A 115,075-nucleotide genomic window follows, 5' to 3' on the forward strand; every position below is an offset into this window, starting at 1 on the left:
GTTATTAGTTCATCTCATACTTGCTATATACTAGCAGCGGCTACGCCGCTCCTCTGCACTCACTTTACGCTTGACTTAGGGACCTATTACTGACAGTATTATAGTAAGTTGATGGCAACTGAATCTAAAGACTAGTTTAACTAATGCATATCAGCTTAATATCTCAACGTCGAGTTATGTCGTCAGTGGCGTATACCATATACGTAAAGGCACTTATGAATCATATTTCCTAATGTCTGTCTCTTTGGCTGACCCAAGGCTACAAGACCCCTCCTTCGGAAGCACCTCACCCCAAGTAATAATCCAATCGCATCTGTAAATATAATTTTTGATTAGTTAGATCTAGTTCACTAGATCAAGTGAGATCCACTAAGTTGTATTCATCGGGATTCCAACCCTGAGCTAGCTAAGGGGGTAACATCCTAGGGGTTGGTATAGTCTGACAAGGCAAACCAAACTCTTGGCCGCCGCTGTCATTCCCAAGACTATAGAATGATATTCGGATTCAAGCATGGTAGTAGAAGCTATGCATAAGTCATCACTCCCGTATATCAAAGAAATAGCATCACAGGTAGTTTTAGGGGGGCTCAAAACACTTAAGAGATAAATACCTACTAGGTAGTTATTCACTTAACGCCGAACGGGGTTGCGGTCACATTATTGAATGATATGAAGTACATACATGAGGCTATCCGGCACTTAGGGACATAGCTTAGAGAGAAATTTACATAGCCTACTCGTTTAGCGCTTACATTCTAGTAGAGGGCTGCAGAAGATCTCGGCAACTTCATCCCGTGGAGTACTCACATAAGTCAGTTGTTGGTTGATGCAAGAAGAGAATCTGATTGACTCTCGTCAGCAGAAAGGTTGGTCCTATTGCTGCTGGGGAGAATGAGCCAATCACGGCCATCAAGTTTGAGGCACCGTACCGATCTCTGCTTCGTATGCAATCATCGCGGCCTGCCGGCATCGCCGCATGCCGATCCAGAGCCTCAGTGAGTGCGCATACGGTTCCTAGGTGGACGTCTGTCTAGGTTGCCGTGTTGCCTATCCCAAGGAATCCTACCTATCTTCACAGGCACCCAGCAGAAGTCATGCTGTCGGTGACTCTGAGGTTGAGATATGAAAGATTTAGAAAGATAATGAAAGGCATAATATGTATCGGGGTACGCAGCCTGCCAGCTTGGGGAGGAAAGGGGAAATGAATTGGCAACGAATAATGTGCCTTTAAAAAGAGTGAGTTCGTATCACTCTATTCTCACCCAATCCGGCTCGAGCATGTATGGAGATTGAAGTAAGCATCGCTTCATAGGTACCCCCATCCCCCGTCATCGAGTTGGCTTGTTAGACCACTGCTGCAGCCTGCCTCACTGCCCTAATTAATAGGAAACCCTCATAATATATTAATAATACCACATGAAGCAGGCTGTCCAGCGCTACGCTCAGTATCTAGGTACCTAGGCACTACGAGGATAGATCAACGGTTTTCGGGGGCCTAGAAACTTTTCACTATCGCTGCATTGCCAATCGTTATGCCTAATGCTTCCTATCCTCTCTTGTCTGGGTGCCCAACGCACACTATTGAATTAGTTGCGCTGTCAGCTTCGGTTACACGGCGCATCCAGGATCCTAATTCGATGCTGGGCGCCCAGTAAGAAACGCCAGCCGGAGTTACAGGCCGGGCGAGCGTCATAGGAAGCAATGAGAGAATTTTTGGACGTGTTCGCGCATACATCACAAACATACAAGACAGAAAGGTGGAAACCGGTCAGCTACCTAACCTATCCTTGGCTCACGGTAGGACAGGCTTAAGAGCGTTGATGTCTCGAAGTCGACCGACAAAACGATCTACGAAAGCCAAGCAAAACGAAATCCCGAAATGTTATCATAAACTTGGATTGTTGTACCTGCATGCCTCATCATCGCTCTAACTAGCCATCCGAGGGGATTTCGTTTTGCATGAACGCGAGGGCAGAGAGGTTTGCTTATAATTTATTTCATCGTCGGGTTCGGGTTGGATGAGAGCTGAGTACGGAATGCTGCAGTGTAAGATCTCAGCCACGGTGCGGACGCGTCCACTTTCTGAGTCTTTCCAACTCGGTTCGAGTGTGCCGTCTCTTTGCATAGAGTAGGCAAGTATACTGAGATCACGCACACAACGTGCCCTTTCTCTTGGATAGTAGAACGTGATATCGACGTCTACCCTGCTGAGGATAGGTCCTAAGACGTAAATTCGATTCCGAAGTGATTTATAAAAGTCTCGGCACGAATATCGACTTTCGCCGCCCCGTACCCGCTGGCACAGTGCATGACGAAGGGGAAATCCTTAATTAGACACGGTAAGCATCCCACGCTATCACGGTTATTAGCCCATCCTTGGGGCCTTGGGGCCTTGGGGCTACGCCGTACAGTAGACAGATTCGGAACAATAAGCCTTTTGCGATCCCCAGAAGGTGGGACCCCCGTATAAGACGTGTCGCTAAAAACGAACGGGTGCTGCCCTGATGGTGGTCCTTTTTCTACATGCTACAGCGTCGGGGCAGTGCGAAGTTCTGTTGGTCCATAATTGGCTACATGCACCTTTCGCTAGCCCTATGACGGGAGAGGCCAACTAAAGTCATAAACTCTTTGCGGATCTTGGTCTTGGTGGCTGGAACCTGCACATCTTGGCAAAACACGACGTCTTCTTCCTACTCTCGTCGTTGCACAACTCCGTCGGGTCCGTCGAGGACGCCCCAGTCCCAGTCCCAGTCCCAGTCTTCCCTCGTTATCACCAGCGAAAAAAGAAAAAAAAAGAAACCCCGTCTCTTGTTTTTTACCCCCTTTCGAAATAGTACCGGCCGTAGTGCTAGCGGTGAAGGTAAATGAATTGCCTATAATCCAAGTTCATAACTTGCGGCAAATCCTATAACGGAGAAGTCATAATTAAGCCCGAGAAACACACGGATCACGAAGGCACTCCCCCATTCAAACCAAAGTAGTCCGCCATGCGGCACCCTTCTTACCTGCTGCTTGCAGCCCTCGTGGCGGGTGCCACGGCGAAGAATATCGCGCAATCGAGGCAATCGGTAGAGCGAGATAACGTAGCCCTAAACTCTCGAGACGCGACCGAGATCTCGCAACAACTGGTCGAGGCAAGGATCATCACCGCACCGGACGAAAAGCGCACGGTCGGGCTTCGGAGCAGGCAACAACGCAAGCGCGATGACGACGACCCGTATGACGAGTACTTGAAGGACCAGAAGAAACACCTGCAAGAGTTGCAACAAGAACAGGAGCAGCAGCAGCAGCAGGACGACGACGATGACGACGACAAGCACGACAACAACAACGACCCGGGCCCGCCGAGGGGCCCTCCGGGAGGCACCATAGCCGGCGCCGTGATCGGCGTCGTCGTCGCCATCCTCATCGCCCTCGCGCTATGGTTCTTCCTGCGCATCCGCCCGCGCCGCAAGCAGCGACAGCTCGCCGCGGCGAAAGAAGCCGAGATCAACGACGGGTACGCCATGACGCCCGTATCCTCCAGCACGCTCCGCGCGACGCCGCCCACAGGCACAGCAAGCAACCACAGCCTACCCCCTTCTTCATCCGAACACATCCGCTGGGCGCCGACGCCGTACCCGGAGCGCGCGCCCTCGATCCACACCGGCTCGTCCATGTCCGGGCTGGCGTTGCCCACGCCCGCGCTGACGTACTCGCCTTCCGTCGGGACAAGCGCGGCATCGCCCCCGTCGCCGCCCGAGCCGCGCCACCACCACCAGTACCACCAGTACCAGCAGCAAGTGTCGCCGCACCCGCAGGTGCACCCGCATTTCGACGATATACCGAGCGAGAAGCCGCCGTCGTACGATGCGATCACCGCGCTGCAGTCCTCGGAGCCGCAGCCCGAGGCGTCGGCGTACCAGCTGGGACAGGTGCCCGTCGAGCCGGAGCCGGAGCCCGTGATGTGTCATGTACCGGTGACGCCGCAATATGGTGTGGCTAATTCGAGTGGGGAGCATATGCCGCGGTATTAAAGGGGGGTGATTGGGTAGGTAGGTACGTTATGAGGGGTGGAGATGAGGAGTTAAGTTCCAAGCTGTTTTCTAGGCTGTTTACGCGGTGCAAGCGAAGGGAATGTGGAGGGAGAGAAAGGGTTCGGATTCAAAGGGGCTTAGCGATCAGATATCCCATACTTTTTTTTGCTCCAAGGATCTACGAAATTTTGATTTTTTTATTCTTCACTCAAGTCACTCATGTTGGACATCGGGTTGGAGAGGATGGCTTCTGATTTTGCTTAAAAGCGTACGAGATTTAAGAGGAATCGGTGATTGAATTTATTTTTTTGAGAGGGTTTTTCTTTCTTTCTATGTAGGTAGGATGATGACGTGACAGGAAGAAACGAAAAAGCGACAGTTCTGTTTCCCCCTTATAGAATGTCTGTAGAGAATCCTCGAGATAGTAAGAATAATAACGATGGATTTGGTTCCGTGAAAACTCCTTGTTCCCAGATTTACCCCAGAAAAAAAACAACCGAATACGAAATACAATGTGTCCTGAGACTTGAACCATATCCAGTAATATTTGCTTTGTATGAATAGCTTTAGCCGCTCGAGAAGCTCGACTCGCCAACATGCCGGTTTGCGTAAAAACGTAGATATTGCTGTAGATTGTAGATGTAAATGTAAATGCAGATGGTGATACAACTTGCGCGAAAAGGGGGGGGGAAGATTATTCGTGAAAGAAAACCTCGTCAACCGCATCATTTGCATCATGAACATCGTCAAAAACAGGAGGGGGTTCCGATGTGAGCTCAGGCGTTAGATAAAATAAACTCATCAGTTTGGTGTACTTAACATTATGGCATGGGATTTTACGTAGTGAGGGGGTCGGGCTCGACGTGGTTCACCCACTCGTACACGCGATGCATCCCGCGTCCCGGGCCGGTGAGTCCGGCGAGGACGGAATCTTTAGGCGACGTCGACGCCGCTCGTTCTCGGCGCCTTGCTCGGGGGGCCGGCTCGTAGAAAGCCGGCTCATCAACATAACCGCGCGTCGAGGCTCTTCTCGGGAGCATCCGTTCCGGAATTCGGTTGGCTCGTGGACTGTCGTACAAATCATCATCCACGGTATGTCTCCGTGACAACATAGGGGGTTGTCCTAAAGGTACTTGCGGGATAGGTGGCGGGCCCATGGCTCGCGGAGGAGCGGGAGGAGGAGGTATAGGAAGCCCAAAAGAATGCTGAGCCGGGCTATTGTTTTGACGCTGTTCGAACCGGTCCGCGAGGCGGCGTTCCATCGAATTAGCACGGTTACCAACTCCGCGTGCTCTGTTCACACCGGCAACGTAGTCTATGACTGAGTTTGCTCTGTCGAACGGTGCTACCGGTGGTGGAGCAGGTGCTGGCGGTGCCACTACAGTCTGTGCACGGCGTCTGTATTCATTACGTGGGAAGTGAGCTGTATGGTTGCCTCCAATATCTTCGGGTGACATATAGTCGTCTTCCGTATCCTCAAACTGAAGTCTTCGTGCGAGCTCTTCGTCTTGTTGTTCCTGCTGAAAGCGTCTAAGAAGCCTTTCGTCTTCGAAAGGGTTTAGTCTGTTTCGTAATCCGTTGCCAGGCGAGCGTCGTCTAGTATCCATACCTGGTATCGCAGGTGGCGGGGCGCTTCTGAGATTAAGCCTCTCGCGATCTATCACCGGTTCCGGAATCTGCATAGGGTCGAGGTGATCTATCTCTGGCCCGTCGTAGCTAAACCAGGGGCATTCACAAGTCCTCCATTTTAGCCCACATATCATACAAAACTCGGCACCACAACGACTAAATGTTTTTGTTAGACAGATACAGAGGGAGACGAATTGTCATGAGAAAAAAACAGAAAAAGATGGCGTACCAAGTCATGTGGTTGCAACCCTCCTTTAACTCGACCATATTCCTACAGTTATAGCAACGCTGCCATCCCTCCTCTTTGGCCTGCTGTAGGAATTGGTTCATCTCTTCGTCCATGGGACACGGGCCGGAGCCGTGCCACCTGTTGTTGCAGTCGCAGCAAACTCGGGTCTGACAACTGCCGCACTTGCCCACCCTGCGGCCGTTCTGGTGCCGCTGGATCTGGTCGGGCCTGATCCACTGCCCACACCTCTTACCCGGGCAGTAGACGCGGTTTCGGGTGGAAAACTCGTGAAACTTCCGGTTCCACGTCTTCTTGAAGTCGTCTTTGAACAGGGCTTCGACGTGCTTCACCGGGATACACTCCGACTTGCAGCACCGGGGCGGCATCTGTGCCGGGTCCTTGACGGAGAGCTTGAAGCTGCGCTTGAGGCACGACTTGCACATCCGGTGCTTGCACTTTAGCTTGGCCGTCTCCGATGCTGGGACGTCGTCGAGACAAACGACGCATTCGACCCTACAAGAAAAAATAAAATCGATTAGGTTTATATCCCTTTCCTTTGTGTCTTTTTTTTTTCTCGAGGAGTTACTTTCTAAACGTATACTTACATTTTCGAGTGCTTATCTGGGGGCGATTGGAGTCCTGGACCCATGAACCTATTCAGAAATGTTGAAGAACGTCTTGAAGAGGAGCTCATACTCTGCGACGTCACATGAGAACTGGGTGCGGTGTGCGCCCGAGGGAGCGCGGGCTTCTCGGCGTATACCGCATCAGACTCATAATACCTCCTCCGATGATGTGGTCTGACGGAAATTCATAATTAGCGTCGTTGGTCCCCTATTTTCGTCGTCGTAGCTACTCACCTCTTAGACGAAGAACTAGGCCCCCCTTCATCGTACCGATCTCGAGATCGGAGCCGATAAGTGCGTCTCATGGAAGAACTGCGCGAATCCATGTTTCGTGTGGGCTGCCGCGGTACGGACTTGGATCTCGCTCGCAAACGGATTCTGTTGTCAAATTCGGGTTCGTCGTCGTCGTCGCTTTCATCCCTGTAAGCAGATCTGTCTCGTTGTCTTTGCCGATGTCGTCGACGCTCGGCCCGATCGACGGCGGGTGGGGGCGGCGGGGGCGTCACCGGCACTTCGGACGGTCTTTTACTACGGGCTCGCCGCTGTAGCCTCATATCCTGCGAGGATGTCGTCGAATCGGAGTCGACGCTTGAGCTTCTCGAGGAAGACGGCGAAGGAAGCCTCGATGTCGGCCTGGACCGATATACGGGCGTGGACCTCGGGGGCGTTGAAAGTTCGTAAGTCTCGTCATCTCCGCTGCTGGTCTCGCTTCTAGCCTTCGACTGAGCCCTCGACCTTATTCTCGATCTCGACTGCGTCCTGGGCCTCGATCTAGACCTAAGTCTCGATATCATCCGGTCTTGCTCCTCATCCTCGTCGTCCTCTTCCACTTCAAGAAATACGGCCCGACCTTTTCCGTTCCGGGCGGAAGCGCCGCCCGACCGGGTTAGTTGCTGCTGCTGCTGCGGATGAGGCATCGGGTCGGGAATGTCTACTTCGAAGTCGTCGTCCTCGTCGTCCTCGTCGGACACTAGTGCAGCTCGATGGGAATAATAGTTCGAGCTCCAGCCGGCGGGCCTTCGTATTTCAGGTTGTCGGGGTCGGTAAGGCAGCGAATGGGGGTTGGTAGGATGTCGTGAGTCCCAATCATGGTGGCGAGATGGGGAGAGAGTGCGTGTCTGGTGTCGACGTCTGGACCGGTGCTTGGCTGCCGCATGCTGGGAATGTGCCATTCGTCCGTCGTGTCAGCCCCGTAGTAGGTTAGTTAGCTATGGGGGGATATCGCAGACGCCGTCTTTTTGCTCTACTATTTTCGGTTGGTCCAGGAGGTCCGCCGGTATCGTGGAAAATGAACAGCTGGTTACTCCTGAATGGCTACGTGCATGCACTCAATTCGGAGCTGATTGGGCTGGGTGGTTGCAGTCTGCATTAGGAGTGGGATGTGCAGGCAGGAATCGGGCGAAAACATTCCCAGAGAAGACGTCAAAGTCGCAGGACAATGATGTGTGATCGCACCTAGTTTACCACTTGACAGAGAATTTTCCTTCTCGAATCCAACATGACAATTGGCAACGCGTTTCCTCTGACGGCCTCTGAGTGAGTGAAAGAGGGGATACGAGACGCGAAGTTACGAAAAGCTATGGAGGTGAGACAAGGAGAAACAGAAACAGTGTGGGCCGGGCCATGTAAGTAAGCTGGTTAAAAAATTCGAACCTGAAAAGGACGATGCTACTTCCAGATTGATACCTGATATTCCGGTAGGTACTGTACAGATACGTAAGGATCCCTAATCGGCTCGCTGTCCCCTGCCCTTTTTCCTGCTCTGACCCTCACCTGTGATCTTCACCTGGGGGGCCCTGGGGAATGGCCCGTATGGATGCCAGAGTGGATATCAGTGGCCGGGAACCCCTGAAAGGCGACTAACGGTTGGCTGGACCAGGTTGGACGGTGATTCTGGCGGCACAAGCGCGACTTAAATCCTGCCATCTCAATGGTCCCTTCGATGGCCGAATGCCCCTCACATGTCAGTCTAATCCGTTTGTCACGTTGAAAAAACAAATAGAGGTCTGCCTCTCCCATCGCACATAAGTCGTGCAGGTCGTGTCATGGTCTTGGGAGAAGTCCGTTTCCTATGACGGATGGGTTACCCATCAAGTGACTTAATACAGATATTCGATACCACTGAAGGGTGACGATGCTCCGTCACGAGCATGCTGACTCCTCATGGATCGTCATCAGCCCTCTCCCGACGAAACCTTCCCTCAAATGCAAGATAAAAGGGGTGGCTGATGATCAATCATCAGGCAGGCAGGCAGATAGGTTCCAGTTACACAAGAGACGTGCGTTCTGCGATAGATCGTTGTCCTATATATTAATGATCATCACCGTTCCTGAAGTTTAGTCTAGGTGGTACCTAGGCGCTTTCGGTTGCACAGCTGGCCTGGCCTTCTTGGGAATTATTCTTTTTCGTTTCGTTGCTCGTGTACCTAGACTTTGCCGATGTAAGTAAGACATCGTCTACTGCAGTATTGCCTATTTAACCAGTCAATATTACTGCATCAGGCAGCTGAAGGATTGCTGCTGTGCAACGGCTAGTTTCGAGTTCCAACTACATATGTAGAGCTTCACGAACCAACCAGCTTTCTGCAGCCTCAAGCCTAGTGAATCATCCCGTGAATCTTTACCGAAAGGATCCCTGTAGAGAGGAGATACCGTGTCTCAAGGCTCGCGATGCATCTCCGATTGAGTTGTCGCGGTTTTCCTCTCAAGTTTGCCTAGCTTCGGTATCTCGAAACCGGTCAACCAGATCAGTACCGACTCATGAAAAACCCCGAGGGAGGAAGACACTAAGTAAGTTGAGTAAATATTTCTCGAAGGCTTATGTTGCTATTTCAATTTGAATAGATGTAAGTGATGAGCATTTAGCAAAATGCCAATTCCTACCCAAGACAACTTCTTAGTTCAGGCCTAAGCGGACTTTAGGATGAGGTCCGTTGTTCTTGGCTTTTTGTATCTGCTCAAATTTTCATCCATTGAACCCCGCGGAGGGGAAGTACTAAAAAAATTCGTAGTTTTTAGCATCGCATGTTAAGACCATCCGCCTGATTCGTCTTTCGTAAGAGATAACTAACCTTGAAGCAATTTTGAAACTCAAATTTTAAAAATAATAAGTGATTATTTCGAAGTCGGTTACAATGAAAACTATTTCCTTTAAGTCATATTGTTAAAAAGACTTACTTTGCTATTTTTGGGTAATAACAGAAGCAGCTGAGGACGAAAAGACAAATGTCATCGCTATACCTACATATATCACAATTGCGTGTCGTACTTAACTTATAGCTTGAAAGGCCGAGATATAGTATGCTTTAAAAATAGTTGGACGAAGCGAGACATATTTCGTATGTTGACTTGGGATGACAGAGCGTTGAGGTAGCATCTTGAGTTACCTTGTAAATTGAAGTATTGGGCGTCGTGGTTCTCGATATTTAATATCCTGAACTGAAACAACCATCCATGAAATCGTTCAATTCGCTTTCCTATAAAACAAGGGTTCGAATGATATATCCCGTCTCATAAGCTAGTAATAAAACAACGCTGAGATAATTCATGTGCGTACTGTAAATTGGAATGAAATGATAAAGTTGGACAAGTCAATTGATTATCAAGATATGAGATATGTACCAAAAGGGATCTTGAAGTGGCACAAGAGCTCTGCATTTGAGACGTGGCGGAGCTATTTTAGGTATTTTGGGTGGTGCAGTCAGTGCAGTGTCTGAACTCTAGCGCAGCGCGCCTTCCAGAAGTTCGAATTGTGACGTCGGCGGTGCATTAGGCTGACTGTGTATGTACCTACGTAGCATCGGCAGCAACGGGTGCGCGGGCGCGGGTTCTGCCCGACACATCGGATCCTGGGAGCTCTGTAGCTTTGTTAAACTTCTAAGGGTTGTCCTCGTGCTTCTTTCCTCAACTCGACCTTTACATCATAGAAAGGTAATTATTTAGCTACCGTCTTGGCTAATACGGTTCCATCGAAAACGACGCGGATTCCGATTTCGATTTTGATTCCGACCAAGCCGATTATTATGGATTCTATCATCATATTTTAATTCGTCACTTCATTCTTGTCCTACTTTTCCCACAGCACCTATAACCCATACAACCAATGCTATTTACCTGGTACCTAAGCTAAAGGCTCTCCCCTGTTTTATGAATAATATCTTAGACCCTATACCGTTGTCGATCCTCCTGTTCACGATCTAATCTGCCATATCCCATATCCCATTGACCGATTTTCTCGACCTCTCGTTTATCAACAACCGCCGCAGCTCGTACCTCCAGTCCAATGAACAATATCTGCATCCTTGCGGCCGTCAGTAACGAGGTCGCTCCTAAAACATGCTTCTCTTGCATCAGATAGGCAGTGTCAAGATCGGTGAAGTCGTCCGTTATACCATAACCTATTCGCCATCGCACGACCGAATCCTGCCTTCTCCTGACGTCCTGCACCTACGTATCCGCAATACATGCCCTATTCCTCTGCGAGCCGCCTTTGTCCACGGACCTTATACCCTCAGCGTTTCCGCCTATCCCGCCCACTATGATCCGAATACCAAGTTCGAGAACCCCCGCCGTTACGGTGTCCCTGAATTTGAGCCTATGCTCAAGGCCGGCGGCACGTGGTCATGTCAGTTAATTGTACCCGACGTTATCCGCGAGAACGCCGGAATAGGTGCTGCGCATGGCGATTTCAGCTATAATACTACAGGCGAAGAAGGTTCGAAAAGCGCAAGTTGGGTGGTAGAAGTTTCAAGTCAGGTCATTTTCTCTACCAGTGCAGATGTAGGCTACGAGGTCATGCTCGCGAGAGATGAGAAGAGTCTCAACTTAGGCGGTGTACCTGTTATAGGTGGTCAGGCCCAGGTCCCGCAACCCGGAAGAGTGGTTGATTTCCAGCAGAGCTTGGGTTCAAAGGATGGCCATCATCCCGCCCAACTGAAAGGTGTCTTCTCGAAAGCTGTTTTTCTCAAGGTCGAGGACACTGCAAGTCTTTGGAACACACCACCGCTGCCCGGCATTACCGAATGGGAACATGGACGTGCTAAGCCAGCAGGTCTTGAAAAGGCAGCCACTAGCGTTGTAGAACCAGCAGCACCAGCAGACACAGAGGAACAAAGTACAAAACAACCACCTCCAAAGAAAGTTCACCTAGTCGTCTTGACGCATGGACTGCATAGTAATCTGGGATGTGATATGCTGTATATGAAAGAGAGCATCGATGCAGCTGCGAAACAAGCTAAGGCCGACGCAAAAGTAAGGAGAGCACAAGCGAAGGCCAAGAAAGATAGCGAGCAAGGCGATCATTCAGAAGTCACCGAAGAGCAACCTAAAGACAGCAATCGCGACGGCGACGATGACGATGAATACGACGAAGAGGAGATCATAGTACGAGGCTTCCCAGGAAATGCTACTCGGACAGAAAGGGGCATTAAGTTTCTGGGCAAACGTTTGGCGCGTTGGGTACTTTCCATGACATATCCAGACCAGCCTTTTCTACCGTCCACGAAGAAAGCGGCAAGCGAGAGCATTGCGCACGCTTTCAGGGGCGACAACGGGAACGATGATACAACTGGAAAGCCCGCACATCGACACAGCACGATACATAAAGGCCACCACCATAATGGTGATCGCAAATTTCAAATTACCAGTATTAGTTTCATCGGACACTCCCTTGGAGGTCTCATTCAAGTTTATGCCATCGCGTACATACAAAAACACTCACCTCATTTCTTCAACTTAATCAAGCCAATCAACTTCATTGCGCTTGCATCTCCCTTGTTGGGTCTCAGCAACGAGAATCCATTATATGTCAAGTTCGCACTCGATTTTGGTCTCGTCGGAAGGACCGGACAGGACCTAGGTCTTACTTGGCGAGCACCAACACTTGCCAGGAGTGGCTGGGGCGCATTAGTTGGAACCCTTGGGGAAAGTGCTCACAAGAAGGTAATGGGAGAAGTGCAGCCGGAGTCGAAACCTCTCTTGCGTATTCTACCCACTGGTCCGGCGCACACCGCTCTGAGAAAATTTCGCAACCGAACTGTCTATTCCAACGTGGTGAATGACGGGATTGTGCCATTACGCACAAGTTGCCTCTTATTTCTAGACTGGCAAGGGCTTGGCCGAGTAGAAAAGGCTCGACGAGAAGCCGGTCTGGTTGAGACAGTAGTTGGGTTTGGGTGGGCAGAGTTGACTGGCGCGAACGTAACATCACGGAGAAGTCCCTGGTCGCCAACAACTGAGGAGCCTCCATCGCTCGCACCGTCCGCCGTCGAATCTGAATCTTCTCATAGTGATTCTCACGAAGTGCCTCAACCGTCAACAAATGCGATTCTAGAGGACGATAGGCGCAGTATAAACCTTGCAGCACAAACAGAAGCAGGGGCGGTAGGCCAAAACTCCCAAACAAATAATGACTTTCCGTTTTCTGGACTCTTCAGTTTCTTCAAATCTAGCGACTCAGCAGCTCGTAAAACGCCTCCCCCATCTCCTCGAGAAAATAAAATCTACAAGCGCAGTCAGACTCTGAAAGTGGACGCAGCACCGGATTCGGCATCTTCGAGTAGATCAAAGGTATCTTCCGGCCAGGAGCTTAGCGAAGATCCAGCCGGTAATGTATCTGCCCCTCCGCGGACGACGTTTTTTGAGTCAGCAGGCGATCTACTCAATCCCAAGTTGCCGTCGGTTGAATATCTCATCGATCCTTCGAAACGCCCACGAACCATATTTCATGATCGAGTTTATCATCCATCCGATATCCCGCCCCCACCACTCAAGAAACGGACGACTAGATCACTCGCGTTCCGAAATAAATCGAATGGAACTTCGTCTCCAAAAGGAGACCCTGCGAAGAGCCCTTCGCTAAACCCGTCTGTTGGGCATGCGGACTCCGAATTATCAACTCGTGACTACGACGACCCTCTGTCCACCGATCCTAACAGAGACAGTGAGCACGTCATCGATAGTTCCAACATGAAAGTTGAGGAGAAGATTGCTCGGGCGTATCACCGTGGCTTAAGCTGGCGGAAAGTCCTAGTTAAACTAGAACCAGATGCACACAACAATATCATTGTGCGTCGCAAGTTTGCCAATGCATTTGGTTGGCCTGTGGTGAAACACTTAGTGGACGCCCATTTCAGCGACAGTGCAGCGGCTCGTAGGCAGGACGAAACCGAGCAGGGCGTTGACCGCGCGAAATCACTTCATCAAGCACCCGACGAAACTGGCGCTGAGACGTATACGCAGGAAGATGCCCAGCCACGAGAAGGCGCAAATTCCAGTGATAACCCAAAAATTCATAAACACACTATGAGCGAGACTCTGGAGGCCGCGGACCTCGTACCGGACTTACCATCGCCAGCCCAGGAGAGACAATCAGCTCCTTATAGTTCAAGAGATTCACCGCCCCGTACTTCATACGACGGCCTTGAGTCCGCGGGGTGGAGTGACCGCGACTTCCTCGACAGCGGCGATGACAGCGAGATGGACATAGACATGGCATATGGTAAACACCCTAAGAGCCAATCAATATCGGGGGGCAAAGATAGTGACTCACCAAGAGCTGCTAGCCCGGGGTGGAATTGGACAGAGAAGATTGTGGGCAAAGGCGCTGGGAAGAGGGTAAAGAGTCCTAAGATCCCTCAAGACCCCCCAAGTCCTAAACTAGGAAATGGGGATGGGGCCGAGCCTGTTCCCTGATGAGTATAATGATGTTTTCAGACCCTTCAATAGCTGATCTGGAGGTGGGCTACTAGTTTGGAAAGCGTAAACGTGATAAAGGGACATGAGCATGAGCACGAGCATAAGCATTTGGATGCAGCATATTAGATTTCTAACAGAGCAACTTGGAGTAGCGTGGTGGGTTTTTGGAGATGGCGTCGACCTCATTGATACTGGCAAGAGGCATGACGCCGTCTAATACACATATATAGTTGTAATATTGTGAGCATTTGAGAACTATAGAAATATACATGTCAATATACATGAAGTATATATTCTACGTCTTCATTCTTGTATCTTCGTAAATAAGCTATACATGAATTCGGTAGCCTCTGGTCTATGTTTGGCAATGGGGAAAGGGTATCCTAGCAAAGCAGTGCGGTAGAAAGCAGTTTGTCAGATGCTTGCTAGCAGCTACCTAGTATGTCTAAAGAACCATTATCGCCGAACTCTAGTTTGAGGATTTAAGAGTTCAAAGCCCCTTTAATATACCTAGGTAGGTATCACCTAGGCACCTACCCGGTGTAAAAGCACCTTATGCTCCACACCCTCTCCTGTTCAATCTTGACCATAGCCCATGAACGTTCGTATGAGGGAGTTCAGCCAAGGGGCAGAACAACAAGTATAGAAGGTGCCTCCGGTTGAAGTCTGTATATATGATATAAAGGTCTTGGAGGATGCTTCGTAGATGCCCGTTAGTGTCTTAAAGAATCTTGGGGCCCAACACAAACTACCTCTGTCGTAAAGCGAATCGTCACAGCATTTTCAATAAAGTGAATGTCGCTTGTCAATCGTTTATCACGACACTTCATTTTGACAAAGACCCGTCCGCCGTCATATTACGAAGCTATTGATAGGTGGGCAGTTTCCTTCATATATCTAAATATAATCCGAGGCCATCAACCAACTCGGGCCCCTCACGCGACTTTCATGAGATGGTTGCTGGTGTCTACAGGCTGTATTGAGAAAAGGGCACCTTTGTATCCGAAGGCCTAGGTTCGAATCCTAGGTGCAGCATATCACTTTTCTCCCCTATTTTCCGTTTTTCCCCGTTCTTTTTATTATATATATATAAACTATTTCTATCGGATAGGGTGAACTAACTTCTGTATTAATTCTCTGGTCTTCTGGTTAGTAGCCTGTTGTTTTTTTCTGGACATACCTATCTTGAGAATGAACGCCGAGAGCTTTGGAAAGTCCTGTGCTGGCTGTAATTAGCATTAGCGCTGTAAGCAATGAATCGGGAGCCCCTGACTTGGCTTTCTTTAGCAACAACCGTGGTTATTATTAGATAACATAAACTACGTAGGTACCTACGTTTGTTTTTGTATAGCATTGCTCCTTTCTCTGTTTGCTTTTATTCTCGTTTATATATCGAAAACGGATAAGTGTTTCTTCTAACCATGAGTACATGGAATATCAACTTCTTTCGCATCTAAATAGGGGCTAGCCCTGTGAAAATAAGACAGTCAGGTGTCTAAGGGATTTGTTGTTATACGCGGAACATATATCGGCTATCATTTACTGCAAGAATTTTATAGGAATCATGTGCACAATGGCCTTTCTGTAAATTCCTGAATTCAACATATTAATTAGAAGGAGGAGTCATATTATGTTGTGGTTATGGTGAGTAAGGCCCTCAAACGTCTTACTAACTTGAGAAACTACCTATGATCTAGAACTGTTGGTACATCTTATCGCCGGTAAGAATACCTACACATGGTATATTCTACGTGTCGCATAATTTATTTACTTAGTTTATTTCCCTGGGAGAGGATTTCAAGAAACAAGCACTATGTCGAGCCTGTATGGTGGATATCTGTCTGTCTGGCCTCCTTTCGTTGTTCTTAAACTCAGCTAGGAGTGAGTAGGAAGACTTCATTGCAATACATCCATAAACAAGTACCTACTAGTTAGCTCTCAAAGCAGCTTCCATTCCAGCACCTTCCAAACGATGACATTCTCAAGAGTTAACCCCAAGGTCCTTTCTCAGGGGGTGTATTGCAATAGTGACACCCCAGGGGCTGGATCATCTGAAAGACCACCCCTGTTAGCAAGGTAACCTCCGTACTTGCGTATGGAGATGTCTAGTCAGGTAGGTTAGTTACTGCCACTGTATTGAGGGATTAGATTGGCGTGGTTCAACGGTTTTTTTTTCGATAGAGGCTTTAGTCATATTCGCGCCAACGCACTACCTATTAGGTACCTCGAAATGTAGCTTCCTAGGTACATATCACAAGCTACTCCTAATGTCTGTAGAGAAGCAGATGGGCTCCCTAAGGTTCAGTAAAGAGACCTGAAGAGGAAGATTGAGGGCAGAGCAGCAGGCCATGGGGCGCCGACAATGAAGAGCCTGCCTACCTCAGCTAAAACGCTTTCAACCGGAGCACTCATCCGTCCTTGACTACTTACCTCTCCCATTGCGGGAAGAATTCGTCATCACAGCGATGCTACCACTTACCACACCTCTCAATAAAATATCCCATGATACCTTATTTCAGGAATGTGTCAAGGCCGTCAAAATTCCACGTTTGTATCGACTACTTAGTAGCCGTGAGTTTTCGCACGGTAGGGCTCGTCATCGAGGAATATCTCTATCATCACGAAATCCTCAACGAGGTCGTAGATCTTCGGTCCCGACATCCCCGTCTCATCTCCCGCGTTTCAAGCGTCTGCTGCTAAGGTCGAGCCAGTCGATGCTCTTGGCTTGGACGCGAGACGCGCCAGTGAGCAGCCTTGGCCGTTTCTCATCATCCCCTTCTCCTGTTTCGAAGCCCTGCATACGCAGCTCATATGGCAGTTATAGAGGCCGATGGAACCCTGGGATGGTCGATAGGCGTCTAGAAGTAGTTAACCGACACGGCGGTATTGAAATCAGATCCGTCCTCGTCACCACAGACCGAGAGAGTAGAGAGTGGTTACGCAACAGCATTAGCCATGGCCACCAACTCGGTGCCAAACAGACCAACACAAAAAGACCTGTGATGGAATACCGCGTCAGTTCTTTGACGTTGGGTAGTCGAAGACTGATCCGGCAGCGCGTTCTAGCTCTTCCACCGGACCGGCTTTCCAGCGGTGCATCGGTGGCTGAATCGAACCAAGAAAAGAGAAAGAAAGGGAAGGGAAGGAACCACAGTTCGGTGGGTGAAGCGCATGTATGGCGGAAAATTTACACCCAGCTGAAGCGAAGAGCATCTATGCTTCGGTCAGGCATACCATTGAAGATCCCAGAAACGGGATTGGTGTCCCGCTTGCGCCACAGCTCGGTGCCAGCCGAGATCACATATAACCCGCATGGATTGCTAATAGCTCTCCCCCAAACGCAGTGCGACGAAGCACTCCGGTCGCCGAGGTGGATTGAAGGATTAAAGACCAAAACCTCCCGGTTACAAGTCGCCACTCGAAGTATCGCTCAGCTGCAATGTCGACATATCCCGGATGATATCTGCTCTGGGGGAACGGTCATCGGAGTGTGTGGTTGGACCTCCCCGAGCGGGAAGGTGTAATAGTTTTTTGTTGATGCTCGCCCTCGACCCTGGACTGGTTGTCATAATTGTCCGCCTTAGCGAGAGAAAAAAAGTTCATGCGGCCCCTGATTAGATCTTAGGAAAGTAGGAAGAACCCTGGGATGTACGGTACGCAACCTTGCGTGGAGGTTACACGACAGAGCGAGGAGACTCAAAATTTATATAGGGGAACATCCGGTGGCAAAACGACGATTACCAGCACGCCCCAGCATACGGGGTGAGGAGAAAAGAAGGGGTACGGATACCACGTCGACAGGCTTCCCCTCAGGAAACCTCGACGGCGCTCGAATCAGCCGTTGTGGAGATGGGCTCTGGTAGGCTTGTTCGCTCCCAGGGCTCACATGTAAGATAGATTGCGGCTCGTCGCGAGGAGTATTCCCACACCATCGTAAGCTTTTCAGCAGCTGCAGTGTCGGGCTTACTTCTATATGTGTATGTATATAAATCGTAATGCGGATGCAGCAAATTTGGGTGGACTGGGTGGATCAGGAAGTAAGGGAGGCGAAAGCAGATAATCTGATAATAACAGCCTTTGCATTGACCGGATGCACGCCGACGAATTGGGCTGTTCATCCAGCCTCTAACATGCGAAACCGATGTGATCTTGTTTAACTTGGAATTTGAACGACTCCATTCCGAATCCAAGCGAGCGAAGGATGGCAAGTTCACTGCTTTCTTCGATCCCCAGTGCATCTACCCGACAGGCAGGAAAGGGAAGCTAGTAATGACGGTTCAAGCCGAACCAGATTCCAAGCCATGCAGCCAAGGGGCTCCAATGAACCAGGCCCAGCTAGATAGCCTGGGAAATTTGTTCGACGTGCCTGTTCCGAATCGATTCTGCCTGCAGGATCTCCTTGGTTGCCGGCGGGCGTTTTTTCCTTACATGGGATATCTTGACTCTTGATGACAAGGCTACGACTTTCGATTCGCTGATGTCATAAAGGCCTAAAAGCACCCTTGACTTGGAATGAAGCCAAGGATGAGTCGTCGCTCTAGCCCCTTTTCGCTACTAAGCTGAGCTCGCGAATGCTGCGTATCTAAGCGCAGATCTGTAAATAAACTTGGCGTTGATAAGGAATCGATTTAGTGAATTAATGAATTAGGAAAATGAGGCTCCGGAAGGTCGCCTATCGTCAAGGAAGTGGTCTTTCCGCGCGCCTGAATCATGTTCTAACGCTTGGGATACGCGCGTCTGATAGCGACCGTAGTCATGTTGACCTAAAGAATTGGCCAATGACGGAGGAAGATGGCGCCATTGATCGCCAACATGCCTGATGGCGGAGGAGATCTCTATTTAGCCCCGACTGCTACGACATATGGAGTTGGACATAGCTTATCTGACGCTATATCCAAGGGTCTGTCTTATTCGAGACATTTCTCCTGCTGAGATTTAGCTACGTAGGTAGGTAGCTAAGCTCCAACGTCTCGTCAGAATGACGATGATCAAGATTGTTGGTGCCGGAATAAGTCGTGTCTTGGGTCAAAGAGAGCATGCGCAAGTTTCCCCTTTTCTTTCCTTTTCCCGACAGGACGGCACGCGTCGTTGTCAACTGAGCAATTTCGCTTCTCCCGTTCCGAGTGAGATCTCTCATAGCCTATACCCCCATACGAGCGTCCACGCATTTCAAGGACCATGGAAAGCGTGGCTTCATCCGGGCTTTGATACTATATCGTAACATTCACCGACGGCACTAACAGGAAGCCTTCAACCCCCGGATGGCACAGTCAATCAGATAGTTAATATCTGAAGGCTGTGACGAACCATTGAAGGCTGTGACGAACCATTGATAAGGCGCATATTTCCCCCACAAGTCATCAATAGACTAGCCGAGATCTCCGCCCCCAATAGACCCCCATCCGCTTATGTACCATCGAGATTCAAGATAGGATGAACTCGCGCTCATTACGTCGGCATCCTTGAGGCACAGTCACCGATGAGCTCGCGGCGTAGCAAGCCTTACTGTACGGCGCTGGAGGCCAGGCGACCTCCGTGCTCGATATAGAATCTACGAAGCATCCTGGGCGGCCCCGGGGAAATCGTCAGATTCCCGCTTGACTATTTCCTACCTTGAAGAATGATCGGCGAGGGTAACTCGCTAATAGCCCAGATCGCAAGGATCGCATTACCCTCGCCAATCTATCCCACACGTAAAGTATTACAACCCACGCGGACCACTATTCTGTTAGTTTCGAAAATCTAGCCCTTGTAGCCAGTTGTAAAGAATAATGGTAGGTAATCGGCATAGCTCGTCACAAATTCATCTCCATAACACCTATACAGATCTCTTGCAGACGCCACAATACAGGGAACCAATAGGATCTGATCCTGCCAGCGCCGACAATATCGAGAGCAAACATGAAAAACAAAAATGTGCCAGTATCGATGATTATCAAAGCCTAAAATCTGGCGATCCGGGGCGGCAGCCCGAAAATGCCGACGAGGATGGTCGTGATGAAAGGATGAGATGTGATATCTAACCGTAGCTTTGGGTTGATGCGAAATATTTCGTTCTTATCTAGTTCTACAAACCGTCTCGTTGAGAGTTGTAGCCGAGACAGTTTAAGGGGGTTTGAACTGCAGGTCCATTCGCTCGTCCGTGCTTATGTCGATTACCGTCCCGACCGCATCTATCGAGTACAACTGTACTCGGCTCTTTGCACACCGAGAAGGGAGCTATTCGTCGGGTACGCGTTAATCACGATCGCCTCACTCCTTTTCTCCTTTCCCCTGACGACGGTGTCATAGTCCGTGGCCCTGGTGCTGGAAAAATATCGGTGACACGCCAAAGACAGCTAGGGACCTCTGTGTACTCCGTACGAACTCGAAGTCGAGAAAAGGGTATTTGTGGGGAGTTGGGGTACATGAGAAAAACAGGGATCCAACCCCGTGGAGTGGACCAGGTCCGAAGCGCATACCCCCACGCCTCCGTCGATATGAAAGGTCCGTAGGGAGTCTAGCTCTGGTGTAGTACCTGCTGTTTAAGTGCTAAAGGGACCTTTAGTACCGGCAGGTGGTAAGACATAGTGTGAGTCTAAGACTCTAAGTGTAACGCGGGACATATGACTCCCTGACGACACGGCCCTGTAACATTACCACACATATCTCCTTTTAATCCCGAAGTTGATGATGGCTGACTGTGCCCACGAACCCCTTCGTAAGTCGAGAATCGGCCGACCGGATCGTGTCTTGTATTTAAACGTGTCGAGTGAGTAGGGCGCCACAGGCAAGACAATAGGAAGATGATAATTGTAAGATAAATTGTCTGGTGGCTTACCATGTACGTGGTCTCCCGTATGTGGGAACGTAGATTAGAATACTATTGACGCGTGGCATATGACCATCCCTATTCTGGTTGGGTCCCTTCACTCAGTCGACCTCTGAGATCGCGATTCCAACCGTATGTCTCACTCGCGATGTTGAGTTGGGTCGGTTGGCCCAATGCAAAGCTCTGCTTTACCCCACGCGTCTTTCTTATATTTGCTGGTATCGTGAAATGGTCATGTTATGCTATTGGGCTTATAGTCCCATTCTTAGGGCGCGGTAACACATGGCTATGTATGTATTATCGCTTGCCTGATGTCCAATGGAATGTATGAGCAACTTTGAACTTCGGCTTGACGCTTATCACGAGCGTCACTCGCCAGCTGAGCTGTGAAGGGGCCGCTCTGCTGGGGTCTATTTTGGCTCGTAAAATATCTGTCACTTACCCTATCTATCGAATCAGGATGCGGGTAACCAAGTTTTAAGCAAACAGCTCATGAGGCGCAGGCAAAGGGCTAGTCCAGGTTTCAGAGTAATAATACGTAACTTCACACTTACCAGGCAAAGGAATAGCAAGGATCCTCATGGCCGCACCCCACATTGTCCTCCACACTAGAAAGACGAGAGCGGGCGGCATCGCACACATACTGTAGTCGTCATACATGAAAGGTGTCGCTTGGCGCTATGGTTTCTACCCCCAGACCAGATTAGGAAGTGCACATACCCTTACCTACTTGGCCGTTATTCGCCGCTCGATCAGTAGGCTGGGTTGCGCAAGAGCACGACTTCAGCACTCTATTCGTCCAGCCTTTTTCCCTTTCCCCATGATCTAAGATAGCGAATTCCCATACTTTCGTACAGGAGTTGCGGTGAAGAAGAGAGGTCGAGCACAAGGCTTGCGATACCGTCGTAATTGCAACCCCAGAGGGAGAAAGTGGGCGACCCCTTCGTCGCCATTTTTTTAACCCCTCGTCTCCTTGACCCCTCGAAAAGCGTAGACAGGTACGGGGAACGCGGCCGGTCGATCATATTTGATCCGATTCGCGTTTCGCGTTTTCACATGTTTCCGCAGCACCCGTTGATTTTCCGACTTTATTCGGACGAGAATGAAAAAGCATAGAGGATAGATAGAATAATTCGGCGGCGACCGACTTTAATGGGACCCCGAGATTTAGCGTTTTAGCACGCAAAGTGGCTCTCTCACCATCATCAGGCAATGATAACGCCGCAAATCAGCTGATCGGCGCCCGCCTAATGCTCCAGTATTGTTAGAAACCTGCTTGCGGAATATTGCTTCAGGGCACTGGGCAGGCGGCCGGTTCTTGTGCAATATGCGGCCTGCACTTGGATCCCATCCTTCGCACGTATCGAACCCCGTCTCCTGTAATCGCCCGTGCCTGCATGGAGGGACCCCGTCGGAGGGGTCAAGGAGTAATGCCCTCGAAGTAACTCTCCATTTCTGGGGAGACAACCACGAGATGATATTAGAGAAAAAAGGAAAGAAAATACGCTCCTCGTAACTGAATTGGCTCCCTCGAAGCTGGCGACGATTTTATGCGCGCGGAGAAGATCCAATCATAAACAATAGTGATGCTCCCCCTTTGAAAATCCGGAGTGGAAATGCGATTCTATTGGGCTCCGAAGGTCTTCATAAACGAGCCCGAAGTTTTGGAATATGTGCATAATCAATGAATTGTTGGCGTTGTCAAAAGTATTGAACCAACAGGAATGATTTGTTTCTAAGTTTAGGTATTTACCTCAGCACAGTGCCTGGCACCTGCCTGGATACGTATGCAAGTAGCGATAAAGTTTGAAAGTCTCCAGTTCTTTCCAATGACAAATATGGCAAAACCTGGAGCCCCCGCAAGATTCAAACTTCCTGTACGCGTAATGAAACAAAGTCTGGGGTTCGAAAGTCAGTGCTCGAATGCCCTTTCTCAAGTGCGCATGTGATATTTGATGTCTGAACTCACAATCTCCTGAGTTTAGTCAATCTTCACATGATCGTCTATAATTTAGATAACATTAACGCATTCTACATGGGAACCTTACAATTTAGTTACTCAACAATATACAATATTCTAACGTCATAATTTCGATACCTACCTGCTGTTGTAGGAGTGCTAAGATACGCCTAGACGCCTAGCGCCTAGCCCAAGAAATGGATACATATTATTACCTCACGATCATCAGGTAGGCACTCCTAATTCCCATTCAGCCGTGCCATCGGCTTGTTACGAGTTTCGTACTGAAAAAGATAGGTACAAGCGCAATATGTAAGACGGAGCGAACGGACTCCTACCTTACCGCAAGGCGGGATTTGGATATGTATCACGTCAGCGGATGTTAGAATTATCTTGCTCTTTCAGGTCGCCTCAGGATCGAGGCTGAGCAAAAATACGCAATAGCCCCCCTATGGAACTCCATCCCCTTAATCCACTTGCTACCTACCAGGCAGCCAAGTAACCGGCCAAGGTGACTAGCCAAGTAATTAGGAATGTAAATAAGCCAAGCAGGCAGGTAAGAAGGCTAGACACTGCTACATAACATAGTACGTTGCTTACCTTATGAGACTCCGTCGTAACCGTCACTGTCATTGGGGGCTCGCGCATCTACCGTTGGCAGGTTGCATAAGGAGATGATGCCTCCTCTTCCCACCGCTTCTTCAGCGCAACCGCAGGATTGGACGACAGCTCTTCGGGGACGTCCGGTAATCAAATTCTTCTTTTTCTCTTTCCAAGGTTCTTCCCCCTGACTTCCCTCTCGCAGGGCTGATGGCTGACGCACTGCCGCCGTGCTTCCTGCCTGTCATTCCCGTCCCCCAAAGCACGAAACCCCATGTACCCCATCCGTTACGAGAGAGAAAGAAGTAAGGGGATAAGGCCATCCGGGTTTTGTGGGGGCGGCTTTTTATTATTATCATTACTCATGTTCCATTATAGACTTACTTTTAGTACCAGTGTTTCTCCTCCCTATCATCCTTCGGTAGGCGGTGAGCATAAAATTTGAGAGTAGACAGGTAAAAAAGAATTTTCTTCTACAATACTTGCGTGTCATTTTATCGTATGCGGGTGCCCTCTTCATATCGAAATATTACTATGACTACATGTATTAAGCCTACCTCTTGGAAAGTTTACATAATATCCCATCCCGCCTTATCACTAAGCCGTAACCCATGTAAGAGATCTGGAGGAAGGCCTTGGCAAGGCCCAGGGTAGCCCGCTCCGAGCCGAATCCCTCTCGCTGCCTCTATCCCTTAATTTCTCCATATTCTTCCCAGTCCCCCCGTACCTTCCGTCCAGGTACCTTGTTCGCATTCGGCATATGCGGGGTGCTCCAAGGAAGACTACATACAAGGGGGTGAGCTATGCTGCGTAGTAATCCGTGATATGGCAATAGGATGGGATGAGCGGCGGTGGGGGATCAGGTAGGTATTATTAGTCACCGAGTCACTAGGTAGCCATCTTTCAAAAATGTATACATCGTTGCAACGAATTCTTCTTTGTGTAACGATGTCATGGTGTTCTCCAGCTTCTCCATAAGGTTGGATCATTGCGTCTCAAGAGAACATCCGAGACCTGAGCGTTCCCTTTTTAGGGTTGTGGCGTTACGAACGGCGATGCGTTGAGTTTATTTTCATAATCTGGGGTTGGGACATGTCGGTTGAGGCGCCACGGAGGAATTTTTGAACCCGACGACTTAGGAGATTTGTCACGATGAGCATAGCATACTAGGTAGGAAAGAAAATGGCTTCTAAGTAAGCTTAAGCTAACTGGTGTGGAAAACCTGTCTCTTGGGGTTTCGGAGATCTAGACCGAATTTCATTTGCCTGTGCTTTATGTCATTTACCATTATCGACTACCAATAACTGTGAACATGTCGCCTGTCTTTTTGACCAGTACCGCCAAGCCTGTACCAAGATATTGGCCCGATATTGAGCTGAAATGCGCGCACTCAAACGGACCCTTCACCAAAGCCCCCTTATAGGCATTTGAAGTTGAGAGAAGAGAGGAAACAGAATAGCTCGCCGCCCAAGTTTTTTGACTGCCGATCCGGCCAAGCTTCACAATGCTTAAACCCGCATCCCGCTGTACTCGCCGATTCCACCGTCTATGAGGAACAAAACCAACACCGATATGCCAACGCTGTGAGTGGAACTGATATAAAATATAAGAAACGTAAAATGGGATCCGGTAATCTTGTTCTCGTCGATCTTTCCCCGGCCATTCTGCTCGGTTAAAGGAAACCCAGAGTAGAGAAATTTCACTCCTAAACCCACTAATAACACGAATTCTAGCCGCCGATGAGGGTCTCAAGTCTATAGATTCATAAATCTGCCAGATAACATGGCAAGCCCAAATAAACCACCCATCCCCTCACGGCATGATTGCTTGAATACTACCGCAGGTAGTCTTATTAAACAAGCCGTATAGTAGCTGCAGCTCTCGAAAAAACTTCGCCATTGGAACGCCACCTCTTGTCTATGTAACCCTCTATAATTTAAGTCGTTATTCATGCCGCAGTGGATATTTCAATCATCATTGAATTCCCGAGCCTACATCCTATCCATTAGGTCGCCACCTGCAAGACTACCACTTGCTGAGCTTCGGCCGCTGGTGTTGTAACCGTCATTAGACAGGAGGTCATGGACTGCGACCTTCGGCACCTGAGGTACAGGCAATTTCCTACTACTATCAGGTCGGCTAATGATGTCCGTAAGGGATAAGCCGCTGGGTCGAGGACCGTTGTTGGTTGTTTGCGTGGGTGGTGGATATGCCACCCCTTCGAGATGTGGTTCCATCGGGGCTAATGCGGGAGTATGACCCAACGTCAGGTTCCGTAGAGTCGGGAGTTCGATACCAGCATACGGCCGAAGACGCGGGGAGTGAGCGGGTGTTGCAAGTGGCGTGTGATCCGGTGTGGGGGATAGAGAATCATGAGAGAAAGTTGGAGATGACGGTGCGGTGGAGTTGGGCGAGTTTGGCCTTGATCTCTTGACATGGCGAAGAGCATGAGAATAGTGATCATCATGATCATCTGAATGCGTCCTTGTCATATGGTAAGCAGACAGGGAAGGAAGATGGCCTCGAGAGTTGTGGACGCTGTTGGCATAGTATGGGTGAGGTCGCGCCTGGTGGTGATGAGCACCCATGTTCTCGCGTTCAAGCTGGTTCGAGACGTTGGCCAAAATGCCAATATCCATGCTGTGGCCAGGATGCGGGCTATTACCACTCATATTTCGGCCATAATGGTGCAAAGGTCCTGGATGCGGAATAGCGTATTGAGAGTATGAGTGAGGTGGTGAAACGTTCGGTGAAACAAGCGTAGAATTAGGTGCCGATTTTATAGACCTTGGGTTAGAAGGGGGAGGCATCATCGAATCCGGCGTAAGTGCGTGACCCAATCCGTGATGCGTGGCCTGTCCGGCCTTGTTTCCTCTCCTCGAGTTCGGGTTGTTGTGTATTCTCGAGTGACGAGTGAGTTCATCAGAACGAGAGAACTTTTTACTGCACCCAGGAAATTGGCAGGCATGTGGCTTTTCACCAGTGTGAGTTCTGATGTGCCTCGTCTGATGTTCTAGACGGTGGAATGCCTTATCACAAAGAGGGCACTTGTACGGCCGGGGCAATTCATTGGTGTTTTCGGCGGGCTGGCCACCAGGGAGAGGGCCGTTCGGCCGGATAACGGTAACCGTAGCCATATCGACGTCTCCTTTCGAATTCCCGTCGTTGCTGATTGTTGTGGTGGGCTCAGGATTCAGCAGGTTGGAAAAATCCACCGCTGACTGTGAGCGTTGCATGTGATCGTCGCCAGCCAAGTGGGCACCGCCTTTTCCTCGCTAGAATAATTTCTTAAAGGGGGAAATAACGGCGGTAAGTTAAGCTGACGGATAGCCGGTCGTTACGATAGTCAAATCTTTTTTGTCGTGGCTAATATTTTGGGTTTCCTTTTTCTTCTCTTTTTTTCTTCCTCGGTATTCCCACGATATTTATTAATTGCTGGTGCTGTTGTATTATTGTTGTTGTTTCGTAGCCGTACAACTTTTTTAGTCGGGAGCTGGGGAACGGTTGCAGGTGTAATAGTGCGGGTAGAATTTCGAAAGGAAAGCCGTTTGGGGGGATGGGGGCACTGGTATGATTTTAAATGAACTCCAGGTTCAGTAAGAGCGGGCGGGTCGGAAAAGTTAAGTTGGGATTGGAAAGTGCCAAAACGTGCTACGAGTGACGAAGGGTTCCCTAGTTTCTTAGGTACAGTACGGTATCGTACAGTGCAATGTGCGCAAGGTTAGGTACCCAAGGACTTGTAACTTTACAATGTTCCAATTGCCTACAATTGCCCCCGGGGCCCTGCCTTACAAGAATCCCCTAGTGTGGGGGGATCCAGTAGACGGACGAAAATGGCCTGGGGGAGTTGGAACCCTGGGGACCCATTCTGAAGGAGGCGCACATGCGTCCTTTGGTTGGTCCAAATTTTGGTTGGTTAGTTTGGTTTTAGTCGGTTGGGCAAGTCCTTGAAGGGGGATCCCTGAGCATGGGTACATGGGTACCTAGGTACGTATAGCTAGAATTGGGGAAGGGGAAGGGGGAAAGGGGGGAAGAAACGTGGAGGCCGCTGAACCTACTGAACTACTTAGGTACCTCGACACTGTACTTGACCACTGTAAAAAGAATTGACTTAGAGGCACATAGTAGAGTCAGTCGTCTACATATGAGATTGTTCGAATATCCGATCTTGAAAATCACCATTCGCTGACACTTAAGCGGTCTAGATCAACATGCAGATACTCTAATCTTAGGCTATCTCAACTTTTTTTTCGCTACTGCACAACTGTACTCTTTACGTCGCCCTTTATAGTACGCGGCATAGTACGGGGTGTGCGCAGAAACGAGATGGTGTGTGAGATTATTGCGCGTGTCGAGGTCAGGGGATTGTAAGTGGACATGTGCTTAGGAATCCCGCTACGTTGGGACCCAGCCTGAACTGTACAATAATATGTGCATATCTCCTAGCACACTGCGTAGGGGTGAGAAAAGAAAAGAATGGAAAAAAGAGAGGGAAAGAGAGGGAAAGAGAGGGAAAGAGAGGGAAAGAGAGGAATAGGCCTAGAAAGCCCACAGCTCAGACTAGGGCTGGGATGGGGGTGGGATTAACAAGAGGAACAATCAGCCACAAATAGTCCTCACTGAACACAACACATGTTCTTATTCCCTTTATTCACAGTTATTCTACTTTCAGCAGCGTATATTATCATGGGCTGAACATGCCTACACGATTAGTACTAGGTACTATTAGTCCTTTCTGTGTTTCCTTTCTATTGCCATGTGCTTCCCTTTTCCGAGATTGTTTGTTGACTTCTTTGTTATTTTTAGTCAAGTCTTCTTTAGACTCTCGAAGAAAAAAAAAACTCGACAAAAAAAGACGCCAGTTTGCATCATTCGGATTACTTAATATAAGCGCATGTGCCGCAAGCAAAAGGAGCCCATCTGAATGGATCAGTAATGGATCAGTAGACCATCGTACCAAGCTCATACTATTCATTCTCATCTTACTAGCCTCATGTAAGTCATCCACCTGAAAATGGCCTGGGTAGCGGCATAGTACGACCGAAATGTGTGGGGATAACAAAGCGGCTGTAGGGAACGCTTGGTTGATTTGACGATGTACTCCCGCCGCGGATACTGCCTCGGTTCGAACCATTTCCCAAAGGCAAATAGAAAAAAATCTACTTAGTTTATGGGGTTGAAGAAAGACCTGCGTCATTAGGTAACCCATCTAACCTGTTTTGTTTTGCCATTTGTCTTCTAAACCAAAGCAAGCCACTTATAACCGTACCTCGTCCGAAGCTCTAAGAGAAGAAAAAATTGCGAAGGCCCACGATGGAAAAGATATGGAGAACGTGGGGCCGAGCTCGGCCGCATTCAAAGCGTACTATGCGTATCCAGCCTATCCGAACTCTTTAGCACGGAGGTTAGATAAGGACCATCTTCGCCATCGTCAACTCGGCACTACACTAAACTACAGAAAGACAATGGGACGGATGGGGTCCGATAAGTGGACCATGGAGCACACTAGAATTGTGAACGGAATGCTATGCTGACATAAGAAAGGGGATATACTACACTGAATTATTAAAGGAAACAAGCTCAGCTCAGCTCAGCCCCTGAGAGGAAACCGGCCAACCATCCTACCGAAGCCTGATGACTATAGCACAGCGTCGCCTTCCTATCTTCGGACGAGGTAATCTAGAATCAAAGATACAGAATTCGGAATTTGATCCCCGCGTATCTTTTTCTTTGGGTTTTTAGTTCGTCTTAAACCTGGGGTAAAGAATGTCGCCACGATTCGGCTTAGATAACAGAGCCTATCACGTTCTTGGAGTTTCTCCCCACAGGTTATCTCTCTAGCCTGGTACTATCGACTAACGCGTATCTTATGAGAGATTCATGCTAGGCAAGGTGCATCCCATACGACATTGTGATCCAAGGTAGCCTTGTCCTGTTCCAAATACTTGCTATCCTAGGTCAACATAGCGTCTTATCGGTTACGCTCTCATCTAATGAGACTAATATTCCAACAAGATTAGTCGAGTATCTGGGTAGTGTGGCTCGAGTTATTGGAATCAACCTGGCCTGGGCACCACTGGATCCACGTTTGACACATGTTTTTGAAGGGGTAAGTGACGATAAAGTCTTACACGTGCTGACGGTAACCGATAGTGACAAGTCGAGCCCATGAATTTTCCCAAGCCTCGGTGAGTACTGCGCGTATAAGACACATCGCGAGAAAGGCATGATTTCTTCTACGGAATTCCTCGGTCAACAGTCAATGTTGATGTAATGGTGCTTGAGTCCTGTTAGTAGTTTACCGAAGAACCCAGTCGGCGCCAAGCTTTTCTTAGGACGTGGGGGTCCGCACGAAAACAGAAAATAGCAAGGCTCGAACAACTTGAGAGTCGATCCTACGTCAGGCAAGCAGGCAAGCAGGCAAGGCAGAAATACACACACAATATTGTCTGCACGATATGACCCATTGGCTGCCTTGTAAGTGCCTGTACATGAAATTGAAGGGCTGCAGGAGCAATTATGTAGTCCTTGCGTATTGGGCAGACTCGCGTCGAAGTCTCATTCATACCAAGGGACTGGCTTGTTGATGCGGGCAAAGAAAGACACTGCAAATGCGTGTAGTGCCAACTGCATCGAGCTCATATATCTCTAACTAATAATACGTACATGAGGATAAGGGGTGATAAGTCCGGGGAAGAACGGGAGTAGCCTTGAAGCCAATCGCTCTATCCTTCATCCTTGAAGATACAGCCTCAATTCCTAAGTGATTCGATACTAATAAGACCTCGGCCCCGGATTGCGGGACGATTGAGATGAGTAGTGAGGATACGAAAGGCCACGTACAAGACAACCCAAGTTTGAGGGCGCAACTCTACATATCGTACTATGTAATAAATGAGCACAACAAAAGTACACACTGTACAATCAACACATGCGCATTGCGCATCTATCATGGTGGAATCCGCTACATAAAACTTCCCCACAAAGATAACACTTAAACTTCCACTGATCCGGGGTCTTAGTTCCACAGATAAACTAAATATTATGCCTCATTAGGTTTAACGACTTTTCAGGATCTAAACGATGCCCTCATTTCCCTAATCAGGCATACCGAAAAAGCACCTCTTTGACCGTCGTAATTGTGCAAACGAGCTTTTTTATATTGCCAAGTCAATTTGGAACCTGGGGCAGCAATTCTCATCGCGAGATTATATACTATATAATTGCTACCTAGCAAACAATTATAACGTTTATTTAATATACCTATAAGGTACTACGTTGTAAACAGGGGCTTATGCAATATCTGTACTAAGTGATAAAATAATCCAAGAATAAAACTAAAACATGCTTTATCTAACCGTTTTAATGCGAGATGTTACCCGTGGGATCTCGACTAATGATCAAATAATGCAACTACACTAGACGATATTCTCCGACCTATATCGGCTCATATGATAATTACAGTAACTATTACAGCAATAAACAGTATGATCGCCTATCCGACGTAGGAGATATTTATCAGTCAGCGTTTGTATGTTCTTAATGCATAATAACATAAGAACACCTCATACCTATCGACTATCTGCGCGGTGGCAAAATAGAGGTTTTCTACTCCTTCCGGAAACCGAGTCTATTCAAAACTACGTGTACAGCAGTGCGGAGATGAGCGGAGAGTTGCGCTTCTCCGCAGAAAGGCTCTCTCCGCAGTTCAATTTACTGAATATTCTGGAGCCCATTCTAGAATGAAAATAGAGTGAAGGCCAACAAACGCACATAGGGTCCAGCAACGTCTTGGCAAGGCGATATTAACGACCGAACGAGCTTCCTGTCAATCGGGCCATTCTCTGATGTTTGAGTAGGGCCTTAGCTACTACGTAGCATGCGTAGCGAGAGGGGGAGAGAGGCTGGCCTGTCGAGCTTGGTGAATGCTCTTACCCCTTTGTACGAGCCGCGAATCCCCTACGAGTCAGGTACCCAGGCTGCTAGGTTGCATCCAAAAAACACGGGACGCACTGTGCCTCAGTGCAAATTCGATTCGATTAAGTAAGCCGAAATACCGAACAAGATCCATCACTCCGTTAGATTTAGACGACTTGGACACCCACAAATTCCTATCAATAGATCAGCCAAGATCCTGATCCTTGATCTTTAGGATAATCGACAGAAGGAATATAGCCTTGCTGAACAATGATTAGCAGTACGGACTCGAACTCCACACTGACTGATTGGTATCAACTAGATAACGCTTGTCAGTAATGAGACGAGGTGTGGTTTTTTTTTTTTTTTTTTTTTTTTTTTGCGGGCGAGCATTCACTAGAAACAGAGCTGCGGAATAATTACAGCCGCAACGGCAGTCGTTAAGGCCTCTCAGGGTTACTCAGTGGGGGTTCACTCCTTAGACCCATCTTTCTTCTGATCGCGAACCTGGATTGCCCGCGGGCGAATCGTTCCCCGGTTTTTCTGGATAGTACGCATTTCGGTGCCTCCGAGGTCGTCCGAGGTTCGCTAACCGCCTAGGTAAGTGGTAAACGGCTTGCTCCGCTTGCCATTAAGCCGAGATGAGTCTCTGGACTCGTAGTTTCGAACACAGAATTTTATTCACCATAAACTCAGGTGCGCTATAGACCTTTTGAGAATTAACGTCCATATAGCTACCTATAAAAATTTGAATGGAATATGCCATGTTAAGCCATGCTCATTTTAGGGGAATCTAGATGCATTTCCCACGTTGAACGCTCGCCCGAGGGTAACTTAAAAAGATAGGAGTGCCGTTCCATGTTTCCGAGAAAGCTGAACTTCCTGGGGCCCCCGGACTGTGGCGTCAATAGGTCCAGACCCTAGGAACCGGTCCGAGTTGAAACTTTTCCCCGACACGAGACGTACGTACCTGCAGCAGTCCCCTGCTTAAGATCTGAAGATACGTAGCATCATCACCAAGACATGTATGCGAACCAATGAGAAAGCGTCTTCGTCTCTCCGCATTGAAGGCCGACTAGCTACATCAATGCGTAGAAAAGCCTCCCGATAACGATGGGTTTGGGAACATACCTAATATGTACATACCTACTAGGTATGTACGTAGGTATCCCTTCTTTTCCAGTGGCATGGTACGGCTACCCTATCCGGATGTCTGATCGCTAATCTTTTGACGATACGGACGTATGATATACAGTGGTGCAAATAGACTGATTCGTTGAAATGAGCTGTCTCTGGTCTTAGATTCCCCTTAAACAGCACTAGCACGCCGCATTAATTTGTGCCTCTACACTCCATTGCTGATCACGACGTAAGTCGTCACGGCTCGGTTTGTTCCGCGATTGCGTCCAAGCACTTTTGGAAACAATAATGGCAGACAAGCTTCTCATCTTGCTGACGACTAACCTCCGTGGGGTTTTACCGTCCGACTATTCTAGTTTAGGACTTGCTCAAGAGGGGGCCTAAGAGGATGGCGTAAGATGTGATAAGAGCACTGCGTCGCTGGAAGCTGCTCGATATGGAAACTATTTTCAGCTTGTACGCGTCAAATATGTAGTACCCTTTTAAGAGTTGCAAGATAGGCATAGAATACAGCAAGCACCCATAGGAGATTCTTTATACAGCTACCAAAGCCGAGATAGCTTCCGCGATGCGCGTCACATCAATACCTCAAGTTATGGTATTGCACAAGCAAACCAATCGGCCTCTATTGTACTAGCTTTTAAGTTTCCCCAACCCAGGAGATAACCGTTAGTACACGTGGATAGCCGATGTAGCTGAGCGGATTTAGAATGCGTGAGTTTCGAACCCTGCTTTCATATGCAAAAGACCAAAGCGAAATAGTCTGCTCCGAAATCGCGCTAGATTATCAGCGCGCAACATGTCTTAACGCCTTGCGTAGTATTCAGAAAGCATTATTTAGAGGATGGAATATTCATTTAAATATATGCATCCCAATAGTCATGCTGTCGAAAGCCCGGTGGAAGAGGTTCTCATATGTATAAAGAGTCTAGGTGCGGTATCTACCATGAATAAAAGGCTTGGGATCGAGGCAATCTATGCTTCGTACTGCGAAGTCGGTTGAATGTTTCAAAGCACCTCCGATATCGACGCGATTCAAGAACAAATTGTTTGCATCCGTTGTCATCAATAGGCTTAAGAGAGGAAGCTGGTAGCATTTATTATCATTAATCGAAAGGAAGAAGATTTGAACGGCCTACTTCAAACTTCAAACATTAATCTCTCAAGTTCTACACATAAATCATCCAGTGTCGCTAAAATTACCTTGAAGGTACCAAGGTCCTAGGCCCAATTACTAAGTAACCTTGGTAGTAGGGAACCCCGCGTCACGTGCCATAGATTTACCGGCAGTGATTCAAGGAAGTCGGAATGATCAGCGCTGATCTGCAGGCAACCGCTATGCTAAACAGATCCATGGATTGAGGCTCAACCCTGTTGAAATTGAGAAATCAACCCCCAAATCTCCAACTGCTGACAGAATAGACTTCCGACTTCCTCCATACTTTCTCTCACCGCCCGATTTAGATGCCGGTATAAATCCGAACGATGTGAGGAAATAAGGAATAATTCAAGTAACCACATATCAGAACTCATGAGTTGCTCACGTCGCTCATTTCATTCACAATTTCCATCATGAATCACCAATCTATTCATAGTCAAGATATATCTAGCTTCGATTTGACTTCGACTCGTGAGGATTAAAATCTAATTCTAAATGAAAGCATCACTAATTTGCTTTAGATCGATTGCCTACTGTTTCAGCAGCCCAGGCACTTGAGGATCTCGGAACTGATCCTCAACGCTTTATATCTACAAACCTCACATATCTCGATCAAAACCTCAATGATGTCATCGTTGACAATAGCAGTGCGCTCCCTCGCCCCGGAGGACTGCAAAAGGGTCAAGTCGTAGAAATATGGGGGCCCCCGGGATCTGGAAAGACCGCCTTTGGGTAAGGTTACTCCCTAATTATGAGCATCTCACGATTCATATACCATATTCTAAATACGGCCATAGTATTCAGCTCGCCGCAAACATCCTACGCCAAGGTGAAAAGGTTATCTGGGTAGGTTCGTGTTACTTCATTTATTGCGCAGTATTCAACACTGAATCAGCATCTTTTATTCTGCGTGCCACGAAATCGTTGACCTCTTTTACAGATGGGTTCCACCCGATATCCCCCCGTAGATTGCATGATGTGATCGTATCTGCTCAGTATCCATCGTCGCCATCCACTACTACTCCCTTAATAGAGAATCAAACGGACAACTTTCTCCATTTCCGAGCGCCCACCCTAGCTCATCTCATCGGGCTCCTCTGCAAGCCCACATCAAATGCGATCCCAGGCAATACCTCTCTTATTGTGATCGATACTCTATCTAGTCTAATAAACCATGCTTACCCGAGAAACTTCGAGACCCGACGGCCCCAAAAAGGTAATACAGCACAAACGTTTCACAGGTTGTCCTTAACTATTCGCTGATTTCACATGCAGGTCCCGGACCTTCGGCTAGAAGATTACAGGTCCTTCAGTTCTTGATATCGACACTCCAGAAACTTGCCGCTACGCGAGATCTTTGCATTGTCATTTTGTCTCAGTGCGCAACGAGAATGCAATCCGAACGTGGTGCCACGCTTATCCCTGCTATTAATGCTGGCACCTGGGAGCAAGGGATCGCTACGCGACTTGTTCTTTTTAGAGATTGGGTAATGGAAAACGACACAGTACGCGACATTCGTTTTGTCGGCGTTCAGAAGCTAAACGGCAAGTTAATTCCGGGTGGTATCAGTCAAGTTTTCGCCTTCAATGTTCAGAGTGTAAGTCAACTCTTAATACGTAACCAACCCAAGCTGTTAACCTGCATAGGGGGGTCTCGTCGGCGTTGATCTAGATGCGAACCAGTCATCCTTGCCACTATCACCGAGTCCGCGTCTGAAGCGAAAATTAAGCCAAACAGACTTCGAGGTTGCCGATAGTGAGGGCGAAGATTACGGTTGGGAGGATGAGGATGAATCAGAAATGCCGAGTATGCCACCCCAATGGCAAGGAAGCGAGGATATTCTCCTCGGACGGGCTGAAGATGATGATGCTCAGACGGAGGAAGGATCGTCGGATCAATCCGCAGACCTGGAATCGGGTCATACCGGAACTGATGGAGACGACTCTAGTTGACATCGCTGGTTGTGGGTCTTCGAAAGCCTGGTCCAGTCTGTCTTGAATGCGAGACGCGCACATTCACGATACGTCCCATCTGAAAATTCTATGAACAGCACTTATGCGGCTCCACTGGACCCTCAACATTCTCGAGGGGCCATAGGGGGACCATGAGGAATCGGCCAAATGTCGGCTGCTTATGCTTCTAGCTTTAAGAGGTCTGTCACCGCCACTCCACACCTCGGTCTTTCACGGCCCAATTCTATTCTTTAGGTCAGTTTTATCGATCTGGGACCACCCGTGTTACTATTATTGAGGGACAGGTGAAAATAACACAAGCTGCTACCGTGATAAAATTTTCGCATGCGAGCGTCGTTTTCCCAGTGTGGGTCGCGGGACTGACAGGATCATACAGACTTACATAAATGATATTTCACATCAACGCAGAAGGACTTTATGATAGAAGTACACCCGTTGATGCCAAGACTCGATCACCTCAGTATCCTGAATGGCGTCTAATCGACCCTATTTGCTGTCTTCGTTCGAGATGAAACTGCTGGTAGGATAATATCTAATCGCGATTGCGATGACCGAAACTCCAATTCATTCAGGGTCCTCCGGAAATGATTTTTAACCGGTCGCGGCATCTGGCTGCAGAACTGCGACCAGGAACCGTTACATTGCACCGTTGCGACTCAATAAACATAATCCTGCCGCCAAGGGTACTGTGGAATAACCCCTGAGCTCCATTATACTGATTGGGAGGAAGACTTTTGAGGACCTGGACCATTCGTCTGCTTCTGACCCTCCCCTTCTCTCAACCACCGTTCCATTTCCACTCGAACTAGTTGCCGTTAAGATCACTCCCAGATTCCTGGCTTTACCACCATACGATGGTGGATTTATAACTGTAACCCACCCGATCGGTGGTATCATTTCCTTAGAGGGTAGCAATGCGATCGGAGCTCAGCCGCAGGGGATCTATCGCCGGCCTATACCTGTGGAGGTGGCTGGCAGAGAAGAGAAGATGTACCTGCGCGTCGACATACGTATTCTATGGTGCCCAAGATGTCGAGCCATCATGTGTCACACCATCGAATTAGCAAATACCCCTACTATAATGCTAATATAAGCGCGATAACGCAAAGAACGCAATCTACGCCGCATGGATCGACTCTACACTACACTTATGACCCCATATTTTCACTTTCGGCAAGGCTCGTAGATCATTCGAGGGCCTTGGCTCCATCTTGAGATTCTGAATGTCGGGGTTGAATGCGGAGAAAGGGGCCGCTGAGTGAGCAAACCTCTGCTTACCTTTATGAGGAACCTGGTTCTACGAGAATATCTTGCAGCGGTAATGCAACCGGATATGTATTACCTGCAGGCCGGTCCTGCCCTCCCACTCACCGGTGTGCGGACTCGGGACAGCCTTTCCACAAACCCTCGGAAGGTTGTGCCGCGATCCCTGGGAAACTCTTAGCTACAAGCGAAGAATATTCTATCTTCTATAGTTGTGCAAGTTCTGATGCTATTACCGAGAGTTGTACGAGATTGATCCAACACTCCTCCCTGTTTAGCTCTTTCGGGTCATCTCTTCCTCCGGATTACGTCCGCCAGCGAACTACATACCCAAGACTTATATCTAGGGTCTTAAACCTCGGGATATAGGCTGTGTGATGCCTAATATAGAATGGCTGCCGCGTGCTGGGAATAGCTTCTAGGTTGGGTTGAGTTACGTCTTGACACGAATCGACGCGTCGAGATCGTATTAAAGCGGATCTCGCTCCGGGGACATGGGCGAGGCTCCCTAGGAGCTACAGGGCCGACCCGTTCATGCCATGGATGAAGCCATGATGATGCTTTCTTGGCTTCATATCTGCTGCGTAGTAAGCTTGTTTAGCAGGTATTTATCTTCTAGGTACATATAGTGCGGCATATATATATCTATGCAGCCTGCAAGCGATTTTGATTAAGACGCGACTCGGTGCGACTGTTGGTACGGCCGTTGCATTTCGTTTCGCTATCGGGGTGCGCCGTTCGATATTCCTCGGCCTTCCCTCTCTCTCGCGGCGCCCCGCGGACCCAGGAGGTAGAAAGTGATAGTTCACTTGTGCAACATATGATCGTTTTCGGTAGTCTTCGTTTCACAGCGACTCGGACCCGCAATCTTACGATCTGAGATCGCTTCAAAGGGTTCCGGGGAAGCAGGAATGATAGGTGGGTTCCTTGTTTTTTCGCCGGTTACCTGGGGGTTGCGATCATTACGACGATAGGGCCGGATAGGAGGCTTTAACTCGGAGATGGGTTGCGGGCGTATGGATGCTCTCTTGTGATCTAGAGTAGAAGCCGTTATTGGTTGGTAGGGTCGTCTAACGTAGTTTTATATAGGTAATTACCTATATTGAGAGAGAGAGAGATAGATAGATAGATAGAAGCGCGCTTATGATTGCCAAGTACCTAGCTATGCGGAGGTGGGTATTCGTTCAAGTCGTACGTTCTTAATGAGCTAGTAGCGGCCGCTCTATTGGTACATACCACTGGCTCCCTCGGTATAATTCATCACAACTCCCACTCCGTGCCCCCGGAACGGGCTCCGAAGATGCAAAGATTGCTTGGCAGGTGCAACGGGGCCTTGAAGACTTCGAAACTAAACATCAACTCTCACTCATATATGCTATTCAGCGATATGTGCTTAAGCTTATGGCCAAATGTCTCGCTGATAGGGAATGGAGAGTGCTAACATGATGCGCCCACAGTCTTCGAGTTCCTGATAATGGGAGCCCATGCCACTGTAAAATTCTACCTGACCCCTCCGAAAGTCTTGTAGCTACCCAAAGCCCCGAAATTTGTACCGGACTCAGACCTACAGTAATGATTTATGGGCGCTCTGTTTTGAATACCCAAAGCCTATTACCAACTTACCACCTACTTGCCTATGTAACAGCAAATCACGAGCTTGGAGGTTGTAGTTGATATTATTGTTGGGGATTCAACTCCACGACGATACGTGACAAGAGCCCGTGCTGGTGGAAGGTCTTTGAAGCAAACTGTTATAAGTACTTGAGGAACAATGGGATGATATATGGTGGAATTTGGATGGTCTCGTTAGGCTAGGATTGGTGCTCAGTATTTAAGATGCTTTTCAGGCAAAATTGTAAATTTTGTGATGATAACTGTTCGCACTGAATAAAGTTGTAATTATGAAGTATAATATATTTCAGTCCTAAGATATTCATCGTGATTTGGCGTGGACGTGCCTTATTAATAATCTTGGGTGTACGTAGTTTACCATCTCACAGGCAGTTGATGAAGTAGGTAGAGTCATCGTATATTGCTTCAGATCGTTCTTGACATTCAGTCTAGTGCGTATATGTCTCTTTGAGTCTTCATATGGATACGTATCATTTTAATTTGAAGCAACAATAGGTTAAGGAAGTTAACAATGGAAAGTAGCCATCGTGGGCAGCTGGGTTGGTGGTCTGGGGAATGTGCGAGTAGACGGTTTGTACCCACACGGACCACAATGACGACCGTGCACGTAAAGATATCAGGACATTGTGGAGAAAGAACCCTGTCACCCCTGACTGGAGCTTTCCATCTATTTTTCATTGGCAGGTATGAAACCTCACATGATAAACTCATTCATCAACAAGACTTCATCGATTTACTTTTCATCATTGAATTCAACAATGCCATCGAGGATTGCTCAATTGCATTCATCAAGCTCATTCGAATTGCATTGAAATCTCATAAAATAAGTTTCCGCTGGATTCATCGGAACTGGTGATTTGGAAAGCTCAATCAACATAAAATCCATCGATAATTGTAACAGGCGTACAGACAATACTCTTAGCGCCGCTATGAGATCTTGGCTTGATACTCCTTCGTCTTGACGAGTATCTGATGAGGTGAACGATAAGAGTCAAGGTGATTCAACTTCAGACTGATCATACGGCTATTTGCTTACCTAGGTAAGTACGTATTGCTATATTGGCATCGAGTGCAATTCTCAGTTGGTCGAATAATTTTTATCTGAGCCTTCCTTTCATTATTCACGGCAACATTGCCATTTCATGTCATTCATCTTCCACCATCATGCCCTTTCTCGTCACACTCAAGTACCTTCCCAAGGTACGAGGTAGGCAATCTTCACACAACACATTCATCACAACGCAACGCAACACCACACATTTAACAATAAATTCCATCCTCCATACACCATTCCTCCATCTTACCCATTTTCATTATCTTCATACTTCGACATATATGTGGCCTCTATTTACGTACTTTCCGTCCCACTTTCTGTTGCTTTTGTATCTAACACTTTCTCATTAGCTAGGCTCAGAAGAATCATGGAGACAGAAACCGGAGAAGTGGCGCAAGCTGTCAGCAAGAGGGCGGACACTATAGAGCCTGTCAATTTCTCGTGGCTGTAAGTTATTAACCTCACTCCCATAATCCGATTATCTATATTAACATGAATCTGAAGACAACCTCACGTTATCTTTGTTGTCATCCTTGTTGGTGAGGATGAGATGCCCTTCGGCATCCAGAAAGACTTCCTCTGTGCTAAGTCATCATTTTATCGCACCCAATTTGCCGACAAGCAAGGCGAAGAGACTGAAAATGAGCAAATCGAGCACGTCATCAGACTTCCCCAAGCCACACCTGAAGTCTTCGGATTCGTTCAGAACTTCCTATACACCGGTAAACTTTTCACTGAAGTAGCATCACTCCCGGGTTACGAAGTTCTTATATCTACCTGGAAGCTCGGCCACGAGCTGGGAATCGACGGTCTCTGCGACGAAGCACTTGATGCTATGACCGAGTGCCGACGAGTTACCCAACATATCCCAGCCACTCCCTTGCTCGTTCAAGCATGGAAGGATGCCCCAGAGGGTTCTTCTATTCGGAAACTCCTTCTCAACTGGGCTGCCGAGTACATTCGATCTTCCGAGTCCCGTCAAGAGTTCACAAAGTCGCTTCCACAGGAAGTCCTCAGTGAGCTTGTGATCGCAATGAGCCACCTCAACTCTTCGCCGGTCATACAAGTTAACCAACACCCGTCTCCGACTAGTCAATCCCGAACTAAGAATGTACACTATCTCGAAGCTGAGGAAAGCGACGGTGAATCTCACCATAAGGTGCAGAAACACCGTCACTCAGATATTACAACTATTCACGCAAACCAGACGGAACGGAAGGCTGGACCAAAGAAGTCTGCCCCAAGAGCGTCCTTGCCCACACCGAAGCTCGTTAAGAAGAGATCGAGCCTTGGTCACATGGATGACCAACAATATTCATCAGACCAGAAGTTGAACTTCTGTGCTGATCTTCTTAGCAGAATGTTATCTGGCCCTGGTTAGTTCCCTTTGGCTTTACCCTGACTCTTCATTATGAAGCCAACTCTCCTCATCCTACACCTTCCATATATACTAATATGATAATAGGCTTCTGGACTCGTCTGGTGGGACCTTTCCGTGAACCTGTAAGGCCTATCGAGGACGGCGTTCCTGATTATCTTGACGTAATTAAGAAACCGATGGACCTTAACACTGTCAAGGGCAAGATGGATCGTCGAGAGTATAACAACGAACAAGACTTTCTCGCCGATGTCCGTCAGATCTTCACCAATTGCTATACCTACCACAAGCAGGGCTCGGCGATGTGGACTAATTGTGAAAAATTTCAGAAGACGTTTGAGGAGAAGTACGGAACGATGCCTAAGTGGATATCAAAGATGGAGGGCGATGAAGCCGCCTAATTCCTTAATACTCAAACGCTTTGGTTTCAGAGGCGACGGTCTGGTTACATGGTAATGGATCTCCACACATTCATATTCGCATTCATCCTCGTATAATTGAACCCTATTAATACATCGAGGACGATTCGACGAACCAGCTTGGGATTAGGCTCTCAGTTGGTCTTGTACTTGTATAAGGATGGGGGGGCACATATTCATAACAACCAGGCGTCAAATAGGGCTTTCATGATTGCTAGGGTGTTTATCATCGTTCAGGCTGAAGGATTCCGCAGATTCTCGATACCAAATTAGTCTTTTACAATGAATTTAATGTTTTTACACGACGGGGTCATGGTATAATTGGTGACGATGGCCTAACTACAAGGGATACTCTCTTTACTTACCTATGATACGACGTCCTTTTAACTGGACTACTAATGCTACATTTGCAACTTCTTTCTACTTCGCTTTATGTCATGCTCTAGTGCTGATCCCATTTTTGCGGTGGCAAGTACAAGCACCCATTATTCATGTCAGCAAGGCAGCCGTGACCCAGAAAAGATAGCAAGTTTAAATCACCACGTCTTTAGAGTACCTGACCTCACATGGTTGGCAGGTGGCTATCATGACTGGACATCTATGAACATCATTAACATGACCTCTTTAAGTAGTATTGCAAATTATCAACGTAGCTCATGACATCCATTAAGTAACCTATGACTGTACGAAGAAGGCAGACCAGAACCAGCAATGCCAGACAGTCAGATAAGCACAAACAGATTCGCAACCTCTCGGGAACGCCTCTAATCTCTTGGGTCATGGGTCATGGATCATACACCATATCGTCGTAACCCCATCACCTTCCGTTCAGCATCATCTATGCCTAGATCTTATACACCAAATTACCATCCGTGTACCTGTATTCCTCGTTAGCATCATTTTCGTATTTCCGATATATTTGACGTATCAGGAGTAGGGGCACGGGCACGAGTTTGAGTCACACTTACATGATCTGATTCGCCTCATCCATCTTCTTAAGCGCCTTGACAGCCTCCTCGCGCGAGAACGCGTCGCCACGGCCCTCCACGCGGCTGTTCACCGCGGTAATGACCTCGTCCACGTCCGCGGAGTCGTCGTCGAACAGGTCCGTGTTGAGCAGCTGGCCCAGCGCCGTCCGGAACATGGCCAGTCTCTCCGGCGTGATCGGCGCGTCGATATTCAGGTCCGCTGCGCTAGAAGCTAAAGCCGCGTCCCGCTCTTGCGTCTCCGTCTCCTGCGTCTCGAGTTGCGAGGCGGGCACCGAGGAAGCGAAAGAGAGCTGCGATGTTGCGGGCGCGTTCGACGAAGACGCGGCTCCGCTTCGGCCGGGGCGTTGCGGCGTCGCGTTGTATAGGTCCTCGTCGTCGACGGCGTCGTCGCCTGCTTCGGGAGAGCGGGCCGGCGTGCGGCTGCTCGTGCCGTTCGTGCGACGGCTACCGTTGGTCGATGGCTGGGCGCGGCCAGTCGTCCTGGTCGACGGGGCGGTTTTGCCACGAGCTGTCGAGCCCCTATAGCTGCTATCGCCGCGGTCGCCATCGTCGTCGTCGCTGTCTTCGTCCTCGTCGTCCGACTCGACTCGTTGGGTCCGTCTTCGCTTCCGCTTCGACTCGTCCTCGACGACCTCCTTGAACAGGGCGAAACGTAGGATCGCCTCGGCCGCGAGCGCATCTCGCTCTTCCACTCGGTTGGAGAGCCGGGACTTGGCGTGTGCGGTTGCTAGACGGATGAGCGTCTCCAAGGTACGGACAGTCAAGGGAGACGTTCTCCTCTGGTTGCCTTCCATCTCGTCGTTACGTAAGCCGACGTATATTTCCGCGATACGCTCCGACGCGTCCTGGGTTAGTACCGGCTTGACCCTGTTCTTCGCGTACTGGATGTACTTCTTCATGAATGGGATACTTAAAACCTCCTTCCGTTTGTTGGCGCCGCGACCTGAGGTTACGGTGACACCGGCGTGCAGCATGGCGTCGTATTTCTCGTAGACTTCGGTGACCGCCTGGGTAGCGTCTTGGCTTTGCAGTGCGACGCTGAGAGCCTGTTGGCCATTTTCACGAACCGGCGCGCCTTCGTCGGTACCGGGTTGACGGTAACGATGCATACGTAGGACGTGTTCGGAGACCTGACGATCTCGGGTGTCTTCAATGTCATCTGTGACAACGAATAGAAGATCGAAACGAGATAGTAGAGAATCTGGAAGGGCGATGTTCTTGTGGGGATCCTTGTGTGTATCGTATTGCCCAAAGATAGGGTTGGCAGCCGCAATGACACTACAACGGGCATTGAGTGATGTATGTATACCTGCCTTAGCAATAGTAACAGTCTGCTGTTCCATAACTTCGTGGATGGCGACTCGGTCGATATCGGACATTTTGTCGAACTCATCAATACAGACGACTCCTCTGTCTGCCATAACCATAGCACCGGCCTCTAGTCTTCTCTCGCCCGTCTCCTTATCGGTCGTGACGGCAGCCGTGAGACCGACGCCTGAAGAGCCGCGGCCAGTAGTGGCAATGGCCAACGGGGCGGTATTGAGCACGAAGCGTAGAAGTTGAGATTTAGCTGTGGAAGGATCACCAACCATAAGAATGTTGATGTCTCCTCTCAGATGTGTACCATTTTCCAGATTTTTCTCCATACCACCCAGCAGCATGAGCAAGATCGCCTTCTTGATATAATCATGACCGTAAATACTAGGAGCCAACGATTGTGACAAAAGTTCGAAGAGATTCCTCTTCTTGGCAACCTTGTTAATATTACGAATATCGGTATCGGTGATGGTAGCCGTTGCTACACCTCCGCTCGCCTTAGATGAGAGAAGGACGACGTTGTTCGCTAGGATTATCGTCTTGAATAGCGCGCTATTGTGATTTGTATTTCGGTTTCCAAGTGTCCGGAAGATACCCACAAGCTGTACTCTGTCTCCAGGTTTTACTTTGTCGACAAGGTCGTCGTCGAGAATGACATCCACACCACGAGGTAGTTGGCCGGCAGGGGCTCTCTCGGGCATTTCTTGTATCGAAATAGTCTGATGGTCTCTATATGTACAGAATCCATATTCTGTTAAGAGTGGGTTCCCCTCTTCGTCTTCTTGGGGATAGACACTTGATGTGGTCACGCCGTTGGTCATAGTCTGATCGCGGTATTCGCGGAAGTGGAAAATGTTCTTCTTCTCGTTGTAATGCACACTCTTGACGACTTTCGGTCTGATTAGCGAACATCTGGTGACAATACCTTCGATCGAAACCATATGGTTGAGGTGATTGGACGACAGGGTCCTAGGATTGCAAGCATTGAGACCGAAACTGCCAGCCCAAGCGCAGTAGTACAAGACATCTGGATCGGTTTGGTCTGGTCGTGCTTGCGGAATGGTCTTAACGATCTCTTTGAGCGCATGGTTGAATGCTAGAGTGTAATCGAATGGGTCGAATAGTAGACCGTCTGCAAGTTCGGTGTTGTGGTCGCGAACGTGATCTAAGTTGACTACTAAACGCTTTTGATTCTTCTGGAGCATCAGAATGATATCGGATCGGTAACTCCTCGCACGCGGATCATCTGTCCAGAAGCGTATTCGTCAATATCGCAATAAGAGCACCAGCATAGCCACCGACGAACTTACGAGGATCGAGGAACTCCTCAGCCAAGCGAATGCGCTCCTTGGCCGCTTCATCTCGAAGCATAAAACTATCCATGGTACCTAATTTTCTTCCGTAACTGGGTCTGTAAACTGTAGAAAAACCGGTTATAGATAGAACTTGAGGTCCTCTACTCCTCAGACAATTACCGTGAGATAGATATCGAGAGCCAGGTTTCAAGTGGGGGAGATTTCCAAGGTTACGTAGTAGACTTGGACTGGAACTGGTTGTTTAGGAAAGGGGTAGAGGGGAATCAAAATCCATGGTTGTCGCGTTCCTGACCGCGTTTTTCGCGTGTCGCGTTTAAGTGGTTGCAGATGTCCCACTTGATTAAACCCTAATATGGCAAGTCATTTCCTCCGATTATCTCCGGGTTCCTGGATTATCTAAGCTTACCTATTATACCTAGGTACATAATTCCATGTATTGAGATCTAGAGTTATAATTATAAATCATTTACGTAAGGTGATTCCAATGTGTTTCATGCATTCCGGTCAAGAACGCACTTACCTTAGATGATTGATTGGTGTGACAGATCAGCCGGTGAAGCGCTATCAGTTTCCCAGTGAAGGCAGGCGCATAGTACCGGCCTCGGTACCTGGTACGGCTGGTAGTAGTGGTCTAAGCGTGTCGCCCCAGCCGAAGCTACACCTAAACAGCCCCCAATTCAGTCATACTGACGGAAGTCACTACTACTCCTAATTCATGCGGCGACAGTCCCCAGAAGTCGTAAACCTAAACTCAACATCATTATCCGACGGACTACGACGACGATACCGAATTCGAGCTCCCATTTGCTGTTTTCGCTTTCTATTTCGGAGCTGGGGTTTGCATTACTACTGGCACAGTAGGAAGCAAAGTAGGAAGTGGGAAATAGGAACAGAACCATGGCAGTGGGACTTTCCAACGGCCGCCATGCCGCCGACGAGGAAGCTCGTGCTGAGGTCGACGTGCTTAACTCGCGACTAGAGAAAACCACTCAATTGACCAAGAAGATCCAAGCATGCCTAGGAAGATTAGAAGCTACTGGGAAGAGCGTTCGCGATGTATCAGGTCCCCTTACTGGCGAGACTAAGAGACTGCAGGTCTTAGGGAATAGTCAGTTTACTCCCCCGTCATCCCTTACTATCCTACGGGATATTACCTCGTACTGATTTCTCGATCTTTCCCCAGACATCGAAGCAGTCGTCGCAGCTATAGAGCGACTTCGCCAGCCCGCTGATTCGAAGAACGATGAGGAAGCCATCATCCGCCAGGGCCCCGAAAAGGCCGGGTTATCCAACTACCTAAACTCGATCAAGAGGTTGAATAAGGCACTAGAAAACATGAGGAGCTCGAATCTCCGTGCGAATCAACAGACAATGGCCGATCTCCAACGTTTGATCAAATCCGGCAATACCCAACTGGAAAATTCGTTCGACAAGATGCTGCGGGGGGAGACGCCGCGCTCGATTGAGCCGCTGCAGTACACGACTAAAAATACACCATTCCCCCTCTTGTCCCAAGACAAGATCTCGCGCTTAAGTCTTATGAATTCTTACGTATCCGGTAACTCATTGTCCGAAAACCCACTAATAAAAATCTATGCCGATGTGAGGGCGCAATATCTATCACAAACTCTCATAAACCTTGCATATGCGAGCGTCAACACCGCCAAGAAGAAGAGTCCCGATGCTATCTACCGGGCCGGCACCAATGGGATTGGTATGTACGCCCAAGCGATGGAAGGCTTATTTGTTGCCGAATACGACAACATCTGCAACATTTTTATGCGACAGGACTGGGGGCCGGCTTTTCAAATGACCTGTCAGGCCCCGCTGGCTGAATTGGCGAGAACAATCCGAGAACTAAACAATCACATCAAGGCCCATCTCAACACAGACTGTTACCTCGCATACGAGGTCATTGAGATTATGTCCAATCTGTCCAACAATATCGAGGAACGCACGGGCGAACTCAAAGCTACCTTGGCCGCGGCATTGAAACCGGTGCGTGAGACGGGCAAGTCTTCACTTGCCGAGCTGCTCGAGGACACCAAGCGAAAGGTGGGGGTAATGCAAGCTCTACCAGCCGATGGCTCGCCGGTCCCTGTGATCTCTGAGACGATGCAACGCTTGCAAACCATGGTTGACTTCCTCAGGCCAATATCCAGCATTATGATATCACTAGGCGACGGTGGGTGGAAGTCGGGCGCAGCGGCGAATACTAGCATGGACGGGATACCTAGTTTGGCATCGTTCGACATCGGCGCTGACGGGAAGGAGATCTTCGCGCATTATTGCACCGATACGATAGATGTGTTGATGTCGGCGCTCGAGCAGAAGGCGAGGGTGTTACTGAAAGGGAAGTCGGTCTGGGGTGTCTTTTTGGCCAACAGCGTAACCATCGTCGAACGTATGGTGCGGGATTCCGATCTAAAGCCGCTCTTAGAGGGTAGGCTCAGCAATTTGGAAGTTTGGCGCAAAAAGGCGAAGTCCTACTACTCTGACGCGTCTAGGGATGTATCAATGCATCTTTTAGACACGATCCACACAAATCGGTCCCAGCGGCCCGCTTCGGGTTCATCCGAATCCACGTCGATCCTGAAAGGACTGAGCAGCAAGGACAAGGACAATATCAAGTCCAAGTTCCAACTTTTCAATGCATCTTTTGATGAACTAGTGGCTCGGCATAAGACGTTCAGTATGGAAAAAGAAGTGAGGCAGATGTTCGCGAAGGACGTGCAGCAGATGCTAGAACCTCTTTACAATCGCTTCTGGGACCGTTACCACGAGATAGACAAAGGCAAGGGCAAGTACGCCAAGTACGACAAGTCTTCGATCGCCGCCGTCTTCCTCAGCCTCTACTAAAGAGGTACCTAAAGTGGTACCGAGACATCTGCCGACGACTGCGACTGTTAGAACCCTAAATCATTTGAGCGTCGCGAAAATTTCCCAGACGAATCCTGCGAAAGCCTCGTATGTGGCGATCATCAGACGATTTCGTGGCGTATGCTACAATATAGCCCAGGATTGGAGTTGTAAGTTAATATCTATTTATTTCCGGACACGCTTCACGAGTACGGCAGCTAAAACCTGAAAGTGAAGCTTGGATGGGAGTGGGGGTCACAAGGCCAAGGTGACTGAATCGAGGAAGGATGCACCAACGAAGCTTTCCGTCATGGTACCAAAGATTTGGAAATGCATGCATGCAGCGACGGGCGACCTCCTGTTTTTTTCTTTTCTTCTCTTTTTGTTTAGAAGTATACCGTATACCCTTTCGGCCCACCCTGGAGTTTGGGAGAGTAATGTTACATGGAGGATCATCTGCCGGACACGGTCATACAGTATTCAAAAGTATCCTTATATCGAGAGTGGTCTGATGAGCTGTATCCGACGTAAGACGGTTCTGCTGTCGTGGGGAGCAGCTCCACTAGGCCGGATCCCCAGAGGAGATGAGATATCGAAATGTGATATGTGACTAATTGCTGCTGGGCTAGACAAAAAAGATACGTGCCTGCATCGACGATCGAGGGAACACCAAGGTCATGGGGAAACCCGTCCCCAAAGTAACGCCCTTTCAGCGGAGACTCCTTCACCACAGATTCCAAACCATGGGAACACCTGTGGGCCTGGGGCTATCTGCGCTGCTATCGCTTGGCATTGCTGCTTAAGTAATTCCTTCCCTACTCGGTCGACCTGCAGGCAGGAGTCGATGCTTTCCTGGCAGGGCCCGGGTCTTGGCCCCTCAAGGTGAGGTCGGTGAATTTCGGGTCTAGCTCTGGAGTTGATGTGCAAGGGAGCAGCGGCGACCGCCAGAAACCGTCACGATTCGCGCGCTGCGTCCGGTCCATTCCCACCAGATGGCATCCAAGGGATCCAACGAGGTCGGGCTCACCTTGGTATTATTGATTAATTCCCTCCATTGCTGTATCCGACGGTCACTTCCTAGTCAAGTGGACCACCAAGTAGCAATGTGGCTCTGGCCCCAGACCCTCCGTGCGTGCTTGAATAACCTGGAAATGTACCCCTCTTTCTAGGGTATACCGGTTTAGGTATTGTGTTTAAAGCATCCGTCGTTTTCGAGGTCCTCCGCGATCTTGACCTAGGTATGCCACATAACCCACGCACGTAAATCTGGCTAATAGCTCACGGCCACTCAGTTCTACCACACCCTGGATGATTTACTCGTTACACAGCAGCAGGCGACAGCACAGCGCAGCGCAGCGATGCCCAATTCGACTCCTATATGGCTCCACAAGATCCGTCGATTCCTCCGACTTGGGAGAACTGACGAGACCGCTGCGCGCTAGCTAGCCAGCTGCTACCCCGGCCGACTTTTCCTGGTAACTGGTTGGCTACAACCTACGTACGCGCATTTATATGCGTATTGTGCCTGTTCTTGCCGTCTGTTGCACGGACAGAAGGCGGGCAGAGATAGTATAGGAGCACAGACTGTCAATCCCATTCCCCAAGAGTCTAGTTCGCTCGGCCGGCTGTGGCCTACTAGTAGGTCTTGCAGCCAGTTCGCTGGTAGCTAGGAACAAAAAGCAGCTGCGGCGAATAAGAGACGATCTAAATTATGTTCTCCTGCAACCCGCCATGCAGGACCGGACAGGACAGGAACGATTCACGCTGCATTGACCACACACCCTGTCCGTCTGTGCTCCACTGAGCTCAACAAGACCTTTGCCCCCTTCCAACGCGACATCGCCAAGTCTGCTGCTTCGCTGCCATGCATACTGCAGAGCGCCTGCTAGCGCCCTTCCTACAGGGCTGGGACTACCTAATCGCTGCAGGCTGGCGGAGCGCTTCTCGAAGCCCGCTTGCTTATTTTCCTCTTAGATGATGCGGACGCGGTTTGGTTGGAATCTATTCGCGCCATGTAGGTACCTACTAATGGACGGGCGTATGTATGTATGTGTAAGGCCATTCATACGTCGGCCGGCCAATCCTTCCCCGGAAGGAGGGAACCTTGCGATAATATCGACGTTAATAGGGGGAGGCATATCTGTGAGAGGAGAGCAGTCGAATCCGAAGCTTCCATGATAACGAAGAACACGCGGCATGCCTTCTCCCTACTCGCCTTACCGTATGTAGGTAGGCTCGTCCCAAAAGCTCGTTGGATGACAATGGCTTCCGCTGGGGTTTCATCACCATTGAGTAAAAGACTATATCAGATATCAGAATGCACATCGATGATTCGATATCTCCCCACCGACCCTAAAATCGATCGAGGCGGGCTCGTTCTTCCGTGCTCGGGTTGATTGGATCTCGGTCGTGGATGGGTGACGGGTTCGCCCAGTGAGTGGCGGGAAAGGGGGGGCCAGCAGGGCACCCTATCGATGTTGCTCACTTATTCCCCGGGATTGACGGAGCTACATGGCATTTGGGTTCAGTCTCGTCTGTTTTCGTCCCTCTACCGACGCTGTTGTAGACACCCCTGTCTTCGTCCGCGCAGCCTTCGACATATTTCTGTGTCATTGTGCCGAGGGAAGAGGCAAGGACGGCGATGAGTAGTTGATGTAGCTTTGACTGCTCCCATGATCCATCCCGGTTCATGGGTTAATAGCTCATGTACATGGTGATGATGTACGTAGAATCGCCATTAGACGTAAGAGGAGCTACGTGGCCTACGCTCGCCCATTATACCATGCCACGACGAGACAATACATCTCGTAATCCGTATAATACCGCGAAACATATATCCCAAAGAGGGAAGCACAATGCGGTACTGGGCAATTTCGCCCGACAACTACCTGGGCAACTAACCTGCTTAGCTGTGGCCTTGTTAAGATGCGGCGTAAGCACGTTACACATGCACGTATACGGTAACCCGTGAACAGGATCGAAAGTAGGAGTCATCGACTAAATTCGAGACGCATGTCAGACTCAGAACCCGATCTTAGAAGTAATCAGCATCGACATCATGATTTACCTACAGTCGGTCCCAGGGACCCCGACAGTATTCTGTCCGCCTCTGCCGTTGCCTTACGGTGGCCGAATGAACCGAAGATGCTACGGCGCCGATGGTCAATGGGGGCCGTTAGCCACTATATTTGGCGGGTGAGACTATTTGATATGCAAGCGAACCGGGATTATAGGTGCTTGGATCGCAGCGGGGAGTGGGTCACAGAGGAGTAGTAGTAACAATGGCAAAGACAAGCGGGATATGGGATTTCTGGGGTATCATAGAGTGTATCATGATTTATGCATTCATTGATTGATTCGGGTCTCATAACATGTCTTTGGTATCATCGAGAGTAAGCACAAATCATCCCAGACTGCCCGCGTGACAAGGTATCGAATATCAGAAAACAAATAGATGGAAATCACATGTTCCCAGCAATGCCCATCTTCCCCCCTCCGAAAAGAACAAATCAATTTCCCTTCGTAGAAACTTTCCCATGTCACCATTGTTTAGCTGAACGCTCCGGTGGGCGTGGTACTTCGCTTTCTTCCCCCTTGGCGTCCGTCTAATTCTTCCGCCGACATGCACCCAAACCATGCTTAACGCCCTAGGGTTCCCAAACAAGGCTCCGGGCGCCCCTCTCTCTCTCCCCTTAGAGGCTTCCTAGCTCGCGGTCGTCTGTATGATTTACCTCGCTTATCCGGCTAGGGGTATATGTTACCACGATCCCAACCAAGGAACGTACCGATAGTAGCAAAGGGAAATCCCGCCGTCGCTGCGGGCCCGTCCCGCGCTATAACAAGGCATGTGGAGTTTATCCTCTAGTACCAGCTATTCCGAGGACGTGTTGAAGAGGAGGAAAGATGATGTGGGGGGAAACGAAAACAAAAATACCATGCCGTCCAAAGAAAAGCTGCAAGTTACGCTGTACCTGGATGGGGAAAAAAAAGAAGGAAAATAGAAAAGCGAGTAAATAAAAAGAAGCAACCGTAGATCCAGAGCGCCCCAATATGATGTTCAAAGTTCCTTGCTCTTCGCAGCGCCCAAAATGTCACATAAAAACAAGTAGTGTACCAGCTACACCGTAATCCTTGCAAAAAGGCGCTGCCCCATATGAACTCCAGTTCGCATCCCAGGGGTCCCGTCCCAAGCTAACGTCAAAGAAGGGTGCGTAAGAAAATAGAGATAAAAAAAATGATAAATAAATGAGCAGGAAAAAAAAAAGCAATAAACCAAGTGCAACCAACGCGAGCGCATGGCTATGCAATGAAAGTGGTACAGGAGGGTGTGGTTTTTGTGTAGGTAGGTAGTAGGTAGGTTTATCAGGGTACATCTTGGGTCTGATTTGATAGCTTCGAAAAGGTGAGAGCCATATAACGAAATAAAACTAGCTGCTGCGCGGGCGAGCGAGCGAAGTCGAGAGGAGGGGAAGCGAACGTGTGGTAACGAGGAGTTGCAGTGCAGTTTGCATGCTGCAGCGTACGTGATACAACCAACGCAGGCTCTCTCTCTCTCTCTCTGGCAACCAACACCCCCCGGCCGCAATCCATGGATGACGGACCACGATCCTTGAAGAGGTACGGTATTTTTCCCTGAAGCAAGGTTGTCACACACGCGCACGCACGCACACACAAACGGGCGCGCGCGCAACGCACACTTCAACTACATAGCAACGCCGCGACCCGCCCGTCGTCAGCCTTGCATGCGGGGTGGGCGAACCAAGGCCATAGTTCGCCGGGTAGGTTAACTCTGTAATGACAGTAGAGCGGATGATGAGTCAGTACGTGACAGAGGTGCGTTTTTGGCGCGCCGCCGCCGGTATATAACCTATATAAGGATGGAAAACGGGTTGCCGGGATTTGCCTGTCGTTTGTTTCGGCCTTTTTCTTATCCTTCGCGGGGGGGGCGGATCTCTTTCTTTTCTTCCCTTCTCCGCCGGATCTACACAGCTAAAGGAGTGGCGCCGAAGTTTATATAAAAGGAAAGATAAAAACAACACAATAGTGAGAAGGGGCCCTCGGTGATGATGTCGTCTCGTTGTCGTCGTTGTCGTCGTCGTCGTTATTGTGGGGAAGAGATGGAGAAGAGGAGAGAGATGTGATGTCTTAGTTGTGTTGAACCGGGAGAAACAGTAGCCGAAGGGTAACCAGCCAGACGGTGTTCGCGGCGGCTCCCCAGTGGCTTGCTGCGTTCCGAGAGGATGGGAAAGGGGCTCTTAATCGGGACACCGCGGGCAGGCGTAGTTGTTACCGCAGTAGTCATGGGTGCCAAAGTCGACTGCCTTGCAGCAGAACGTGCAGCACTGGTCGACGAGAGGTTGATCCTCCTTGACGCACATGGTGACGGACAGGAGGCCGAAAGGGGCTTAGGTTGAGTTGTCTTGGTTTATGACGGTATGTGTGTCTTGACTCTTAATCAATGAGCCGCGTCTCGTTTATGCAGACGAGTTCTACTGAGTATGAGTATGGGTATGAAGTGTTGATGAGAGTTGAGTCAAGAGTTGCGAAGTAGTAACAAGGTAATAGTAAGTTGTCTTAAGTCTTCTTGAGTTTGGTTTAACTAAGTGGATATATCAAGAGTATGATAGAGAGCGGGAAAGCAGCCCTTTAAGTATTTAGTTAGAGCCCGTGAGACTGTTGATCTCCTTAGGATGGGTGGGTTATTCAAGTTGGGATGGGACCAACTTTATATATGTGCCTGTCATGGACGCCTAGCTAAGGTGGTCGAACAGTTTTTCACCCTTCGATGATGGAAGACAATGACAAGGCCATCCACTCAACTGTCAAGGCACAGGGACCGGGGGTTAGGGCCAGGGGTAGGGGGGGAATCTACGAAGAAGGAAAAGGAGAAAAGAAAAAGAAAAAAAGGGAGCTAAAAAAAATACAATAATCGATAAATTAGAGGCTAACAGAAAACAAAAACTAAAATAAAAAAATAAATAAAAAAAAAGCTGCCCAATCTCGTCAAGATCACATATGTGGGTTTTGCATAACCTCACTAAAAGAGGGGAAGTAGTAGAGACGAAAAAAAAGGGGGGGGGGGGGGGTCAAACAAAAACAAAAAATAAAAATATTAAAAATGAACAAAAATAAAGAATATTAGGGCCAAGAGGGATATGAATATGGGTACCTAGATACCGTTGCATCCAGCGGTGTGGCATGATTTAGGGTCACGAGGCATTGGGGATTATTCTTAGGGAACGGGATTTTTTTTTATTTTTGCTGACTGCTCAGATGCACTTTGTGCCGCAAACAGATCGCTATGTACGAAGTATCGCAGCACGTAAATCCCGACCTTGGTACGAGCATTGTTACTTCTTTCACCTCGATACATCGCTACCTTACTACCTTGATGGCCCATCTCTGCGAGGATCGTCCATTGGCCAAGTCGGCATCCTCAATATAGAAATGTCCATCAACTTATCGGGGTTGTGTACCTATCGTCGAACAGACCGGATAGTGCCCTCGACACGATTAACGAACCAGTGACGACTAACCCGATGCGGCTCTTACACGCTCTTACACGCCTGTTCACGTAACCATGGGTGTGATACCCTAAGAGGTAGTTGCTAGCTGCTGTACCTAAGGTGAAAGACTTGCAGAGCTAAGTCATGGACTGACATGTCAATTACATGGTGCACCTCTAATTGTAGCCTTATTTCCTGCAAGGTACCTTATCAATATGCCCGTCCGATCCAGTTCGTGAGGGGATTGGGCAGAGGGGGAAATGAGGGCTTGGTACCAGAACCCACGGAGGCGAGCGCCGAAGGCATTTTCTGTGCACGTAAAAGGAAAGAAAGGAAGCGAAGCGAAGCTATGGAAACCGGCGAAGAGAAAAGAAAACGAGGGTCTGAGAAGATTATGCATGACGCTCCAGCGCAGTGAAAATTCGAATACCGATACGAGCAAAAGCTCGCAGCAGGTAGGGTCTAGCTCGAAGCCTAGCCCAGCTCTACGGAACCGGTCGATAACGCCAAGGGATGTGGACTTAAGTACATTCACGATTCTATTCTTAGCTTCAACACCTATAGCCTGTATGTCTCATACGACAGATACCGCATCCCGAAGTTAACCCACGAGACATTGAACGGTACGATCTCGGACTGGAGAGAGCCACTATCAGCATGCCTCGTTATTACAGGCAGGTATACAGTTTCCAAATAGAGAGGCGTATGCTACACTGAAGGGATGACTGCATGCATAGGGTTATTACTCTTGGCGTTAGTTGCTGAGAAAGTCAGACCCTTCGTGACGGTTGGCGAAGTATACAGGTCATAAGTGAGATAAGCCCTTTCGTGTAAATATGTCTCCTTTTTCCTTTTTGCATCTCCATGGCTCGAAGTGCTGGATTCTTGACATGATAATCTGCAAGGTCTCGCACCAGATCCTAGTTAGCTGAGTTTCTATTTGGTATCTTGCCTGTACCTGTGGGCTCAGCATGAGCGTGCGACCAATTGGACGCCGTAGAGACGGCCACAAGGCAACCCCGAGAAGTTGCACTTGGCGATTGATTAGTTAAGTGATTTGCTGTTTGCATACAAGCTGGCAGTAAGCGGCCATTAGGAGGAGCCAGCTGTTCCTGAGTCACAATCACAGACCACAGGCCACACAGGCCATGGAACATCGTGGAGCCTCGACTCGATTGCCCCTCGATGCCCCTCGTTTTGTCGAACAGAAAGAGTTCACCGATTTCCTAGTAGGTATCTGACATCACCCCCGCCGGAAGGGACGTCATCTCGGCATATTGATTGTCGAGAGTATAATATCGCCCACTACCACGATCCTCACGTTACTAGCAGTTTCAATTCATGACCCTTAGACCCTCCGCCCCAGCCAGCCCAGCGTCAAGGACTATCGAATGCGGGCCGACGCGTCCGAAGTTCGGTATGGCACCTCACGCTTATCTTATCCCGTGCGCTTCGTAAGGATTCCGCAATCTCACTAGGTTGAAGATGCGAGGTGAGCAGAGCACGTGGGTAGCGAAACCGAGTTTGGGGTCATTGGTGCCGCTCTACTGCAGATGATGGTAAGCCCTACCTTGGAGTATCTACGTCAATCGCACCTCTGTCCCCGGGCTGGTCTGGTAAGTGGCTTGGCCTCGGTACCATCGGCATTCGCGCGCACCATCGTTTGTTACCTTGGGCAAGCCCGGGACCCTTGGACGGTTACCCAGCAGGCGCCTCCTGGCCGCCGTGCGACTGTCATTTGATAGCGGGCGTTGTTTCAGCGTTGCATACGATAGGTGATGTTGCCGATCAAGCTTATCAAGCTTGTCAAGCTTGTCTGTTTGTCCTGAGGATCGACGCGAAAGTGGATTCAGAGTTTTGATCTCTTCCGGCCTTTTCGTGCGAAGAGGAGAATGACGGGGTTGGCAAATACCCACAATCGACGAGGCCAGGGGATCGCGATTGTGATAGCTGCTAGGTTAGTCTCGTTGCCAAAGTCAACGTTGTATTCCTTCGTGCCGTTCCATCTGCTTTGCTACGCCAACCCTTCGTATACCCACATTGTTCGGAGCGTTAGGGGATAGTAAGGACACATAGTAAGCGGGGATGAACCTCTGCACCGTCGGATGCGACTCGCTATAGCTACATACAAGAATGGCGCTCCGAATCTGATGGGAGATGCCCTGGCTAATAGCTAATCATCCAGACACGTTCGTTTGCTACGGCGCAACGGTGACGATGATCATATGTACACACAAACTACCGCAGGAAGCATGTAATGGTGCTCGAATCCCATCTCGGCGGCATCCAATCAACTCCTTGTCTTGTCCGAATGGGCAAAACGGGTTATTCACCCCCCTTCTCCGCATCTGGAAAGTCGCGATAGCGCCCCTAAACAGGTAATGCGTTCGCACGTAATAGGCTAGCCCGCACTCTAATCGGGAGAGAGGCTGCCTCGAAGCAGAAGTAATGGTTTGGCTGAAGAGCAGAGGGTAAGAAAAAAAGCATTGCCAGCATTACCTAGGCGTAAGCAACATCTCCAACTTCTCGCCTTGCTGCATATGCAGAGGTCCAGCCCTCGTCGCCGCGAGTACCTACTGATCCTAAACTAAGCCATGTACGTAAGCATGGATGATGGATGATGGGAGGATGAGAGTATGAATGTAGCCGGCGACCCGAAACCGCCCCCTTCTCCGGCTAGAACCTAGGACATCTACTGCCGTGGCGCTATGATGGGCATCGTCCCGGTTTAGCGCTTTGGCAATGGAGCAAAGCTCCAATCAGCGGGCTTTAACCGACCTGACGAAATCAGGAGACTGATCAGTAACGGCGTCATCACCTAGGCGGTGAACGAGAATAACGACGAGTTCGTGCAAAGGGACGCCGAGAATGCCTGAATTACAAAACGTGAGGGGGTGCGCTGATCATGATTTCCAGTTCAGATTCGTTATCGACGACGCGACGTCCTCGAAGTGGTCCCGATTACATGTGATCGGATTCTGCAGTGGCCCTGGGTCTGTGTGTAAGTACTCTAGCATCAAACATCGCACAGAACTCGTAAGATGGCGTATAAACCACGGGTGTGAAGATCACACACAAGAATGAGTATGACATATATATAGAGTGCGTATGTGTGGTAACAGTCTATGTAGATAAGGCATAGAGAATAGAACGTCGTGTTCCTTCCCTATTACAATTACACTATTACACTATTACACTGCATTGTTGCCTTGTATACCCTAGAAAGATAACATCGAATCACTAGCGCGCACTTGATAATACCTATCCTGTTAGGTGTATGTATATTCGATACATAGTACATTCACATCTGTAGTCCCCAGCCAAAATCTTGGAGAGCACTGCCTGGGGGCACCCCGCGCCTCAGACTCAGCCCGCCGGATCGGGTCATATCTGTGCTGGGGGAAGGCGCAATGATACAATTGCTTAGGAGAACTAGGATGCTATAGGTACCAGAGGTATGGTACTAGCCTAGGCACCGCATACTAGGATAACACCCATTATAGCATAAAACTTAAAACCTCGTGGTTCCCCATCTTATTTAGATGCATACCTGGTATTATTATCTCTACTACCTACTACTAGGTAGTAGGTAATCCATATTTTTATTATCATCTACTAGGTATTACTATATCCTATATATTATACATTCACCGACAGTCCTCCGGCTCCTACTGCAATCCTTTCTTGAAAAATAACGCCATTGATGACCTTGATTGCAGATTTCGATATCGTCTATCTGCCTCTCCACGTTTTTGCCAACGTCACACTTACATATACCTGCACGATGTGCATGGGAATGCATGTAATTCTACGTCGATCAATCTACATTAGGTGGTGCCGCCGCCGCCGTGCCGTCGCTCGAACGATGGCCTTCACTGGCTAATATTACCGTCTTATTTCTCAGCAATCCTGGCCTTGTCGTGCCATTGGTATATTAAATTATGTAATCCTTTTAATATCTTGCTTACCGCATTGGCGTAAGATGCATCCGGAAGAACTGAAGGCCTATTATAGTCCTAAGCTCGTGGGATCGTGGGATCGTCGTATGAATCCGGCATCCCTAGGATATTCTATCGACGCAGAAGTACGTGTCAGCCCATCACTATAGGTCCGGTTTTGCGGCTGTGCAGGTTGTGAGGCATCGTGCTTCGTCGGCCCAACCTGTCTGCTCCCGGATCGACACCACATCATGCGCATCGGGCTTCTAAGAAGTTCAGTCAAAGGAAAAAAAACTCGAGAGCCTATCTGCCTAGGTAGGCAAGTCAATTTTGACTGCTACCGAGATTACCGAGACAGGCTGCATGGTTGACAATTCAACCATCATGTCCAATGGCAAAATTTTCTCTTCTACCATCTATCTACAGGAGAAGGGCAATTAATATCAATCGCATGAGGCTCGGTCCCGACCAATCTCGACGCTTGATTGAATCCTGAAAAATCCTGCTGGTTTGCTGCCTATCTGGACATCTATTGCATTTGCAGTTAGACGCCCTAAGCGTCAAGTTTGAATTATCACCAAGTTTTGGGCTCTAAGCTGGATCCTTGACACCACAATACACGCCTAAATACTAGACAGGTAGAGCGGTTACTCCCATGCCAACACAGGTGCTCGCCACTTGATCTCTGGCGAATATATCGAGTATAAAAGGCTCGTAACAGCCTCTTTCTCTTAAAGTTTGACTCTGGTTCTTGGACGTAGTCAATAGCGGAGGGTGGCATCCACGAGGCATGAAACGAGTTCCCTCGGAAAGATCGGCCATGCCACGAACGATCTTGTATCTGTCTTACGAATGTCCTTAAAGGAACTCGCCTACGTTTGTCCTACATAATTCCAAACCATTGGCCCTCGTCAAGTAACGGCTCGAATATGGGCTAGGATATAGGATATTAGAGAACGACTTCGAGTGTAACGGCATCCCTTTTCCTAACCCAAATCCGGCATTCTAGAATCCTCGGCCCCGTCTCCTTCTCCCCTACCTATAGCACCTATTAATTCATCCCACGATGCCAAGGAGGTATTCGGCGCTAACAACTTCCCCTCCATGGACATCTACAGGCCTGTGACATCATCATCGAAAGACCGCTATCACGGTCGAATTATCGGAATTGTTCAAATTGGCGAAAACGTGCTTCAGCTCCACAACGGTTTATCGCGGGTAGAACCGTCTGTACTTACAGGCCAGGGGTCTCTAAAAAAACAAATGCAGAAAAATCTTCAAGCCCTTGTCACTCTTAACGACTTGTCCAATCCCGATCGACTACGGCCATTTTGTCCTATATCCTAGGCCGTGATGGCCGGCGCTTCAGGAATTACATCTCGACAACCAATTCAGACCCCGTCTAACGAGGCAGACTGAGTTGAGCATGGCATCACGCAATACAGTCTAATTAATTTCAAACCCTCTCTATGGCAAGGCCTTACGTCACTTAGATGGAAACATGAGGCTAAAAGATATCACGGAGAATGACCTTGGGCATCCTAATTGCGTGTCCGCCTCTGATAGGCACAATCTTTGGTTGTGGCACTAATAAACTGTCATGAGAACTAAGCAAACATCGAGTTTCGACGCCTTGCGCAGTCAAAGTTGAAGCTGGCGACGATCCCCCATCTATTTCCGAATTCCCCCGTCGATGAATGGACAGAGGCCTTTCAACTTTCAGAAAACCCCGCCTGACCTACCTTTCAGCAATCTGGCCTCGCAGCTAATGCGGCTTCTAAACAAATTCTCAATTCGCACTGGCTGGCCCTACCGTAGCCGTCTTTTTTAGTTAGGCTTTGCAGACACGCCATGTCACAGATTTACATCCACTCTGGGTATCAGATCGTACGCGTCCGCCTTCCTAAATTGTTCCGCTCGTCTACAATCTCAGGAGATGGGCATCTCAGCGCCCTTGGCGATCGAATCATACGAGTATCTACGAAAAGGAGAAATAGGATAATGAAGATGAAATAAAGGTCTGTCTCATTTAGCTCAATGAAAATCTCCTGGCCATTGGGATATCAACCATAATTTCCGCATATTCCAGAACAGTTGCGCTCGGCCAATCGTCAACGATCTGTTTCTGTTGCACGACGTCAAGGGACCGATTCATTAGACTGGCCGGTGACTTAAGGGTGTCATGCAGGACGTAAGGGCACGAAGGTGACTCTGCATTGGGGTATCAACCAATATATATCCCTCATGGTGGTGTGTGGATCGTGATGCTTGGCTAAGACCGAGTTGATGGATGCCGCTCTTTGACCCTTCTCGAAGTCAATGTCGTTTTGCGACTTCGCGGTTCTCTTTGCATCCGGCAAGTCAAATCCGCTCTTCCGGACGTTCCATTGCATATGAACCCTGTCAGACTCAGATTCGACGTTAAATCTTAGTAATGCTACGCAAATAAGCCTACGGTTCGCGGACGTCGAACGAGCTCGAGCCAGTCAGAGAGCCTTTTCAGCGCACGCGACTGAGCACCATATGCGACTGCCGAATATCGGCAAGCAAAAATTTATGCGGCACAGAACGGAACATTTATTTAAATTACGAACTGCTGTTTTCAGCTCTGACGCGGCTCCGTATTCGGAGAGTTTTTGCTTTGCCTCGCGAGGCTGAAGCAAATCCGGTGAAGCCCGAAATGCATCGAAAATCCCGATGAGCGCCTATGGCATTTCGCGGCCCACCCTTACTTCAGTCGGGCAACATTTTCTGCGCTCTGTGTCTATTCTTTGCATAGACCTCATCGCCTAACAATATCGTGATGCGGACATTTTTCTTCCCAACTCATCCCTGCTCCCGTAATCTGAATGGTAGCCGACATCTAGACCGCTATTTCTCGGCCTGGAATGCCGAGTAGAGGCTCCCAACATGCGGGAGCAATTCAACCACGTACTCGTCCTTGTCCTTGAGATAAGCTGGAGGTTTCTTCCCGAAACCTACACCGGCCGGCGTCCCAGTGAGGATGACTGTTCCCGGAGGAAGCGTGGTGCCCTCGGATAGGAAGCTCACAAGCTTCGCGCAGTCGAAGATCATGTCACTGCGCAATCATGTCAGCCAACGCACCCTCTTTCTCCATGCAAGAGCTTATTACATCGCAACGCTAGCATATTTTCCTTTTTGGGGAGTTTGCCTTCTCCAGCGGCTTACCTTAAAGCGGAATTCTGCATCACCTCTCCGTTCTTCAACCCGCAGATAGTGAAGGCACTAGGATCGGGCATGACCGCCGCGGACACGAGGACGGGGCCAAGGGGACAGGACCCATCAAACCCCTTCGAGTAACAGGCCTGGGACTGGGCAATTTGTGAGGCCCTGCTTGACACGTCGTTGGCAGCTGTGTAGCCTAAGACATAGTCCAGGGCCTCTGCCTCGCTCACGTTCTTGCAGGCCTTCCCGATCACGATGGCCAGCTCGGCTTCGTAGTCCGCGCAGTCATCCTTCAGAGTGTGCTTCGGGATGATGGTGGGAGCCGGCCAGGGATCCGCTAGCGCCGTAGCGGGCTTCCTGATGCAATGCATGTCAGACACTGCCTTAGCTGCCGTCGACGTGCATCGTGCGTTAGTGTTTAGAATGCCGAATCTTACATGAACATCATAGGTATCTTAGGAATCTCGACTGAGTAGACGTTTCGGGTTAGTAGCTGTTTGCTCATCGATATGCTAGGAAAGGCGACACGACGCCTCGGAACCGAGGGCTGTCTATCGACGCGGCCGTGTTCGTCTAGGTTCAGGACCTGAGAACGGAGATAACAGTATAGCGTTTACTTACCATTTGCCTCTTTAGCGTGGTTTGCATACTAAACTTTCATCAGCCGTCGATTTCCTCCTTGGTCTCACGATATGTCCTGTGATAGCGAGAGACTCACATTCAGACCGATGCATCGGATGGTCCCGACCTCTTCTCTAGCTAGCGGCGACAGGATACGGTCGATGGTTTCTATCTGGTCTGTCGGCGACCCGGGGCTCAAGACCGAGGTTCCGCTGAAAGCTCGTACCTCTACGGCCTTGCCTTCGTAGACGGCTTTGCCGACGTCGATAAGCCGATCGACGGGTTGCCCGATTAACGGCCGGGAAACCTGTCGGCGGGGGATAAACCGGACGAGCCCTGATCACGTTACAAAATCATTAGATACCGGTTTGGTTCCACCCCCTTTTGCCCGCCCATGGTTCGCTCGATTCGGGCGGCTAACCGGTATATACATCGGGGGACAAAGGAAATCGCTAACTTACTCTCAAACGCCATTGCAGTACTTCTACGTATTCCTTACGTCTCGTGTTTTCTTCCTTCTGTGGTCTTGCTCAGGTTGAAGCGCAATGAAGACTATAAATCTCTTGAAATAGGAACGATCAGTCTTCGGATCGGGGGGGTCTTCTCCTGGTTTTCTTCCTTGACTCGTCTTGCTTTTCCTAACTTCATCCCGACTCAGGTGCTACGAGTGTAATTGCACTGCACCCTGGCAACATCGGAATTACCCCACGATATCCCCATTCGTGATTTTCGGCGACGCTCACACACCCCGATTAAGCTGTACGACTTTGGGACCGAAAATTCCGATGCTTCCGAATGTACTACATAGTAGGTAGGGATCACAGATCACCTAGATAAGGTTATCACCTCCGCGCCATCACCCTCGTACGTGTACCTGGCGCTTATGTCTGTTGGTGTGCACGTTCGGAGTTATGCACGTAAGCTATACGACGACGTACGAGAGTAGCGAATTACCCCGCTTAGTGAAACCGTTTATACTGCAATGAAAGTGCATTATCACGATCCACGGAGGAAAATGGTCAGATTCTTGTAAAACGAAGAGAACTAACTGAGACGTCTTTAGAAATGCCCATGTACGTATCTCACCCTGTTTCGATACCTATATTGGAATTCGGGAAACTCGAAGAAAGCTTGATTGCAGGGTGGGGTGCTCTGTCGTTAATGTAGGTATACATTCCTATGACTTGGAGCGGGTGATGTGATACTTGGATAGGAGACGGCCCCCGGTGGATCGTCAAAAATGGAGCTCATCTTCATCCTTCGGCACTTGAAGAACTACCGTGCCAAGCCGAGCTAGAGTACCCATTGTAGATCTAGAACTAAGCTGTTTTCACTGATGTAGGTTTTCAGTGAGCCTTGAGCGAGGCAAAAATGGAGCCTCAGGTTAGCCTTTATAGGAAGTAATGATACAAATAGTCAGAGCTTAGATATCTAGGTGAACCGCCAGGCTCCTAGGGGTACAGTTGTCCCTACCTAATCAACAATAATCTACAGTGAAAAGTCATCCTCAGCATTAAGACCACCACCTCTGTCCGTCCTTGTTCCGGTCCGTTTTTACCCAAAGGTGAGGCGTCGATCGCCGCTGACGATGTCGCTCACGGTGTTCTGCACGGCCTCGAAACGCGAGAAGCCGCAACTCTCGCTCTCGAGGTGGTTCACTGCAGTCGCAGTGGAGGTTATTCACTTTGCTTCCCACGAACGTATCGCAAACGGATAGATATGTCGGGGTAAAGGAATGGTATGGTTGAAGCAAGTCGCTGAGATGGGGGAAAGACGAGGCTGGGCTTTGGGGGTACTTACTAACGGCAGCCAAAGACTTGAAGTCACGACCGCAAGCATTGCGATTCGGACAATGGTACAACGCCTGCTGGTCTGCGTATACGCGGCACTTAAGTCAGCCTCCTCACCAAAGCCCATTCATCCCTCAACCTCAGCACCTCATCTCATCTCATCTCGTTCCACAGGAATCACACTTACGAGCAACAGAATTCAAATGCGAATTCAAGCCCTTCAAGCTCACGAAATCGCGGTGGCACAGGTAGCATTCCCAGGCATCTCCGTTCCAGGAGTTGGGGCCGGCCTCGTAGGAGGGCGACCCGTGCCAGCCGAGCAGCTTCTTGGCCAGCACGCCGTCCGGGTCCTTGGACCGCACGGCGCGGTACACGGCGTCGCGGTCGAGGCCCGAGGCGGCCGGACACCGCGCCCCTTCCAGGTGGTGCGCCAGCCCCGTCGCCGACGTGAAGCCCTTTTTGCAGAAGGGGCAGTTTAGGCCTGCGCCTCGGTGCGTGCGCGAGTGCATGTGCTGTTGCGTTGTAGCAAAGAGGGTGCGGGTTAGTTGGGTTTGGCTTAGGTATAAGCGGATACGTAATGGGAAAGATAGGTCTGGGGGTAGGTAGGTAGGGTTGGGGGGTAGGCTAGGCTAGGCTGGGTTAGGCTAGGCGTGCTCTTTCTCTCACCATCCTGAGGTTATTCGCGTTCTGGAAGCCCCGATTACAGTCGGCGCAGTGGTTATGCTCCTTCGCCTCGTGAGCCCGGCGATCTTCGGCGCTGGGTGAGGTGGTGTTGCAGCAGCGACAGTCGAATTGCATAGGCGTGTGGTTCCGGGCGTCGGCGTGCTGGCACAGCCCTTTCCACAAGGCGAAACGTCTGTCGCAGTTGCGGCATCTCCAGGACATTGTCGCTTACTCGTACTATGGAGGACAGTCGAAGGCGACAGGGACAGGTTTGTCAGGTGGTAAGGTAAGTTCGAATCTGGAACTTTGATTAGGATGACGGATTAGAAATGATAGTCAAGGTTGCAAGAATGACCTCGTTTGTCGCTCCTTGGCCTGCTGCTAGAGTTTGACTTTCTTTTAAAGTAATACACGTGTTTTATGCAACCCTACCTGCTGCAAACGAGGAAACAGAATGTTGGGTAATTCTTTCCGTGTCCGACGGGAGATTGCATCTGATCTAATCTAAATTAACTTCTAGCTTGCTATGTAGTTACATATCAGGGGATAAGCGAGGCTTAAGCTAGGCCCGAGCTGAGGACCTTAGCGACGGCCCTGCTAACATGCTGCCTCGCAGCTTGTGGGCAGTTGTATATAAGGAGGCTTCGCCTCGATGTCTCTTAGATTGCGAGAAGAGTAGCGTTATCAAAATACCTTGAAGCCCTCCCCCATACTAGCAGCAGCTTCGCTGCTCCTCTGCATTCACTCTACATGTGACTACCAAGGGAATCTACTAGCAATACAGTTGGTACGTAAAAGCAAATCTCGAGGGAATATATGAGAAGGCGTCAGCCATGGCTTGCTTTTGTTTATGAACTTCACCTCACAATTTGAGGTAGTTAGAAAATAAGATACACATCTTTAAGTCTCGTAAATACAACACACATTTCAAAATCTAGCAGATAATAGATGGACCCTGCGTCCATAAAACAGGGGCATAAAAGTTAGCTTCCGCATCTCCATATCGCCCCTCTCAGCAACCTGGAGTCTGGACTGTTGAGTAACTATTGAGTACTTGGGTACATTCATACCCCTATTCAAACTCTAGTAAATTGCAACTACCGAGTCGATTCTTCTTCCAACGAATATGAGTCCCGAGACATCCTCTGTTCGAAACGAAGACATACGAAGTTCTTACGTAACATCACCTTTTGGACGCAACCACACTTACCTAAAGACCCAACAGTGACCTCCGTATCGCTTCGCCAAGATAACAACGCGTGGTCCTCGCCGGCAATCCCGAAGCACGAAGAACGCCAATAGGAACTCGATTCTAGACTTTCTGTTTTTCCTTCAAACGCCCCAAGATCGCAACACCGACACCGGGGGCTCCGTTAGACAAGTTAGCGACGGGAGTCACCCAAAAAAAAAAATATTACTCGATCGGGGAAAGTCGACAATTCGGTCGGGACTTAAGGCGTGGCGACAGGGAACAGAGTCGCAGTCACCGCGCGTGAAGCGTCGCATTGAAGCTTGTCATTTCTCCTAACGCGCATGAACCGCCCGTCACCTGACCTCAAAGGATTGCGTTACCATTCTATTGGCGCTGCCTCGCTGCTACCTCGATAAGCGCCGACTTTACCATATATGTATGTGCGATATCGAAGCGGTGAGACAAAGTTCTTTTTTTCCCCTTCTACAAACGATGTAACTGTGATACTAGCTGTGAACTTATGCAATCTTTGCGATGAATACCCATCCAATGTACGTTGGATCTTTGATTGCCGCTGAAAATAGTGATACTTACATCATCGAACGCTGGGTATCTAAAACCAGGTAAGGACTAAACATACGATGGTTACCTAAGTAGGATCAACCCTTGGGTTTGTGCCTAAGGCTTGTAACCCCACTACCAAAAATCTCGTCCCGCCTCTCCTTCTTGTCCCAAACGATTGTCCCGTCGCTCTTCCGCTTGAAAAACAGGACGCGATGCTCCGGTATGAATTCCTCATGGGTTGTCTCCGACTTCCACGAATCGACTGGCCTCTCCATCACTCCCGAGAAGCGGTCTTCATAGCCGATTATATAATCGCTGCTATCCATGCCTTGGTCCCACCGTATTCTGTTGAGGACATCACCAGCCGACCGAAATTTTCCTTCATATGCTGGCCTGCTCGGTAATTTGACTGTCGAGTCTTTCTTCGTTCGCGGCTCATCCGGCTCTTCTGCTTCCATGGATGCCCAGAATTCCGAATCCCCAATATCGTCATCCTCAGCTTCAACTGTATACCTTGTCCAGTCTCGATTGTCGAGCCGCAGTTCCCTAACCTCGGATCTAGGTACTATTTCTGTACCCACCCAGCATGACTTGGGATTGAAATACTTAGGGTCGCTCACGACCTGACTTTGAAATTTATCCAACGCCGCTCGTATGCGCTCCAAAGCAACCATCCTATCAGCTATCCTATCTTCTTCGTTCATCGATTTGCTTTCGGGGTTCTTCATTTCTAAGCCGACGAGATAATGCCCTTCGTAGTCCGTATCCTCTTCGGAAGCGCCCTGATTTATAAAACGTGCTGGCCAGATTCTCGGGTTCACTTGCGGTACTTGCTTGCTGAGATCTGTTTTTACATCAGTATACGGTCAAATTCCAAGTGGGACAGTAATGAAAATGAACTCACCTGCTAGGAGAGAGACACATTTTGATCCCAGCCATTCCACAAAGCTATTGCCCTTCGCTAAAGACACGCTCCAGAACTGAGCAGTGATCTTAATAAATATCTTATACGTTATCAAAAATTCCACCACGCCTATGTCCTCGCCCAGGAAATCCGGCCACGTAGTCATAAAATGTGACAACAGCTCTTGGGCTCTCTTGAACTCTTGAGAAATGACATAGACAGTAGGGCCAGATGCGGCCTGTGCCGTGTTCAGATGGGGGCCATAGAAACCTAGGATCGACATTGATTCTTGTGCGGTTCGCCTATATCTTAATGTCTTGTGGGAGAACGTGTCATAAGCCGTGTGTTCCGCCCAGTTGAAGTCCGCGTAGTGGGTAAAGAAGGTCGTCAAGAGCGTTGGGGCAGATATGGCTCTACCGTGACACGATATTAGCTTGTAGATGCGTGACAGCAATACTGATATCTGAATGCCGCCGAGATATCCAAATTTGGCGGCGTAAATCCCACGTCGCTTCGCCCAGCACTTGATAAACCGGTGCGCCAACTTGAAGACGGCTAGATCCGGAATTGTTCGCTGGAGATGACAAAGATCACGCAGCGGTTTCAATTTCGCAAGGACCTTGGGCGGCAATTTGAAGATGGTGTCGGTTGGAGGCACTGACAACGCGCGTGGCCATGTCTCGGCGATGGTAGTTGCTGAGCAGTACTGCAAATCCATCTTGATATGCCCTACCTCTAACTCGAGCAATGTACCAGAATGAACTTCTATGCGTCGGAGAATCTTGATACCCCTCGGCGCAGCCTTGCGAAGCCGTTGGATAGCCAGGGTAAAGAAAATATTTGAACTGGTAGGTCCGATACAGAGACAGTTAATATCTGAGGCTGTAGTCCACACCCCGAGTCCGTATGACCCAATGGGCACTATCACAAAAGCCGGAAGGCCACGAGTGTGACTAGGTTCGTCTTGCATTATAACCTCCTTAAGTAAGTTCAGAGCAGTCTCCCTCATTGCAGTGTCAATTTCGGAAGGGAACTCCGGTTGGTCGGAAAGACAAGCTGCCAGTCCAGATGTATCCTCTATGGGCCAGGTTGGGTCCGTTTCCACTGGCAGAAGAGCCCTTCCGACTTCAGGTACTTGACCCAACACATCCGTATAACAACTTAACGAACATCGGATTCCCCAGTGATCGCTACCATATGAAAGTTGTCCCTTGGAGTCATCATTGAAGCCATCACTGTTAGTATCAGCTCCAGGACTAGCCTGCAGACTCCCCTTGCTCTGGCCAAACATGTTGAAGCCCGTCACTGCAAAATCCATACCTCTGACCAGGATTCTGTCATAGCGCTGAGGTCTCTTTTGAAGATCATCGGGAGCGCTATTTGCAGCGAGATCATTCACTGTCGGGTCGACAGTAGCGCCCTCTTCACCCCCTAAAGCGTTGATATCATGCTGCTTTCGGTTTATATTTGGTGGATGGCCACGTTGAACACGTGAAGAAATATACGTATCCACTAGGCCTGCATCTATGAGCATCGCTTCAAGTTCAAATAAGATACTCTGGCTATGTGGAGAGATGTTTTCCCTCCTGACCGCTGTTTCGATAGCGTATGTACTAGTAGGGATATTGAAATCTCCAGCTAGTATCCAAGGATTCCAACGATGTTCTTTGGATATATGACTGAGGACAGATGCCAGTTCATGTTTTTTCTCCTCAATGGAATAGTTTGTTAGGCCAGAGGTAAGGTGGACGGCGGATAGAACGACTGGCAGGAAGATTCCATCATATTGCTTTCCGATAGTACTGAATTGGACAATAACTGAACCGCTCTGACCGCTTGGAAGTGATATAGCATCCCAAGAAAATGGCCATTTATTCAGCACCACGACATTAGTATGGGCTGGTAATGGCTCAACGTCGTCTTGATCAGGAGGACCGCTCGAAAAAAAGAGATAGTTTTCTCGAATGTTTCTATCCTTGCAAAGTTGTGAGAGGAAATCATCCGTGACTTCTTCAAGAACTAATACGTCCGCTAGCGCCTCCTTCTCTAAGAGGTTCTCGAAGATAATGGAATATCGATCCCGTGTTGGGGGGTCACCAATTTCCGTGTGTATGTTGTAACTTGCGACGGCTAAAGATTCCGGGGCTGTCTCCGCCTGGCGAGGAGTGAAATTGACCCCTAATTGGATCCATTTGGAGTTGTCGTGGGAGAAAGTATATGGAAGACGAGTTAATGGAACGCTTGAGTCAATAGTAGGTCTGCCATCTGCAGCATGATCACTCGTCTCGTCTTCTTCCTCGGCCTCATCCTCGTAAAAGCTGATTGGATTCTTCACCGTCAACAGTGTTAAGGTCGAAAGGTCAATCTCCCCCCAAATTCTCATCTGGCTAGAGAGACCGGCATTGATACGTGCTTTATCCTTAACCCGTATTAGGATGTAAAGTTTGTCAATTGTCCATTCAATCGGAGGTAAAAGGTTGAACTTTTTGACGGTGTCCTTGTTCTTATGATCGTTTGCTTCGTAGCTGTGCCCAACTGTCATATGCAAGGGGCCCCGTATATCTTGGTTCAATTGCAGAGTGTCTAGAATAAAGTCCCTCAGGCGTAAGAGCTCGCGCGTACGCTGTTGATTTCCGTCGCATCTGAAAAAGATTGCATGGTCCTTCTTCTTGTGGGTGAATGTGCCTAATGTTTGTAGCTGCATTGATGGGTTGAAGCTCACATGCGGTGAACAAGACCTTGCCTTCTGTAACCGGTGAACGATTAAATCCGAAACTTCCTGGAGGGAATGCACTGGGACGAAAGGATAGACAAGGTTGATATGTGGCGGCCATGTCTTGTATGCTGGGTCGTAGACCGATCTCAAATGGTCTACAGGTGCCCAAAGGTGTTTTGGTGGGATGATACACAGCGCCGTGTCATAAGAGTCGAGAGAAACCCTCGAATCGTCGGAATCATGTAAAGCCATAGCTCACTAGAAGAATACTATTTAGCTTAGGAAAATGAAAAAAAGAGCAAATTAAGGAGTGTTATTGACTAGGTACTATGTAGAATCAGATGGCGAGATATATCGAGGGAGCTAGGAATGGATAGCGAAGTAAGTAATTATGTTCAGAAGTATCAATATAAATATTTACCAAGTAGTAATTCACATCTCTCATCATCTCTTCCTGCCTTCCTGACATTTGGAACTCTAGGCTGCATCCTGAGCTGCGCCACTAGACCCAATTACCCACCTGTTCGGCGTGAGTCAACCGGGGATCAGCCACTTTAGCGTGCCGTAGGCGTGCCGACCCGCTGAAGATTAGTGGGCTTCGGGCAGATCCTTCTGTGGGTATTCCCCAGATTACAAGATTGGCTAGGACATTGCATTCGCCTGCATCAAATACGAAAGCGATGAACGTATATGTGTAGCTAAGTATCTCCATATATCTAATCATTCTTCGTCACTTCAGAAGTGATTAGGAACTAGTATACGAATTAGTATACGATGTGGTATGAATAGTCCCTGCAAGTAGGACACCTAGAAATGAGAAGCATTGTGGTAGGTAGTATGATCTAACGGTCGGGTTCGGCAATGAGTGACGATCAGATTCACTATCACATTCTGCTATATACCTAGGTACCTTAGAGAATGAGCGATTAGTCATGCAGTCAAGTCGCGTAAGTCTAGAAGAACTTATCCATAAATTTTGATGTCATTTGTATAAGAGGAAATATAGTTAGGAGATAGAATTAGAGGAGGATGGTCTTTTAAACGCTTTTAAACTCGAAAAGGTTCCAGTCTACCCCTCTCGGTACGATTCCCACCTTCCGCCTTTGTAGGTAGTATAGGATTGCGGGGTTGTATAACCTAACTCCGGTCGATCAAATAGGGGGAGGGGTAGAGGGGTAGAGGGGTAGAGGGGTTTTATCTTTACTCCTTTTCTTCTCATCGTAAATGCAAGTTTTGAAGAACTGTCACTTCAAAACCCGATTGTTTAGACTTTCTAGATGATACTACCTAGGTAGTTAACATATCTGTGTGCGTATTTAAATACCTAGGTAGGCACACAGGGGTAGACAAGTAGATACCTACCAGGCAAGTAGGTATCTCAGCTTGTGCAAGACGTTATTCACTGCTTGTTTATGGAAACCTCTTGTTTCCAGCTTCGAAAAGCGCCGCCTTATTCCCTCATTACCTACCATTCCCTTCATATAAACCGCTGTTCGCATTTCCAGGATCATTTGCATCTGGCCACGTGTGCGGAGAGTGCATTAAATATCTTGGAAGTTATCCTATTCGACGTGTGGAATTATCTAAGACTCGGAAACGCGTGCGGATAATTCATGTATAGTGACGACGTGGTTTGTGATGCGGCACTTTGCCATGTGCTTCGTCTCCCCGCACTGCTATACTTGGCCGGCTAAGCAGGTTGGCTGAATGGTAGCGAGACTTCTCGAAATTAAATATCATGTCTCGATGCTCTCCAACCTTCATCCGTCTATAACCTGATTTTTTCCCACCTATCTAGAGAGATAGTCCGAACTCCGATCGTTAGGGTTTCATATGGATGGAGACGGTCCGGCCCTCACGCTAGGTATCCCACCTCCCGAAACGGGTCAGTATACACCTGCTTCCGGTGACGTTATGCTTAGAGAACCGACCAAAACCTATAAGAACGGCAAAGATGTAGAGGTCAATATCTCTAGGTCTATGTCCTGCTGCAGACTCCTTTCACATGTCGGGTTGGCAGTATGGACTCGTCCACAAGCCCTTCAGAACCAACTCATGACGAGAAATCTAAGACACTTATCATTGTAATATGTATCGTCTGCACCGTGGCCACGATTGCGGTGGGACTTCGCTTCTATACTCGATTGCGTTTACTTAAGCAACTCGGGGTTGATGACTATCTGATATTTGTCGCCTGGGTTAGTCAACGATGACCATACCTAGTTTATCAAATACTAACCATCCCCTTATCTTCAGGCCTTCACCCTAGGCACTGGGATTTCCCAATGTATGAGTAAGCAGTTGATGAATGCTCCTGATGTTAAGTCGGCAACTTTTCATACCTTATAGATACGCGCAATGGGCTGGGTAAACATGTGTGGGACCTGGATAGCGCTGGCGAGGTTACGAAGTATCTGAAGGTTCGCTATTTTGTTCTCCCCCTTGAGCAATGCTTAGTACTAACAATAATCAGGGTTTCTATGTCTCCATCGCACTCTACAACTGTGGCCTCCTTTTTGTCAAGCTGGGTTTCTTGACGCAATACTATCGGGTGTTCTCTCTCAAAAACATGCGGAGGACCTTTATTGTTGCCATGATCATAATTGGTTGCTGGTCTCTTTCTCAAGTCATTGTTGGGATATTTAACTGTCGACCGATTGATGGCTTTTGGGAGAAAACGGCCGATTCCAAATGTATCTCCCACTATCCTCAATGGTACAGTACGTGACACCAAAACTTCCCCCTTTTCACCCCTTTAGCCAATCCTGCGGCTGATTGAAAAGCCGCTGCTCTTAAGCCATATATGATACTTCTATAGTCTCTTCTTGGAGGAGAAATTACTAACTCCTACTGCTATAGTTAATGCGGCGGGAAATATAATGACGGATATCGTGATCCTCGTGTTGCCACTACCAGTACTGAGGCATTTACATATGCCTCGAGCCCAACGCGTTGTTCTCATAGGTATCTTCAGCCTCGGGTTCTTGTGAGTTCCAGTACGGATAATTGATTAGACAGCGTTCAGCTAATCCATGATCCAGTACCTGCGCTATATCTGTCGTCCGTGTGAAGTTTCTCAAGCTAGGAGGCGACTTCACATATGCAAATGTACAGGGATCGAGTTGGTCTATCGTCGAACTTTGCTCGGGTGTCACTTGTGCATGCCTGCCTACACTGCGACCCCTTATCTCTAAATGGATACCTTCCCTCTCGAACCGCCTTCACAAGCCAGTGGGGACTTACAAGAGGCACTCCGACGCATGTAGAACCACTATGCAGAGAGCAAGTCGACATATACGCTTAAGCTCTACCGCAAGCAACCAATTGAATACGAAGAGTAAAGAGAAGCTTTTCTACCGCGATGATATAGAGGCACATGCGAGTGACGGCGCAGATGGCTTGGATGGCATCACGGATATGAGAGAGAATCGGGGAAGCGTGTCAGGTCACGAGCATATCTCGCCAACCCCACCAGCGCGTGCTCATATAGCGTCTCAAAGGCCGGCGGCCTACTACAGCTGGATGGAATCGTCTATCACTACGGAGATCGGCGCGGACAGGAACAGCCAGAAACTTGATTCTAACGCAAATTTGTCTGAAACTGTCATTCAAGTTCGGCACGATGTCGTAATGCAAAAGATATAGTTGCATCTCAAGTTAAAATGATGAGACAAGACACATCCTTTCTTGCTTTTGAGGAATATCGTGTCCGATCTGCGAATAACAGGGATCTCCTATTGTACCCAGACTCCACGCGTGATACATGTTATTTAGTCAATATCTACACTCCAGTGTCAACATGAATACCTGGGTAGAGAAGTCTGACAGTTCTGACAGCTCTTAGCATTGAGGCCGATGATATTATAGAGAACAGGGTTGGTTGGTAGATAGTAGAAAGTGTGCTACAGTAATAGCGAGGCATATTATTGCGATTGGAGAGATATATCGTGCTGGATGGCCCCTTTTCTAATTATAATTGCCCCTACGAAGTGTCCACCAAGTTAAGTGGACGATGGTCCAAGTTTGAGTATCGCATTAACGACTAGGAAATATCATTAAATACCTATCGATGAGATCCTTTTCCTCCTGGCCGAGTAACTGCCCCTGGGTATCTACCTAAGTATGTAATGATCCTTACGTCCATATGGGTTAACGCCACGCTAAAGATAATCATACCGTTTTATAAGTCTGAGGGCGGTCTCATGCACGTTTCATGAAACAAAGCCTCACACCGGGCGCTCTTCATTATGTTCCCCGTCGTTCCCATGCTATCCTCAAAATCTACGTCGTCGCTCGTCTGGCCTTTCCCATCGCCAACGTGTACATCGCTTAGATAGCCCGAGTCTGGCGGAGGTTCGTAGTGGTTGAATAGTTGAGGATTGACGACAAGACACTTGAGTTTCTGGTCTCGACAATATCCAGACAACGCAACATCATACGCCTCATCGCCTCCTTTCGATAACAGAGGCAGCATTTTACGTGCGCCATGCTTCGTAACGCCAAACCCGAAAGTGCAGACCGTCAACATGGAAGTTTGGACCTGACGATGTCCTTCCGTCAATTTCTCCCTAAGAAAGCGCTTCGACCATCCGGAGTATAGGTCCGTTTCGCAGCGCGAATCATCCGCATAGACACGAGGTTCGGCCATGTCATCGGTGATGATAGAGCCGCAATGGCCGAGCCACAAGACATCCCAGTTCTTCCCGAAAGGTGTAGGGTCATCTTCTCTAACGCGGGTATAGGCCCGAACGTTATCGGAAACCAAGCGCATCTCTGACTTGATCCGAACATCCCAATCGACATCGTCTTCTATGATCAAGGCAGTCTCGAGGTCCGAGGCTATGACATACTTCAGAAGATCGAGGTGTGAAAGCCATGCTCTAGCCGAGCCATATTCTGGTCTCTTGGCGCCTCTATCAGCGCCAATGTTCTGAAATGCCCTTATCAAGTCATCGGAGTTCTGCCCCTGAGGCGGAATCGTAAACTCCAGGCCCGTTATGTGGCCTGCTGCTTCAAGACCTCGGGTTCGCCAACTCGGCTTCGACGAGAGTGCCAAGATCTTTTGGAACTACACCAAAGTCAGTGGGCAAAATAGCATGGATGGGTAGGGCCACGGAGATGGATGATGCGGGATGGCCCAAGAGCCAAATACTTACTCCAAGTGTAGAGTTCGCTGCGATTTCTCGTGGGGAAGACTTCGATTGACTAACGATAGACTTGTGTTTCTGCAATTGTGCATAGACATTGTCCCGACTTTGCCAGAGTCCCACGACTAAGATGACGACAACAAGAGCGATGACAGCACACCTGGTACGTTGGACGGTTCCATAGCCTGCCCAGTTCGGCCGCAACATATTGCTATCGCGACAAGGTTTTGAACCGAGACCAGAGGATCTGTGGCCGGCCAGAGTGTGGATAATCCCGAAAAGCATTCTCAAGAAACATAATGAGTATGAAAGAGGTGGAGTGGTGTGGGAATGAATACTCGCCGCCAGAGATAAAGTCGTTAATGTAGATCTCAGTTGGAGCCTGCCTTCACTGTTACGATAAAAATAGCAGCGTCGTCCGACCCTACACATTGCCGTGAAGATGATCCAATAGCCTATTGGCCGTTGGTCACCATTAAACCGTTGGTACATGAGAAATGTAACCTACGCCGCTCACAGCCTGTCCCGGCTGCACTGATCGCACTCACCGGTTGACAGAATATTCCTAACACATAATTGTGTGCTGTCATACTGCTACCAACGCAATATACAGTCAAATTAGTATGGGGTACATGAGTTACATGCCAGAGTTTCTGTATCTCATCAATCGCGAATATTCAAGCATCCGGCACGGCTATAAGCAGCTCAACACATAGAATAATTGAGGCTCGTTGAAGTATGGTCACTTAAGCTTCTCACGGCTATCCATAACATTGAGATATTGGTCAAGTTGGAGCCTCGGCGCTTAAAGTATGGGTAGGACTTTGCGGAATCCGTGAACTTTTAGCGAGAACCGCCAATCTTTTCCTTAAATATGCGCCGTTGGTTCAGCTCTACGCCAAAATGTTTTGTGAGTGGCCCAGCAGCCTAAGCCCATGCTGCTACGTACCATGCGCAGTTCCAGAATGGACACTACAATATCGCTTCGACTTCTTAGACGTTTTCTATGCTAGGAATACTAACAAGAAAAGTTGTGATTCGACAATTGATAACATCCTGTGTGATTTTGGTATATCATCCGATAATTTGTAAGTTTCTCCCGTTCTCTACGTGGATGTGACCTCCACGTTGATCTCTCCTCGTCATCCCTTCGTTTCCAAGACATAGGCATTTTGCCACTCGTTCACCTTTGCCGTAATGTCTACTCTTTTGTACATATTTCTAATTCCCTGGCTAGTTATTGCACAAGACAATAGACCTAAAGATCCGAACAATTATTTCATTTATCCTAAAGCTGCCGGACCTCAGTATAGCAATGATCCCTCCGTCTTCGAGTCGAATGAGAACTTCACTGTCGGGCAAGCTCAAGCCCAGCCATTCAAATGGGTCTCAAATATGACCACCATGGAAATCATACTTTGCCAAGAAGGGAACCCAGATTCAGTCCTAACACATCCACTTACTGGTTCGGTTTTCCATTCTCAATGAACGAGATTTTCTCATGTGTAGCTACTGACTCGCAATCGAAGGCTGTTTCGACGGTAGTTCAAGGAACTTCCTCTATTGGGATGGCTCTATAGGTGATATTGACCTCAACAATGGCACCCAGGCTTACTTGGGAGTGTGGAATTGCTCAGAACCAGGTAGCTCACCAGTGTTCTTTTCCCACTACATCAATCTTATCAATGCATCTACTACATCTAGTACTATATCTAGTACTACTACGATGTCTGCATCATCTATGGCTACAGCCCCAATGACATCTTCAACGCCATCCACCGAATCTTCTCCTTCCCAGGCTAGCACGCCATCTACCAACGGGTCATCAAATGCAGCGGCGATCGGAGGTGGCATTGGAGGCGGCATAGGGGGAGCTCTCATATTGATTGCTGCGGCATTTGCATTTTGGAAATATCGAAGTGGAAGAGATAAGGGTCAGCCAGAAGCCATCCAGCAAATTGCAGATTGGCCAAACCACCCAGAGTACAGCGCCATGTCTCCAAGTCAAGATTTGGGAGTATTCAAGCCATCCTACCAGCCGTCAGAACTTAGTTCACACTCACAGAGGGTATCAGAGCTCCCTCCGTCAAGCGTTACAAGAGCCGTAGCTCCGGATTCGGGACGAGTACATGAGATGTTATGAGACGAACTACGGGAGTTATCGAAGGGGTTACTTGATACGTTTAACGGCGCTAAGATGTTGGGAGGGAAATACCTAAGTTTAATTAGAAATGATACCTCTGGAGTGGCTTTGCATTACTATTATCCATTACACCTCGTCAATAATTTCATGGATCGACACATATTGTGTTAGTACAGGACTCAAATACTTGGTCTTTTATCTACAGTCTGATCTGTACCCAAACTCTCGCAGCCATCGTTGCGTATCACGTCTTAGCCCATACAATATGTTGTAAGAAAAGGTTATCGTGATAACTAGTACCATGCGTCCAGATAACAGCCAAATAACTGGCTTTTAACAGCTTAACTTGAGCTCACCGCTTGATTGACATGCTTTGCATATAATTGGAGACATGAGATATAGTTGGGCTAACTCATGGATTACAGTGGCAACTATTTTTACTTGTTGGTTTTAATCAATATCGTGTCGGTATGGCTTTGACAATACTACCTTTCTCAAAAGGACTGTGACCCCCTTTTCATATAATGCATCAATACGTACATCCAGACAATGGCAAATTCCACGAATCACATACATATTTATATTAGGATGAAACGTGTGAGTTGTAATAATAAGCTGCATTGTTCAACGGGAAATTGTAGGCCTAGTGCTTAAAATCCGAACAAAACCCGTTCCGTTGGAACTCGCAACACCCCTTGGTGCTTAGGAAAAGAAGTATCAAGGCTGTAAGATACGTCTTGAGGATAGGACTAGTAGAAAAGTGACAAGAGTTGTGTATTCGGGATAATAAATAAAATAGGTATGGTATTTACGAGGTAGGTCTTGACTTTCTAATGTTTGTGCTCTGGACGACATGCTGCCTTGCAACTACTAATAAAATTATATTACTTAGAGATGGTATCAACCAAGAGGAATATACCCAATCATGTTGTTTGCTTGGGAAGAGGTGAGACGATTCATATTTGGCCCCAATGTTGACGTCTAGAATTCCGGGCCCCAGTCCACTAGAGAAATGCCTTTCCCTTTGCTTTCCATAATACATTCCAGTTTATCCTCATTCGTGACCCAACCCTTACGTTTTGTCGCAATGGCGTACTTGATCGGATCGCGCCATTCCTCCCACCACGTCTTCTCACTCTGCACGACGCACCTTCGCCCAGGCTCACCATTCCTGCCTGTAGCGAACGGCCACACAGCCTTGACGACCTCGTACTTGCTTTTACTAGAGAACAGTGACGTGACGCTTGTCAAGAACTTATTATGTTTGTCCGGATTTTGTACGATGATTTTGGCGTGTGTAACGGGAAACTGTACTATGACTTGGCCTTTGTAGTCCGTAGACGCAACGAGGCTTCGGACTTGGCCTTCTATCCAGTTCGTATCGAGGTTTGCTACGACCCGCTCGAGTGTGAAGGTTTTGATCGACGCGGAGTCCTTAACATATCGATCGCACCATGCCTCCAACCCATTGTCTATACCAAAGTGAGGCTTCAGCCCCGGCTCGGTTCCTCCGCGTAGCGCCATCTCATCCTTGCCGACGCACCGGAGGTAGTCGAGGCGATCATGAGCACCGTTAGAGACAAGCAAGTTCATAAGATTCAGTTTGAGACTGAAATCCGTTTTCCGGTCACGCCGTCCCTGGATCAGTACTTGGGGTTTTGGCGGTACGGTAGCCAGGGATCGCAGTAATGAGGCCAGAGCTTTCGGGTTTTCAGACAGGTAATTGGCTTTGGTGGTAATAGCTGTGGTGTCTGCCGATAGCTCAAACATGGGCGGCAGGTATTGACGGTAGTCTAGGATGGGAAGGCCGGGATAATATTGTGGGCCTTTTGGTAATTGAGGATCTACAGTATTATCTGCAGGGCTGGAGTATGGTGGTGGCATATGATGCTGGGTGTTGGCTGCAAGATCACCAGCCGACAGCTCAGCCGGAGGTCCCCCCGGTAGCCCTACGGGAATATCGGCTGGAAGCTCTACTACCGGGGGAGGATTGCTGGGACCAGCTCCATCCGATGGGCGGTGGACTGGCCTTCTAGAAATAGCTGCCTTGTCGGCGACGATGGATGGTTGAGAATCCATACCCAAGAGGCTATAGTCCCGTTCTTGAAGTATAGATCCTTTCTAGCATCGGCCACGTCCTACTTTTCCGGGGAATGTCAAAGGTGAGTTTCGAGAAAAGACCTGAAAACACAATAGGACATGCCAAGAAACAGCCAGAAGAAGAATGTATATACGAATAACTTCGGTCAAAGAAATAATCTGCCAAAGCGATTACACTGGTTAGTTGCTCCTTTTTTTCTGTAATAAATAAAAGATGAAGTTTACTAGATCGTAAGCGTGTGCGAAGATTAGTAAATACATATTGTTGAATGATCAATTAATCGGCCTCAGCTGAAATCCTTCCTGCTCTAAGATTGTGGCGCAGCTTAAATGCGAAGTGCGAACAAATGAGAAAAGCACAAGAAAACACCGTGAGCCGATTGGTTTTATTATTCTTAAGTACATAAGGTACTTAAGTTTTAACAAACCATTAATATTAATAAAATACGTTAATTAACATTATATTTTTATAAAGATAATAATTATTATTTAATAAATTTATTAACTTATTATATTTTATATTATAAATATATATATTATTATTTTATTTATATAAAAAAATATATAAAATTTATAAATAATAAAAAAAAATATAATTTTATAAATTTAATATATTACGATATTTTTTATTTTTATAAAATTATATTAAATTTATTTATAAAATAAATTAAATACCGATTTTTATAATAAATAAATATTTAAAAAAAAATTTTATTTATATATTTCGTTAATATTTTATTTTTATATTTTTTATTATAAAAATTTTTAAATAATTAATATAACGTTAATAAAATTTTTTATTACGCGTATTATTTAAATAAAAATTAAAACGGTAAATATATTAATAATATTAAAATTTACGTCGAATTAAACGAATAAAAATTAAAATTTTTTTTCGAAATAATAAATATAAAATTTAAATATTAAAAAAATATTTCTTTAATTTTACGTGTAATAAAATTTCCGAAATAATTAATTATATTTTTTATTAAATTAATTTTATTTTAAATAATTTTTTTATATTTAAAAAAAATAACGGTTATTATAAAACGTAAATATAATTATTAAAAATTTAAATTTTATTATTATTTTTTTTATTAATAAATAATATTATTTTATTTTTTAAATTAATTTTAAATATATTATCCCCGAAATTAATTATTATAATAATTTAATTATAAAATATATATTTAAAGATTTTAAATTTTATAAAAAATTATAAAATTATTTAAAACTTTTATTATTTTTTTAAAACTTAAAATATTAAATTAAATAAATAAAATTTTTTTTAAATATTTAATTTATATTTAAAATTTAATTAAAAAAATTTTTATTAAAATAATAAAATATAATATATAAATATTATTAATTATTTTAAATTAATTATAATTTATAAGTTTAAAAATTTTTATATTTTTAATTTTTTTAAAAAATAAAATTATTATAATTAAATATTTTAAATTTATTATAACGGTTCGCATTTTTTTAATGTAATTTAACTTATAAATGTGGTTTAATTTTTATAAAATTATACTTTTAATAATTAATAAAAATAACCCGTGCGTTTTATTTAAAATTATTTTAATTTTTACGGTGCCACGTATTTTTTTATAAATTTTTTTTTCTTTAAATTTAAATAATTTAATAATTAATTTAAAACGTTTTAAATTAAATTTCATTACATGTAATTAATTAAATTATTACATTTATTTTTAAAATCGAAAAAAAAAATTTTTATTTTATATAATTTAAAGTTTTAAATAAAATTAATTCGAATAAATATTATAAATTTATTTTATTTTTAATTAAAAAATTTTTAAATTTATTTTTTATTTATACCGTATATATATATAATAATATTTTTTTTTATATTTTTAAAAAAATAAATAAATATTTAAATAAATTTAAAATTTATATTTTTAAATAATTATTTAATAATTTTAATTTAAATTTTATAAAAAACGTATAAATATAAATAAAAAATTAATTAAAATTAATATATAATTTATAAATTTTAAACGTTATTTAATTAAAAAAAATTATTTTAATAATTTAATAAATAATTTTTAAAAATTTATTAATTTTATTATTATTATTAACATATAATAAAATAAAAAATATTCGAAATAATAATAAAAAATAATAATTTATTTAATTTTTTAATTTATTATTAAATATATATATTCCTTTATATAAATTTATATATAAAAATATATACTTATAATATAAAACGTAATAAGTTAATAAATCCATTAAATAATAATTACCATCCCTATAAAGGTATATTTTAACATAGTAAGTACTTACCTTTATTGTATTAATAACCCATAAACACTGCTGCCTGCGATCTAAGCCCTAAGCTTGTACGTAGCGTTTAGACAATGTGATGGATGAAAGGGTCTTTGACTACTCGCACATACCATCTACCATCTAATGCATGGATTAAGAAATCGTTGGGGACAATCTAGATTAGTAAGTACCTATCCAGAAGTCGATGATGAACCTGTCATATGCCCTCAAATAAGTAATTGAGTGGCTTCACCCATTCCCGTCCCAAAGCCCAAGCGCAGTTCCTACACAATACCACTCATGGCCGAAATTTTTGTCATGTCCTTAATACTCTGCATGAGATGGAATACGACTTATCTCATTTCGTACGTAGTCGGTCCAATACTTAGCACCGTTGAGGTCCTCTACAAGATGAGTGGTTTCAGTACCGATCAACAGTTTCTCAAGGTCTAGTTCTTTGCGCGCATATCCAAGGGCCTTAGCCGTGAGCCCGGCGTTGAGGGCGTACTTCGAACATTCGCGAAACCTGTCATCGCCTTCATTAACCACGCCTTGTATGGTACAGTTTCAAGAGTTCCCCGAGCATCACTTACGCCTTACAAAGCTCCATGCCACATAGCCTCTGTCTTTTGAGGAGATGTGAAAGCTCCTCTGCCGTCTTCAGCGCTTCTTTGGCCGTCACTATTCTAGGGACGCCATAGATGGCACTGAAATTCGGCTCTTGAGACGCGCCGCATGTGTATGCTGCCAAAGCTTGGTCCATGATTAGCATACGACGGCGCAGTTGATCGATTGCCGGCTCAGTGCAAGCCGGGCAGCTGCAAATTATCCCCCATGTGGCTGCGAGAGAAAACGCACGCTGCTGGCGAGTTCGACAGACATTACCGGTATAATTTACAAAAATTTGGTCGCCTGCTTTGAGGTCATGGAGTGCGTGTATGGTCAACCGCTCCAACGTCGGGTTCCATGAATTATACGCATTGGGCACGCAGCTGTGACCAATCCGGCTATACAAGGAGAAAACGCCCGAGCCGTATTTTCCTTTCGGACCTAGCTGGACGTTATGGGCAAGATAGACGGCGCAGAGGTTGGTAATTCTCGTAACCGCTCTTCTTAACTTCTTTCCCTGAAGGTGAGTTCCTTCCTTGCTCTTCCACTTCTTAGCCTTGTAGAAGCTCCAAGCTTCGTGGCGGACCTGTGGGTCCTTCTTGATACTTTCAGTGACTACGGGATGACCGAGTAGTTGGGCCATCTCTGCTGATTTTTCTTGTGGCAGGTCGTCGATAGCCCTATAAAACTCAGGTATCTCATCGTTGTCGGACACGGGTGGTACCATTACGAGAGGGAGCTCGGCAGCAAAGCGCGTGCCTCGGCGGATATCCACTGCCGCGAACACTGCTTCACCGCCATCGGATTCTAGTCGGCGAATTTCAATCATTTCTAGCGTGGTAAGTTACAAGTGATGGTTCCCATGAGGCGCATAACTCACTTGTGCCGTTCATGCCCATGCGTGTCAGAAGAGCTCACCAAGTTTGTGAGGACAGTCATAGAGTTTGCGATGGATCAAGTAGATTATGGTAAATGGAATGTTCATGGTATCATTGGAATATGATAGATCTTTGGTCTTTTGTATGGGTAGCTCTAGGAAGAATGAGGACATCTGCCACTTCATGTTCATGCTTAGGCATCTAAGCACCCTTCTATCCAGGCAGATATGACCTCGAAGGGTTTATTTTGACAGTTCCTTTAATTCCTAAGACAACCTGCCTGATAACCCCGGGTTTCGATAGAGGTCCAAGGATAGGTAGCCTAGCTCGATTCATTCCCTCCGTATCCACCACAAGAATTAAGGATTAATCACTCCATGGCACAAATAACTGATAAAGTGGCATCACTGTGGGAATTGATAGCATAATCACTTGGTATAGGCATTACTTTTCAGGGGTAGCAACTTACTAGCAAGGTAGCTAATCGGGATAACCCTACATCCATTCAACTTGGAAGTTCTGGTAAACACCACACCAATAATCATGAAGCTCGGAGTTGGAGCTTAGTCGTGAAGTTTTCTGTAGATTAAGCGAGAAAATATTTTGGGTTCTTGGATACTCCGTTCAGTCCGCTTAGAAACAAGACCGGCCGTCGGGCCCACTATAAATCGGAAGCCGGCCGGGGTGAGTGGAACCCGGAAAGGTACCTGCCGCTGCCTACCTACCCGGGTGGGGGGGGATTTTAAACATTTTTATATAATGACTTTAATATTTTAAATTATTTTTAAAATAATAAATGTAAAAAATAATGTTTTTAATATATTAAATATAATATATAATTAAATATATATTTATTATAAAATAATATAAAAATTTTTAATTAATTATATATATAAAAAAATAATATTTATTAAAAAAAAAAATTTTTAAAACGCGAATAAAATATTTTAATAATATATATTATTAAATAATAATTATTATATAAAAAAATATATTATAATTAATTATAAAAATAATTAAATTAAAATAATTTTAAATATATAATAATTTTTATTTTATAAGAATAAAGTTAATTTTAAATAAAAAAAAAAAAAAATAAAAATATTTTTTTAATTAAAGAAAATGTTATAATATTTAAATATTTTTTTTTATTTTTTTTATATATATATATTAAATAAAATTTAAATTTAAAATTATTATATATTATAAATAATATAAATTTATAAATTATTACGTATTTAATTATTTAATTAATTAATTTATAAATTTACGCGTATATAAAATTAAAACGGATTTTAAAATTTATATTTTAAATTTAATTATTAAATTTTAATTAATAAATTTTATTAAAATTTATTATTATAAAAAAAAAAAATTATTATAATAAAAAAAAATTATTATAATAATAAAAAATTATTATAATAATAAAAAATTATTATAATAAAAAAAATAATAATGTTTTTATATAATAATATTATATAAATAATAAATATATATAAATAATAAATAATTAAATAAAATAATATTTTAAAAAAAATAATATATTAATATAATTATTTTAATTTTAATTAATTATTATAATTATAATTTATATTTAATTTTAATTAATTAATTATTAAATAAGTTAAAATGTTTTAACGTTATTTTAATGTAATTATATTAAAGTTATTATTAAAAGTAGTGATAATTATTAATATATAATTAAGAGGTAATAATGTTAAAAAACTTTTTTTACTTGTATAAATATTTAAATAAATAAATAAGTTATTATTTTTTTATTACTTGTTTAATATAAATAACTTAATAATTAAAAGCTACCTTTAATAATATAATAACTTTAAATTTAATTAAACCGGATTAATAATTCGATTTTTTAATGTTACGGTTTATAATTTTTAAAAAAAATATATAATTACGTTATTTATAAAAGCTTAATTTAAAACATTATTAATATAAATAATATAAAATAAAATATAAATATAATTAAATACCATTTATGTTTTATAATTTAAATTTAATTTATTAAATTATATAAAATTATATTTTTATTAAGGTTTTATAATAATAAAAAGTTTAGTTTTTCATTCATTTTAATTATTATTTAAAAAATAATTAAATTTTAATCCTATAATTATTATCCTTGCTTTTAATTTTTTTAAAGTAATAATATTATTAATAAGGATTAATAATTTTAAAAGTAATAACATTATTAATTAAAAATAAAAATATATTAATTAAAACCATAATTATATATATAAAGTATTTTTTTCATTTATAATTATTAAATATTAAAATAATTTTAAATTTAAATAACGTAATTATTTTAAAAAATAACTTAATGTAATTAAATTTAATTAAATATATATTTAAGAAATAATCGGAATATGTAATATTTAATAATTTATACATTTATTTAATTATAATATAATTAATATAAATTAAAAGTTTAAAAAATTTAATATTAAAAAAAATATTATTTTAATTTTAAAATTAGGTTTTGTAATATGTTTTAATTTATACATTTTTTTAATTAATTATTAATAATAATTTTAACGTAAATCATTTTAAATAAAATATAAATTATTTCGAATATAATATAAATTATTCCGAATTTTATTTAATATTTTTTTTTTATTTCCTTTAAAATATACCGCTTTAAAATCGATCACCATTTTATTTATTTTTTATTATAATTTTATTATTAAATTATATAATTTAAAATTCAATTAATTAATAATTTTAAAGTTATAATTTCCCGCATTATAATTATAATTAAGTTATAAAATGTGTTATTTAATTATTATATTATTATTATTTTTTTTTTCTTTTAAAACTTATTATAATTTTATTATTATTCCATTTATTTTTATATATTATATATATATATTATTTTATTTTAATTAAATTATTCGTTATATTTAACCGTTTTAATAATAAAACATTAATAAATAATAATTATATTAATATTTTTAATAAAACTTTAATAATAGTTCCGTTTTTTATAATAACGCTTTTTTCTTTTCTTTAATTATTATTTTTTAATTTAATGTTAAATATAAAGCCATTTACGATTAAAATTATAAGAAAACTTATTAAGATTTTCCTTACTTTTAAATTATTATAATTTAATAATAATTTTTTTTAAAATATTATTAATATATCTTTCCAAATATATCATTTAAATTACTTTATATTAAATCCGTTTTTTAATTTTTAACATTTTAATAATAATAGTGTTTAATATAATGTTATATATTATATTTATTATATTATCGTTAATAATATTTAAAAATATAATAAAGGTTATTAAAAAATTAAATTTTATAAAAAAATTAATAATGTTTATAAAAAATCGGAAGTAATTAATTTATTATAAATAATAAAACCGAATAATTTTTATTATACTTTTATTTTACGTAATATTTTAAATAAAAGTAAAAGTAAAAAATCCGTTTTTTAAAGTTATTTTATTAAAGTTTTTATTTAAAAACTTTATAATTAAAAATATTTTACGTATATTTATTTTTTTTTATTAATAAATTTAAATTTTATCGAATAATATTTTATTATCATTACACTTAATAATAATATTTTTTATAACTTAAGGTATTATTTTTATTTTTATAAATATTTAAAATATATTTAATATTCATTTATTCCGAACTTTATATATTAGTTTTTTCCGTATAATAATATTTTAATATTATAATTAATATAACGTGATTCTTTTATAAACGACGTTAATAATACGATTTAATAAATTTATACATTCATTAATTTATATTAAAAGAATGAATATATTTATATAATTTTTTAATTTAAAAATAAATAATTTAAATTTAATTATATATATAATTATTAAGTAAAAGCCCGCGAGGGAACTTCCATTTATTAAACATTTAATACTTTATAAATATAACTTAATATTTATTAATTATTTAATAAAAATATCGTTATAATTATACTTAAAACCGTCATCGTTAATATTTTTTTTTTTAATAATAAATATAACTTAATTTTATATTATTTTCATATTAATAATATTTTATTATTAAATTCATTTTTAAAAATTATTTATTATTATTATAATTATTAAATTCGGCTTATACCATAAATTCATTGGAATTATTTTTTTATTTATTTTATTTAATCGTTTTTTAATGATTCATTTATACTTATTATAAAAATAAAAAAAATTAAATTTAATCTTTATATAATAAATTTAAATTAATTTAAGTAATCGTAACATATTATAAATAAATTAATTATAATATAATTTTTATTTAAGGATAACTTCCAAAATAAAAATAATAAATAAGTTTATGAAAATAATAATTTAATTAATAATGGTATTATTAATAAAAATAACATTTATTTAATATATTTTAATTATAAAAACTTACTTTTTTATAATTTATATTGTTATTTTTTAAATAATAATAATATTTAAAGTTATGTAAAAAAATAATCTTATTCGATATTTTCTTATAATAATTTTAATAATTTAATAAATAATAACCTTTTTTTTAATAATAAAAACATTTTTTAACCGGGTATTAATTCCTTTAATATATTAATATTAAATATTATTAATTTTAAAAAAATGGATTTAACTTTAATTTAAATTAATTAAAATAAAGTTACTTTTTATAATATAATATATATTTTATAAAACATTCCCATTCTTAAAAAATATTACAAATCCCGTCCTAGCTTTATAAAAGAAAATAATAATACTTAATTCCATTAAATTATTTTAACATATTTTTTTTTTTTTCTTTTTTAATATAAAATTTAAGTATATTATATTTTATAATAAATTTAAAATATATATAAATTAATTATATGTTTAATATAAGAATATTTTAAATAAATAAATAACTTTAAAATATTAATATATTAAATTTATTTCGTAATATATTTATATATATTAATTATTTATAACGTAAAATTTAATACACATTTAATTATTAAATAATATCCGAATAACTTTATTATAAAACTTATTAATTAAACATATTATCCCTTTATATTCATTGCTTATATAATTCTTTAATAATATTTAATAATATATTTATTATTTTATAAAATATTTTAATTTATAAATAAAACATTAACTTATTTACGCTTTTTTTACTTTATATTAATAAAATTAACATTTATAATAAATTAATTTAAATTTTATTCCTTTAAACTTATTATTATATAACTTTATGTAAAAATAATTTAATTAAATAAATAAAAAAAAAAATCCATACATTAATAATTTTTTTATATTTTTTAATAAATAATAAAAGCATATTATTTAAATCGTTAATAAAATCATTTATTTTTTCGTTATTATTATAATTAATAATATTAAGTTCACCGCTTAAATTTAATAATAATTTTATTAATTTTTTAATATTTTAATTCTTATAAATAATTATAACGGAACTTATTTTACTTAATTTTTAAATTAAGTTTTTAAGTTTTATTATTATTATAAAATTTATTAACGTTTTTTTATTATTAATAATTTAGTTATTATTTTATTTATTAAAGAGTTAAATGTTAAAATTAGATTTTTATATTACATTTAACGTTATAATAAATGTAATAATAAAGTTTTATTTCGTTAAAATAAATAAATATTCGTCGGTTTAAATTAAAATTAACATTTTTTTTTTTATTAATTATATTATTTAAGCTTATAAATTAATTTTAATTAATATTTTTTTAAAAGAATTAATATCGTTATATTAAATAATAAATATTTTTATAATTAAATAAATACTTTCATTTAATATAATAATATATATTAAAACACGTTATAAAAAAATATTAATTTTATAATTAATACGTACGATATATTTTTATTTTAATTAATTAATGATTTTATTTAAATAATAAATATATTAATTTTTTTTTATTTTATTTTTCCTTTCATTCATTGCTTAACCGTATTTTCTCATTATTAAATCATTAAAAAAAATAAACATATAAAAAACATACGAACCTCTTTTTAAAAAATTTAAAAATAAACTTTCTTTATTATAATTAAAAAAAAAATAAAGTTTAATAAAAAAACCGTAATATAACATCGGTTTTAATGTATTTACGTTTAAATTAATATAAAATATTTATAAAAAAACATAAATATATTTTATAAAAGAATAATTAATTTAATTAATTTATAAAAAAATTAAATTTAAATCTTTAATTTTTATATTATATATTTTAATAAAATAAAAATTAATAAAATATTTTCCCTAAAAATTTATATAGTTAATATATTATTAAATTACCAATAAAAATATTATTAAAAATATATATTAACTATTTTTAATATTAAAATCGTTTTTTATTAATATTTTAAAAGCTTAAAAACCGAAACTTTTAAATATATAAATAATATTATTTATTTAATATTTATAATTTATATTATAAAATAAATATAAATTAATTATAAGTTAAAAGTTATAAATATATTAAACAATATTAAAATAAATGAAAATGAAAAAAATTTACGTAATTATAAAAAATATAAAAATAAAATTCCTATATTTAATAAATTAGTTTCGTTTTTTTTATCGTTTAATAAATAAAATAATTATAAAAAATAAAATGTTAAAGTTAAAACCGAAATATAAACATGATACATAATTATTACGGGTTAAAGTTATTAAAATAAATGGTAATAATATTATTATTTTAATATATATATAAATAAATATATATATAATAATAAAATTAAAAATAAAATTAATAATAATAAATATAAAAAATAATAAACTAAAAATAAAACGAAAGTTATATTATTATATAATTAAATTAAGTTATATAATCATATATTTTAATACGTTATTATTAAAATAAATAACGAAAAGAAATAAATTTTTTTTTTTTTTAATCGGTTACGAAACGTGCTATAATTTTTTATTAATAAATAATAATTAATAACTTATATTATAATAAATAATATATTAAAACATTAAATTAAATCCGGGTAATTTATAATGCACGTTTAACTTTTATATTTCTTAATTTAAAATTAATTAACCGTGGAAATTTTATTTAAAAATTATAAATAAAAATAATTTCTTTTAATAATAAATTCCATATTAAAAAACTAATATAGAAAAGTACCGGATATATAATAATAAATATAATAAGTAAATACATGTAAAACGTTTTTAAATTAAATTAATAATTAATAAACCTTATAAATTATAAAATTCTTTTATCGCATTTCGGTTAATTTCGTAACAAACATTAATTTCCGGCCGTTACGCTTTAAAATATATCATTATATCCCCGCAAAAAACCGATTTTATATTAATATAAAATGATAAATATTTACGATTATTATATATTTTTCCGTATAAAAAATTCCGTTAAAAAATATAACATAAAAAAAAACATCGTAATTATTATATTATTAACCGTTTTATTTATTTTAATATACTTTAATTAAATTAATTATATTAAAAGTTTTTAATATTTTCTTTTATAATTATAACGTAATAATATAATATCGTAAAATTAAAATTTTAAAACATAAATTATTAAATTAAAAATTAAAAGGGTTATTATTTAAAAAAACTTAATTTTAATTAACCGTAATAACCGATTATAAGCCGGAACACCGTTAATATAATTAATTCGAAATAATATAAATAAAAAATTATACACTTTATATAATTTTTATTTTTTATCCGGTTTATTAAATTAAATAATTAATATATACTTTAATTAAAAATTTTAAATCGTTAAAAGTATATTTTTAACGTAAAGTTATAACGTTATTAATTTAATCATCGGTTAAATATAATAAATTAAATAATAATATTTAATTAAAGTTATTTTATAACTTGTTTTAATATAATAAAATTATTATTATATTAATTTTAAATTATAAACCATTTATTCGTTATTATTCGTTATTATTATATTATTTTATAAATATATATAAATATATTTTTAATTAATAATAAAATTAAATAATAATTACGAATTTAATGAAAAAAATAAAAAATTTAATGTTTTAATTAAAATAATTAAATAAATTATTAAAAACATTATTTATAATATAAATAATAACTTTTATTTAAAAAAATTAATTTCGGAAAATTAAAATTTTTTACATTTAATTAATAATCGTTATAAAGTTTTTTATATTTCGAACTTTTAATATAAAATATAATGTAATAAAAAGTTATTTTTAAAATAATGTCGCATATATTTAATATAATACGTTAATAAAAACTTAAAACTTTAATTATAAAAAACATTTTTTAAATAATTTTTTAAAAGTTTAAAAATATTATTTTCCTTAAATTTAAAAAAACGCATATATCGATTTAATTATATAAATTATTTTTCGTAACGTTTAAAAATAATAATAATATATAAGGTTTATTAAAATATTATTTAAAAATAAGTAATATTATAAAATTATCGTTTAATTATAATATAAGTTTTATATATTTATTTTTTTTTTATTTATAATTAAATAATTAAAACTTTTAAAAGAAAGGTTTTTTATAATTAAAACCGCGTTTAAACTTATTATTAAATTTATTTTAAATTTAATAATTAATTAATTTAATAATTTATTATATTAAAAAGTCACCGAATATATTTTTATTTTTATTAATAATATTTATTTTATTATAAAAATTTTTCCTTATAAAATTAAAAACATTTTTAAAAATATTCATGTTATATAATATAATCCGGAAAAATTTAAAAAATAAAACTTTATATTATAATTAAAACTTTAAAAAACTATAATAAAAAATACTTTATATTAATTATAAAGATTTAATTATTTATATTTCCGGATTCCATTAAATAATAATTTTTAAAACGTATAAAGAAACGACGAAAAATTCATATTATCTTAAATAATAAAATCTTTTATATATATATTAAATCTTAAAAAAAAATCGGCGGAAAAGTTAACATATATTTTATAATAAAGGAAATAAGATTTAATATTTGAAAGTAATAATTTAAGAAACATTTTAAATAATATAATTAATAAAAATCGCGGTATATTAATATAAAATTTTAATAATAATATAATATATATTAAGGATGTTAAAAATTATAACGATAATATAAACGAATAAAATTAATTAAACACGTTTTATTAAATAAAAAGGATTTTTATTTTAAATTAACCCGGCGATATATTTTATAATAATTTTAATAAATCGTTTATTTTTAAACTTTAAATATTTATCGTGTTAATAATAATATTTTTAAGATTTTTTTAATTAATTAATAATAAATTCGATAATACGTAAAAAGTTCATTTCATTTAATAAGTGTTTAAAGTCGAAGAACATTAATAATAATTTAACGATATTAAAAACGACGAAAACGGAATATTTATTATTAAAAAATTTAAGGATAAATAAATATATATTCGAATCGTTATAAAAAATCGGTTTTTAAATATTAAAAAACCATATTATTTTAAATTTATTTTTATTAAAATATTTCCGTATAATATTAATAAACTTTTTATTATAAATAATAATTAATGTTAAATGTTATAAAAAAATAAAAAAAAAAATTTTAGTTTAAAAACGTAAAATACTTTTTTTTTTTTTAATTTAAAGTTATATTATTAATATGTTTTAAATAAGTGGGTTGTTATTAAGTTATATTAACATGGTATTATAATAATAACTCACTTAGTTTTTTTTTTTTTTATATTTAATTAAATTATTAAAAATAATAATAATAAAATTAATTTAATTTAAGTTAAAAAAATATCTTTTATTAAACTATAAAAGATTTATAATTTCATTTCCGTTAAACATTTTATAAAAACTAATAACGAGTTAAAAAATTATAAAAATATTAATAATAAATATATAAATAAATTATTAAAAAAAATTTTAATATATAATTAATAATAATTATTATTTAACGAAATAAAAATAAAATAACAGGATTAAATAAAAAGTTTAATAATATAAAACGGTCCGTTAATTATTTAATTTATTATTAATCCGAATGATTTATTTTTATTAATCCGGATTAAAATAAGTTTTAAATTTCGAAGTTCCCGGTATTATTAATAAATTAAACGAAAAATTAAACAATATTTATTAAATAAAAAGAAAATATTAATTAAAAAAATAAACCAAAATCCGGTTTTAATAATTTTATAATTTCATATATATGTATTTACCTTTTTTAAAAAAATTATAAAAGTTAAAACTAAAAATAACACATTTAAACTTATTAATTAATACTTTAAAACCATTAAAATAAATAATTACGGTACTTTTTATTTACATGGATTTTTATAATATTATAGCAATATTAACATGGAAAAATATTATTTTAACTTTATTTTTATATTTAATAATAAGGAAATTAATAAATTATTTAAGTTTATTAATAAATACTTTAAGGAAAGCTTTAATAAAATTTCGTTAAAAGAAAGGTTTTTTTTTTTTAATAAAAAATAACTTTTAAAATAAATAAAAAAAAACTTAAATTCATTAATTAATAAATAAAAAAACAAGGTTAATTTTATTATTATAATATTATAGGCTTATTAATATATAATAACATGTTATAAATATTTAATAATTAAAAAAAGAATAAAAAAAAATAAAAATAAAAGTAATGTTATTTTAAATAACCGTAGGATTTTATTAATTATATTTATATTAATGAAAATAAAGTTTTATATGTTAAACGAAATAATTTTAATTATAATTATTAAAACTTTATAATTACCGTAACATTATAATATAATTACGACTTTTATTTAATTTTCATAATAATTTAAATATTATTATTAATATATTATATTATAAATTATATAATAAAAATGAAAATATTAATATATTAAAAATTAATTATATTTATTTCACATTTTAAAATAATAATTAATTTATTAAAATTTATTAATTTAAAAAATAAAAATAAAGTTATTTATAATTTTATAATTAAAATTTTTAACCGAATTTTTTCTAACCGAAAGTTTTCCTTTATAAATATATATAATTATATTTTTAAGTATAATATTTTTTATTATTTTTAAAAAAATTAAATATAATTATATTATAATATAATATATTTTATTATTTATTATTAATAAAATTATTTTTAAAAGCTTATTATTAATTATTTTAATAATAATAAATTAATTTTAAAATTAATAATATTTTTTTAAAAAATTAATATAAAACTTAATATATTTAATATATATTTTTATTATAACTTTATATTTAAAAACTTATATTTTTATAATTATATTTTTATAATTAAAATTATATTAAAATAAAAATAATAAATTAATTTACATGTTAATTTTTAAGAATTTTTATTAAAAGGATTATTTTATTAATTAATTTTATTAAAATAAAAATATTATACCTTTTTATTAATAAAGGTTTATTTTTTAAATATTAAAAATAATAAAATATATAAAAGAACCCCCATTATTTACATGGTTTTGTTTATTTTTTAAGAAAAGTTTTTATTTTTAAAAAAAAATTTAATTTTTAAAATTTAGGAAAATTTTAAATAAGATTTCTTAAAATAATTATAATTTATGTAGGTTAATTTTAATTTATTATATAAATTTTACGAGGACGTAATATTAAATATAAAAATATAAGATATTTAATTAAATTAAAATTTAATTATAATTGTTTATAATGAATTATTTAATAAAAATAAGAAAAATAAAATAAACGAAAAGAAAGAAATAAAATTAAAAAAAAAACAAGAAATTTAAAAACTTGCTATTTTTTTACGCAACATCGGTTAATACGTTTAAAACTTTTATAAAATAAAAACGCTTATTTTTAAATTTATAATAACATAATTAATTAAAACATTTAATATTAAAAACATAATAAAAATATTAAATTTTTTTATTACATTTAAATTTAATTATTATTATTAAATATAAAACGACTTAAATTATATTATAATTATATTTATAATTATAAAACATTAAATAAATATCATTATAAAAAAAAATATTAAAGGTTAAAAAAAATAATTAAAATAAATTAACTTTATAAAATTTTAATAAATAATAAATAAATTAAATAACATATTATAATAAAACATATATAATATAAACTTTTTTATATATAAAAATAAAAATAAAACATTATTTAAAATAAATAAAAATTTTATTATATATTAAAATTTATTATAAAATTATTTTATTTTTATATATTTTAATTAATTAATAAAATTAATTATTAAATACCACTTTAATTAAATATAAGTTAACATTAATATTATATTTATAAAATAAAAAAGCTTAAATAAAAAATAAATAATTTTCTTAAATATTATTTTTTATTACTTTAATTTAATTAACGTAATTAAAATAAAAAAAATTAATAATATATTATTATTATAAAACTTATAATTACTTTATTACTTTAAAGGTAAAAATAAAATAAATAAAAACGTTATAATTAAAACTTTAATAAAAGCTTTTAAAAATAAAAAGTTATAAAAAAAAATTTAAATTATAATTATATTAAATAACGTAAGGGTATATATTAACGGTATTATTATTCATTTTATTATAAGATTATTTATTATAAATAAAAAAAAAATATCATTAGTAAAAACATTAATATAAAAAGAAATTAATATTTTAATTATTAATAAATATAATATAATATTAAATAAAAATTTATATAATATTTATATTAAGTTTTAATAAATATAAAGTTATTTTAACGAAAATTTTAATGGAATGTTAATAATTATTTTATACGGTAATTTTTATTAATTTAAATTAATATAAAACATGTTTTTATTATATTTAAAAAAAATAAATAATTAAAAAAAATAAAAATAATCGGGAATAAATTTTAATATAAAAAATAATAATTAATATTTTAAATATTAATTATTTTAAAAATTTATTAACGTTATTATATTAAATAAATAAATAAAAATAATAAATTTAAATTTTATTATTATATTTTAATAATTTAAAAATAATATATAAATTATAAAAAATGTTAACTTATTAAATATAAAATAAATATATTAAAAAAATATTATTTTAAATTAATAATTTAAAGTAATAATATTATTAAATTTTATACGATACGTTATTAATTTATAAATAATAATAATTTTCGTAAAAAAATAAAATTAAAAAACTTATATTTTTTTATCCGAATATAAATTTTAATTATTAAATAAAGTTATAATTATTTAAAAAATATATAAAATAATAAATAATTTAATAATAAAAATATTAATATATATATATTTTATTTATAAAATGTTTTTAATATTAATAAAAAATAACTATTAATTATTAAAAATAATAAATAAAATTAAGTATATTATAAAAAACTTTATATTAAATTTAAATTTTTTTATATATATTTTAAATAAAAACATTATATTAATAACTTAATTATTTTTAATTATTTTTATATTTTTAAAAATAATAATAAATATTTAAATAAACGGATTAAAAAAAAAAATTTTATTATTATTTTTTAAATAAATAAATATATATAACCGTAAAAAACTTTTTATATATATTAATTATATATTAATACTTATATTTATTATAATAAAATTTAAAACTTAAAAATAAATATTAATGAAAATATTTTTTAATTTAATAAGTAAATAAATTTTTAAAAAAAATATAAATTTTATAATTATATACGTATAATTATTAAGAATTATTTTTTTTAATAAATTTTATTTTTTTTTATTTATTAATTTAATTTATTAATTAAAATTATAATTATTAAATAAAAAAAAAAAATTAATTAATTATTTATATTAAAAAAATTAATAATAAAAAATTATAAAAATATAATAAATTATATATAATATTTTTTTAAATAAATTAAAATTTTATATTTAATTTAATTATTTTAATTTAAAAGTTAATTAATTATTAAATTTTTAATTTAATTTATATTAAAAAATAAATCCAAGGATTAATTAAATAAATATTTTAAATAAATTTTTTAAATATAATTCGTACGTAAAATTTATTTTTTACCGTTATTTTAAAAATTTAAATTTTATTTAAAACTTATTATTTATAAATAAATTATTTTAAAAATTATTTATATTATATTTAATTAATTATAAAACTTTAATAATTAATTTTAATTAATTAATAATTAAATTTTTAAATTATTTTTTTTATTTTTACATTTAATTAATAATTATATTATTTTAAAATTATTAATGTTATATAACTTTAAAATTAAACTTTAAAAAATTATCGCGATAAAAAATTTTTAATAAGGAATTTTATTAAGAGCTTAAAAGTTTAAATCCATAATATCCCTTTGTAAATTTAAGGTATATGTAATTTACTTGAAAGTAGTCCGTGACTAGGGTGTTTGACTTACCTGAGACTTGTTTAAGAGGGCAATAAGAAATGAGTTCAGGTCCTGAATCTTATAAATTAATTGTTCGAATTTATCTTTATCTGTAGTCGCCCAGATAAGTCGTTTTGGTTCAACGACTATGGTCCGCAGACTTCTACCTCTCCGAAAGATACATTTACCGAGATTGCGAAGCCTGTCTAGACCTGTCAGTTTCGCCCCCTTCACTTGATGTTTGTCCTGGCCTGGGAGACACAACATGTCTGTTATGTCTAACTGTGTCTGATTATCCCCATTCTCATGGATATGTTTACAGGCCATTGATTTCGCGTATTTTCCATTTTCTAACGTGAATATCTCCATTGCGGTTTTAATTTCAGCCAGGATAGATACAAGGAGAGGGCGGTGGACTCGGAGAGTGTCGCAGAGTTTGCGATCAGCGTCAAGGATACCAGCTTCGATACCAAAACTCAAGAAGCGTTGCTGCTCCATCTGAAGGCGCAAGCAAAGGAAATTGTGTGTTTCCGGCATATTCGCTGCCTCAGAGATCATCTTAAATCCTATCACTAGTTAGAACAATATCATAAAAGGGTGAAGTTCTGTAACCTTTGATGCATTCATCTGCCATCTGCATGATGAGGGAAGATACGCCCACAGCAACTCCCAGGATTGACAACGGGTCTGCCATAGTATAAATGGAAGTAAAGAACAATAAAAAGCGGTGCGATATTTAGTGATGTTAAACCAACTATGGGTACTTCAAATCGATACTTTTATGTTTCTAATGGTAAGTCTTATCAAGGTAGGTAAACTGCTGTTTAGCAGACCCCAAAATTGCGAACCCAATAGATGTTGACACTACATGAAGATGTAGTAGGTACCTATGCATGCATTCTGTTGCGCCTCTGGTTGAATCAAATTACCGGGCGAGAAAAGCTGCCTTACCTTGTGGCAGTAGGCAACTACTTCATCATTAGGTAGGTACTGAATATGGAATGGCCGTTTCGCATTTGCGTGTGACCATGAGAGTAGAGAGAGGCCAACGGGGCAACTTTAATGTACAGGTAAGGCATATATCTACGGCGTCTTGCCTGTGCCAGAAAAGGGGCTTTGTAGAATACCCCACACGGTGTGGACATCATCGTACCCAACCCATACCATAGCCCCTGAGAATACAAAACGACGATGTTACGTATTTCGATATTTTATCATTGTGTAACTGACAGAAAAGGGACAATGCGGAAAGAAGCCGCAGTATTGAAAATAGCCACGAGTCAGCATACAGCAAGGTGATTTAGGACCACTAGGCGTTTTATTTCATTGCCCCCGAAGGCCCATACGTTGCCGCCCACGGGTCGTAATTCGGAGATAACATGAGCTCTTGCATGTGCCGCCTTCTAATTCCGACGTTACCACCGTCAAATATTGGCAGCCCAATCGCATTTTTCAACAACTCGGCAAAAGGTTGCTCGACATCGTAGGCAGTCCTAGGCGCTTAAGTTAGTACATCTCAGGAACAGTTATGATAGGTCTCGGAAATTTTTCAACATACACTCCCACCGCATTGATAGCCTCCGTTACGACCTTGACAGCAGCATCGCTGCAGTACACCTTAGCAGCCAGAGCCAATTCCCTACGAGCATCGTAGTCTCCTGGCCCGTTCTCCATAGCATGCGCCGCCTTCCAAGTCAGCGCTCGGCACGCCTCGGTCTGCATTTTGATGCTGGACAGCAGGTCGGCGACCGCTTGGCGCTCGAGCAGCGGCACCTTCCCACGCCGATCGTCGCCTTTTGCGAAAGCTAGAGCCGCGTCGAAGGCCGCGCGCATTATCCCCACACTCATCGCTCCGACGAGAACAGCAGTCAGATCGAAGGCTCCTGAGACCACCGCAGCAGCCTCGCCGGGCGGGCAGAGCATGTTCTTTGCGGGGACCCGTACGTTCGTGTACTTGATGTGATGGCCTGGACCTGACGCCGTGTGACCAAGAAGCGTCACTTCGCGCACCACTTGGAAGCTCTCATCGCCATTTCGCTCAAGATCAGCCCGCGTGACTATGATCAACATAATGCGGTCCTTAGGATCAGCATCGGGGTTTTCAGCCGGTTCCGTCACGTCTCGGCAGACGACACAAGCCAAGTCAGCGCCTCGATTATCCCAACCTACGCTATTGGTAGCCCACTTCTTCTCTCCGTTGATAACCCACTCGTCGCCTTCGCGACGAGCCGTCGTGTTGAGGCCCGGCGCACCCTTTTCCAAGTAATTAGCCACGCCGCCAGGCTCGCTGAAGACTAACGACGCCAGGGGAGTCCCCTCGGAGCTAAGGAAAGGGGCGAGGAATTCGCGATGCTCGGGCTTCTGCGTAAGATTTAGAGGCATCAGACCAAGCGCCGTCCCGAATATGGTTAGAGACGCGGCGGGCTCTACCGAGTAGAACTCTTCCACCAGAATCGCGGTCTCGATAAGAGAGCCGCCGGTGCCTCCGAGAGCAGGTGGGATTTGGCCCTTTATCATCCCTCCGGCACTCGCGGCGGCGTACGCTTTACGAGTAACCTGGAACTGCTCCTGGGGACTCTGAAGTGATATGTACTCCGCCCGCATGGGCTTGAGAACGTTATGCGCAAAGCTTACGGCGGCATCGCGGACGCCCGCCTCTTTCGGGCTGAGATGGAAATCAACCGGCATTGTAACTTTATATGAAAGGATATAGTATAATTTCTGAATGTTTAGAAATAAGGGTACAGAAAGCTTTGTGCGGAAATACTCTTGAAATACCTTCGAGGTACATGTTGATGAGTAAGGGAGCTGAGAAAGCGGAGAACCTTAGCTTACTGAGCGATTGATCCATATTGGTGCCTTCGTAACGGTATCCTTTTTTTTTTTTTTTTTTTTTTTTTTTTTTAGAAAGGTGCGTACACTTGATTGAGTGGCAACTAGCGTATGCTGCCGGCGCCCATATCGATCGAATAACTCCTATACCTACAGTCAGGTTGAGATAGTTACCAAACCATAGGCAAATTTGATCATATAATCGATTTATCACTTTATCGCAGAGCTCTCTAGACGACCTTGAGCTCCGCTTATTTGGTTGAATCTACTAGTTAGACCATAGTTTGCCTATGCTGACATTGTTCTAACTCGTTTCGAACTAGGTGGTCAGAATCCTATACTAATAGCTAATTATACAACACGAATCTAGATCGCCGCGGTTTCCCTTGTCAGCCAGAATCCCGAGTCGTTGCTGCTTTAATTTGAGCCATCCTGAGCCGTGGTGAGGCTGGCGTTGGTCAGCGGCACAGCTGGAGCCTCGTTTTCGGCTACCCCCGGCAAGAGTTGCATCGCAGAATCATATAATGGCACAGAGGTTCTTTGACTGCTCGGTGTCTGAGTGCGGAAGACCGAGTGCACGCGCAGTAGGAGCCGGGTGCGATATGTGCAGCAGCTACTTCTGTGGAGTCCATATGTCTAGGGATTTCCACAAGTGCAGCCTCGGAGTAAGCGTCACCTAGACATATTATACCACTCTGTGCAATCTTTTCTAACTATGGTACCTTATGGAGGACCTAGATGATGCGGCCTACAACACGCTCATTGTCGCCGAAATTGGCCGCGTTCGTGCTCAGATTAACGAGAAGGCAGTCTGTGAACTCGCTTCTAGCTTAAATGATGGCAAACCTTGCATCATTGAATACCCTTCAAAGGTTGTTGGGCTAGGCGCTCTTACGGGATGTGCCAACTACCACGCCCGTATTCGCTTCGGTGACGGATCCCCGTCGTGGCTCATGCGAGTACCGCGGGTTTCAGGCTTTGCCGTCGGGTTCCCCGTTTCTCTCGCAGAATACCTGATCCGCAGCGAGTATGCAACCCTAAAGTTCCTGGAAAAGACGGCGGTACCGGCCCCGCGGGCCTTCTCATTCGGCATCCCGTCTCAAGGTACCGACCATGGTATTGGGGTCTGTTTTCTTCTCATGGAGGAGTTGTCAGGCGAGCCGTGGGACGGTCAAGGAGATACCGCCAAGATCTGGAAGGGTCTCGCCGACATCTTTGTGGAGTTGGAGAAGCATCCATTTACTAAAGCTGGGTCTCTATATGTCGAGTCTCCTGACGACTTACCATCGGTCTCTGCTACGGCCAGTGATAGATTCGTCTGTCTTTACCCCTACGGGCCGTTTGAGACTTCGGTGGCATACTATACGGCCTGGGCAGAGCAGTACCTGGCGCTGATTGCGGACGGTCAGCTTTATCCCGAGTTTCCTATCGAAGCCTACTTGGTATATCGATTTCTCCAAGATAATGCGACCCAGTTATCCTCGGAATCGGACGAGTTCTTCCTGAAACATGTCGACGATAAGGGTGATCATCTGATGGTTGACGAAGACCTTAACATTACCGGCATCATCGACTGGCAAATGGCGCGTATCGTTCCGCGACGGGAGGCATTTGCGCTATCCCTCGTATCCGCCGATATGAGAGCTCTCTGCGAAGGTAATGTCTCGCTTAGTACAAAAGATGTTGCATTGAGCAAAGCCTTGCGCGAGAAGGGGTTGGGGCTGGCAAGCCACATGGAAGACGAGAAGGTGAGGAGATTCTTCTGGGGCTTGGGGCTCGAGTCCAAGTGGGATTATGCGCTACCATTGGCAAATGCTATCCTTCAGGTCTTCGGGGTCGAACAGGGCTGGGATGAATGGAGGGAGTTAGCATTGAAGCAGTATGAGGGCGATGAACGCCTGAAGGCTCTTGTAGAAGGGGCTTCCCGGGAATAAATCATTAAGAAACAAGTGCGAGCGAGGTGTTCCAAAGAGCCGGGCAGAAAGATATCTGTACATATGAAGATATGAGACGCGGGGATAGCTGCTTGGCAATGACAGAGAAGACGGAATTAGAAGAGGCGAGAGGAGGGTGCTGGCACGTTTAAATCTGCAACGGCCAGAGAAACCATGAACGAGAGGGTAGGTAAGCTGGACCAAGGTATTGTTGCTGTGACATTACGGTTTTCGGACGTGGGACTCATTTTCGGCCACCTAGGGTGGAGTTGAAGCAATTCCCAATCTGCTGCGGCACAGCTTCTTAAATGGATGGCCGGAGTAAGCAAAGGTGACTGAGCAGTTCTGATCAAAAGCAGCGAGAGGTCACGTTGCCCAAGTGGGAAGGCTGCCGTCTAGATTCGTTTTGTCTAGCAAAGAGACATCAGCTTCAATGTCAGTAAGTCTCTTATCATATTCATATTCATCATGAGGTTAAGGTATGCTATATAATATGCCCAGATATCCATCAATGTTGATCCGGTCATATAGACATCAATACAAGTTTGTATAATTGTGAAGGTAGAAGAAAAATGCTAAAAGAAACAGATACAGCCCCATGCCACTCTACCCCTTCTAGGCAGATATCGAGCGGATTCGTTTATCAAACAAGCCAAGCGCCTTGAAGATGTCTCCTATCTTTCCAACCAGCGTTCACCGTCTCGAACCTCGGAAGACAGAAGAGTCCCCTCTAGAGTTCCCACGTCCCGAACTAGGCCCTCCAGAAGTTTGACCTCTGTCCCGTCGCCCATCGTCGGCGCTAATTCCAGGGACACCCAGCATTCCAGTTGCGCCGCATCGGTTACAGTGGACTCGGCTGTGGTAGTTTAGTCAGCGATCTCCTTAGCATGCGGTTGTTGTTAAGGGGTTCTCGTACTCTCTCGGGTTGCCTTTGCAGTTCGGGCATAGAGAAGGCATATCTCGATTCGATCCCAGGCCATATATAGCCCTATCTTCGTCCATAGAATAAGAACCCGTGTAATATCCGCACGCCTGTTGTGTTTGTTGAGCCATTGCTAAAGTATTATGGTACTATTATGTGAATCTTTGCGAGGTGTCAGGTAATTGTTTTGATTTAACCTCGCTGTTAGTCGCGTTTTCATGTGGATAAGGGGCTGGCATCACTCGTTTTTATAAGAGGAAAAAGTCTACCATCGAAACACGACAGTGATCACCTCCAACTCATCCGACAGCAATTCCATTCCGAATCTTCAGACTCACCGCCTCATCTAGAGCCGTTCGTCTCACCACACGACATGGCCAACTGACCACAAAGAAATGTTGCGGGAAAACGTCAGACGACAAAACACCATCACGACCCTTCCGGTCGGATTCCAGAAAGAAAAGATAAGGAAGCTACCAGCATTAAATGATTCACTTTCAATGAGCTCCAATCATGCGAACTGTCGTGTTGAGGCGCTCATCGGCTACGGCTTATGATCCCAGTAATTAGACTAAACTCGATGACCGGGTACGACACGAGATCTACGGATCAAACGAATCTAGGCATCATATCCTCAAAGGTACATCCATTATTCCTCCGCCCGATCTATACCTGGTCGCCGAACCTTAATCCCTGCCGGTGTCCCGCGATATGTTCCCGCTAACACCCTCAGATCTGAAAGAGATCTATGCTCGGCGACCCGTGGGAGATTATATGAGGGTACATTTGGGGCGCGAAAGGTTGACAATGTTGACGTGAGTTGCAAGTCCCGGGTTGTTGGGAGCACGAGCTCTATTCGGAAACTACGTGGCCTCCATGGGTTTGTGGGGGGGAATAGGTCGTTACCTATTACCCAGTAGATGCGGATCGGCTACCCGCAGCATGCAGAATCCTGCTTCGGACCGGAAGTTTATCTATCCATCCGAGTATGCCCCGGGTCCGTTACCGAATCTAGGGCCTAACTTGGCAGAAACCCGCTCCCGACGGTTCGGTTCTCGTAACACGAACAGGGGGTAATGGGAAGCGTGAACTGTGGATAGATCCTCGGTCCGCGCTCCCATAAGAAAACACGTAGCTGCGGGTTTCCCTGTCTTGTGGATGCGAACTATCAAGCCATGTTACTATAGAATGCGTTTTGATTTACCTATTCGCCGACGTAGTTGTGACGTTATCAGCCTAGCAGTGCCAATAATAGCATAATTCCTGCTTGACAACTGGGTTGATCGGATGGTGAAAGGGATCTTATCATTTCAATATATATGAAACCGTCGTATGAGCCATCTATTCTACGAATAGACATATGTGATCATATATTGTTACCGTTATCGGTCTCTAGCCATCAAATTAACATTAGCATCCTGCGATCAGGGCTCTCTTATCCCAAGCTTCAAGTCACCATGGCTCTGTTCTCCTGATCAAGTTTAATATTCTATTGGACTGGGTCGAAATGGGTGCAACCTCGTAACATGCTACTTACCGTCATAAATTGTTTCCGTTGACGTCGGGAGTCTTTCAGCCTACACCTCACTATATCTCATGCTTTTCATCTCTACAATTAATTTGCTGTGGAATGTCACACCTCTTGATTAAAGGATTCAACGGTGTCTGGGCCATGAGACAAGAGATAATACATCCAAGAAGTCTCTTATCCGATCATGGCGCTGATCATCCTGTCAAGCTTCCCATCAGCAATTGGTTACGAAGGATGATGGTGAAATAAAGGGTAGACAAGTCAGGGGCGCTCTTGGGACGGACCCAGCAGATATGGCGACATAGAGCACCTGATAACTTTGTTAACATTACCCACGAAATTTATATTTTACTCTAGGATATCATTGACATTCTTCAGCAAATTGCTTGTTTGGATCTGTGCTTTCGTTTGATTCCCATCAAGGCAATCTCCACACATCGATGGATGTACGTCAGGAGAAATCAAGCACATGTCGCAACTAAAGAAAATAGCCCTGGAGCAGACTGACGGGGCGACTTGAGAATGAGGGAGATATGGGTTTGGGATTTATTCACCGATCGTTTCAATATCTGTGCCATGGACGAATTATTAAAAGCGATTCGCATTAGTTGCATAGTATGCTAACCTGCCGATGGAGCTAATCACGTAAACCCATTGTCAGGGCCTGAACACTGGGGAAAAGAAAGCGGAGGTGAATCAAAGCAACCTCGGACTCAGCCACCAGCCGTGCAAGCCCATATAACCCCCCTTCCGTAGAAAATGATGTTCCGTGAATCGTCCCTTACCACCACCAGACAAACGTAAGTGGCATGTTCTTAGTTCAACCATCCTCCGAAACAAAGGAACCTTGACGCCACTTCCGAACCCACCTGCGCCATTTGCAATATGGTCATAACTCCTAGGAAATCGAAATGGTCTTGACCTACATCCGTGACCTGGTTAGGAGTTGTACAACCGCCACCATAACATCCCCAAAGCAGGCACAGTAAGTTAAATTGATGCCCGTAACTTCATAGACCAGGTAATAATTACAGGACAGGTGCAGTCGATACCATGAAGGTGAATGCGGCAGCACCTCCGAGAGCGACGCAGGCCGCTGCCTGGGCAAAGCGGCGTCTCTTTGATGGTTGGAGATAGTCTGGCCGTTTGGTAACAGCGACAGGCTCCGCCTGCATCCCACTTTGTGGTGGAATAACCTGGAAAGCCGAGTCTTCATTAGACACATCTGTACATGCGGTCGAATTTCCCAGTTGCTTGTTTGTGGGCTGGGCGTCATGTGTGTCGCTCAAATGGATGCTAGCGTCGCTTATGTTACCATTTACTCCTGGTACGACGGGCTCATCACTGAAAGCGTCGTCAAAGGATCGCTTCAAGTTAGGTTCCTCCGAGGCCTGGCGGGGTACCGAGAGCGTGAATGGCGAAGCTGTCGTGGCTGGCATAGGCAGTGCGTCACGAAGCATTTCGAGTCGGTTCGCCTCTTCCACAAGGAGATCTTTAATTCCAACGCGTCTGGGTTGCTGGCTAGTGCGGTTCTCGGTCGCCATCTTGCTTAACTGGAATGTGTATGCACTAGTCATGTCGAGTTCTGGACTCTGGGGTCGTTCGGAGCGTGAATTGGGAAGATCCTCAGTTCGAGGATTGTTGATGAATCTTTCCCCGGAGAATGACCATACGGGGCATGAGAGCTCCGGCTTAAGCCATACAGGTTCTTGCATCTGTGTATCGTCGGGATTGGTATTGGGGAAAGTCTTGGAACCTAGGGTAGGGACCTCCTTCTCCGTGTGGTTTGCTCGGAACTCATCAACAAAGGCCTGCGCAGGATGAGGAAAGGACGAATGCGAAACCTGGTCTACCTCCACACCACTAACTTGATGATTGACGTCTTCGCCTAGAGTCTCTCTCATATGCGAAATAGGTGGCGGGGGGAGATGGTCCACGAGGCTCGTACGATTACTCTCTCTAGCCGCGAAAAACTCGTACTTGCCCGACTTCTCACCAAGAGCCTTGGCTCTAGAATCGTTAGGAGTGCGGTCAACCATGGGGTGACTCTTGAACATCGCAGCATCCGACGGACTTGGTTCCCGGGGATGAGTAACCGGTGTCTCTTGCTGTGTAGGAGCAGCAAACAAGAACGGTGTGACAAAAGACTGCTTATCATCGGAGGGTTTGGTCGGAATATCCGCGGTAGCCGTTGCTACCGCAGTTAGTGGATGCTCAAGCAAGCCAGGCACCGGAGAGCTGGCATTCGACGCAGAGTCTGCTGAACCCTCACCCGACGATGAAGTACCGTCGTCCGAGTACGGCAAATCATCAACGCCTAAAAAGGGACATGGTTGTCAGTCTCTTGAGAATATTGTGTATAACATATTGTCAACTGAGCACTTACTATCATCGTCCTCCCAAATAGTGAATCTCTCATTATTGCCGTCATTATGCCTAGAAGACACAGACTCGTCTTCCCAGCCATAGCGATAGGAGACAGAACTTGAAGAACTATCATCCTCGTCCTGGTCCTCGTCTGTTTCTTCACTCGCAGCATCCGACCTATCAAGAGAATATCTAGTGATAGCCGAATCATTCTCGGAGTCTGTCAATCGGATATCATCACTATTCATTTCCTCGTCGTCTTGATCATGGTAGGGTAGATGACAATGGTTTTGATCAGAGAACTGATCCGGTACGTTATCAAGAACCGCTGGTTTGGGGGAATGGGATGTGGCCGTTGGCAAGTCGGGCACATAGCCATTGATCCTAAAGCTACTAGCTCCAGGGGGAACGACAGCAGGGATGAACGGACCAGCTGTCGAAGAAAAGGCAGAAGAATGACGGTTTTCTACTACATTCATCTCATGGTCCGAATGCTCCTCGGGCTCCGAGGTTAGGTCGATAACATCAGAGTTGAGATTGTTGTGAGCTGTGTGGTCGTCAGCCTCGTCAGTGTCATCTCGAGTTAAGTCGATTGATAGACCACGTTGACTATCGTCCTTTCGCGTTGGTGGCATAGCTGTCTCAATGACACTATCATCGTCGTCCTCATCATCATCTTCAATATCATCCGGAATGGTGAATACTCGATTAGTGGACTGGCTAACACTTGGGATGACCCGAAATTGCCTGCAGCGATGAGTTAATTAGTGAGCATTCGGCAGCTACAAATGAGACCCTGAACTTACGGCACTATGCGTGCGTCCATATAGAATTCGAGCAAGCATGGAGGGAAAGTCGTTGCGGCTCTAAAGATGTCGGTACCAAACCGAAGCAAGTCGCCGTCCGATAGTCTGACTAGGCTATGCTGTTCCAGCCTTAACTCCTTCCCAGTTCCGTCCTTAGGAGTATGGAAGGTCCCGTGAAGAGATCCGATGTCTTGAATGAACACGCCCTATTCTTTCAGTTAGAATACAAATCATGAGGATAAGTGCCCAACTACCAGTTTGTCCGGTAAGCTTACCTTTGGTGTACCACCATAATCGAAAAGAAGTTCAGCATGCTGTCGGGACATGACTGGGCTATCAAACCAAGCATTGTTCTTCGCGGCAACGAAGCCCTTAGCTGGGACTTTAGACGCTCGACCGATTCGGATAGAGGGTCTCTGGCGGTCGAGGATAAATTCACGCTTGAATTCGGAATCTTGCAGGCCAACGGGTCGTAAGATCAACGTGATAGCAACAGCTAGATTAGACACATATTAGTCGGATGCAAACAAGACAGGCGGAGAATAAACAATCCTCACCTTCGTCCTCTTCAGGACTTGAGTTGTTGATGGTCGCCATTTCGTCCGGTTCTAGAAGCCGGCGGAAGAACAATAGTTGGTGGTTGCCGAGCCTTGAGTGCCGAATGAACGCCTCGAGACTATCGGATGGTTCCCAGTTATATGGCAGGATAAATCGGAAACATAGGGTATGCGAATTTAATGGAAAATGAATGACTCGGTGATATTGAACGAGTTCCCCAGATCGCCGACGTCGTTGAGGTTGGAAGATGAGAGAGTGAGGAGTGGGAAAGATGGGAGTGACGAGGAGGTAGGAGGGGGAAGGCAGTTTCGGTGGAGCTGCCCAGGTTCCAAGGTTGGTTATGTGTGTCAGAGAAGCTAAGAACCTGAGAACGTGCGATTGCGTTTAGTACATATAAGAGGTACATAACAGTTGAGAGCATGGACGGTCCGTGGTACCTACCTGTACTGATTGGCGTGTCTCCCACCTTAAGAATACATCAAACGTATCGACGTTAATGGGCAGGTGCGTTACGATTGGCGGGGCAGTCGTTAGAGCGCCAACCTTGTGGTAAGCGGGCAGCGGACAACGTAAGTTTAAGAGAAGGAGTTGCGGTGAATTGTATAAATTGAAAATGTCACCTAGCCTTGCTGAGAATATGCCTCAGATATCCAACCGCAGTCTATCGCAGTTCGTGGTATCTTTGGGAAGCATGAAACCTCGGGCTTACATCTGGAGATGATGTAGATGAGAAGACGAATACATCAATCCCACTAGTACCCAGATGACCCAGATAATGTGGATTAGGCAGAAGAGGAGCTAGGATCGCCAGCGACTTAGGCAAGCACCGTACTTGGATGTACATAGGTAGGAAGCTGGGGGCCCTTAGAGTTAGGGCGGGGCTGTGACTGCCTGATAGCCCGATACCTTGATAAGGACCTTATCAATAGCAAGGCACCCTGTAACGGTATCCACTCGACCTAATGCATCCCATTTAACCATTTTAGGTACTATATGGTAAGGCTGAGAGCCTTCACATCGCTTGTAGCTTTGAGGATACAAAAAAATAGTTCATTGGATAGCTCTCAAAGAAACATGGATATTATATATTGCATGGAGAGGATAAACATATATATTTACTATATCTAAAATCGTAGGCGTCGTCTGTTAATTTCCCGGATGACTCAAAGGCATTTGCTTATATTAGTACGTACGATGGAGAGTTCAGCTAGTGGGGTCCATAATAGTTGAAAGTCGATATTAGGTGGATGGTGGGGTTGACCTAAGACATCACGATTCTTTAGCTGCATTAACTCCTATGGACTTATCCAATTTATTTTCAATAGCAACAGTAGAGTTACGGGATCTTTTATTTCAAGATGAAGTTTGTCAAACACACATGCCTAGATACCATAGAATGTGAACATATTATCATCATAATTACTAGGTAAACAAACATTGCCTTAGAGGGAATTGCGATTCATGGTCATGCTAGCCCTGGAGAGTATTGAAGGAGTTCTTGCATCCATGGATAGTGTCATCGTAGAATACCTACTGAAACTGTGCGAAGCATAATTAGGTCAGTAATGGCAGTTCAATTTCAGCAATATCAATAAGATCCATGGATGGTATCAATAATGCTACCTGGTACCTCTAGGGCTATTTCTTGCTCTGGAAGAAGGTTGGTGGCGGTACATAAAACTGGGGAACATTAAAGCCCCGCGCTTGTTCATATGACGAGTTGAGTTACCAGATGACGCGCGCCTTCCTACCTATTTTCCCTTTACACAAAGTTCCTGCGTCTAATTAGATAGGAAACGAGAATCCCTTTCGCCCTTTCCCATTCCCATAAAACCTATATCCGATTGCTCCGATTTTTCCCCTTCTCAAGAAACTCGAGTGCACCTGCAAATCTTTATTTCACCGCTGATTTTCCCAGTTAGCAAGATACAAAACTTCATTCGATTTTTTTTTTACCAACTTTATTGTTCTTGGAACAGCACAACGTTTTTGACAAGAGCTAACGTACCCGTCACAAAGACGGTTTTCAAGAGCCTATAAATCCATACATCAGTTTTTAATCCATCCCCATGGAATTCATGTCGCAAACAGCCCAATCATTTCACTGTTCGCATACTAGAGGATTCAAGACTTGATACTTCTGCCCTAACGCATCTATCGGCGATCGATACAACCCAATACCACCCACTGCTTTAGCAAAAGATTCTAGACTTTCGGCTCACCAAAATGCACGACCTGCGAAAGAAGATCTTTGAGAGCGGCAAGACCGTCTCTAGAAAAGCACGCTCGCGACAGCCGTCTGCGCAACAGTCACCCGCTGGCTCACGCCCTGGATCGCGTGCTACTAGTCGACACGCATCCGACGAAGAAGACTCCAGCGAATATGAATACACCGACAGTCTAGCTAGTTCTCTCGTAATATCGGAAGAGGGCGACGAAGAAGAGGGATCAGCACCGCCATCAGCGTCAGAGGTTCTGCACAACCACATTGTAGACTTACTAGACCAGAAGCGCGACAGCGGCCAGGACCGAGCAGATAAGTTGACAGCCTATACGGAGCTGATTCGGCATCATCCCAGTGCTGAGGAAGTTGATGCGCAAATGGACGAACTTATTCCCATGCTGCTTAAGAGTGTACGTGGCCGTCGAACTCCCCAAGGAGTAATGTGGTCTTTGAAGGCTTTAATGATGACTATCCTCTCATCTGGGGCGGAGAGCATTCACAGTCGCGTGTACCCAACTCTTAAGACCCTCTGTGAGAACTCGGACTACGACGACGACGATAACGAGCAGATCAAAGTGGCAGCTATCCGAGCCATGGGAGTCTCGACACTGTGTGGCGGAGGCTCTGTGACCGCTGCGGAGGAATTTTTGGAGTTTCTCATCGAGATCATCCAGAGCGATGGACACGTGATCGAGGCTGGTGACAATGGACCAGTGGTTACTGCGGCACTGAATGCTTGGGGATTTGTCGCGAGCGGTCTTGACGATCTTGAAGAACAGAGCACAGAAGCGCTAGAAGCTTTTATGGAACAGCTTGATAGCAGCGATGTCGACGTTCAGGTAGCTGCCGGATCTAACATCGCCTTGCTTCTAGAAAGTGCTCGCGAGTATGAGGAAGAGACCGGAGAGACTTGGAATATGCGTTATGATCAGGATGCGCTTCTTCATCGCATGCACGCGCTCACCAGAGAGTCTTCGAAGTCAATTTCCAAGAAAGACAAACGACAGCTTCACAGCAATTTCAACAGCATTGTAACCTCTCTTGAGCATGGAAAAGGCCCAGGATATTCGACTGCACGACGTTTTGCCAGCAATCCCCACACCGGTGGCAACAAGGCAGACTTCAATGGCGACTACCAAGAATACGGCTACCGACAGAAGCTCCGAATTCAGAATATCAGCATCGTCATCGACACCTGGTCTCTATCGGCTCGCGTTGGAATGCTCAAGTCCATCCTTGGCGGTGGTCTTGCCAGCCATTACTTGAACAATCCCGTTGTGAGAGACCTGCTTAGCGGCGCAAAGACCGAGTACGTCTCAGCACCGCAGAATCTAAAGCCCAACAAGTACGAACGCAAGAACCGCCTAAGAGGATTCTCAGATTGAGTATTTTAAGACACCAGGTTACTACACCACCTCGTGCGGACCGAAGACGGCCTCATAAACGGCGTTCTCTGGCCACCTCTGAGATACAGGGTTATGCTGATACCCGTTCATCCCTGCTGGTTAACTAGGATTGGTTTTACACATCATGACCAGCATCATTGCACTGTTTGCCTAGGTAGTCTCGGAGTAGATTGTGAATTAATATTTTGCTCTCATTTTGCAGTGTCTTAGTTTCCTGGTTTCTTGTTACATGGTTCCCAACCCGGAATACCTAAATGGGGGATATTAATAATACCTATCAACGTAGAGTTAGGTAACATGTATGCGGCTACCCGCTTCCTGTGACACCCTCCTAGGGATAGGTGATATGACAGAATAAATTATACCTACCTAGGTATATTAAGTAGTATCCATGGGAGTATAATGATACCTAGAATTGATCCTTCGATCATGTACAAGAAGTGTAGAGAATTTTTTTTCCCTGCACAATTCTAGGTATCCCCAAAATCACAGCAATTGCCCATACGGATTGGAATTCATATTGGCTTTAGGTTATTGGTTTCTTGCATGTCGGGATGGAAGACTACATATTCATCTCAAGATAGATTCTCGGTAGAAGAACTGGGGATGTATCACGATCTTAATTGTAAAAATGGTAGAGTGCGATTGTACCTATGGTATTTAGTATCATATGGATGCTCGCCATCTGCAAGCACTTTACTTATATGGAGCGACGGCGTTGGGGAACGTGGTTTTGAATCAGACTGTTGAAGTCCGAAGGATATGCCTTAATCACGAAGCAATCCGAGAGGTTGCCAACTTCCCATGATACGGCGCCACTAGAATCCTAAGCCCCGATGTAAAAGAGCGAGACACGCATTCATTTGCCACTCTTGCCGCATGTGTGCCTTTGAAGAGGCATTGTCGGACCGTAGAATCTGCAGTTGGACGAATACTAGGTAATCGCTGGACAGTAAGTGGCTGTGGCGACGTTGGGGTCATTTTATTAGTCTAGGCTGTTGTATCTAGCTAGATTGAATTTACACGCAACGTCTCTTTCTCTCCGTTACTGATCCGCTAGGAATTTGAGAATCTAATATCCCGCCGGGATGGCGACTGGATAGACGCAGGGCAAAGTCCTGTAGGCTTTAATGTATTATGCATAGTTGTATGCCCTGCTAAGTCGTATTACATGGTGATTTGACGCAGATCGGGTGGCAGCGTGATTGTGCATCGGGGGCCGTGATTAGCATGAAAATTGAACCTCTACGGTGCGCCTATGGACGGAGCGGTTGCCGGTGCGACTCTAGGAGGTATAGGACTATCTAATCACATTTGTTTCCGGTTTAGTATCTCAACGTGGGATTGGCGAGGGGCGAAAAGAAGTCGGTGAGCGTAGAGGCTCCCGTAGGCCCGTGGCAACCACGATATGATCATCACCCCATATGGGGGGTGGAAAATCAAGATGGATGATGAATTGGTTGAAGAGCATGTTTGGCAGCTTGTAGAACCGATTCGTCCGCTGGTTACTGCCCAGACGGTTTGACTGGGTCGACTCATCGCTGATCGGTCTAGCGGATTCAGCTAGTCAAGCTAGAGTAATCCCACTGTCCCATCATACCTAGTAGTAGACTTGCCGAGGCGTTAGGTCAAGGATCAAGCTCTGATCCCAAACGGGATGCGGATCCAGTTAAGTCGCTGGAGCGCACATCATCATCGTGCCGTCGCAGACTAGATATCGGCACCTAGCCAGCCCGGCCAAAGACGCAAGCAGGCAGAGCCACAAGAGAGCCACTTTGCGGAACTAATATCTACTAGTAGTTCCGTCGAATTACGGTGTCTGGGTCAACTGAAAGTAAAAAATAAGGAAGGGAAATTGGCAAATTGGGCAGCAAACAGAACCAGGCCGTTGGTAAACAATCAATCTCCCTGCCAACCACCCCTTAAAATGATATAGTGACGAGATCAATTGATTCTGAAAAACGAATAGGCTACTTCAATTGAGAATACATTATGATAAGTATGGATTTGGCTGTCGGTCTTGGGGTGAATTGAATTGGATCTTAATGAATAAATAGATGAAAAGTTGGAAGTACAAGTAATAATCATGCTAGAAATAATTGTGAAAGGCGACGAATTGAATATCGCTTGCATATGCGCATTTATTCAAGGTACAGAGCCTTATTACTTCGTAGAAACCTTCCATTTAAGGTTCGTTTAAGAGGGAAGCAGCATATTACTACGTAGCTGCGTAGGAACCTCTCAAGGCAACCCCGACCTCCTTGTCATTGCAGCCGGTCCGTCCCTGTCAGCTAGACTTCTAAAGTTCTGTCAGGGTTCCATTCTGTAACCTGATTGGCCCAGATCTTTAAGCAAAGCCAACGCATCAAACTCCCACACACCACTTGACCCCAGCAAGTTTCCCAGGTTGCCAAGGCAGAAAGTCCCCCTCGCAGCTCCAGTCTCTTACCTTACCAGCTTTTTTTCTAGACAATATTAACAAAGCCTCATAAGCCTATTATCGTTTATTCTTCTTCCCCTCCACCCCCACGACTCGTACTTCCTCTACCGCCATATCGAGGAGGGAGCCTCGAGGCTTTGCGCTTGGCCTCAGGACTGTCCTGCGGCTCCAGAATTCCCCGTATAATATCAGTACGTGGGCATATTTCGTATTGGACGAGACGAGTTTCACACGCATCGTCCTGCAAGCAAGAGAGTGGGATCTTACACCCAACCCACTCGACTCGCCCACCCGAGTGGGCAAGGAACATAGGGAAAGTGAGAAAAACAGGAAAAGAAAGGGTACATCGGGGAGTTCGCATCATCGACTTGAGCGTTCTTGCGTCGTGAGATCTTTTTTGCATTTTCTTATAGCTTGTAAGTGTGTATGGCTTCTCAAATCCCCTTATGAGTCTGTAAATGGGTGATCGTTCGAT

At 43.2% G+C, this 115,075-nt stretch overlaps 25 protein-coding genes across 25 annotated transcripts; 10 read left to right on the forward strand and 15 right to left on the reverse strand.

Annotated features, from left to right (window-relative positions):
• The first annotated feature begins 2,699 nt into the window (after window positions 1-2,699).
• F4807DRAFT_299065 (uncharacterized protein) lies at window positions 2,700-4,155 on the forward strand. Its single transcript, XM_047994918.1, has 2 exons — window positions 2,700-2,860; window positions 2,920-4,155. The coding sequence occupies exon 2, from the start codon at window positions 2,988-2,990 to the stop codon at window positions 4,014-4,016; it is 1,029 nt and encodes a 342-aa protein (XP_047849425.1). The 5' UTR covers window positions 2,700-2,860; window positions 2,920-2,987; the 3' UTR covers window positions 4,017-4,155.
• A 26-nt stretch (window positions 4,156-4,181) lies between these two features.
• On the reverse strand, window positions 4,182-7,672 carry F4807DRAFT_471364 (uncharacterized protein; the record flags this gene model as incomplete). Its single annotated transcript, XM_048002917.1, has 4 exons — window positions 4,182-5,801; window positions 5,875-6,387; window positions 6,480-6,674; window positions 6,735-7,672. The coding sequence occupies 4 exons, from the start codon at window positions 7,670-7,672 to the stop codon at window positions 4,853-4,855; spliced, it is 2,595 nt and encodes an 864-aa protein (XP_047849426.1). The 3' UTR covers window positions 4,182-4,852.
• Window positions 7,673-10,282: 2,610 nt separating this feature from the next.
• F4807DRAFT_444874 (DUF676-domain-containing protein) lies at window positions 10,283-14,544 on the forward strand. The gene has a single exon (XM_047999695.1). It carries the CDS (start codon window positions 10,836-10,838, stop codon window positions 14,190-14,192), a length of 3,357 nt encoding a protein of 1,118 aa, XP_047849427.1. The 5' UTR covers window positions 10,283-10,835; the 3' UTR covers window positions 14,193-14,544.
• Window positions 14,545-15,935: 1,391 nt separating this feature from the next.
• On the forward strand, window positions 15,936-17,833 carry F4807DRAFT_299440 (uncharacterized protein). The gene has a single exon (XM_047994920.1). It carries the CDS (start codon window positions 16,661-16,663, stop codon window positions 17,717-17,719), a length of 1,059 nt encoding a protein of 352 aa, XP_047849428.1. The 5' UTR covers window positions 15,936-16,660; the 3' UTR covers window positions 17,720-17,833.
• Window positions 17,806-18,803, reverse strand: F4807DRAFT_299374 (uncharacterized protein). The gene is made up of 2 exons (XM_047994919.1): window positions 18,101-18,803; window positions 17,806-18,023 (listed from the first exon to the last, which is right to left on the reverse strand). Exons 1-2 carry the CDS (start codon window positions 18,431-18,433, stop codon window positions 17,892-17,894), a joined length of 465 nt encoding a protein of 154 aa, XP_047849429.1. The 5' UTR covers window positions 18,434-18,803; the 3' UTR covers window positions 17,806-17,891.
• Window positions 18,804-25,557: 6,754 nt separating this feature from the next.
• Window positions 25,558-26,802, reverse strand: F4807DRAFT_454286 (uncharacterized protein; the record flags this gene model as incomplete). Its single annotated transcript, XM_048000557.1, has 1 exon — window positions 25,558-26,802. The coding sequence occupies one exon, from the start codon at window positions 26,800-26,802 to the stop codon at window positions 25,558-25,560; it is 1,245 nt and encodes a 414-aa protein (XP_047849430.1).
• Window positions 26,803-33,807: 7,005 nt separating this feature from the next.
• Window positions 33,808-35,735, forward strand: F4807DRAFT_471366 (P-loop containing nucleoside triphosphate hydrolase protein; the record flags this gene model as incomplete). Its single annotated transcript, XM_048002918.1, has 6 exons — window positions 33,808-34,253; window positions 34,304-34,514; window positions 34,580-34,632; window positions 34,723-34,998; window positions 35,058-35,380; window positions 35,430-35,735. The coding sequence occupies exons 1-6, from the start codon at window positions 34,196-34,198 to the stop codon at window positions 35,733-35,735; spliced, it is 1,227 nt and encodes a 408-aa protein (XP_047849431.1). The 5' UTR covers window positions 33,808-34,195.
• Window positions 35,736-39,814: 4,079 nt separating this feature from the next.
• F4807DRAFT_299862 (putative Bromodomain testis-specific protein) lies at window positions 39,815-41,857 on the forward strand. Its single transcript, XM_047994922.1, has 3 exons — window positions 39,815-40,152; window positions 40,210-41,081; window positions 41,171-41,857. Exons 1-3 carry the CDS (start codon window positions 40,073-40,075, stop codon window positions 41,482-41,484), a joined length of 1,266 nt encoding a protein of 421 aa, XP_047849432.1. The 5' UTR covers window positions 39,815-40,072; the 3' UTR covers window positions 41,485-41,857.
• Window positions 41,858-42,254: 397 nt separating this feature from the next.
• Window positions 42,255-45,552, reverse strand: F4807DRAFT_299841 (MCM-domain-containing protein). The gene is made up of 3 exons (XM_047994921.1): window positions 45,119-45,552; window positions 42,471-45,054; window positions 42,255-42,380 (listed from the first exon to the last, which is right to left on the reverse strand). The coding sequence occupies exons 1-3, from the start codon at window positions 45,189-45,191 to the stop codon at window positions 42,347-42,349; spliced, it is 2,691 nt and encodes an 896-aa protein (XP_047849433.1). The 5' UTR covers window positions 45,192-45,552; the 3' UTR covers window positions 42,255-42,346.
• A 77-nt stretch (window positions 45,553-45,629) lies between these two features.
• Window positions 45,630-48,107, forward strand: F4807DRAFT_299936 (Cullin repeat-like-containing domain protein). Its single transcript, XM_047994923.1, has 2 exons — window positions 45,630-46,232; window positions 46,308-48,107. Exons 1-2 carry the CDS (start codon window positions 46,022-46,024, stop codon window positions 47,981-47,983), a joined length of 1,887 nt encoding a protein of 628 aa, XP_047849434.1. The 5' UTR covers window positions 45,630-46,021; the 3' UTR covers window positions 47,984-48,107.
• Window positions 48,108-53,128: 5,021 nt separating this feature from the next.
• Window positions 53,129-53,361, reverse strand: F4807DRAFT_465151 (uncharacterized protein; the record flags this gene model as incomplete). The annotated part of the gene is made up of 2 exons (XM_048002240.1): window positions 53,129-53,208; window positions 53,274-53,361. The coding sequence occupies 2 exons, from the start codon at window positions 53,359-53,361 to the stop codon at window positions 53,129-53,131; spliced, it is 168 nt and encodes a 55-aa protein (XP_047849435.1).
• Window positions 53,362-61,059: 7,698 nt separating this feature from the next.
• Window positions 61,060-63,445, reverse strand: F4807DRAFT_300090 (uncharacterized protein). The gene is made up of 6 exons (XM_047994924.1): window positions 62,696-63,445; window positions 62,332-62,570; window positions 62,235-62,262; window positions 62,051-62,081; window positions 61,617-61,970; window positions 61,060-61,506 (listed from the first exon to the last, which is right to left on the reverse strand). Exons 1-6 carry the CDS (start codon window positions 62,706-62,708, stop codon window positions 61,299-61,301), a joined length of 873 nt encoding a protein of 290 aa, XP_047849436.1. The 5' UTR covers window positions 62,709-63,445; the 3' UTR covers window positions 61,060-61,298.
• A 343-nt stretch (window positions 63,446-63,788) lies between these two features.
• Window positions 63,789-65,522, reverse strand: F4807DRAFT_454291 (uncharacterized protein; the record flags this gene model as incomplete). Its single annotated transcript, XM_048000558.1, has 4 exons — window positions 63,789-63,892; window positions 64,212-64,536; window positions 64,691-64,898; window positions 65,479-65,522. The coding sequence occupies 4 exons, from the start codon at window positions 65,520-65,522 to the stop codon at window positions 63,789-63,791; spliced, it is 681 nt and encodes a 226-aa protein (XP_047849437.1).
• A 935-nt stretch (window positions 65,523-66,457) lies between these two features.
• On the reverse strand, window positions 66,458-70,440 carry F4807DRAFT_300446 (uncharacterized protein). The gene is made up of 2 exons (XM_047994925.1): window positions 67,348-70,440; window positions 66,458-67,287 (listed from the first exon to the last, which is right to left on the reverse strand). The coding sequence occupies exons 1-2, from the start codon at window positions 70,313-70,315 to the stop codon at window positions 66,539-66,541; spliced, it is 3,717 nt and encodes a 1,238-aa protein (XP_047849438.1). The 5' UTR covers window positions 70,316-70,440; the 3' UTR covers window positions 66,458-66,538.
• A 1,644-nt stretch (window positions 70,441-72,084) lies between these two features.
• F4807DRAFT_465155 (uncharacterized protein) lies at window positions 72,085-73,708 on the forward strand (the record flags this gene model as incomplete). The annotated part of the gene is made up of 6 exons (XM_048002241.1): window positions 72,085-72,261; window positions 72,320-72,356; window positions 72,413-72,483; window positions 72,537-72,783; window positions 72,923-73,049; window positions 73,105-73,708. The coding sequence occupies 6 exons, from the start codon at window positions 72,085-72,087 to the stop codon at window positions 73,706-73,708; spliced, it is 1,263 nt and encodes a 420-aa protein (XP_047849439.1).
• Window positions 73,709-74,243: 535 nt separating this feature from the next.
• Window positions 74,244-75,417, reverse strand: F4807DRAFT_454293 (glycosyltransferase family 25 protein; the record flags this gene model as incomplete). Its single annotated transcript, XM_048000559.1, has 2 exons — window positions 74,244-75,131; window positions 75,220-75,417. The coding sequence occupies 2 exons, from the start codon at window positions 75,415-75,417 to the stop codon at window positions 74,244-74,246; spliced, it is 1,086 nt and encodes a 361-aa protein (XP_047849440.1).
• A 724-nt stretch (window positions 75,418-76,141) lies between these two features.
• F4807DRAFT_445018 (uncharacterized protein) lies at window positions 76,142-77,645 on the forward strand. Its single transcript, XM_047999696.1, has 3 exons — window positions 76,142-76,298; window positions 76,448-76,675; window positions 76,740-77,645. Exons 1-3 carry the CDS (start codon window positions 76,217-76,219, stop codon window positions 77,351-77,353), a joined length of 924 nt encoding a protein of 307 aa, XP_047849441.1. The 5' UTR covers window positions 76,142-76,216; the 3' UTR covers window positions 77,354-77,645.
• Window positions 77,646-78,046: 401 nt separating this feature from the next.
• F4807DRAFT_445019 (uncharacterized protein) lies at window positions 78,047-79,785 on the reverse strand. The gene has a single exon (XM_047999697.1). It carries the CDS (start codon window positions 79,430-79,432, stop codon window positions 78,335-78,337), a length of 1,098 nt encoding a protein of 365 aa, XP_047849442.1. The 5' UTR covers window positions 79,433-79,785; the 3' UTR covers window positions 78,047-78,334.
• A 2,040-nt stretch (window positions 79,786-81,825) lies between these two features.
• Window positions 81,826-83,606, reverse strand: F4807DRAFT_445022 (SET domain-containing protein). The gene has a single exon (XM_047999698.1). The coding sequence runs from the start codon at window positions 83,178-83,180 to the stop codon at window positions 82,332-82,334; it is 849 nt and encodes a 282-aa protein (XP_047849443.1). The 5' UTR covers window positions 83,181-83,606; the 3' UTR covers window positions 81,826-82,331.
• A 15,207-nt stretch (window positions 83,607-98,813) lies between these two features.
• F4807DRAFT_300493 (acyl-CoA dehydrogenase NM domain-like protein) lies at window positions 98,814-100,584 on the reverse strand. Its single transcript, XM_047994926.1, has 2 exons — window positions 99,139-100,584; window positions 98,814-99,073 (listed from the first exon to the last, which is right to left on the reverse strand). Exons 1-2 carry the CDS (start codon window positions 100,266-100,268, stop codon window positions 98,899-98,901), a joined length of 1,305 nt encoding a protein of 434 aa, XP_047849444.1. The 5' UTR covers window positions 100,269-100,584; the 3' UTR covers window positions 98,814-98,898.
• An 18-nt stretch (window positions 100,585-100,602) lies between these two features.
• On the forward strand, window positions 100,603-102,885 carry F4807DRAFT_300500 (uncharacterized protein). The gene is made up of 2 exons (XM_047994927.1): window positions 100,603-101,077; window positions 101,144-102,885. Exons 1-2 carry the CDS (start codon window positions 100,937-100,939, stop codon window positions 102,344-102,346), a joined length of 1,344 nt encoding a protein of 447 aa, XP_047849445.1. The 5' UTR covers window positions 100,603-100,936; the 3' UTR covers window positions 102,347-102,885.
• Window positions 102,886-103,039: 154 nt separating this feature from the next.
• On the reverse strand, window positions 103,040-103,399 carry F4807DRAFT_465163 (uncharacterized protein; the record flags this gene model as incomplete). Its single annotated transcript, XM_048002242.1, has 2 exons — window positions 103,040-103,202; window positions 103,263-103,399. The coding sequence occupies 2 exons, from the start codon at window positions 103,397-103,399 to the stop codon at window positions 103,040-103,042; spliced, it is 300 nt and encodes a 99-aa protein (XP_047849446.1).
• Window positions 103,400-105,437: 2,038 nt separating this feature from the next.
• F4807DRAFT_300534 (uncharacterized protein) lies at window positions 105,438-108,841 on the reverse strand. Its single transcript, XM_047994928.1, has 5 exons — window positions 108,530-108,841; window positions 108,248-108,468; window positions 107,973-108,178; window positions 107,186-107,913; window positions 105,438-107,116 (listed from the first exon to the last, which is right to left on the reverse strand). Exons 1-5 carry the CDS (start codon window positions 108,567-108,569, stop codon window positions 105,828-105,830), a joined length of 2,484 nt encoding a protein of 827 aa, XP_047849447.1. The 5' UTR covers window positions 108,570-108,841; the 3' UTR covers window positions 105,438-105,827.
• F4807DRAFT_300553 (uncharacterized protein) lies at window positions 108,578-109,071 on the reverse strand. The gene has a single exon (XM_047994929.1). It carries the CDS (start codon window positions 108,949-108,951, stop codon window positions 108,667-108,669), a length of 285 nt encoding a protein of 94 aa, XP_047849448.1. The 5' UTR covers window positions 108,952-109,071; the 3' UTR covers window positions 108,578-108,666.
• A 1,039-nt stretch (window positions 109,072-110,110) lies between these two features.
• Window positions 110,111-112,479, forward strand: F4807DRAFT_445057 (interferon-related developmental regulator-domain-containing protein). Its single transcript, XM_047999699.1, has one exon. It carries the CDS (start codon window positions 110,757-110,759, stop codon window positions 112,137-112,139), a length of 1,383 nt encoding a protein of 460 aa, XP_047849449.1. The 5' UTR covers window positions 110,111-110,756; the 3' UTR covers window positions 112,140-112,479.
• Window positions 112,480-115,075: the final 2,596 nt, after the last annotated feature.

The sequence above is a fragment of the Annulohypoxylon truncatum genome (genome assembly GCF_022578515.1).
Source record: "Annulohypoxylon truncatum strain CBS 140777 unplaced genomic scaffold F4807scaffold_49, whole genome shotgun sequence".
NCBI lineage: Eukaryota > Fungi > Ascomycota > Sordariomycetes > Xylariales > Hypoxylaceae > Annulohypoxylon > Annulohypoxylon truncatum.

Bases quoted from the DNA above. Each gene is read 5' to 3' on its own strand.
- F4807DRAFT_444874 (XM_047999695.1), top strand. From the start codon at position 10,836: ATGCTTCTCTTGCATCAGATAGGCAGTGTCAAGATCGGTGAAGTCGTC.
- F4807DRAFT_445018 (XM_047999696.1), top strand. From the start codon at position 76,217: ATGCTAGGAATACTAACAAGAAAAGTTGTGATTCGACAATTGATAACA. The intron at 76,299-76,447 runs GTAAGTTTCTCC...TTCCCTGGCTAG, and splicing joins GGTATATCATCCGATAATTT to TTATTGCACAAGACAATAGA. The intron at 76,676-76,739 runs GTTCGGTTTTCC...TCGCAATCGAAG, and splicing joins CCTAACACATCCACTTACTG to GCTGTTTCGACGGTAGTTCA.
- F4807DRAFT_445022 (XM_047999698.1), bottom strand. From the start codon at position 83,180: ATGATTGAAATTCGCCGACTAGAATCCGATGGCGGTGAAGCAGTGTTC.
- F4807DRAFT_300446 (XM_047994925.1), bottom strand. From the start codon at position 70,315: ATGGCTTTACATGATTCCGACGATTCGAGGGTTTCTCTCGACTCTTAT. The intron at 67,288-67,347 runs GTGAGTTCATTT...ATGTAAAAACAG, and splicing joins ATGTGTCTCTCTCCTAGCAG to ATCTCAGCAAGCAAGTACCG.
- F4807DRAFT_300493 (XM_047994926.1), bottom strand. From the start codon at position 100,268: ATGCCGGTTGATTTCCATCTCAGCCCGAAAGAGGCGGGCGTCCGCGAT. The intron at 99,074-99,138 runs GTATGTTGAAAA...TTAAGCGCCTAG, and splicing joins GCTATCAATGCGGTGGGAGT to GACTGCCTACGATGTCGAGC.
- F4807DRAFT_445057 (XM_047999699.1), top strand. From the start codon at position 110,757: ATGCACGACCTGCGAAAGAAGATCTTTGAGAGCGGCAAGACCGTCTCT.
- F4807DRAFT_299065 (XM_047994918.1), top strand. From the start codon at position 2,988: ATGCGGCACCCTTCTTACCTGCTGCTTGCAGCCCTCGTGGCGGGTGCC.
- F4807DRAFT_299374 (XM_047994919.1), bottom strand. From the start codon at position 18,433: ATGCACTGGGGATCGAAGAAAGCAGTGAACTTGCCATCCTTCGCTCGC. The intron at 18,024-18,100 runs GCCGCAATCTAT...GGCTGATTCGAG, and splicing joins GGGAATACTCCTCGCGACGA to CGCCGTCGAGGTTTCCTGAG.
- F4807DRAFT_299936 (XM_047994923.1), top strand. From the start codon at position 46,022: ATGGCAGTGGGACTTTCCAACGGCCGCCATGCCGCCGACGAGGAAGCT. The intron at 46,233-46,307 runs GTCAGTTTACTC...ATCTTTCCCCAG, and splicing joins ACTGCAGGTCTTAGGGAATA to ACATCGAAGCAGTCGTCGCA.
- F4807DRAFT_300090 (XM_047994924.1), bottom strand. The intron at 62,263-62,331 runs GTGAGTCTCTCG...ATGAAAGTTTAG, and splicing joins TCCGATGCATCGGTCTGAAT to TATGCAAACCACGCTAAAGA. The intron at 61,971-62,050 runs GTAAGATTCGGC...GCATTGCATCAG, and splicing joins AAGATACCTATGATGTTCAT to GAAGCCCGCTACGGCGCTAG.
- F4807DRAFT_299841 (XM_047994921.1), bottom strand. From the start codon at position 45,191: ATGGATAGTTTTATGCTTCGAGATGAAGCGGCCAAGGAGCGCATTCGC. The intron at 45,055-45,118 runs GTAAGTTCGTCG...GCTTCTGGACAG, and splicing joins TGAGGAGTTCCTCGATCCTC to ATGATCCGCGTGCGAGGAGT. The intron at 42,381-42,470 runs GTAAGTGTGACT...CGAGGAATACAG, and splicing joins GATGAGGCGAATCAGATCAT to GTACACGGATGGTAATTTGG.
- F4807DRAFT_299440 (XM_047994920.1), top strand. From the start codon at position 16,661: ATGCTACCACTTACCACACCTCTCAATAAAATATCCCATGATACCTTA.
- F4807DRAFT_300534 (XM_047994928.1), bottom strand. From the start codon at position 108,569: ATGGCGACCATCAACAACTCAAGTCCTGAAGAGGACGAAG. The intron at 108,469-108,529 runs GTGAGGATTGTT...TGTCTAATCTAG, and splicing joins AAGTCCTGAAGAGGACGAAG to CTGTTGCTATCACGTTGATC. The intron at 107,914-107,972 runs GTAAGTTCAGGG...TCATCGCTGCAG, and splicing joins ATGGACGCACGCATAGTGCC to GCAATTTCGGGTCATCCCAA.
- F4807DRAFT_445019 (XM_047999697.1), bottom strand. From the start codon at position 79,432: ATGGATTCTCAACCATCCATCGTCGCCGACAAGGCAGCTATTTCTAGA.
- F4807DRAFT_299862 (XM_047994922.1), top strand. From the start codon at position 40,073: ATGGAGACAGAAACCGGAGAAGTGGCGCAAGCTGTCAGCAAGAGGGCG. The intron at 40,153-40,209 runs GTAAGTTATTAA...ATGAATCTGAAG, and splicing joins CCTGTCAATTTCTCGTGGCT to ACAACCTCACGTTATCTTTG. The intron at 41,082-41,170 runs GTTAGTTCCCTT...ATATGATAATAG, and splicing joins CAGAATGTTATCTGGCCCTG to GCTTCTGGACTCGTCTGGTG.
- F4807DRAFT_300553 (XM_047994929.1), bottom strand. From the start codon at position 108,951: ATGCTCTCAACTGTTATGTACCTCTTATATGTACTAAACGCAATCGCA.
- F4807DRAFT_300500 (XM_047994927.1), top strand. From the start codon at position 100,937: ATGGCACAGAGGTTCTTTGACTGCTCGGTGTCTGAGTGCGGAAGACCG. The intron at 101,078-101,143 runs GTAAGCGTCACC...TACCTTATGGAG, and splicing joins TCCACAAGTGCAGCCTCGGA to GACCTAGATGATGCGGCCTA.